The sequence below is a fragment of the Callospermophilus lateralis genome, chromosome 3 (assembly GCF_048772815.1).
Source record: "Callospermophilus lateralis isolate mCalLat2 chromosome 3, mCalLat2.hap1, whole genome shotgun sequence".
NCBI classification, from domain to species: domain Eukaryota; kingdom Metazoa; phylum Chordata; class Mammalia; order Rodentia; family Sciuridae; genus Callospermophilus; species Callospermophilus lateralis.
The window spans coordinates 49,827,365-49,937,355 of record NC_135307.1 but is presented as its reverse complement, the minus strand read 5'-3'; the positions used below and the strand labels follow the sequence as shown (position 1 = coordinate 49,937,355).

General features: G+C 36.1%; 1 protein-coding gene, 1 non-coding gene and 1 pseudogene across 2 annotated transcripts; 1 reads left to right on the top strand and 2 right to left on the bottom strand.

Annotated features, from left to right (window-relative positions):
• The first annotated feature begins 13,689 nt into the window (after positions 1-13,689).
• On the top strand, positions 13,690-69,090 carry Sec23a (SEC23 homolog A, COPII component). Its single transcript, XM_076848237.2, has 20 exons — positions 13,690-13,847; positions 19,415-19,656; positions 20,783-20,840; positions 21,205-21,291; positions 22,878-23,114; positions 25,316-25,395; positions 26,837-26,981; positions 28,983-29,141; positions 30,974-31,089; positions 36,939-37,062; positions 39,686-39,766; positions 40,739-40,828; positions 42,542-42,648; positions 45,947-46,100; positions 51,024-51,101; positions 54,358-54,519; positions 56,826-56,912; positions 58,302-58,457; positions 60,256-60,321; positions 67,522-69,090. Exons 2-20 carry the CDS (start codon positions 19,436-19,438, stop codon positions 67,609-67,611), a joined length of 2,298 nt encoding a protein of 765 aa, XP_076704352.1. The 5' UTR covers positions 13,690-13,847; positions 19,415-19,435; the 3' UTR covers positions 67,612-69,090.
• Positions 69,091-71,126: 2,036 nt separating this feature from the next.
• Positions 71,127-71,200, bottom strand: Trnaa-cgc (transfer RNA alanine (anticodon CGC)). Its single transcript has one exon. It is a non-coding gene; the product is annotated as a tRNA-Ala (tRNA).
• Positions 71,201-87,379: 16,179 nt separating this feature from the next.
• LOC143393786 (asparagine--tRNA ligase, cytoplasmic pseudogene) lies at positions 87,380-89,056 on the bottom strand (annotated as a pseudogene).
• Between the last annotated feature and the right edge of the window lie 20,935 nt (positions 89,057-109,991).

The window sequence follows — 109,991 nt, the reverse complement described above, 5'->3', positions numbered from 1 at the left end:
TCTGACCCCATGCCCCCTCCCTCCCCCTTCAACCCCTCTTCCCTATCTAGAGTTGGTCTATTCCTCCCAGCTCTGGGCTCCCCATCCCATATGAATCAACCTCCTTTATATCAAAGAAAACATTGGGCATTTGGTTTTTTTTGGGATTGGCCAACTTCACTTAGCATTATCTTCTCTAACTCCATCCATTTACCTGCATGTGCCATGATTTTGTTCTCTTTTATTGCTGAGTAATATTCCATTGTGTAGGGCTGGGGATGTGGCTCAAGCGTAGTGCTCGCCTGGCATGCAGCAGAGGTTCCATCCTCAGCACCACATACAAACAAAGATGTTGTGTTCCCCGAGAACTAAGAAATAAGTATTAAAAAAAAAATTCCATTGTGTATATATGCCACACTTGCTCTTTTTAAAAGAAAAAAAAAATCTCTGCTTATGCACGAGTAGTGCAAGCTAATGCCAACACCTACACATTATTATTGTTATTAGGTCAACCTTGTGAGTTAGGTACTATTATATTCATTTTACAGATAGGAAACAAGGCAGGAATGGGTTAAGTAGTTTGTGTTGGGTCACAAAGTGCAATAAACAATTGGAGTATTATATCTGAATCTAGACATACTGTGAATGAATTCAATTAATTTACAAACGGATGTTTAATAAGACTTTTTAAAGGAAAAGCACTGCCTTTAACTTGCAAAGAAATGACTTCAAACCTAGTGTAACTCTTTTTTTTAATATTTATTCTTAAGTTTTAGGTGAACACAATATTTGTATTTTACATTTATGTGGTGCTGAGGATTGAACCCAGTGCCTCTTGCATACTAGGCAAGCACTCTACCACTGAGCCACAATCCCAGGCCCCTAATGTAACTCTTAATTGAAGATAAAATGAGGACAATCTTTAGGTTAAGAGCTAAGGAATTAGTGCTTACAATTTTTTATTCATATTTTAGTGTTTTGTTTTGTTAGGTGGACACAATATCTTTTTTTTTTTTTTTTTTTTTTAATTTTTATGTGGTGTTGAGGATTGAACCCAGCGCCCTGCACATGCCAGATGAGCACGCTACGCTTGAGCCACATCCCCAGACCTAGTGCTTACAATTTTAACTAGACAGTTGGGGGAGAGAAAAACATTGCCTGGCTGCAGTCAAACTAGAAAGTTATTTGTTTAAATATTTTTCACTGATTTTGGAGAAACAGATTTAGAAGAAATACAGAGAAATAATCATATTTCCCTACATTTGGTGATAATAACAAATTTGAAAAAGTAAGCCAGGACTATATTTCTGGATTTCCTTACAAAAACAGTTTCAAAATGTGAATTGTTAGCAGTTTTATCCTATTTTTCTGGAGAAATGAACAGATGATTATGTAGCCAGCTGTTAGAGTCTGTAAACAAGTCAGGATGGCGCCTGGCATTTTGCCAGAGAAATGTTAGGGTCTGTAAACAAGTCTGGATGGCGCCTGGCAAAATGCCAGAGGGAGTGGTTTGTGAAGTAAGGCCAGCGAGCCATTAAGTGTGGAGATTCCTTATTGGTTGACTGCTGTATCTAGTTTATGCTAATTAGCATAAGCTGTGTGGAATGTATAAATACCGCTCCTGTCCTACAAAAAAGGCTCCCATTCCTCCCGTATCAATGTACACAAGTTGTTCGTCACCCCCTGGTTATTTTGCTGCAGCGGGACTGTGGCAGCCAGCCACCAATGGAACAAAGCTTAACACTGGATTCTGAACATATATGTGGTGTCAGAACTACCCATGGATCAAGAAAGAAAGGAGAATAAAAGCAGGAACTAAGGTGATCTTAAGAAATAAATTATTATTTCAAAAGAAGAGGTGAGTAATAAGTGTATTAATGATTCTGTAATTTATTCAGGACAGAGGAAAATAAATTTTATAAGGGTAGCTTTCTGTTATTTCAACTGCAGTCTAACTTAAAATAATTAGTAATGAACTTTGGAAAATAATTTTAATATAGTTAAAAACTGGAATTGGCACTAAGTATTTTTTAATGTTTCTGAGAGATATGAGACATGTAAGAATAAGCTATATTTGGTTGATAAAATTATTCTGAAAAAATGCTTAAACTTTGGAAAGCTGAACTTCTAAATCTATAACTGTCATCTAACCTCTCCTCAGGAAGAACTTTTCTGAGGTAGTGACTTTCTTCTGGTTCCAGTTTTTACAGATTTCCAGTCAGGTTTCAACTTTCAATGAAAAGATTTTTTTTTCTTTTTTTTTCATAAAGAGAGAACTTTTTTTTTTTTTTTAAATATTTATTTTTTAGTATTTGGCGGACACAACATCTTTGTTTGTATGTGGTGCTGAGGATCGAACCCGGGCCGCACGCATGCCAGGGGAGCGCGCTACCGCTTGAGCCACATCCCCAGCCCTCAATGAAAAGATTTTTGTGGGTAAGTATTTTTTTTATTTTTTAGTTGTAGTTGGACACAATACCTTTATTTATTTACTTATTTTATTTTTTATGTGGTGCTGAGGATCGAACCCAGGGCAACAACAAAAAACTTCTGCCAGTAGATCATGTTTTGTTTCATTGGGATACTGTAAATGGTGTAAGAGATTAAAGGAACTCTTACTAATAATTCTAGAATTGGTCAATGTGGCAGAAGAAAGAGTCATTGGAATATTGGACACTCTGGAATAAAAACAGTTGCTATTTTAGAATTATAATTTTTTTTTGATCCTGGATGTAAGCAAAAATAATGAAAAATGGGAGTAGACCTGGGATCAGAAGCTGTCTTTATTAAGCAGCAGTGGGATGGCACATTTTCAGAGGAGAAAATGGTGAATGGTTATAAGAAGGATCTGTGTTTTTATAGGTCTTAATGAGAGTTACTCATAGCAGAATGTTTAGTGTGACTTAATCATTAAAGACTGAATATGCACTGGCTGGAAAGTCAGGAAACTAGTTGTGCAAGTTAAAAATCTAACTCAGAGCCATGTGCTGTGGCATACATCTGTACTCCCAGCAGCTCAGGAGGCTGAAGTGGGAGGATTTCAAGTTCAAAGCCAGCCTCAGCAAAAGCGAGGCACTAAGCAACTCAGTGGGACCTTGTTTCTAAATAAAATACAAAATAGGGCTGGGGGTGTGGTTTAGTAGTTGAGTGCCGCTGAGTTCAATGCCTGGTAAACCCCTCCGCCATCCCCCCCCAAAAAAAATCTAACTCAGGAAAGCAGTTGTAAAAGCTTGAAATTCAGTGTTACTGGGATAAAAGTCCAGAGCCCATTGTTTGCCTTCCCCTCCTAGTCTCCTGGATCACACTGTCCTCTTGTCCTCTTTTTCTACCTGGGGGCTGTCACCTTCTTTTCTTTCTTTCTTTTTTCTTTCTTTCTTTCTTTCTTTTTTTTTAAGAGAGTGTGTGAGAGAGAGAGAGAATTTTTTAATATTTATTTTTTAGTTTTTGGCGGACACAGCATCTTTGTTTGTATGTAGTGCTGAGGATCGAACCCGGGCTGCACGCATGCCAGGCGAGCGCGCTACCGCTTGAGCCACATCCCCAGCCCCATCACTTACTTTTCCATGGGGATGTTATTTTCCATATCCTTCATTTCAGACTCTGAAAGGGGATAATGAGTTGGGATGTGGATATCACATCTGGTTATTTCCTGCTTAGAAAGAGGAAATATGGGGGACCCTTTCTTTCAGAGTCCTGGAAGAGAACATGGAGACCCCAGTTGCTGAGGCTGAAGAGGGCTGTATATGAAGGATCCTTGAGGTCATCATAGGCGAAGTCCCATTTATGTGGTTTCAGAGAGTCAGATGGTGAACACAGGAGGAAAATGGCTTTGAGGCAATTTGAGCTTAGCAGGTCACCTTAAAGAAACTGTTTTTGTACAAAATTAAGAATATAGAGAAAAAAAAGGTTATTACAGGAAAAATGAGTATTAGAGGGGTTAAAAGAGGGAGAAGCCAAGAAGTCCACCATTTTAGGAATCAGCTAGTTCTCACCTCCATGGTTCCAATCAGTCCTGTAGTTATTTAACCTTATCTCTTACTAGTCCTGATTGATTAATGTAGAAGCAACATTTTTCTCTGAAAAAGCGGGCACAGGCCATCTAATATGGCATTAAGGAGATCTAGGCCCAGATGATTCTGCAGGATGACGGATGTCAGGGATATCTGACAGATGTTTTTTGTAAAGTCAGTACCTAATTGGTGACCTGTTGGATATTTTCAATGACCTGTGTTGACAATTTTTATAGTGAATAGAGGTTCCTAATCCCACTGCTCCTATGCTGATCCCAGTGGATATCTCTAGCCCTGTGAGTAAGGGAATAAAGTGAAAGGATCCCTTGTGTCTGGTGTGCATCATTATTGGGATAGATAAATTTTTGGTCCTAAGGTAAAATGTCAATTTGAGGAGTAAGGGAAGATAAGGTACAGAGACCAGTCCAATTTTGGTAGGCAGGGGTGAATATGAGTCTCACAAAAGAAAAAAAATGCCTTAAAAATTCGGGGGGCAACAGGGATGTAGGACTGAAAAAAAGTATATATCATAAATTCTATTAAAAGAACTATTGATTTTTTTTCTTTTATATGCCCAGGTCTGGTTATACTTTGGTTATAACTATTTTTGCCAAGTGTTCAAGACCAAGCTGGTCAAATTGACTATGTTCCTATCTATTATTAAGAGTCAGCTAAGTTCTCTCAGGGGTCCTTCTTGGGGGAACTTGTGAGCAGCCTCTTAGGTCCACTAGTGCCATTTGCCAAGTTAGGTCAAGGTCTCACTGACCATGTGGCTTCCTTTGGAAGCATCAGTGTTGTATTTCTTCTCTAATGACTTTCCTCTTTTGCAACATGTGCAGTGATTGGCTTTCTTTTTCCAGGGTCCCAGTGATCTCCCTGATCAGGAGGTCATGTGACCCAGAGTTGCATATCTCTTAGAGAAGTTTCTGTGTTCTCCGAGTTCAAACTGACTCAGAGGGCAAGAACCAAATATTCGTTTTCTTGACCCTTTTATTTTAACTTTAATTTTTAAGCCTTTGACTTAAACATCCAGCAAGCCAGTCTCACCAGTCTTAAAGTAAGAGTACTGGGCCTTAACTTTAGTGTCTTTATCTTTACAGTCACTTATCCCTTTTATTTAATTAGGGTCTATATTAGTAATGGAAGTTAGCCTTACATCTTGTCTGTCTATAGATGATAGCCCATTATTTAAATTAATTTAGGTTGTTATATTGAAAGTTGTACTTCTGTAAGACCATAACAGAGGACATTTAAAGTGGACAAAGAAAACACAAAATGAAATTTACTAGAGTTGAAAACATTTTGGGTTTGTGTAATAGCTTTGAATTAAGAAATATAACTTTTTATAATTTTAAATCTTTGTAACAAAAATTTATCCTTTGAACATGACTTTAGATGAGCTTAAGCCTAGCCTACTTTGAAATTATCTTAACATGAGTAAGGTGAAAGGCATCTTAACTCAGACAAGGTGGGGCTCTTGATGAATCTTAGGTAAAATATTATATTTCTGAAGCTGATCTTTGCCTCTTTCTTAAATGTCATTTTATAAAGTTTACATATATTGCTTCCTGAGTCTATATGAATGTTAGCTAATAATATGACATTACATCTGAAACATGAATCAAACAAAAGCTAAGAAAGCTTTGAACTTCTTTCTGTGAGAAAGTGGCAAAATGTTTTTACGTTTCACATATTAACCTTTTAACAGATCAGGCTCTCATTATCTTTTAGAAATACATTTAAATTTCTACCCCAATGTAAAAGTAGCATAAAATTCAGGTCAAGTTATGGAACATTAAATGATATAAATAAATCTCCTCAATTAAATTTGGTATTTTTTTTTTTTTTGAGAGAGAGAGAGAGATTTTTTTAATATTTATTTTTCAGTTTTTGGCAGACACAACATCTTTGTTTGTATGTGGTGCTGAGGATCGAACCTGGGCCGCACGCATGCCAGGGGAGCCCGCTACCGCTTGAGCCACATCCCCAGCCTCAAATTTGTTATTTTAAAAGTCTAAAATTACCATTACTGACAACTTATATTTTGGAGAACACTAGCTTGATACAATGCTGTTTTTTTAAAGAAAATATTTTATTTATTTATTTTTTTTTAAAGAGAGAGAGTTTTTTTTTTGTTGTTGTTGTTTTTTAGATATTTATTTTTTAGTTTTCGGCAGACACAACATCTTTGTTTGTGTGGTGCTGAGGATTGAACCTGGGCCGCATGCATGCCAGACAGCGTGCTACTGCCTGAGCCACATCCCCAGCCCATTTTATTTATTTTTATGTGGTGTTGAGGATCGAATCCAGTGCCTCACATGTGCTAGGCAAGCACTCTACCACCAAGCCAAAACCTCAGTCCCATAAAATGCTTTTAAAACCACCTACTTTAAAAGATTTGTATACCTAGAAGATATGAACACACTTAGAATGCAAAGAAGACAGTAATAGTACCAAATTACATTGATGTTTTTATATTAACCACGTTTAGTTTTTTTAAGAAAATCTAGATTCTGTAATGTAGTATTATACTCTAAAATAACAGTTGTTGTTTATATAAATCCCAATTCCTTTTGAAAGACCCACCGATTCCCTGTCCAGGAAAGACGCACGAAGCACTGGCTGCAAACGCATGAGGTTTATTCAGACACAGGCGCCTGTGGGTGCTCAGCGAAACCTCAGCCGGAGCTTCGGTGAGCTGGCACACCGGGCTTTGGGGTACAGGTTTTTTATAGGGTCAAGGGGCAGGTTTCGCGTGCGCGGTAAGCAACAGGTTTCTTATTGGCTATTTTGAACCCAGCATATAGGTTACCTAAAGGGTAAAGTTATTTTTCATTTTATGTTCCTGGAACAATACCACATGACAGTTACATATGAGCATTCTGATTTTTCTGTTCCTGCTTATTAGCCCCTGTTTATTCAGGCATGCCCTGGAATCTGTTTTTCTGCTCTTTCCCAACCATCCTGTTTTTCCCTTTTCAATCGGTCACACTTAACTGATTATCTGAAAAACACATTGTCTGCAGGTTTGTGACGTGCCCTAATAATTTTGTAACTAAGCCTAAGGTTGCTGGGCTGGGGTCTTTCACTTTAAAACCATTTGCTTTAATATTTGACCTTAGGAAAAAGCCTTGAATAGCTGTGATTAATTATGCTACTTACCTATAACCACTTTAGTCACAAGGTTTTGAAATTTACCCTTCACAAACTTTCTGCAGCTTACTTAGACATTCTACTTTACCACACAAATGACCTTCTTATCCAGAAACATTTCTTATTCCTTTACTGAAATATATTTCCATACCTAGGACCTTCTTTTTCTCTTTCCTAGTTGTTGACCACTTTTCTTAATTCACAGTTCTTATGAAATTTTTGAATTTAGGCAAAATATTTTACTTTAATAAGATGAAATACTTTTATGTTGTTATGTTACTTTAATCAAAACCCAAATGAAACCTCTTACACTCTTTGTATATAAATTATACCTGATAGAATATTGACTTTTAGTAACCTTGTTTTAGTTAAGGCATAGACATAGCAATCTTAAACCTTTTTCCATTTACAAATTCATGAAAACATGCATAATGTTTAAGTGTATTACCCTGAATTCAATAAGTCAAGAGTATTTGATTGTATATTTAGCAGTTAGCACTTTAACTTTATAAGTTAACCAGATGTCTCCTTAACACATTTACAAAGATTAAAATAGATATTAAATTTAATATCTATTTAAATTAGATATTAAAACCTAATTTAGTTTAACTTTATAAACCAAAATATCAAACAAGTGTTTGATTAACCATCTCTTCCTTGTTAAAGAAAAATCTTAGAAACAATGGATTTAGATATCAACATTTTATTAGTTGTTTGACCACCTAGAAAAAGTATGAGTTAGTCATTTAAAAATGTCTTTACTCTCATTTGTTTAGTCAATTTAAATTGAACTTTTAAAATCATGTGAATTAAAGGCATTTTGATCCATTTTTAAAATTTTAATTTATGTCACTCATTTATCTACCAAGCCAATTTTACCATGGAAACAAACACATGTAGACATAACAATATACAGGTGTGTACACATACACAAAACAAACAAAAAAAGGCCTTGTGGCTTTTTGTAGGTAGGTTTCCATTGCAATGCTATGGATGAGAGCTAACTAACCCTTGCAAATTGGCCTCTAAACAAAACAGAGTGAAAAAAAAAAAAAAAGCCTGTATAGTTGGATAAAAAAAGGACTGATCATAAAAACATATTAGTCTAGGCACACAGGACCAAAATGTGAATCTCACCATAAAACCATGAGCTGAAAAATATAGAATTAAAAAAAAAAAAAGAGTCCTAGGAAAAAGTGACATAGCCATTAATTATTTTAATAAAGCACCATACAGTTTACTTCTTGACTCAGGCTAGTGTGAGTTCAGGTATTGAAAGAAGGAGAAAGAAAGAATGGGAGAGAAAGAGCCCTGAAATTATCTTTTTTTCTCTCTGTGCTGTAGCCAGTTGTTTTAGATCTCCCAAGGGGGCTGTTGGGATTTAGAAAGCACTTTTTCTTTTTTTCCCTTCTATCTCAGATTGGTCCCCTGCTGAGCCTGCAAGCTCCTGTCATTTACATTTCATGGCAAGCCTTGGTGAGATCTGCCTGGAGCTGAGGTAAATTGCTGTTTGGAGCAGAAACATCATGCCTAGGGCATTTTAACCATTTTTTCAGCAGTTGGTAATCAGGCAAGGTTTGGATGCAGAAAATTATGAAACATCATTTCCCATTACTTTTGAGGATGAGGCTCTCCTTTTTTTTTTTTTTTTTTTTGGAGGGGTGGTGGTGGCTACCAGGGATTGAACTCAGGGGCACTCAATCACTGAGTCACAGCTCCAGTCCTATTTTGTGTTTTACTTAGAGATAGGGTCTCACTGAGTTTCTTAGTGCCTTGCCATTGCTGAGGCTGGCTTCAAACTCTATCCTCCTGCCCCATCCTCCAGAGCCACTGGAATTACAGGCATGCACCACTGAGCTCAGTGAAGTTTCCCTTTTAATAAATAAAAAGAGAACAGAAATATGGGTGCCTGTGCTGAGAAAACTTTTTCTTTGGCTAGTGGGCAGCTCCCCAATCCCAGAGCCTCTAGGGGTCAGAATTTCTATCTTTCCTTCCATTACCTCTGGCTGGAACCTCACTCAGCTTGGAGGATACAAATTAACCTTTTTTTTTCTTTTCATTTTTAAAAATTTATTTATTTGTTCTAATTTGTTATATATGACAGCAGAATGCATTTTATTTCATAGTATCACAAATGGAGCACGATTTTTTATTTCTGTGGCTGTACACAAAGTAGAGTCATACTGTTTGTGTCTTCACACATGTATACAAATCAACCTTTTGATAATTATTTTAATTTAAGGGAGGACATTTGCCAGGCAGTTGTCTCTTAAAATTTCTTACATGTTATGAACTATGATTTCATATTATGCTCCTCAATCTGAAGTGAGAGGCAAGCTGTTAGTGCTCTGGGTGATGTATCCACTAAAGAAAATAAATGATTTGGATTTCTGAATTAGTACAGATGGTGGGTAGTTTTATTCTAATTAAATGAGACAGTTTTTTTTTTTTCCCCCTGCCAGATGAGGATTATCTGGTCACAAAAGATTCCTCCTTCAGGAAAACTTGGTTCCTCTGATCAACATTACTTTGGGTCTGCATTTTCTCCTGCAGTGAACAGGTGGTTTGCTAAGTAATGTGACATATCCTGTCCTCAGAGGCCAGGCAGGGCTGCAGGTAAATTTGGAAAATAAAGCATGTGGGGGTCTTTCAGTTGGATATGAACAGGGGAATGGTGTTTAGCAATGATGAGAGGTAAGCCAGATGGTGGGGTTAATCCCAGTGAGCAAGGAATAATCAGGAGACATAAGGGGTGCAGACACTAGGTCTAGGCTAGAATGTATTATAAAGATGGTAGAAGAACTTAAAGGAGGAATGGTAATGGAGACTTTTGATTTGTGGAGATCTCAGCCCAATAGGGGAACAGGACAACTTGGCATGACTATAATAGAATGAGATAATGAGAGGGATACAAATGTGCAAAAGGGGGGGGTAGCTTTAGTACCAGAGATCCCCTTTAAGAGTGGTTTTTGCTTTGAAAGTGGGTCCATGTCATTGAGTCAGAAGGGAAATACCCCAGTGTTGACCACAAAGGAAACTGCTTGGTTGTTCACCATCCCTGTAATCTGGGAGCAGTGGAGCCCAGTCCCCTCATTCCAGTAACTCAGTGCATGAGACTTGGGAAGTAGGCTGCGCGAGGGGAGGAGTGTCCTTCCTTGGGGACAGTCCATCTTCCAGTGTCCCCATTGCCCATAGTTGGTATAGGGTATATTGTGGGAGAAGGGGGGAGCTCAGATTAGGACAGGCTTTTGCCCAGTGTCCAGTCTGCCCATATCAGAAACAGGATCTAGTGTGGCCACAAGCAGCAGGGGCTCATTTAGACTATGGATGACTGAGACCAAGAGCTGATATTTAGCTTTAAGATGGTTTTCTTTCTCCTTTTTGGACTCATCTTCCCTATTGTTAAAGACCTTGAAAGCAGCATCTAGAAGTTGCTGCTGAGGAGTCTTGGGACTCTTTTCTAACTAAGTTTTTTTTTTTTTACAGATATCAAGTGCAGATCTGCCGATTAATTGGATATGGAGAAAGAGAGCACCAGCAGGAGTATCAAGATCGAGGGTGGTATATTTGGTAATAATTTCAGTAAAAAGAGCCAAAAAGAGGACAAGGTTTTCATCAAGTCCTTGGGTGAGTTCCCTAATCTTGTCATAATTAACCTGGGTATGAGAATTTTTTTGTCATGCCATCAAGGAGGCAAGTAGTCATGTGTTGGATTTTAGTGAGCCTGGCATCTTGAGATTGGTATGTCCATTAGGTTCAGCTGTCGGGATGGCAGCACATGCTGCGGGACTGGTAAAGGGGTTTTGAGTATTGGAGGAGGTCGGCATGCTCTTTAGCTGCTTGCCAGATTCAGGCACGTTTATCAGGGGTCAGGGTAAAAGTTAGGATATAGTAATATATATTTGACATACTTTTGAAGCTGAAATTTCAAAATTAGAAGAATCTGAGCATCACTTTTTTCTAGTGAATACTTGAGAAATAATTGGCCAGTGCCTTGTTCTGTCCCCATGTAAACAAATGGAAAAGAATCCATGTTAGACAAATACTTCAAGTGCTTCATGTGTATTAGAAAACAATAAACCAAGAAGGAGAGGTGAAAGCTCCATCTGGTGGTTAACACAAAATTCCAAGAATTCACATTATCATACTTCACTTGACTGAGCAGTACTGGAATTTTCAGTTTAGAAAAAAATCTGTGTGTTCTGAAGTAGAAAGGAAACTACCAGCTGTTACATAGTAACTAATATTTAGGGTAATTAATGGTGGAAGACAAAGTCTTTCATAGGGTATTTAGAATACTTGTCCCAAGATAATCCCTGCAAAAAGTTAGAAGGTCAAATATCTTTTGATAGTATACTTAAGTCCCTTATTTGAAGACTCATGGGTATTAACATTAAAATCTATGACAAGTCAAGAGACTTATTTTATATAATTTAACTTGTTGTTTCCTGACTTTATTTGACCATGGAATCTCTCCCTTTTTCTTTTTTTTTTTTTTTAATCTCTAATTTTGAAAAATGCTAGTTTGAGAATGTAATGATCTTAAGGGCATTTGCTTTATAAAAAAAAAAAAACTTTTTAAAAAAAGGGTCTTGAACAGATGCTTCTCAGAAGATGATATACAATCAATCAACAAATATATGAAAAAATGTGGGGCTGTGGTTGTGGCTCACCGGTAGAGCGCTTGCCTAGCATGTGCAAGGTCCTGGGTTTGATCCTCAGCACCACATAAAAATAAAATAAAGATATTTAAAAAAATTAAAAAATGTTCATCATCACTAGCAATTAAAAAAATGCAAATCAAAACCATTCTAAGTTTTCATCTTACTCCAATAAGAATGGCAGCTTTTATGAAGACAAACAACAATAAGTGTTGGTGAGGATGTGGAGAAAAAGGCACACTCATACACTGTTGGTGGGACTGCAAATTGGTGCAACCAATATGGAAAGCAGTATGGAGATTTCTTGGAAAATTGGGAATGGAACCACCACTTGACCCAGCTATCCTGCTTCTTGGTCTCTACTCAAAGGACTTAAAAACAGCATACTACAGCTATTGTGAATTGTGCTGCTATAAACATTGAATGGATAAAAAAAAAAGTGATATATATATACAACGGAATATTACTCAGCAATGAAAGAGAATAAAATCATGGCATTTGCAGGTAAATGGATGGTATTGGAGAAGATAATGCTAAGTGAAGTTAGCCAATCCCCCAAAAAACAAATGCCAAATGTTTTCTCTGATATAAGGTGGCTGATTCATAGAGGGGTAGGGAGGGGGAGCATAGGAGGAATAGACAAATTCTAGATAGGGCAGAGGGGTGAGAGGGGAAAGGAGGGGGCAGGGGGTTAGCAATTATAGTAGAATGTGATGGACATCATTATCCAAAGTACATGTATGAAGAAACGAATTGGTGTGAACATACTTTATATACAACCAGAGATATGAAAAACTGTGCTGTATGTGTGTAATAAGAATTGTAATGCATTCTGTTGTCATTTATTTTTTTTTTTAAAAATCAATTAAAAAAATGTAACACAGAAAAAAAATTAAAAGAGACCTCAGAGAGTTAGCTTGCCCCTTCCTTCATGTGAAGACATAGCTAGAAGGCCCTCACCACACACCTCATTATCTTGTATTTTGATCTGGGATTTCTGAACCTCCAGACTATGAGAAGTAAATTTTTGTTGTTTATGAAGTGTCCTGTTAATGATTTTTGATAAATAGGCTGAGTAGACCCAGATGGGTATCTGTTTACCCTATTCATTCTTGGATCTTATTTTTTTGGGTGAATGCCAAATGTTTTTTTTTTGAAAAAAAAAAAAAGTAGCAAACTTATCAAGAATAATCAGCCAAAGATTGTAGTGTGTGTGTGTGTGTGTGTGTGTGTGTGTTTGAGGCTATGGGGTAGGTGGAGATAGGTGGCAGAAGTAGGAGGAAAAGAGAGATACATAGTGTGTAAATTCTGCCAGATCAGGGATTTAGGCTTATTTTGCTTCCATCATATTATCAGCATCTCAACTGGTGCGCTGCACACAGATGTTCAGTAAATATTTGTTGCATCAAGTAAAGAAGGAACTTTTCACTTTTTTTTTTTTTTTCCAGATGTGTGGTTTCTGGTTTTCAGAATCAATCAGGGTCCTAGAGGAGAGGATGCTCTAAAGGACGTCTTCATTTCTGTCGCCGAGGTGTCTGGAGTGCCTAGTACAGTTATCCATCCACCCTTCCTGCGACCTGCAGGGAGTGGGCATGCCGCGGCTCCCGAGAGAGACAGGGCGCTCTACTTGCCGGCCCCACTCCCTTGCTCCTTGCCAGGGTTGTTCTGGTCGACCCGCCCCTAAGGCTCCGTTCCCGTCCCCTCTCCCATTCATCCTTTCTCGTCGGGTTCCCGGCCGCACATCATTTTAACCTTTAGCTCCCGGGTCCCTGTCGCCGGGTCCCTTCTGCTCGTTACCGGCTCACTGACGCCTTTTAGCCCCGCCCCTCCGCCCCGCCCCTTCCCTGACTACTCCCCCCCCGCCCCCTTGACGTGGCAGAGGCGGCACCAGCCATGTTGGCGGGGCCGAGGTCCTCAAGGAGGTCGGGGGCGGGGCGGCGCCGGCCCTGATTGTAGTGCCACGGCTGGTCCTGCCGGGTGGAGGGGACTGACTTTGCCAGGACAAGGCTGCGACAAGCGCGGATCTCGTAGGAGGGGTAGTGTGGTAAGGACCGACTTCAAGGCCCCCTCCCCTCAGGTCCCCGGGGATCCGCGGGAGCTTAGCGGGAAGCCGGAGCCAGGCGGTGGCGGCAGGCCTGCGGGCGGGGGTCTCGGGATGGTCCCGGCTCTGTTTCCTGGGTGCCCCGCGTCCGGCGAGGCGCGCCGGAGGCTGCGGCCGAGTGCGGGAGGGGGAGCGCTGATCCCTGGACCTGTCATCCTCACCCACCGCCCTCTGCTTCGTTCTCCTGGGGCCTGGCGACCTGGCCCGCTCACCCAGCTTCCCTAGATTAGGTGGGAAGAGGGGAGTCGGGTGAAGAGTGGCAGTTCGAGTATCTGGCCCAGCACCCACCCCCACTTCCTGGGCGACCCGCCTTCCCTACCCTAGCGCCACGCTTGCGGGCTCTGGGGCCCTTAGGTTCATTGCTTGCTGATCTGATGTGCCCTAGACTTTGAACCGAGGTGACTTTATCACCTGTAAATCGGCCTTGTTGTTAAATAGGTTTAGGAGAAAAGTGCCGGGTAAAGCTAATGCCTTGGGCCTTGATTACTAATGGAGTTCAGTTTTCAGACCGGACCGTCCTATACCGTTGGGCTTCTAAGCTGCCAGTTTTGTCTTTCCGTTCGGGTGGGAAAGGAAAAGTCACTTTTAAGAAGTCTTGGTAAATCTACAAATAATCACTGCCGCGAGATGTTCAGTGCATGTTCTCTCTGAACTTCCTTAACACCTACCCACCCGGTCCCCCAAAGCCATGGGTAATTAGCTAATTTGGTTAAAGAAGTTTTACATTTAAATGTAAACCCAAATGTTTAGATGTAAACCAAAATGTTTAAGCCTTCTGTTTTTCTCCAGTAGTATAATTAACATCATTTCAGAAGTTCATCAATTTTTAATCAATTCATTATAATATAGTGTGTGAATGATTTTATTTGGTTTTATGTTTTTATGTAAATATGTTAATATTTATGGGATAGAGTGCTTGACAAATAATGCCGTTTTGTGGAAAACTAGTTTGTAAAAGGACTTTTGTACTCAAATTAGTGATTTAAAAAAATTTTTTTTAGTTGTAAATGGATCTTTTATTTATATGTTTATATGTGGTGCTGAGGATGGAACCCAGGGCCTCACACATGCCAGGCAAGTGCTCTACCACTGAGCCACAACTCCAACCCCTCAAATTAGTGATTTTTAAGATTGAGCAGTTCCTCCTTTTGAGGGAGGTGTTGTGGAGGACTATGTAATTTGACCAATTAAGAAAAAACAGGTGAGACTTCAAACTTTGCTGTGAAGTGAGAATCTAAGAAATATAATGGATGTGATTTAGCAAACTAAGAATTGTAGATGTGAGATTAAGAGAAAAAAATGTGAGAAAGAAGAGGATTTGTGCTCAGATATAACTCAGATGATATTTAATATGTCTTAATAAAAAAGTAATGCTGTGAAGTTATAATCCAGCCTCTTACCTGTTACAGAAACTTAAACCTGCTTGTAGCCTGTATGTGAATGTCTTCCTGCTAAAACTCTTAGATCTTTCTCAGTGATGTTACATAGTAGTTCTAAAACGGTGGTGCTGAGAACCCCTTTGTACTCTTAAACTTTATTGAGACTCCAAAGAAAAACAACTGACTTAATAAAAGGCAGCTAGGTTTTCATATATACTTCTGCAGTCTGTTGAGATGTTTTGGTTGAGTTGTATGGAGGAAATCTAGCTTCATATAGGTAATTAGAAGAAGAGATATCTTAATAATGTTTTCAGATAATTATGTGTATTCTTCTTTGAGACTACATGAAAACCCAATAGTTTTAGTTAAGAAATTAAAGGTTGATTCCAGTACAGAATCTGAAACCTTAGAAGTGATTTTTTTTTTAATTCTTTTTTTTTTTTTTTTTTTTTGAGAGAGAGAGAGGGAGAGAGAGAGAGAGAGAGAGAATTTTAATATTTATTTTTTAGTATTCGGCGGACACAACATCTCTGTATGTGGTGCTGAGGATCGAACCCGGGCCGCACGCATGGCAGGCGAGCGCGCTACCACTTGAGCCACATACCCAGCCCCTTTTTTTTTTTTTTTTTTTTTAATTCTTAAAACCCATTGGTTTAACTTTCACTTTGAATGAGTCATCTACCATGTACAATATTGTAATATCATGATTTGACCATTTAGGAGAACTGACCATTGGAAGTAGTATATATTTTCCAAATGTTGAAATGTTTTATTATACAATGCCAAAGAAAATTACTTTAATATGATTGCTGGTCTTATCAGATTTTTTTCATGTTTTAGGAAGCTCTCAAACTTCTGATATGGATATACATTTAAAAAACTTTAACATTTGTTTGCAAGCTCAAGTTTTATCATTGGTAACAAATATTGTCCTGTTGTTTTCCATGAAATATAGCTTCAAGCTCATTTTGTCTTTTTATTTCTTCTTTTTTTTAGACTAGGGACTGAACAGAGGACTTTGTGAATGCTATGCAAGTGCTCTACCACTGAGCTACATCCCCAGCCCTTTTTAAAATTTTTATTTTGATCCAGGATATTGCTGTGTTGTCCATGTTGGTCTTGAACATGTGATCTTCCTGCCTCAACCTTCCTGGTAGGAGGGATTGCAAATAAGCATATGCCACCATCCCCAGATCATTTTTACATTTTTAAGAAAATGTCTGGCTGGGCACAGTGGCATACACCTGTAATCCCAGTGGGTCAGGAGGCTGAGACAGGAGGATCATGGGTTCAAAGCCACCTCAGCAATGGTGAGTCGCTAAGCAACTAAGTGAGACCCTGTCTCTAAATAAAATACAAAACAGGGCTGGGAATGTGGCTCATTGGTTGAGTGCCCCTGAGTTCAATTCCCAGTATCAAAAAAAAAAAAAAAAAAAAAAATGTCTGTTATGTACTATCCTTGAGAGAACTGAGAGAGTAGTCATTCAAAGCAGTTTTGGGGGGTTGGGGATTTAGCTCAGTGGAAGAGTGCTTACCTAGAATATGTTAAACCCTGGTTTCAATTCATAGTACTGCAAAAACAAAAGCCATTTTTTTATGTTTTATGTTTCAAAGAAACGACCATGTTGGTGTCTGGGGTGTTTTAGTTATTTTAATGCTTTTTGGAGATTTGTTTTAAATTATAGGCATAATTAAGTAATAAACAGATAACATCATTTGCTTCCATGTTTTATAAAAATAATGCAAGGATAGTATAGTCCTAGAATGCAAATTAACAAATGTACATTTGTAACATGGAAGATGTTATTAAAACTGGATTTCTGGGGCTGGGGATGTGGCTCAAGTGGTTTCGAGCTTACCTTGCATGCGTGTGGCCCGGGTTCGATCCTCAGCACCACATACAGACAAAGATGTTGTGTCTGCTGAAAACTAAAAAATAAATATTAAAAAAAATTCTCTCTCTCTCTCTCTCTCTTAAAAAAAAAAACCAAAACCAAAAACAAAACTGGATTTCTCCTGGAGGGGGTTGTTTTTCTCTTATTGTTAGAAGCATCTTCTAATTCCCATCTCACTATCCCAGATCTTTGTTTTATCATTATCTTTCAATAGCCATGTTTCCGTGAAAACTCAAAACCATCCTCTCAAACTGTTTCCTGTATTTACCTTCAAGATAGTTTAATCTTATTTTAGGATTACTCTTTACTCTTTATACATGTTTGAAAATCCACATCTCTTTTAATTAGCATAAAATATTCTCTATTTGTCTCCCAACTTTTGAGCATGATAGGAGGAAGTACAGTTTTTCTTTAATTTTTATTATCTGTGTGTGTGTGTGTGTGTGTGTGTGTGTGTGTGTGAGTGTGTGTGGGACTGGGGATTATACCACTGAGATATATCCCCAGCCATTTTTTTTTTTTTTGTACCAGGGATTGAACCTAGGGGCTTTTTACCCACTGAACCGCATCCCCAGCCTTTTTAAAAATATTTTATTTAGAGACAGGGTCTTATTGAGTTGCTTATTAGGGCCTTGCTAAGTTGCTGAGGCTGGCCTTGAACTTGTGATCCTCCTACCTCAGCCTCTCAAGCCACTGGAATTCAGGTGTGTGCCACAGCACCTGGCCCTATCCCTTGACCCCATTCCCAGTCTTTTTTACTTTAAGACAGAGTCTTGATAAGTTTCCCAGTCTGTCCTTGAATTTACAGTCCTCTCACCTCAGCCTTGCAAGTCACTGGGATTACAGGCATGTTCCACTGTGCTTGGTTTATTTTATTTTTTTTAAGAGAAAAAGAAAGTTTTTAGCTGCTTGAAACACTTAGGTTGTTAAGCTTCACTTTCTGTAATTTGTATTATCAAAGTTTATTTGAAAAATTTTCTAAAATTAATCTTGCTATATCTAATAGGTTTATATTTATTTATTTATTATTTTTTTTTAATATTTATTTTTTTAGTTATCGGCGAACATAACATCTTTGTTTGTATGTGGTGCTGAGGATCGAACCCGGGCCGCACGCATGCCAGGCGAGCACGCTACCGCTTGAGCCACATCCCCAGCCCCTTATATTTAAATTATATGTCCCCTTCCCTCTCTTATTTTAGAATAAAATTCTTGTCCCACTATCTTTCTTAGCAACTTTAACATCCATATTGGTTCTTCTGATACCCTAGGATCATAATTCTTCAGTTCTTTTAACTTGTCTTCTTCTCTGCCACACAGCATTTCAGTCTCTTTATCCTTATGCACTCTTTTAAGTTTATCAACTTCTTTGCATGAATAACTGTTGTGCAGCTTGATAACATGAGATAGAATAGAACTGATGGATAGGTAAGAAAACTGGCACAGTAGGTAGGCAATTAGAGAATAATGAAATGGAGATATCTTCTGACACTGGATCCTCTCTAATGGCATCTTCTTCCTCCTAGAAATAAACTTAAATTATTATATTGAAAAAATATATCTCAAATTAGAGTGTAAAATGCTTCCATAAGTTAGAATGTTAAAAATTTTCTCAAGTTTTCGCAAGAGATTATATGATCTGTCAATCATAGGAAACACCATTTTACAAGTGTTTAGCTTATTGTGCCATGATATCCTGGATTTGCTCAATAAAAATTACCTGTCTAATTCAGAAGTATCTAGTTTTAGAAAATCTTTTTTTTTAATGTGCTATTAACACATTTGCTTTTATAAAGTTTAGTAGGAAGCTGTCATTTTATGGATAGAAAACAATGTGAGTTTTAGAATTTTATAATTTTGATGTCTTTTTGTTGTGATAATATATAACTTACAAAACTGATACAGAAACCATAGGATTTAGATTTAGCACCCCTCCAACTTGTTCCTTTTCTATATGCTTTTAAATAAGTAGTAAAGATAGTGTTGTTGTTGTTTTTTTTTTTGGCCATAGTTTTTAAAAGGGTGAATAAAAAGAGAACAAAATATCTCTTACTGGGCATTGGGGTCTGTAGAGCCTTATTTTGTTATAAGTAGTTATTGTTGCTTGTTAATTCTTTACTTAGATAAATACTTTTATTTGGTCATGATTTGTAATGTGTTAATATTGCTGAATGTGGGAAAAACACACTTATTTTGAATCTTCATAAAAGGATAAAAGTTTTTAATTTTGTTACAGCAATAACAATCAAGCTTTACAATGACAACCTATTTGGAATTCATCCAACAAAATGAAGAACGAGATGGAGTTCGATTTAGTTGGAATGTTTGGCCATCAAGTCGACTAGAAGCTACAAGAATGGTTGTTCCAGTTGCAGCCCTCTTTACTCCACTGAAGGAAAGGCCTGATTTACCACCCATTCAATATGAACCTGTTCTGTGTAGTAGGACTACTTGCCGTGCAGTTTTGAATCCTTTATGGTAATTAAAATATATTGACAGAACTAATGTAGTAGTACAATTCAAACACGTAGTTTCTTTATGTTCACTTTTGTAAAAATGTCTTTGTTTTGTTCATAGTAATTTTTTCAGACTCCAGTAGTTCAAGAAATCCAAAGAACTGTTAAGTTTTACGATCATTCTAGTTGTAGTGAGTAATCATATAAAGATATCAGATATAAAAGTATCACCATAAAAACTGATAAAGCCTATCAGTGTTTTCTGATTACTGATGCTGGCTGTATATCAAGGCATCTTTTGTCATTGGAAAAGTCATAATTGAATAGTATGGTATTTTAAAAAAATGTTACGATACATAGCTCTTTTAGGGGTGGAAGGGGGGGTACCTGGGATTAAACTCAGGGGAACTTGGGTCACTGAGCCACATCCCTAGCCCATTTTTGTGTTTTGTTTAGAGACAGGGGTCTCACTGAGTTGCTTACCACCTAATTTTTTGCTGAGGCTGGCTCTGAACTTTCTATCTTCCTGCCTTAGCCTCCCAAACTGCTGGGGTTACAGGCATGTGCCACTATGCCCTGCTTATTATGTTTTTTAATTAATTAATTTTTTAAAGAATCTTCCCATCTCATGTGAGTCCAAATCACATTTTCTTTTTGTGTGTGTGTGTACTGGGGATTGACTCCAGGGTGTTTTTACCTCTGAGTTATATCCCCGACCTTTTTTTATTTTTAATTTTGGGACAGAGTCTCACTGAGTTGCTTAGGCCTTGCTTTTGCTGAGGCTGGCTTTGAACTCACAATCCTGCTGCCTCAGCTTTCCAAGCTGCTGGGATTATAGGCATGCACCACCATGCCCACATAGCTTTTTTTAAAAAAATTTTTTTAGTTGTAGAAGAACACAATACTTTTATTTTTTATTTATTTATTTTTATGTGGTGCTGAGGATCGAACCCAGTGCCTCACACATGCTAGGCAAGTGCTCTACCACTGAGCTACAACCTCAGCCCCCCAAATACATAGCTTTTAAAGATCATTTTGACTATTGATTTGAATGCATTCATGTTATAGAGATAAATTAATTTTATTGAAATTGGGATCTTTATAAAATTAAACTGAAATATGTACTGATATATCTTTTCTTAAAACAGTCAAGTGGATTATCGAGCAAAACTCTGGGCTTGCAACTTTTGTTATCAAAGGAATCAGGTGAGAAAATCCCCATTATAGATGTTAATGCTGTAATACTAGTCACATAGAAAAATGAATATTTAAGAAAGATAAAATACGGGCTGGGGTTGTGGCTCAATGGTAGAGCACTTGCCTAGCATGTGTGAGGCACTGGGTCCAATCCTCAGCACTGCATATAAATAAATGAATAAAATAAAGGTCCATCAGCATCTAAAAAAATATTTTTTTTAAAAAAAAGAAGATAAAATAGTTATCTTTCATGTAATGAAATGTCTTTTTTACTAATTAAATGATTAAAAATTAATTATTTTTTGAGTTTAAAATTTTATTGATTTTTCTTGCAAATAATTTGTTAAAAATTTTTATGTATTTCTCTCTATAGTTTCCACCTACTTATGCTGGGATATCTGAACTGAATCAGCCTGCTGAACTTTTACCTCAGTTTTCTAGCATTGAATATGTAGTTCTGGTAAGAATATAAGAACAGATATTTAAGAACATTTTAAATATCCAGTGTTTTATATTGGGTTAATTGTTAATTTGAGATAACTTAAAAGGGATCATCACACATTAAGTTGATGGAACATTTCAATGGCAAGAGCTGTTAGAGTCATTTTGAGCAAGGTAATTTCTTTATTGTAGTTATTTGTTGGGTGGTCAGATACTGGGTAGGGTGGGGTGATTTGCTATGCTGAGTAAAACAATCAAAAATAAAGTATCAATCTTGTTTTGTAATTGGAACATCAGTTTACAAATAGTTGGCCAATATAACTCTGAAGTCTGCTAATTTATCCCCATGTCTAATTAATAAAAATATTTTTGCTTTGGAAAATAATTTTTCTTCCCTTTCTGGACAATTTTACATAGTTATTTATAAGTTTAAGTGTGGAAATGATAATATGAATATTGTAGAGAAAATGGAATTATGGTTCATTTGAGCCAGTTAGTAATTTGTTTAGCTTGGCTCATTTCTGGGTCTCTGAAAATCCACTTCAAGTCTGGATAGTTGTTTTATAAAAATCACTTCACTTTGTTTTTAAACTCTATATTTGTTATTTTATTATTTTAAAAGTAATAAATACTTATTATAAGCGAAATAAGCCAGACTTAGAAAGTCAAGGTTGAGTTGGGTGTGATGGACATAGTGTAATTTGGTAGATTTCATTCCCAGTACTTCCCCATTTCCTCCCCTCCTTCTCCTCAATCTCTTTTCTCTACTCTATTGGTCTCCCTTCTGTTTTCATGAGATTCCTTTCTTAGCTCTTTTTTTCCCCCTTTAACTTCCACCTATGAGAGAAAACATTCAATCTTGACTTTCTTTTTTATTGTCATTTTTGGTACTAGGAATTGAACCCAGGGGTGGATTCGACTGAGCTATATCACAGCCCTTTTTATTTGTCGTTTTGAGACAGGGTCTCACTAAGTTGTTTAGGCCTTGCTAAATTGCTAAATATGTCCTTGAACTTTTGATCAGAAGGATCTTAGTCTCCCAAGTTGCTGAGATTATGGGTATGTGCCACCATGCCCAGCTGAATCCCACTTTTGTGATTAATTATAATGTACTGATTAAAATAATAATAGTAATAATGATAGAAGGAAGATCAGTAAAGTAGAGCAAGTGGATTGGGGGAGAGAGGAGGAGAGGGTAAGAAAAAGTACTAGGAAATGAAGTTGATCAAATTATGTGCATGTATGAATATGACATAATGAATCCATTATTATGTATAGTTATAATGCATCAATTAAAAAGTAGTATAGAAAGCAAAAAACAAGAGAAATGAACCCTCCTATAATGAAATAAAATGGAAATTGAAAGTGCCCTCCAAGTAACTATGTAGAATGTTTTTAAACTTAATTTTTCCCTTGATGCTGTGTAATGGCTATAATAGAACTTTCTGTAATGGCTATAATAGAACTCTATCATATGCATGTATTAGGATTCCATTGTATGCATTATTTAATTAGTCCCTGATCGACTGTCTTAAAATTTGTGCTGAAGTGTTAATGCTTTTAAAAAACCTTATTTTTCTTACTACTGCAAAATTTTTTTAAAAGCGTGGTCCACAGATGCCTTTGATATTCCTCTATGTGGTTGATACTTGCATGGAAGATGAAGATTTACAAGCCTTGAAAGAATCCATGCAGATGTCATTAAGTCTCTTACCACCTACAGCTTTAGTTGGACTTATTACTTTTGGGAGGATGGTGCAGGTTCATGAACTTGGATGTGAAGGCATTTCAAAAAGCTATGTCTTTAGGGGAACAAAAGATCTATCTGCCAAACAACTGCAGGTAGGTAAGAATGGTAGTTTTCAACTTGTGAATGTTATTTCATGTAAGTAATATATATGCCTTTTGGATATGTTTCTAAAAAAATAAAGAAAAATTATGAATGATTAATATAAATGTGTTACAACAAAAGTTTTAAATTTAGTGTTGTCATCACTTTTCTTTCATGTTCCTTAAATTGCTGTTAGGCAGATTAAAGATCTTTTATTTTTAACTGTATTCTTTTTTTTTTTTTTTTTTTAATTCCGTGTGTGTTAGGGATCAAACTGAGACACTTGCACATGCTAAGCAAATATTGTGCCTTTGAAACACATCCCCAGCCCCTAAATGTATCTTTAAAATTTAAAGTGAAACCAAAGATATTTTACTAGAGATTTGAAGGGCTTATAGAAGAGATATGCTGAAGGCTAGGAGAGAGCAATCACACAATATTAGCTTTTTTCCCCTCCCTCTTCCTCCTCCTTCACCTTTTTTTTTTTTTTAAACAATACTAGCTTTTGCTTCTAGACATTTCACTTAGAGATTTTGATAGTCCATAAAAAAGTAAGTGAATGTTTATTTGTATTGGGAGATGACTGGGTTGTTCATGTATGTATTTTGAAAAAAATTTCTAAGTGATTCTAGTACAATTCCATTTGAAAACATTTCCTCTAGAAGATAATAGATAAACCTGGCATAAAGCCAACACACAGGAAGTCAAACTTTGGAGGCATCCAGGTTAACCCAAATGAAAAAGAAAGGAAGAAAAGATTTTTGAGGATGACTCTTAATCTGAAGCTTGGCAGATTGGTATAGTGGTACTAAAGTTAATTGAAAACATTCTAGAGGAACTTGCAGGTTTGGATGGGGAGGATAATGAGTAATAAATAAATAGGATTTGAGGAAGTAAAGAAAAGTCTGTTTTGGGGAGGAGGTGTGGAATACCCTGTGGCACTCTGTTGCTGTACCACATCCCAGCCCTTTTTTTTTTTTTCTTTTTAATTTTGAGGCTGGGTTTCATTAAGTTGCTAAGACTGGTCTTGAACTTGCTATCCTCCTGCCTCAAGCTTTCTGCATTTCAGGGATTCCTGGCATGTGCCACCAATAGGCTAAGTTTATTGTTGTGTTTTTTTTTTTAATATTTATTTTTTAGTTTTCGGCAGACACAACATCTTTGTTTGTATGTGGTGCTAAGGATCGAACCCAGGCTGCACGCATGCCAGGCGAGCCGCTACTGCTTGAGCCACATCCCCAGCCCTAAGTTTATTGTTTTAAGAGGTTTGTTGTTGAAAATAAGGAAGGAGACAATCTGGGAATTTGAGCAAGAACCAAGTTTAAGATGATTACTTTAGGAGGAGAGACACTGTATAACAGAAGGGAAAGACATTGAAGAGAGTGAATGCAAGCAAGAATTAGATGAGCAGAGTGAGGTTTAAGAAGACATGGCAGGAGTTCTTTAGGAAGCAGAATATCTTGGAAGGGGGGGATCATCTGTTTCCATGAGACAGGAGATAAAGTGGTCAAGTTTTAACCTCTCTGTGCTTTTCATCTGTAGAATGGAGATACAGGGTGAGTTCCTTTATCCAAAATTCTTGGTGCCAATGAAGTAATAAAAATGTATAATAGGCAATCAGAAATTCTGAAAACCTGATGACTGAATTAATTCCTTTCTTTTTTCACCATTTTATTCCTGGTACATAGTAGGTATTTAATATATAGTTACTGAAAGGGATGAATATGTTATTTATTTATTTATTTATTTTTAAAGAGAGAGGGGGAGAGAGAGAGAGAGAGAGAGAGAGAGAACTTTTAATATTTATTTTTTAATTATCGGTGAACACAACATCTTTGTTTGTATGTGGTGCTGAGGATCGAACCCGGGCTGCACACATGCCAGGCAAGCGCGCTACCACTTGAGCCATATCCCCAGCCCATGTTATTTATTTTGACTATTAAATTAGAAATAATGTACTTGAGTTAAAATCCTTTCTCTTTGCTCCCATAGAATCTTGTCCTTTGCTTCCTCATGATGATTATTTCACTGGACTATTAATGTTTTTCTGAAACTTTCTTGAATTGGACTCTTGCCCACAAGCAAGAAAGAGACCTTGCTTGTGCCCTTTATTTTTTTGAACCTACTTTCTAGCATAGCACCTTGCACATTATAAATAGTCGACAAGTTTTTGTAGAATTAAATGCATGTTACTCAAATAATCTTTTTACAGGAGATGCTGGGACTCTCTAAAGTACCAGTCACCCAAGCAACACGTGGTCCTCAGGTACAGCAGCCACCTCCTTCCAATAGGTAATAATCAAATATGACAATCAGAATTTTGCAACTTATGCAGCTATTTTAAGCATCTCATACCCTTGAGCCTTTTTTTTTTCATTGTGGTACTAATGGTTGAATCTAAGGCCTCATGCTTTCATGCTAGGCAAGCACTTTACCTACCACTGAGCTACACTTCCGGCCCAGCTCATATCCTTAACTTGAACATAGGCATTCAGCGATACTATATTGTTAAATATTTTTAGGAATTTAATGGGTTTAATTAGACTACTTATATTTTTTATTTTATTTTATTTTGATATAGAGTTTTATTAAGTTGCTTAGGGTCTTTCTAAGTTGCTAAGGCTGGCCTCAAATTCGTGATCCTCCTTCATCCCGAGTTACTGGGATCTCAGGTGTGCACCACCATGCCTGATATGATTATACTTTTTATTTTTTTTTTATTTTTTTTTTTAAGAGAGAGAGAGAGAGAGAGAATTCTTTAATATTTATTTATTTTTTTTAATTTTCGGCAGACACAACATCTTTGTTTGTATGTGGTGCTGAGGATCGAACCCAGGCCGCATGCATGCCAGGCGAGTGCGCTACCGCTTGAGCCACATCCCCAGCCCCTGATTATACTTTTTAAAGAATTGAGGCAGAATCATATCACTGAAAAATTTTTTTATCACTACAATGTAGAGTTTAGTTTTTATATAGTGTTGATTTTCTATTTTTAAGTTCATATAAATATAATTTTTGTGGTTTGAGGGCAATCTAACAAAAATAGGACCTCAAAAACTTTTTCTTTTGTTTTTTTCAACTTTAGAGGTAGCTTTTTCTCTTGAACTTTATAATTTTTATAATTGAATGTGATATTACTTTTTTTTTTTAGGGGGGAATACCAGGGATTGAACTCAGGGGTGCTTGACCATTGAGCCACATCCCCAGCTATATTTTGTATTTTATTTAGAGACAGGGTCTCACTGAGTTGCTTAGCTGGCTTTGAACTCAGGATCCTTCTGTCTCAGCCTCCCAAGCAGCTGGTATTACACGTGTGAGCCACTGCTCTCAGCCCTGGAAGTGATAAAGTGATATTACTAAAATTGGTTGATGTTGCTTCTCATAATTATTTCAATAACTTAAAACTTACTAGATGAAAAATGAAATCTTGATGAAGTACTTGGTTTGAGTGTTTTGTTTATAGCAGTTATATTATACTGGACCTTTAACATAAGTAGCATCTGGGATCTTGTTTGAAATGTAAATTTTTGGCTCACCTCTGCTTCCTACTGAAATGAACTTTAGAAGTGGGGCCCAGCAATCTGTTTTAAAAAAAAAATTTCTGATGCCTGGGAAAATTTTAAAACTGTTAGTTTACTGGATATTCAAAGTAATGGTTTCTCTATTTTTAGGAAAGTTTCTTAAACTCTCAATAACACAAATGACTTAATTTTTTTTTTTTTTTTTTTGGCAGATTTTTACAGCCAGTACAGAAAATAGACATGAATCTCACAGATCTCCTGGGAGAACTTCAGCGAGACCCTTGGCCTGTGCCACAGGGAAAGAGACCTTTGCGTTCCTCGGGAGTGGCACTTTCCATAGCTGTAGGACTACTTGAGGTAGTGATGATGAATTTTTTTTTTTTTTTAATATAAATGTGTGTGTGTCTGTGAGGGTATGGAATTACAAGGGTATAGGGAAAAAAACAAAAACAAACCAAAGTGCTTTTCCTTATTCTGTCACTCAATAATCAACAGATAATACTTCTGTTGCCTTAGGAGTGTGTGTGTGTTTTAACCTACATATCAATCAAGCAGTCCTGCAGTGGACGCCAGCTAGATGTTCTTTAATTCAATTTAATTCTTTTTTTTTAATATTTATTTTTTAGTTGTAGTTGCACACAATACCTTTATTTTATTTATTTATATCTATGTGGTGCTGAGGATTGAACCCAGAGCCTCCCATGTGCAAGGCGAGTGCTCTACCACTGAGCCACAACCCCAGCCCATAATTCAATTTAATTCTGACACTGTCTACCTAAAGGTAGCATCACATCTTATGGATTAAGGGCTTGATTTCACAAGACTGCTCCCCCCTTTCAGATACCAGTTGCAAGTAGTAAGTTGTCACTTGTAATTCTGACTGACCAGCTGTAAATTGGGGGTTTTCTTTTTTTTTTTTTTTTTTTAAGAGAGAGAGAGAGAGAGGGGAAAGAGAGAGAGAATTTTTTTTTTTTAATATTTATTTTTTAGTCTTGGCATACACAGCATCTTTGTTTGTATGTGGTGTTGAGGATCGAACCCGGGCCGCATGCATGCCAGGCGAGCACGCTACCACTTGAGCCACATCCCCAGCCCCTAAATTGGGGGTTTTCACAACTCCATTTTCAGGTTTGATTTGCTAGAGGGGCTCACAGAACTTGGGGAAAACACTTTACTTAGGTTTACCTATTTTATTACATTTTGAGACAGGGTTTTGCTAAGTTGCTTAGGGCCTGGCTAAGTTGAGTTTGTGATCCTCCTATGTCAACTTTCTGAGCCACTGGGATTATAGGCATGTGTCACCATGCCCAGCTTATCTCTTTGCTTCTTTATTTCATTTTCATTCTCTTGATTATCTTCTAGTTCTTCTTTAATGTTCCTTATTAAGTTTTTATTTGAATCTGTCTGTTCTAGGTCTGTTGTTGGCTTCCTTCTTTTTTCTTCCCGTTTGTACCCATTTCTCCAAATTACCTTTGCTCTTTGTGAATACTGCAGTGAAAGGATGTAATGATCAGTGGAATTTACTGCCTTTTTTTTTTTTTTTTAATTTATAGGAATTTTGAAGTTTGTTATTTGTGCTTTAGTTTTATAAAAGTGTTTGTGTGTATTTTCATTTGTTCTTGTTCTTCCTTTTTTCATTTTTATATGACTGTTTTTATTTTAGATTACCAAAATGAAAATTACTTTTGTTTATTAAACTAGTTTGAGAAAGTTATGGAAGTAACAAACATGATTTCATTCAAATAATATCTAAGAATGCATAAAAATGAAAACTAAAAAGTAGTTTTAGCTACATCTTCAGCCCTTTACTTTTGTTTTCTGTGGGGCTGGGGCTGTAATTCTATGGTAGAGCACTTGCCTACCATGTACGAGGCCCTGGGTTTGATCCCCTGCACTGGGCTGGACAGAAAAGAGATGTCTTCTGTGTTTCTTTCTGCTTCTCTGGGACTAGTTAAGCGGGTGAAATGTCTTTGTTAATAGGCATTAGGGTATAGGTTATTTTAAAATTAGTAATGCACTACTATTTAGAAGAGAATTTCAAAAGAGACTTCAAACATCTGGTTTTTAATTTCATTTTAAACATTAAATTATTTTATTTCTTAGAAAATACATTCTTCCCACTTTTTTTTTAATTTTTTTTTTTTAATGTTTATTTTTTAGCTTTCTGCGGACACAACATCTTTGTTTGTATGTGGTGCTGAGGATCGAACCCAGGCCGCACGCATGCCAGGCGAGCGCGCTACCGCTTGAGCCACATCCCCAGCCCCCCACTTTTCTTTAAATAACATCAGAATTTGTATATTTATATCTTTCTCATTTTCCTTAAACTCTTTTGATGAGTTTTTTTTTTTCCAATAGTGTACTTTCCCCAACACTGGTGCTCGTATCATGATGTTCATTGGTGGTCCTGCTACTCAGGGACCTGGAATGGTGGTTGGAGACGAATTGAAGACACCTATAAGATCATGGCATGACATTGAAAAAGACAATGCCAAATATGTTAAAAAGGGAACCAAGGTAATTTTTGTTTTTAAGTCTTATTACCTTACTAGAAAGTACTAAGTTGTTTTGATGTATTGTTTTGATGATTTCCGTAGAAATCTGGTGTCATGAAGTCTGATATTATAACTGCTATTCAGAACTGAGGAAATAGTCTTTTTTTTTTTTTTGCCTTGAAAGTTGTAACAGTTTTTCTGGTTTCAAATATTTAAAATTTAATTGTAGCCAGGCATGGTGGTGTACACCTGTAATCCTAATAAATCTGGATGTTGAGACAGGAGGATCACAAGTTTTTGGCTAGCTTGGGCAAATTAGTGAGACCCTGTCTCAAAATAAAAAAATGATTTTTAAAATTTTGAGATAGGGTCTTGCTCAGTTGTTTGGGCCTTGAAAAGTTTCTGAGGCTGACCTCAAACTTGGACTCCTCCTGCCTCAGACTTCTAAGTCTGGGGTTATAGGCATGTGCCACCACAACTGACCGAAATGTTTTCTCTTGATAAGTACATTATTTGTGGTTTGAATGTTTTGTATTTTCTTGTGAGTTATTTTCTGTTCATCTGACTTCATTTTGTTTTTTGATTTTGTGCAAATCCCCAGGCCTTTTACTTTATTTTTTTGAGACAGGGTCTGGACTCTGTTATATTGCCTGTTAATGTCCCTTTTTTTTCTTTTTAATTCTCTAGAGTTCAGTTTTAGCTTAGTTGTGTTGTATTATCTCATATTTTTTGGATAGTCACTGTTAATTTTTTTTGGGGGTGGGGTGTACAGGGATGGAATACAGGGGCACTCGACCACTGAGCCATATCCGCAGTCCTATTTTGTATTTTTATTTGAGACAGAGTCTCACTGAGTTGCTTAGTGCCTCACTTTTGCTGAAGCTGGCTTTGAATTCCTGATCCTCCTGCCTTGGCTTCTTGAGCTGCTGGGATTACAGGCGTGTGCCACCACGCCCACCAAATTTTTTTTTGTTTTTTAATTTCTAGTTGTAGATGGACACAATACCTTTATTTATTTATTTTTTTATATGGTGCTAGGATTGAACCCAGTGCCTCACATGTACTAGGCAAATGCTCTACCACTGAGCCACAACCCCAGCCCTTGGCCAAATTTATAAAAGTAACTAATGACATTATTTTTGTCATTGTTAATAGATTTTTTTTTTCCCGACAACTAATTTCCTTTTTTTTTTTTTTTTAATTTAATGTTTCTATACTGGGGATTGAATCCAGGGGCACTTTACCATTGAGCTACATCCCCAGGCCTTTTTACTTTATTTTTTGAGACAGGGTCTTGTGAAGTTGTCCAGGCTGCTGTCAAACCTATGATCTTCCTGCCTTGGCCTCTTGAGTAGCCAGGATTACAACTGTATGACAACTGTACCCAGCCTAATTTCCCTTTTGAGCTTCCAAGTTTTCTTGGTTAGAGCTACAAAAAATGTTTTCTTTATCTTTTTGCTTTTGGAATTGTCTGTTTTCGTTACTTGCGTGTGATCTTAACCAGGAAAAAGAATTAAAGAATCTGTCTTATTCTACTCTTTTTTTTTTTTTTTTGTGGTGTCAGGGTTTGAACCCAGTTCTTTATGTATGCAAGGCAAATACATCTACCAACTGAGCTATGTCCCCAGCCCTTGTTCTAATCTTTTGACAGATGAATAGCAAGATGTTTGGTATACCTTTCTTTAATTTTGCTTCATTTAGGGATTTATTTAGAACTAGTGGCTTTTAAATAAAATAATGTGAAAATGTCAGACTTCTAGAAGTTATTGTATCATTTTTGTGAGATATTCTAGAAAAGTAAGAATAAATCTTTTAATGAATTTATGAATTCTTTTAATCTTAAATTTTTTATAGCATTTTGAAGCATTGGCTAATCGAGCTGCTACAACTGGTCATGTTATTGACATCTACGCGTGTGCATTAGATCAAACAGGTCTCCTGGAGATGAAATGCTGTCCCAACCTTACTGGGTATGTATTTAAATTTGTATAATTTTTGTAATTCATGATGACAGTTTACAAATACAAACCAAATAATGACTATTTAGGAAAATAAAAGAATCATTGTCTTATCACTTCAGGGCAATATCTTATTAACAGTTTCTATGTTTCTTATGTAAACACACTTTACATTTTTGTCTAAAATATAATGTTGTTATATACAATAGCTCTGTCTATTGAAAGGGCTATGAGCAATCATGGTCCGGTAGCAGAGAGAACACCCAGTACCCAGATCTTGGTGTCTACTAAAAGTAATCAAGGGTTCTAGTAGAATTGGCTGATTCTAGGGTTTGGACAGGGAAAACACAAGGTGAACCTGAAGCTATGAATCTGTGTTGGTTCCTCATTGTCACAGAGTGCCACAATAATGTGGATTGTTAATAACAGAGGAAATTGGGTACAAGATATGCAGAACTCTCTTTGCAACTTCTCTGTAAATATAAAACTATTCTAACATAATTTTTTTTTTTAGTTTTATTGATTTTATTTTTTTAAATACATGACAGCGGAATGCATTACAATTCTTATTACACATATAGAGTATAATTTTTCATCTTTGTATATAGAGTGTGTTCACGCCAATTCATGCCTTTATACATGTACTTTGGTTATTTTTTTTTTTTTTTGCATTACAATTCTTATTACACAAGTATACCACATTTTTTCACATCTCTGTTTATATGTAAAGTATGTTGACATACAATTTGATTCTTCATAAATGTACTTTGGATAATGATGTCCATCACATTCCACGGCCCTTGCTAATCTTCCTCTCCCTCCCCTCCTTCCCTATCTAGAATTCCCTACCTCACTATGAGTCAGCCTCCTTATATCAGAGAAAACATTAAGTATTTGTTTTTGGGATTGGCCAACTTCACTCAGCATTATCTTCTCCAACGCCATCCATTTGCCTGCAAATGCCATGATTTTATTCTCTTTTAATGCTGAGTAAAATTCCATTGTGTATATATGCCACATTTTTTTTTTATCCATTTATCCACTGTAAGGACATCTACATTGGCTCCACAGTTTACCTATTGTGAATTGTGCTGCTATAATCATTGATGTAGCTGTGTCCCTGTAGTATGCTGTTTTTAAGTCCTTTGGGTATAGTCCGAGGAGAGGGTCTAACATAAATTTTTTATTTTAAAAATTGTAAACAAGTAGGGCAATTCAAATGAATTTTCACCATTGAAAACATAAGTAATAATGTCTTCTAAAATTATAAACACGTATTTAATATTATATATAATTAAATAATATGTAAAATAATAAATATAAATATACAATTATGTTGAATTATATATAATTAAAATATACGACAATAATAACATTAAAAGAGGTGGTGAAGGAATTAAGATACTTTTAAATCCTTGCATTATCTGGGAAATTATAAAAATGTTCACTTATTAAATTTTCATGAATCAGGAAAAAAAATTTAAAAAACTATAGTGTTATAAAGCTGCAAGTTCTGTTTTAAGAATCTCATTTTGATATCTTGAAATCATTATTTTGTTATTTTAGCAGTGTTTTCATACATAATTCACATACCATAAAACTATTTAAAATGTACAATGTGGTGGTTTTTCACGTTTACACATTGCACAGCCATTGCCATAATTTAATTTTAGAACATTTGCATTACTCTAGAGACACTACCCATTAGAGGTCCTCCATTTCTTCTTCCTTCTCATTCTCACCTACCTTCTGAGCCTTAGGCAGCCATGAATTGCCTATTCTATGTAATTTATATAAATGGAATAATATAATATGTGGTCTTCACTTAGCATAATGTTTCAAGTTTCATATTTATGATGTAACAGTATATTTTTGGCAGTACTGGGGATTGAACCAAGGACCTCACACATGCTTGGCAAGTACTCTAATACAGAGCTACATCTCTAATCCTTTTTCTAAATTTTATTTTGGTTTTGAAACAAGGTCTTGCTAAATTGCCTAGACTGTCTTCAAATTTGAGATGCTGCTTCTTCAGCCTCCCTATTAGCATGTACCACCACACCCAGCTTAATTTTTTTGTTATTGTATAATAAAAAGGGAAGAAGGAGGTTCAACTTCATTTAACAATATTCCATTGTATGGATAATACCACATTTTATCAATCTATCATGAACATTTCATTGCCATTTTTTGATTATTATGGATCATGCTAATTTGAACATTGTGTGCAAGTTTTTGGGTAAATACTGTGCTTAAAAGTTTCTCTTAGATACATATGTAGGAGTGAAGTTGATTTTGTTAGCTTTTTGAGTTCTTGATGCGTTCTGGGTCTTAACCCCTTGTCAGAGGAATAGCTGGCAAAGAATTTCTTCTATTCTGCAGGCTTTGTCTTCACACTCTTAATTGTTTACTTTGCTGTGCAGAAGCTTTTTAATTTGGTGCCATTCTACCTATTGATTCTTGGTTTTATTTCTTGAGCTTTAGGAGTTTTGTTAAGGAAGTTTTGGTGCCTGCACCTGTATGATGAAGTGCTGACCCTAAGTTTTTTTCTAGCAGTTGCAGGATTTCTAGTTAATTCCTAAGCCTTTGATCCACTTTGATATTTGATATTGTTCAGGGTGAGAGAGAGGGATCTAGTTTCATTCTTCTACATATTCATATCCAGTTTTCCCAGCACCATTTCTTAAAAAGACTGTCTTTTCACCAACATGTATTTTTGGCACCTTTGTCAAATACTAGAGGGCTGTAAGTATGTGGGTTTGCCTCTGTGTCTATTCCACTGGTCTTCATGTTTGTGTGAATGCCAATACCTTGCTGTTTTTGTTCCTATAGCTCTGTCGTATGATTTGAGATCTGGTATTGTGATGCCTTTTGTATCACTCTTCTTGCTCAGGATTGCTTTGGATATTCTGGGTCTTTAATTTATCCAAATGAATTTAAGGACTGTTGTTTTTCTTTTCCTAGTTCTGTGAAGAATGTCATTGGTATTTTGATGGGGCTGCATTGAATGTGTATATTGCTTTTGGTAGTATGGCCATTTTGAATTTTTTTTTTTTTCTCCAAAGACAGAGTGAGAGAGGAGAGAGAGAGAGAGAGAGAATTTTTTGATATTTATTTTTTAGTTATCGGCGGACACAACATCTTTGTTTGTACGTGGTGCTGAGAATCGAACCCGGGTCGCACGCATGCCAGGCGAGCGCGCTGCCACTTGAGCCACATCCCCAGCCCCTAGTATGGCCATTTTGAAAGTACTAATTCTGCCTATCCAAGAACATGAGAGATCTTTTCATCTTCTAAAGTGTTCTTCAATTTTTTTTTTCAGTGTTCTATAATTTTAATTGCAGAGATCTTTTACTTCCTTGGTTAGATTAATTCCCAAGTTTTTTTTTTTCCTTTTTTTTTTTTTTTTGAGGTTATTGTGAATGGGATGATTTTCCTGATTTCTTTTTCAATAGAATCACTGTTGGAGTATAGGAAAGCTATTGATTTATGAATATTGATCTTGTTTCTTTGCTGAATTCATTTATCAGCTCTAGATGTCTTCTGGTAGAGTTTTTTGGGTCTTGTAGATATAGGATTTTGTCATCAGCAAACAGAATATAATTTCTTTTCCTATTCGTGTCCCTTTAAGTTCTTTGAGAGTACTGTTATCTTAAGTATTGTTTTACCTGTGAACATAGAATGTCTTTCTGTTTATTAAATTTCTTTGAAGTGTTCTATAGGTTTCAGTGAACCAGTTTTATATTTTTGTTAAATTTATATTCCTAAATATTTTATTTTTAATGCTATTATAAATGGAATCATTTCCTTAATTCTGTTTTCATGTTGTTTATTGTTAGTGTTAGGAACACAATCAGTTTTTTCTTTTTAAATAATTTTTTTAGTTGTAGATAGACATAGTACCTTTATTTATGGTGGTTCTGAGGATTGAATCCAGTGCCTCACACCTGCTAGGCAAGCACTCTACCACTGAGCCATAATCCTAGCCCATAATCAGTTTTTTTTTAAAAAATATTTTTTAGTTGTCAGTGGACCTTTATTTTAATTTATTTATATGTGGTGCTGAGAATTGAACCAGTCCCCCACAATCAAATTTTTATATTGATCTTGTATATGACAGCCTTGCTGAACCCTTGTATTAGTTTTAATTTTTTTTGTGGATTTCTTAGGAATTCCTATATATAAGACTATGTCACTTCTTCCTTTCTATCTAGATGCCTATCTAATCACTCTGGATAGGATGTACAACACAATGTTGAATAAAAAAAGTGATAGTGGACATCTTGTGTTGTTTTTAATCGTAGAGGGAAATCATTTAATTTTTCATACTATGATGAAAATAGATTTTCATACTAGATGAAAATCATAGTATGAAAAGATTAAATTTTCCCTGCCCCTCCCCCTCCTCCTCTACTACTACCATTATCAAATCCAAGGTCTTGTGCATAGTAGGCAAGCACTTTACTACTGAGCTATAACCTCATCCCCTGATTTTTGTTTGTTAAGACTACCTTACATTCCTGGGTTGAACCTCATATGGTCATGGTCACATAACCCTTTTTATAGTCAGATTCAATTTTTGGTATTTTCTTGAGGATTCTTGCATCTATTCTCATAGGGCATATTAAGCTATAGATTTCTTATGATGTCTTCTGTGTTAGCTTCATAGGATAAATTGGGACATGTTTCCTCTTCTTCCATTAGAAGTTATTACTTTTGAGATAATTTCATTAAGTTTTAAGAAACTCAGTTATGTCAATTTATTTCTCAGGTTTATTTAGTTAGTTCATCTAATAAATATTAATGAGCACCAACTTTGTAGCAAACAGTTTTATTTGTTTTCATTGCAGTGCTAGGGTTTGAACCTGGGGCTTTGTGTATGCTAAGCAAGTGCTCCACTGACCTCTACCCTGGCAAACTGTTCAAGGGACTAGAATACAGCAATGAACGAAACATAAAATATATGTTGTCATGGAACTTATCTTCTGTGTGGGGCTCTTAAGTATAATTTTCCAACTCATACTCTGTACTCTATGTGCTGCCAAAGTGAGAAATTTAAACAATGCCTGAGTGTATAAAGTGAAAATGTTCCATAAATACTTCCCTCTATTTTTAAGAATGAGAATGCCCTGGACATGGTGGTACATGTCTGTAATCCCAGCAATTTGGGAGACTGAGGCAGGAGGATCACAAGTTCAAGATCAGCCTGAGCAATTTAGCAAGACCCTGTCTTAAACAAAGAAAGGGCTGGGCATATAACTCAGTGGTTGAGCGCTGCTGGGTTCTATTCCCAGTACTGCCAAACAAACAAACAAACAAACAAACAAACAAAAGAATGAAAATGTATGCTATAAAATGTCAGATATCTTCACCAATATGCAGAACTGAGAGGCAGGGGCAGGAGAAACACATTTTCACTGTATAGCATTTGTGTGTGTGTGTGTGTGTGTGTGTGTGTGTGTGTGTGTTGCTGGGGATTGAACCCAGGGCTTTGGGCATGTGAGACATGCACCAAGCACTCTACCAACTTAGCTACATCCCCAGCCCCACTTAATAGCATGTTGTGCCTTTTGAATTTTTAATTGTGAATGTGTTTCTATTTAAGGCAAAATTTTAAAAAAATTGCTGAGGACAGATTGCAAGTGTGGGGGGGGCATGCAGATACACTCAGAATTAAGATTATTTGTAGAGTGAGGATATTTTCATATATATTTCAGTCTTAAACACTAACGGTAATAATACAGCACATTTTGGGAGATATCTTTAAAATTTATTGGTAGTCTTGAGAGGTAATTCATTTTCTGGTAACACATGAACCCATTTTAATGTGTCTCATACATTGTTTCATTTTTCCCATGCAGTGGATACATGGTAATGGGTGATTCTTTCAACACTTCTTTATTCAAACAAACTTTTCAAAGAGTCTTTACCAAAGATATGCATGGACAATTTAAAATGGGCTTTGGTGGTACATTAGAAATAAAGGTAAGAACCAAAACTTCCCATGTATGATATGTTTATCAAGAGAGAAATTGTAGGCTTGATCATAATTTTAAAATATCATTAATAAAATTCAATGTATGCTTTAAAAACAGTGAAATAGTGGTTATTTTATATTGAAATCTTTTTTTGTTTTCATTTTGTTTTTGTGGTGCTGGGGTTAGAACCCAGGGCCTTACACATGCTAATCAAATGCTCTGCCACTGAACTATATCCCCAGCTCTTCTATAGAAATCTCGAATTAAGAGATTTTGTTCACTTGAAGAGATTGAGCGTTTTTAAACAATTATTATAAGTAGAATTATGTGAGTAAATTTCTTTTACCTTTTTATTGTTTCTTTATATTGGTTTTAATTTTTAAAGTATGCCTATCTTTTTAGTGCTAAATTTATTTATTTTAGTGCCAGTATTTTTAATGGAGAAATTATCTAACTTAAGATAAACTATTTTGTGCCGTTTAAGATTGAAATTTGCAGGGAAATGGATGGCATTAGAACAGATTATGCTAAGTGAAGCTAGCCAATCCCTAAAAAACAAATGCCAAATGTTTTCTTTGATATAAGGAGAGTAACTAAGAACAGAGTTGGGAGGAAGAGCATGAGAAGAAGATTAACATTAAAGAGGGGTGAGAGGTGGGAGGGAAAAGGAAAGAGAAGGGAAATTGCATGGAAATGGAAGGAGACCCTCATGGTTATACAAAATTACATACAAGAGGAAGTGAGGGGAAAGGGGAAAAAAAAAAAAAAAACAAGGGAGAGAAATGAATTACAGTAGATGGGGTAGAGAGAAAAGATGGGAGGGGAGGGGATGGGGGATAGTAGAGGATAGGAAAGGCAGCAGAATACAACAGACACTAGTATAACAATATGTAAAACAGTGGATGTGTTACCTATGAGATGCTGCAATCTGTATACGGGGTAAAAATGGGAGTTCATAACCCACTTGAATCAAAGTGTGAAATATGATATATCAAGAACTATGTAATGTTTTGAACAACCAACAATAAAAATTAAAGGAAAAAAATAAATAAATAAATAAAGGAAAATGGAAAACACCAAAAAAAAAAAAATTTGGCATAGAATAATTTTGTGGTTAGTTGTTATAAAATTCTATTATTCATTTCAAATTTGCATTTAAAAAACCTAAAGGGTTTGTTAGTTACATGTATATTATAAGCATGATTTTGAATATTAATTAAATATTAATCTTTTTTTTTTTTTTTTAAGAATTTTTAATATTTATTATTTAGTTTTTGGTGGACACAACATCTTTGTTTGTATGTGGTGCTGAGGATCGAACCCGGGCCGCACGCATGCCAGGCGAGCGCACTACAGCCTGAGCCACATTCTCAGCCCTAAATATTAATCTTGTTATTGAATTTAGTTCTTGCTGTATATCCAGCATAATGTTTAGGAATTATAGAGATGTGGAGAGATGGTTTGGGGATTTAGTTAAGTGGCAGAGCCCTTGTCTAGTATGCACAAGGCAAGTTTGTTCTTTGACTCTGAAAAAAAAAAAAAGTGAGATGTCAAGAGATATCTAAGGTGTAGTCTTGTCATAGGATAGAAAGACAAGACTAACTCATGTGATAGAATTGAATAGCAGATATAGTGTTTAGGGAAGAAAAATGAATGCATGTAGGGCACAATATATCCTAGGGGAGTGTCATAGTTTTTGAAAGATGGGAGTAGAATGCATTTTACTCAGGAGCCCAGTGAGGAGAGAGGCAGAGAGGTGAGAATCAATATGAAATATTTGAGAAAAATGTCCAGTGAGAGTATATGATTTGTATTGGAATATAGAAGAAATAGTTTTAATTATGTGGGTTGGTTGTAGTTTGGAGATGCTTTTGTCTGCAAAAGTCATTGTAGTATAGTGAATAACTGTCTTAGGTAAAAGACAGTTATTCTTAGGTAACATGTCTGTTTAGGATAAGTCATGAAAAGAAGCTCAAGCAAGAAAATAAATAGGCTTTCTACTTTTTTTAGATAGAAGATAATGTGATAGGTTAAATTTTTGTGACAGTAAAGACTAGAGAGAGACCATCTGGACAATTTTTTTTTTTTTTTTTTTTAATACTGGGAATTGAACTCAGGAGCAGTCAACCATTGAACCACATCCCAGCCCTGGGCTATTTTGTATTTTATTTAGAAACAGGGTCTCATTGAGTTGCTTAGTGCCTCACTAAGTTGCTGAGGCTGGCTTTGAACTTGCGATCCTCCTGTCTCAGCCTCCCGAGCTGCTGAGATTATAGGCATGTGCCCTCGTGCCTGGCTGGACAAGATTTTTATGTGGGAGGAAAACTATGGTTTTGGATTAATGTGTATTGATTTTGGGCATGGTGTAAGTTTCAATTCAGGGTGATATTTCCAAAGGGAGACCTCCTATAGGTTGATAGAAAAGAGAAGTAAAATTAAGTTTGAGCTGTATTTTAGATATGGGAGTTATCAGCATTAAAGTGCTCAGTGATGAATTATTTTCAATTTTAGTGTATTTTTGTTGGGTTTTTAGTTTTAAATATGGAAGAATATCTTAACATTCTTAAATACTTTGAAATGAGCATATAAGCTTATCTTTGAGGAAACCAGACTGTATTCTTGTTTTGCAGACTTCAAGGGAAATAAAGATTTCAGGAGCAATTGGACCCTGTGTGTCTCTCAATTCCAAAGGACCCTGTGTATCTGAAAATGTAAGTCACTTTTATTCTTTTATAAAAATTTTTTTTACTTGTCGATGGGCCTTTATTGTATTTTATTTATATGCTGTGCCGAGAATTGAAACCCGTACTTTACACATGCTAGGCTAGTGCTCTATTACTGAGCTACAACCAACACTTTGAAATTTTTTTTTAGTTGTAGATGGACACATCACCTTTATTTTATTTGTTTATTTTTATGTGGTGCCGGGGAGTGAACCCAGTGCCTCATGCATGCTAGGCAAGTGCTCTACCACCGAGCCATAACCCCTGCTTGAGGCCAGTCACTTTTATTCTTAAAAAGAAATACAGTTGATTCTTGGACAGCACCAAGAAAGATTTGGTGTGGCATTCCTTTTTAAATTATTATATGGCCTGTTTTATGTGGTTTATTTTCTTCTAATATGCTTCTATTTGTGTTCTATGCTCTTTTCACATACGCTTTCCCATCCATTCTTAAGTTAAAAACTTTTTTTTTTTTTTTTTTGGTACTGGGAATTGAACTCAGGGGCAATTAACCACTGAGCCATATCTCCAGCTCTTTTTTGTATTTTATTTAGAGACAGGGTCTCCCTGAATTGCTTAGTGCCTCTCTTTTGCTGAGGCTGGCTTTGAATTTGTAATCCTCCTGCCTTAGCTTCCCAAGCTGCTGGGATTACAGTGGGATTACAGGTGTGTGTGCACCCACTCATGATATGGTCTTAAAAAACTCTTAAGCTTTTTTTTTTTTTAATTTTGATATAGGATCTTGCTAAATTCAAGTTGCTGGCCTTGAATTTGTGAACCTCCTGTTTTAGCCTCCTGTGACATTAGGATTATAGGCCCAGCAACTCTTAAGCTTTTAACATGAAGTGAATTGGTTTGAAAATTGAAATATTTTTTCTTACTGGAGATTTTTTTGTCCTTAATTTATATTAATAAATTATGTTCTCTGGCTTTCAAGCACACTGTATTTTGTTTTTACAGGAGATAGGAACGGGTGGCACTTGTCAATGGAAGATATGTGGACTCAGTCCCACTACAACCTTAGCTATATATTTTGAGGTTGTTAATCAGGTATGACTTTCTATATTTGAATATTTAAAAATATATTTAATTTAGGTCATGAATATTTCATATGAATTTTAGGATTTTTTTTCTAGTTCTGTGAAGGATATCATTGGTATTTTAAGGAATTGAAATGGATCTGTAGATAGCCTTGGGTAGCATGGACATATTAATGATATTAGTTCTTCTAGTCCATGAACACAGTTGTCTTTCCATTTGTTTTAGCTTGTTTAATTTCTCTCATCAACATTTTATAATTTTCATTGTAAAAATCTTTCCCCTCTTTGATAAAATGTATTCATAAGTATTTTATTTTCTTTGTAGCTGTTATTGTAAATGGAATTGCTTTCTACTTCTTTTTATTTTTTTTATGCTGCTGGGGATTGAAACTGCGGCCTTGTGCATGGTAGGAAAGTACTCTACCATGAGCTACATCTCTAGCCCTTGATTTCTATAATCTGCCATTGGTGTATAGCAGTGCTACTGAATTCTGTATGTTAATTTTGTATCCTGCAACTTTGCTGAATTTGTTTATTATTTCCGTTTTTTGGTGGAATAGTTAGGATTTTCTGCACTTGAGAAAGATCGTGTTGTTTGTTAACAGTGACACTTTGATTCCTCATTTCCAATTTGAATGCCCTTGATTCCTTCTCTTACCTAATTGCTCTAGGTAGTAATTCTAATATTGTGTTGAATAAAAATGTGAAAAATTCTAAACAAAATAACAGCAAACCAAGATCTCATTATAGATCTTAGAAAGCTTTTACCTTTCCCCCTTTATGTTGAAGTATGTTCCTTCCATACCTAACTTGTTTAGTGTTTTTAAAAAGGGATTAAAAAATTTTTTTTTAGTTGTACATAGATACAATACCTTTATTTTATTTTATTTATTTACTTGTGGTGCTGGGGATTGAACCCAGTACCTGTGCATGTGAGGCAAGCACTCTACCAACTGAACTATGTCTCCAGCCCTATAAAGGGATTTTCAGTTTTATCAAATTGTATTTTCTTCATCTATCAAGATGATCATATAGTTTTTAATCCTTCATTCTGTTGATTACATTTATTTATTTGTTTTTTGCATTCTTGAGAAGAATTTTACTTGATCATGGTGAATAATCTTTTTAATTTGCTTTTTTTCTTTTTGGTACTGGGGTTTGAACGTAAGGGCAGTCAACCACTGAGCCACATTCCCAGCCCTTTTTTAATACTTTATTTAGAGACAGAGTTTTGCTGAGTTGTTTAGGGCCTCGCTAAGTTGCTAAAGTTGGCTTTGAACTTGTGATCTTCCTGCCTTAGCCTCCTTAGCTGCTGGGATTGTAAGTGTGTGCCACCATGCTTGGCTTTAATTTGTTCTTGAATTTGGTTTGCTGTTATTTTGTTTAGAATTTTTGCATCAATGTTCATTATGGACATTGACCTGTAGTTATCTGTTTTTTGTTGCAACCTTGTTTGGTTTTGTTATCAGGGCAATGCTGGTCTCAGTTGGAAGAGTTCTTTCCTCTTCAGTTTTTTGGAATATTTTGAGAAGAATTGGTTAATACCAGTAGTTCTTCTTTACATGTTTGTTAGAATTGAGCAGTGAAGCTGTCTGGTCCTGGCTTTTGCTTGATGGGAGACTTTTTAATTTTTGAATGAATTTTATTATTACTAGAGAATATGTAGTCTATGATAATAACATAGTAAATTTTGTTTAGTTTTTACTCATTTGTTTTTACACAGCATAATGCTCCAATTCCTCAAGGAGGACGTGGTGCAATCCAGTTTGTGACCCAGTATCAGCATTCAAGTGGGCAGAGGCGCATCAGGGTGACCACCATTGCTAGGAAGTAAGTTTTATATATATATATATATTTTGTTTTTTGTGGTGCTAGGATCAAACCTAGGGTCTCGGGCATGCTAAGCAAGTGCTCTACCACTGAGCTGTATTCTAGCCTATAAATTTTATTTGTTAGAGACTTAATTTACATATCAAAACTATTGGGCTGGGGATGTGGCTCAAGCGGTAGCGCACTCGCCTGGCATGCGCCGGGTGCTGGGTTCGATCCTCAGCACCACATAAAAATAAAAAAATAAAAAGATGTTGTGTCCACCAAGAACTAAATAAATATTAAAAAAATTCTCTCTCTCTCTCTCTCAAAAAAAAAAAAAAAACTATTATAGGTCATAATTCCAAATTGGATTCCCATTTTGGGAGACACAAGTAGAAAGTGAACATTTACAATTAACAGCATTTTATTTTTTTCAAACCCACTTTGTTTGTTGTAGGGGCAGTCAACCACTGAGCCATATCGATTGATAAGAACTATAAGAGCAATTTTTAAAAAGTATTCCTGAGACCCACTCTTCAAAATATTTTTATTTATCTCATAACAATGAAAGAGAGAGGGAAAAATCAAACATTTTTCTTTAATAGGCAGTAATATCTATATCTTTATATAAAATCTATATCTTTCTGTGTATCTATATACATATATAAATCAGTACATACATATATATACATATATAAGTATGTATATACCTTATATATAATAGTGATTAGTAGCATTATTTTTCAGTGGATGATAAAATTCTTAACTATGTTTCTTTTCAAGTGTTATTAGTTATTTAATTCATTTTTCACATCTTTGTTCAGCTTCCGTTTTGTGGTACTGTTAGAGGAGAGTGTGAATGCAAGAGACTTGAACATACTTGGTCTTTATATGATGGTGGAGGCTCACCATCATATGGGTTCGTCTTTAAATAATCTATGCTAAAAGGCCAATTGTGTTTTTTTTTTTCTTCAATGAATGCTTTTATTAAATATAAAAAATTGAATTACTAGGAAAATTAGATTTTAAAAAGCCATTCAAAACACAGTTCCTATTTTTTATTAGTAGATTCATTAGACATAAAATTATTTTGTTGAGTTGCTCAAAATTTTCTGAAATTTTTAGTTTGTATTCTTATCTCATGGGAAATGAGACCTGGTTCATGTACCACACTTTGACTAGCACCTGTTAAGACCACACAAGGTAAAGTCTCTAGTAGTTAAGATTATAGGATAGTGTTTTGTGTAACATGGTTTAGTCTGATTGTATTGATGTAGGCAGAATCTTCAGAGGGGTATAGTTAGGCATAACATATGGGGAGGCGACCAGTGCCAACTTAAGCTCAAGGGGGTTCTTCTTCCTGCTAAGGAGAGTGTAAGCTACCTAAGAAATTGGTCTAGAATATTTAGTCAAGAACAAAAGAAAAAGTTGGAAAGACAGTTTCAAAATGGTGGAGCCCTGTAGGTTCAGTCCACACAGGACCTGGAGTTAGACAATTAGAAAAAGGCTCCTGTGGTTTATTTAAGGTGGTACATCAAAGGCAGGGATAAGGTTTCAGGGGCGGAGTCTTGTCTTCATTTACTAGAAACATGACTTTAGAGGCCTGAGAAAATAATCATAGTTACCCTATTTTTTCCTAGAAAATAGCTAGGATCTGGAAAGTTTGGCTTGAGACTAGTAAGAATAATTATGAAGGGATATTGACAAAACAGGAGATTTTTATAGTGTCAGAAATCTTGGGTTTTCTGGGTGAAATTTTTCTTATAATTAACATGTTTTCATTGTGTTTACTTGCTAATGTATTTCTGTTGTTGAACCATTATATTTTTACAAGAAAAAATGTCACTTTTATGGTTTTCAGTTGGGAAAGTCTTGATTTAAACAATTTTGTTTTTAATTCTTTGATTATTTGAAAATAAATAATTAGTACTTAAGCTAAACTATTCATGTAGTCACTGTACATAAATTTCATTAAAAATAATTTTCAAAATTTTCAGTGCCCTTTTTTTCTTTATTCTCAGAAAACTAACAATAGAAGAAGAAGGGAGAAGAATTTTAAAGATTTTACTACCCAAATTCCCTTGGGATTGGTCTTGTCTGTAAAATTGGTTCAACATTTATTTTCAGAAAGTTCATAAATATTGCCAGTCTTGCTCAAAGTGAGGTACTTTGGAACTAGGGTCATCTGAAGTAATATAAAACTGCACCTTTGGGCTGGGGATGTGGCTCAAGCGGTACCGTGCTCGCCTGGCATGTGCTGGGGCGCTGGGTTCAATCCTCAGCACCACATAAAAATAAAATAAAGATGTTGTGTCTACTGAAAACTGAAAAATAAATATTAAAAAATTCTCTTTCTCTCTTAAAAAAACAAACAAACAAAAACTGCACCTTTGAAATATCAAATAAACAAATATAAACAAAGATAGCCCAGCAATAGTTTTACTGAATTGGATTTATAGAACATGTGAATTTAATAAATTACTGCTATTTTATGCATAATATTAAATTAATCCCTCAGGTTGAAATTCTCATGTAACTTTTGATTTTAGTCAGTATACTAAAGTGGAGAGAAAAGAATATGAAGTAATTTTAATTATGTGATTTTTTTATCACTAATGATCAAAGGCTAATGAGAAAAAATTCTATTGTTTTATTTTCCAGGTTGGGCTTAGAGAAAATCTTTATTTTTATCATTTCCATTTTTTTGCTTATTTCCCTCTTTGGTGGTACTAGGGAGTGAACCGGGGCCTCACACATGCTGTGAAAATGCTTTACCACTGAGCTATTTCCTAAGCCCCTTTTCTGCTTTTATAAAATTGAAGAAATAAAGTCCTAACGTCTGATAAAGAGATTCGTGTATCTATGTGTACATATATATATACATGTGTATACTATTATGTTTACTTGTAAAAAAATCATTGTTTTCAGGATTGTGGGTATATGCATTTACAGTTTACTTTAGAGAATTTTTTTAGGTTTGGTTATATTTTTGTGAAAACAATGCTGCAGTGAAACAAGTATGAGTGATTTCTTTTTAAAAAATGTTGTAGGTCTGGGGATGTAGTTCAGTGATTATGTGCTTGCCTAGCATGTATGAAGTCCTGGATTCAATCCACGGTATCACTGAAACAAAACAATTCAAACAACCAAAAAAAGCTTCTACTTTCCCTCCCCAAAGCTGATTTGTCTATGTAGTGTTGGAATTTGAAATATTGAAGTAGTTTTCTTCATTTTTCAAATTTAAATCTGTGTGGTGGCCAACTATGATAATGTGAATATAATTCAGCAACATTTCTGTACTTTCTTATTTCTTTAGCTGGGCAGATGCTCAAACTCAAATCCAAAACATCGCTGCATCTTTTGACCAGGAGGCAGCTGCCATTCTTATGGCCCGGCTAGCAATATATAGAGCAGAAACAGAGGAAGGACCAGATGTGCTCAGATGGCTGGACAGACAGCTCATTCGACTGGTAAATAAACATTGTGGTTCTCTAATACACATATGTTTTCATTTGTAATATGTTTGCTGTATCTCCTTAAAAGTACTTAACAGTGACCCTGAAGTACTATATGAGGGATTCCTATTCAAATTACTGAGACAATACCATAGTAATGATAGTAAAATTCAGTAGTAACTTCCAGTAAAAGTGAATTCCTTTCTTTCCTTAACATGAAAGAATGGCAAGTATGTAACCTATATTTTTCTATTGATTTTAGTTGGTATGAAATTAGTTTGAAATTTAGTTAGGTATTACTGTAACTGCTCTTACTACTTTTTTTTGTATATTCATTGCTATAGGTTAGTTTTATTTCTGTTTAATATTGAATGGAACTTTATATTGTAAATACATTTTTTAAAAGTAAGTGAGGTATATATAAATTATACATATTAAATATAGAAATATAGACAAGTATCAATTACAAATTACAAATTACATAGATTACAAATATATGCTAGTAAAATGATTGGTGTTGATTTACTTGATTTTGTAAACATTCCAGGAACCCATTTCTCACATTGTGACTTAGAAGACTTTATTTAATTAATTTATTTATTTTAACTTTTTATATATATATTTATATATTATATATAATATATTTGATATATTTATTAATATATATATATAAATATATATATATTTATTTTTTAGGTGTAAATGAACACAACACAATGCCTTTATTTTTATGTGGTGCTGAGGATCGAACCCGGATCCCACCTGTGCTAGGGGAGTGCTCTACTGCTGAGCCAGAATCCCAGCCCCCTAGAACGCTTTATTAATGTTCTACTTTTACTTCTCTGGCCTGTCATTTCCTTGAAAGTACTTCTGCATTCACTCTTCAGCTTGAATACCCTATGGAGAGCTCTTTTAGGCTATTGAGTACAAGAGACAACTAATTAACTAATTTGCTTTTAAACTATCAAATAGGTTATGCTTTATTTCATGTTTTAAAAATAGTCTTGAGTGAACTAGCCTTTGTTTAGTAAAGTTAGTGTGTCTCTTTTTTTTTTTTTTCAGTACTTGGGCTAGAACCAGGACCTTACACTTGTTAGGCTAGTACTCTACCACTGAGCTACATCCCAGCTCTTTTTTATTTTTTATTTTTGATACAGAGTTAGGCTGGGTTGTCCAGGCTGGCCTTGTTCTCCTCCTTCAGCCTCCTGAGTAGCTAGAATTGTGGATGTATGCCACCACATCTAGCGTTAGCTATTTTTTTTTTCCATTTTCATCTTTATTTATAGAACATGTGAATTTAATAAATTATTTTATGCAAAATATCAGATTAATCCCTCAGACTGAAATTCTCACTCAACTTTTGGTTTTAGTCAATATATTAGTGTAGAGAGAAAAGAACACAAAGTAATTTTAATTATGTGATTTTTATAACTAAGGTTGAATTAAAGACCAAGGAGAAAAAAATTCTGTGAAGCACCTCTCTGTGGAAAAAAGCGTTATGACAGTGTTAGTGTATCTTTTTTTTTTTTTTTTAAAAAAAAACAGAGATTTAACTTCTCACAGAGTCAGCCATTGATGGGACACTATCAGTATAAATGCCAACACGTTCCTCAGAGGTGGACCTCTTATTCCAGATAGGAAGATAAATCATTAAATATATTTTGACCTTTATTTGTTTTGGGGAATAGAGAAGATTATCTTTGCAGTAGCAAAATTTTCTGGAATTTTACTATCATTTAAAAACCTGCCATGACATTGGTGAAACCTGTGAACTTGTCATTCTGAATAGGGATATTGTTATTTTTTACCTTATTACACAAACTTCTTTAGCATTATTTGAAATGTCATCAATTCTTTGGCTAATACTGTTTTATAATGAAACCTGTGTTTTGGAGTGCTGAATATTGAACCCAAGGCCTTTTGAACACTAAGTACGTGTTATACCACTGAGCTACTCTCCCAACTCTCTAAAATGGAATTTTTTGATTTCCCGGATTGCATTTTGTCCTAACATTTTATTTACTATTCTTTTACATGTTGGCATTGCTAGGTTCTTACCAATTCTTGTAAGACTGAGATAAATGGGATAATTGCTAGAGTTGCCCTGTAGTCAGGGAAATGGAAAACTTCATAGTTTATAGTTTTGGTATATGAATCTGTAGCCTTTATAAACATCTTTATAACCACGTCAAGGAAGTTGTTGACTACATCAAAAACTTAAAAACTATATTTTACTTAGAAATCTCTCAGAATTTATTCTAAAATTACAATAGGATAAATGAAGATGCCAATAATGAGGGCTTGATTGGTTAAGATAGTTATGGTGTATGTTAGTATTGAAATGCTAGTCAGGCATTAAAATTGACATGAAAGAAATGCTCACAATTAAAGCAGAAATTTTTGGCATAAGTATCAGATATTTCCAACTCTGGGATTTTTTTTTTTTTTTTTTTTGGTACTGGGGATTGAACTCAGAGGTGTTCTATCACTAAGCTATTGTCCCAGCCCTTCTTTTTTTTATTTTGAGACAGGGTCTTGCTAAATTGCTGAGGCTGGCCTTAAATTTGTAATCCTTCTGCCTCAGCCTTCTGAGTAGCTGGGATTACAGGCATGTTCCCACTCTGCCCAGCTCAATAATCCTTTGTTTCCCTCATTATTATAACATTAGGTTTGCCTAATACATTATTTTAATAGAATTTGGGACACATTTTGACAGGTATACAGTTAATATAATGTGGCTGGTAGTTCTGAATAATGCCTGACATACTGACTTTTTCACAAAATCTATTCAATATATTTGGTATTCTAGATCTTCTCAAGTATATATGATATTCTGTCATCACTATCCAGAAGTTTATGCAATGTTAGAAATGCAGTATTACAGAACTGGCACCCACATGTAGCTAATCAACACTTGAAATTTGGCTAGTGCAATTGAGGAACTGACTTTCTAATTTTTATTTGATTTTAATTAATTTAAATTGCCACATGTAGCTAGTGGCTATCATTGGACAATGACAAATTTATTAATTTGCCAGTGAAGCATTATGAGGGAAAATTAAGATAGCAATGCTCTTATTCTCAGATCTGGGTATTTTCTTTTTTTTTTTTTTTTCAAGGATTAACTCTATTACTATGGCTTCTTTCCTTCCTGCTTGCCTTCTTGGGATTGAACCCAGGGCCTCTCATATGATAGGCAAGTAGCTGGGTGTGGTGTTGCATGTCTGGAATCCCAGTGACTCTGGATGCTAAGGCAGGAAGAACACATGTTTGAGATCAGCCCCAGCAATTTAGCAAGACCCTCAGCAACTTAGAGAAACCCTCTCAAAATAAAAAAAGGACTGGTTTCCTCAGTGGTAAAGGGGCCTTGAGTTTAATTCCTAATGCCAAACAAAGCAGAACAAAAACATGATAGGCAAGTGCTCTGTAACTGAGCCTCCATCTATGACTTTTCTATCCTTGGATAACTCTGATTCTGAAATGATTTTTCCTGGAAGCTAAAATTAGATTAAGCCATATATACCTTTTACTTTCTTCGTAGGGCACAAATAAATGATAGAGTTGAACATTCCAGGTAGCAAAAGTCCTGCACAACTTCTAATAGTGAACCTTTTGTTACTTTTTGTTTATTACATTTTGCCTGTTGTTTTTGTCCTCAACTCATATGCAACTACTATGGTAAACATTTCCAGAAGATAGAACAGTTACATAAGTTTTAAAAACTTTTCAGTTATGGCATTTGCATGTGAATGGATGGAACTAGAGAACATCATGATAAGTGAAATAAGCCAATTCCAAAAAACCAAAGGCCAAATGTTTTCTCTGATAAGAGAATGTTGATCCATGAATGGGGCGAAGGGTGGGGTGGGGTGGTAGGGAAGAATGAAGGAATTTTGGATTGTGCAGAGGGGAGAGGTGGGGCAATGGGGATTAGAAGGATGGTAGAATAAGACAGACATTATTACCCTATATACATGTATACTTGGTGTGATTCTGCACCAGATACAGCCAGAGGAATGAGAAATTATGCTCCATTTTTGAACAATGTGTCAAAATACATTCTATTCTCATGTATAAATAATTAGAACAAATTTTAAAAAAAGTAGAAGGGAGACCAGTAGAATAGAAGAAGGAGATCAGGAGGAGGGAGGGACGGAGGGGTGGGAAAGGGGAGGTACTGGGGAATGAAATTGATCAAATTATACTGTTTTATTGTGTGCATGTATGAATATATTATAACACCACCCCCCCGCCAAAAAAAAAAAAAAAAGAAAAAAACCCAAAACCTTTTCAGGGCAGAGACTTTTTACTCAAGAATAAGAAAAGTTATGATTTATTGAGTGCTTTAGTAAGTGCCAGTCATTGTGCTAGGCAGTTTTTCTTGTAGATAATCTTACTTAATTCCCTAGATGCCTTTTGTCATGTTATCATAGCCTACTTCTATGTTGCCAATGTATGTCCCTCTTTTCATTTTCTAATTTCTGCCTTTTTAAATCAGATTTCCTGTTGGTCTTTCTGATTTTCTTTTCCTCACCTCTTCTTTCTTTATGGTATTTCTGATATATCAAATTTTGTACCAGCAATGTACTTTTATAGCTATTCTGGCATTTTGATAGGCATCTTTCCTTTAGTTGGCTAATATCTTTCTTGGTAAAGTGTTAGGGAATTTTTTTATTTATTAACAGAGAAACTTAGTTAAACAAATCCAAATATTCTAGGGTGAGTTGTTACTATACTATTATTGTTTCTTAAATTCAAATGTTTTCTTTTTGTTGTAATCAATCTCTTGCTAAATGTATATGTAATATTCTAGTTTTATCCTATATGTCTACCTCCTAAAAAGTAGTAACTTCTTATAAATAGAATATATAGAGGCAACAAGTTTTGGCTCTGATAGCAGAAATTCATTACTAACACATTTTAATTTATTTTATTTAGTGTCAGAAATTTGGAGAATATCACAAAGATGATCCAAGTTCCTTCAGATTTTCAGAAACTTTCTCTCTTTATCCACAGGTAAGTAGATAAAATTCTTCTCTTGCGTTGCCAGTAGCAATTTGTCTTACTTTTTTTTTTTTTTTTTTAATACCAGGGATTGAACCCATGGGTGCTTAATCTGTAAGCCATATCCCTAGCTTTTTTTTTTATTTTGAAACAGGGTCTCACTAAGTTGCTTAGGGCCTTCTGAAGTTGCTTAGGCTGGCTTTGAACTTGCAATTTTCCTACCTCAGCCTTCTGAGCTGCTAGGATTAAAGGCGTGTGTCACCATGCCCAGCTATTATTTATCTTTTATTACTCATCTCATAAGATCTATTTTTTTTTGAAATATTTTTTTAGTTGTCAATGGACCTTTATTGATACATGGTGCTGAGAATGGAGCCCAGTGCCTCACACATACTAGGCAAGTGCTCTGTCACTGAGCTACAACCCCAGCCCCATAGGACCTATTTTTATTGAGTTATTCTTTTGATTAGGTAACTTTTGGGATAGCTAAGTAATTAATACTATGCTGTGAGTATCGAATGAAAAGTCTATAATGTTTTTATATTTTGCTCTTACAAATAGTCATTTTTTGTGGAATACAGATTTATAATGAAACCCTACTGTTACTTCAATAGGGTGTAAGTGATTAGCTTTCCATCTGATATAACAGGTTCTAATTGCAGTGATACCACAAAGACTTTTTGTTGTTGTTGTTGTTGTTGTTGCTTGGGGTTGAACCCAGGGCCTTGTGCATGCAAGGCAAACACTCTACAACTGAGCTATATCCCCGCCCAAAGAACTTTTTGTGAGGTAATTTTACCAATTAGTTAGACTTACAGCATGTTATCATCACCTCAGAACAGTTTTGTGGGCTATACCAGGTAAAGAAACTAACTTGATTTACCTTATGAACCTTTTCCACTGGGCATAGTGGAATCTGTCCCCTTATCTATATAGTTGTTTATATAATAAATAACAGAGAGAACATTTATTCAACTGAGTACTATAATGATGATGACCTGGATCCTACTTAAAGGAGCTTCAGTCTGAAGGATAAAATCGGGGATGTACACCCAAACAACACAGAGGAAAAAATGAGAAATGCTATGAAAGGCATATAGAATTTAAAGAAAACCTAAAGAAATTCTTTCAAATGAATGGTTTGATACATCTTTATAGAGGGTGACATTTCAGCTCAACCTAGAGGGATGATAGATATTGAGATACAGAAATTCAAGTTTTTGCCCTTAAAAACTTTGTGTAAAAGCTAGATCCTGGGGCTGGGGTTGTGGCTCAGTGGTAGAGTGCTTGCCTCACATATGTGAGGTACTGGGTTCAATCCTCAGCACCACATAAAAATAATAGAGCAACAATCCATTGCTATGCCTAATTGTGTTAATAATGTTCTAGTCAAAATAAAACTCATTAAAAAGAAAAAAAAAACTAGATCCTTTGTTGATTTGTGATCCAGAAACCCCCCCCTTTTTTTTTTAAATAAAGGGAGACTTTTCTAAATTAATGAGGTTTTAGAGAATTAAGGAAAAAAACAGGATCTATTTGTCTTAAGGCATGCAAAGTCCTTTCTGTTTTGGGAATTCTGAGGCCTTATCTTTGTGATTGAAAAAAAAAAGCAAAATGAATGTGGGTATTAGCCTATATGTTAGACTAAGTTTTTCAGTTTTCTTTCTTCCTCTTTTGTCCTTACTCTAAGACTTCTCTTCCGAATTTTAGATGTTCAGAGTGATCCCACCAATCTCCTTTTTTCCCTTCTGCTGCAAGTAGGAAGCAGAAAACTCAGAAATATTTTTTCCTTAGGTTTTTCAAAACCTGAGGATCTTATATGAAGTTGCCAGAGGCACATGCATAGGCACACTCTGGGAATCCAGTGACTTAGTAGACGCAGGCAGAGGGATTTAGTGAGATCTTGTCTCAAAGTAAAAATTCAAAGGAATTAGGATGTAGCTCAGTTAAGTGCCCCTGGGTTCAAACCCCGGTACCAAGAATAAATAAGTAAATAAAAAGATAGATAGATAAAAGTGGCATACATTAAATTCAAGGGAAGTCTTTATCCCCAAAATATTTACCTAAGAATTTAGTAATTAGACATTCTTGTAAGTAAACAGGAATGATTCAAATGATAAACGGTGAGAGAGCCTCTCTATTGTATTATGGATCACTGAAAAAGGAAAAGTGATTCTGCAATATGTATTTGGGGTAAAAATGGGAGTTCATAATCCAATTGAGTCAAATGTATGAAAGATGATTTATCATGAGCTTTGTAATGTTTTGAACAACCAATAAAATAAATAAATAAATAAATAAATAGGAAAGAGAATTTCACTGAGTGCCACGTGTTGGGAGAGAACTGTGAAGTAAGTTCCAAGCAGGAGGAACATGCAGGCACTTAGGACCTCAGGACTGAAAGAATTTAAGAGACATGATGAAAGACAAGTGGGAGTACTTTGGGGCTGATCCTGCTGATTTTAGGAAAGATCTAGTAGAGATAGCTGTTCTTTATTTAGGCCTGCCTCTCTCCTTTTTAAAAAAAATCTGTTTTATTTGAGGAGGAGGAAGTAAAAGGAGAAATAAGCTGTAAAACAAAGTCTGGAGGATGTTTCCTAGGCATGGGGAAGACCTAAATATTAGATAACACTATGGGTATAGATAAAGTTTTTTTCTCTTTTTGAAACTAATGCAGACTCTTCCTAGCCTAAATTTTTAGATGTATGTCAAAAATAAAAAGTATTTTAATCTACTTTTGTTTTTTTGAGAGCCTTTTGATATAGTAATGAAAAAACCCAGAGTTGTGGTCAGAGGGATGAGGGATAAAAACAGAGAATGCTGGGACTAGGGTTGTGGCTCAGTGGTAGAGCATTTGCCTAGCATGTGTGAGGAACTGGATTCGATTCTTAGCACTGCATATAAATAAATAAAATAAACATCCATTGACAGCTAAAAAAATATATATGTTAAAAAAACAAAAAAATAACAACAGAGAAACTGATAAAACACTACCTGGCATCAGCTTTAGAAGAATGGATTTGAACAAGAAGTTTTTTTCCTACTTTTATATTTTGGAGTTACCTCTCATTTAATTTTTTTCTTTTCATAGAATTATATTTTCAAGCAGCTGATAAATAGCATGAATTTCTGAGGAATATTGTTTAGAATGTTCTCAACATAAATTGTTTATTGTATTGTTTATAGTTGTAATCAAATGCTTTTCTTGATTGTAAACTGCTGTCCTGATATTAAAATCAGTAACAATATCTCATATTTTATTTTACAGTTTATGTTTCATTTAAGACGATCTCCTTTCTTGCAAGTTTTTAATAATAGTCCGGATGAAAGTTCGTATTATCGTCATCATTTTATGCGTCAAGATCTGACCCAGTCTCTAATCATGATTCAGCCTATTCTGTATGCATATTCTTTTAGTGGACCACCAGAGGTAAGAGGAACACACACACAAATGTTCATTGGTCTTACTACTGTGATGTTTGGCATTAAAATAGAACAGTTAATTTAAAAATATATATATAATTATTATATACAAGAATTGAATCACTTATTCACTTAAAAATATTTATGAGAGCTTTTTTTATACTAGATATCTTGGTAAGTATAGTGAGAGATTATTAAAAATAATATAAAAATATTGTAGAAGAGACTTTTAGATGATTTTGTCTGACCATTTGGTTGATCAAATCCTGTAACACCTATGATTATTCTTGTTTTTGGTACCAGGAATTGAACCCATGGGTGTTTAAACACTGAGCCACATCTCCAACCTGTATTGTGTTTTATTTTGAGAAAGGGTCTTGCTAAGTTGCTTAGGGCCATGCTAAGTTGCTGAGGCTAGCTTTGAACTTGTGATCCTCCTTCCTCAGCCTCCCGAGCTGCTGGGATTTAGGTGTATGTAACCATTCCTGGCCTATGATTATACTTCATATCTTTAACAATGTTCAGATGTGATTGTGATTCTGTAGTACTCAGCTGATTTCAAAATTTAGTGTCAGATAGTTATAGTATTCTGTCTAAACATAGTCTCATTTTTCTTTGGTCCTTTGAGAACATAAGATACAGTTGCCATATTTAAGACATACTTAAAAGAACGATGGCTTAACTTCCTTATCAAACTGTTCCATTTACTTTAACCTGTTATCAGTGAACAGTTTTTCTGTTCTATATTCTGAATTGTCTGTTTTACCACTTATAAAAATGTGTAATGACTATATTTGAAAGTAATACTTGAAGAAGGGTCAGTATATAGAGAATATTTGTGATTTCTATTTGTTAGTGATCCTTCATGATACCTCATGTCTTATAAAATAGTAGGAAATGTTTTATTTTGTTAGTGTAAATTTTAAATAATTTGTCAAATAGTTTCTACTAGGAAAATACATTTTTAAAATACGTTGGTTTGGCTATGTATTTTAATTTTATAACTCTTTGAATCAAGAAAATAAGTTTTATAAGTAACTTCTTATTTCAGAGTAATGTATATAAACTGTAGACACTGGGAAAAATGTAGAATAGTGTCTAGAAGAAAATTGAATCCCACCATCCCTAGTCCTTGCTCCTATCAAATTCCATCCATTTCATTCAGTACATGAATCCCATTAACCTCATTTTCCTAAGGCTTTGCTTTTGAAATTATTTCTTTCTCTCCTGCATCACCACTTTTGTGTCCATCTGTATCATTCTCTTTAACCTAGAAACTTTAACAGCAGTCAGGTTGAAAAAGAAAACCATCAAAACCCTCATCCTTTCCTTACATTTTCTTTAATTATCATCCATTTCTCTGCTCACAATTAAATTCAAAAAAGTTATTTATTGTCTACACTTTCTCACTTGACATTCATCACATGTCATACATTTCCCACTTTATAAAATACAGGTTGAACATGTCATATATTCTGAGTCAGTTTTTGTCCCTAACATTATATTAAAATGGCTCTTATCAAGACCACCATTATTCCACAACTTGCTTCAACAAGCTATTCACAGTATTTGCTAATAAGGACTCTCTTCTCAAAAACCTTATGCTTTAGACTTTTCTGACTCCTACTGTTCTCACCTGGTATCCCCCTACTCATGAAGGTTCCTTTAAGACTTGTAAATATTGGCATGCTTATAGGCTCAATCTTTTGTTTTCCTTATCTTCTCCCCTCTCTAGGTGATGCAATCTAATCCCATGGTTTTAATTACCATCTTTGGGCATATGGTACCCAAATTTATATCATCAGTTTGGTCCACTCCTTTTTATTCATATATGGAAATTTGCTCTATCCCAAACCTTTCTCATTTCATTTATTGCTGCCACTATTAAGCTTAAGAGTCATCCTTGATTTCTTCTTGACTCTATTTTTTGTTACCTCAGTTTGTAAAGATTTCTTAGAAAATTAAATTAAAATACACTGCAAGAATTTTTTTTAATACTAAGAGATTTTAAGTAATAAAAATTTCAGAATCAAAAACTATCCTGGAGCTGAGTATAGTGCTACATGCCTGTAATACCAACAACTTGGGATGCTGAGGCAGGAGAATAGCAAGTTCGAGGCCAACTTGGGCAACTTAGTGAGACCCTTCCTCAAAATAAAAAAATTTAAGCAGGGCTGGAGGTGTAGATCAGTGGTAGAATGCTCCTGGATTAAACCACCAGTTCCACAATTAAAAAGAAAATCCTGGAAAGATCCATTTTGTATCTTTAAGTAGTTAATTTTTTCGCAACTCTCATTGTTTTCTCCATGTTAGCCGGTTCTTCTTGATAGCAGCAGCATTCTTGCAGATCGTATTCTTCTCATGGACACATTCTTCCAGATTTTGATTTATCATGGTGAGGTAAGATCCTATAGCCATTTAAGGCTATGCATGTAAAGTCTTTTCTACTCAAGGAAGGTTTTTAACTCCTGTATTAATATAGCTAGTGTTCATCTCTGATAATAAACTTTGATTTCCCTGTTTATAAAATACAGGTTGAGCATGCCTAATCCAAAACTCCAAATCTGCAATACTCCAAAATCTGATACTTTGCACACTGACATGAGACAAGTAGAAAATTCCACTATGAAACTTTGTGTCATGCTCAAAGTTATTTAAAATATTATGGAAAAACTACCTTCAGATTGTATCTGTAATAACTATATAATACATAATGAATTTTTGTTTAGATTGGGCTTCCACCCCCAAGATATTTCATTATGTGTATGCACATATTTAAAAATCTGAAAAAAAATCTGAAGTCCATAACACTTCTGGTTCCAAGGATCTCAAATAAGGCATGCGTTGTCAACCTGTGTGTATATAATGTGATTCTTCTTAATTTAGGTTTTTAGGTTTCAATCACAATTGACCCTCTTCTGTTTTTTTGTTCTCATTTGTCTATACATGTTTGTACAAATAGATTTTATACAAATCAAGTGCTGTGAATGTGAAAACATTGACATGTGCATAGATATACGAGATTTTTGTGTTGTACCTTGAAGAGAGGGTAAAAGCCAGCCTTTGTCAGGAGACAAATTTTTTTTTTCATTATTTCATGTGATCATTATAAGTTATTTTAAAAAGTGTCTCACATGATCTTGAAAAGTTCATTTAAGGCATAAATGAATTAAAATTTATAACTTAATTGGAATGGTAAATGATTGAAAAGAGTAGAATATTTGAGAAACCATTAAGCTTTAACTCAGGTATTTAGCAGAACTCTATTCTTACTGAATTTATCCAGCTAATATTTAAGTACATCCACTGTATAAAAAAGTAGCATACTCTGGATCTTTAGAAGAGATTGATTTTTCACAGACCTGTGCTCAAGCTTATAGTCTAGTATTTTAGTAACTTATACAGATTTATCTTTAAATTTTCTTTAATTGTAAATTATTTTAGATTTGCATTGGAATAGTAAAGATGTTACTAAAAATATCCTTTTAGGTAATACTCTAGGATTTTAAAAGTTTTATTCATTATTATTATTTGATTATTTTTAATTGATTCCACTCACATCTCATAAACTTTTATTTTGTTTTTCTTTTAAAGGAGAAGAAATCTCCTAATTTTTTGTTTACCTAAGAATATTTTATCTACTGAAATTAGTATTTTTAACTTTAAAAAATTGAGATAAATGGAATACTTTTCTGTCACTTTCTGAATATTACTTCCTTTGAAAAAAATCATAAGATTTTTAGATGGGCAAGAAATTTAAAGTAATTCCTTCAATTGTTTTAAAACTAGACTATAGCACAGTGGCGGAAGTCAGGATACCAAGACATGCCAGAATACGAAAATTTCCGTCACCTTCTGCAAGCCCCAGTAGATGATGCACAGGAGATCCTTCACTCCAGATTTCCAATGCCAAGATATATTGACACCGAACATGGGGGCAGCCAGGTAAGTAATGTAATTTTTTTGTGTGTGGTTGTTGATAGGTTTGCAATGAGGTATACTTACTTGTCTTATGACTTTAGTTTGAATAGATTGCTTTACAAGACAGAAAGGGGAGAAGACAGGAATGCTTTTGCAATAACTTTGAGAGCAAAGCATTAAGATGATTGACCAGTTGCCTAAAGCTACCAGTTTTCTCCATCTTCTGTTTCCAGTTCAGCTCTCATAACAAAGTTAGGATGGCATTGCAGTGGTTATGTCAGCTTTAGTTGAGCTGACATATGTGAACAATATATGAACAGCTGGGGAAATAATTTAGTGAACCTTTCTAAAAACTGTAATTTTACTGATAAAGTCTATGAATATGAATTTGTGTTAACTTACTTTTTCATTTTTCTCATTCTGTCATTCCAGTTTCTAGAAAATAAATTGTCAATTTAAAGGAAAGTTTTGTGGTATTAAAAAAAACTGGTTTTTTGAACTGTGAGGATTAAATAAAATATATGTGCATATGCCTGTCTCATTTGATCCCTTCAGAAGGCTAGATTAGATGCCCTTAGCATACCTACATTTATAAAACAGTTCTTATTTCTTCCTTGTGATTCTGTTTTGAGTTACAATAAATTGCTGGGCATGGTGGTGCATGGTGCTGATAATTCCAGCTTTAAGGAGGTTGAGGCAGGTGATTCCATGAGACAAGTTCAAGGCCAACTGTGGCAACTTAGATCCTATTTCAAAATAAAATAAAAAGGACTGAGAATGTATCCCAATGGTAAAGCACTCTGAATTCAATCCCCATTACTAAAAAAAAGAAGAGTTATGATAAATTAATTTTAAGTTATTATAAGTTTGTTTCATTACTCCTTAAAGGCAGGGATTATGCTTTGTTTATTGCTGTAACCCCAGCATGTAGCAAGTATTACAAAAAAGGTAGCAGATATCAGTAACAATTATTATCAGAGATGATAACAATTATTGTTAGTGTTTTACTGTATTTATAGTAGGAATTATCAGGTATTGAGAATTTGCAAAGCAGTTTACACTCCTTATAAGATCTTCATAAGAATTCTGTTGTAATATCCATTTTTATAGGAGACTTTGGTTACTTATGGTCAAGGAAATGGTAAATGGAAGATCTAGGGTTTGAATTCTGGAGTTCTGGGCCAGTTTAAGGGCCAATGCTCTTGACTGTAATATATGAATACTTAAAGAATAGAAAGAGATTTTTGAAATTTAAAAGATATGACTGCCCATGTTCTAGTCTCATTGATATCTCACTATGCATATTACTACTTTCCTCTTCTGTTCTGATTTTTTTCATGATGTAAACCATAGTGGGAAGATGGGTAAAACGTTGGGTAAGTTGTCTCATAGAATCACCTGTGATTTAAGAAAGTTTGAAAATCATTGTTTAAAGAATACAAGATTTTCTTGTTTTTAATTTGTATTATTATTTGGAATTTTGAATTTCCGAAACTGTTACAGACCAAGCATTTGGTGATTTTATACTAACCTTGTCATAAATGTTGTACACACAATTTTTATATGCTGAGTTTTAGACACAACAATTTGTTATAGAGATTATAAATGTATGATTTAGAGAAGTGGATATATTTATTATTTATATATAACATAGTAGCCTACACATTTCAAAATTTAGTTAATCTTTTTAAATGTTACATTTTAATAAAGTTAATTTTACCAACATATTAAATAAAATTGGTTTTAGATGGCATAATGTATTTATTCAGCTTATATTTACTTAAGCTATTTCTGATGGATAATATTATTCTTTGTTTTTAAGGCTCGTTTCCTACTTTCAAAAGTCAACCCTTCACAGACTCATAATAACATGTATGCCTGGGGGCAGGTAAGTATAAATGGCAGTCTTGGAAATTATTTCTTTATGTAGTCATAGTTTGTTATTTTAGTTTGATGAAAGCTTCATTTTTTTTCTCTGTGTATTTAGTGATGATTTCTGTTGAAAAAGTAATAAAAAAATAGAATTAGTATTTGATGACACAATAAAAAAAATAAATAAATGATCCTATTTAATAGGCAGAATCCCTTCATATTTCAATTCAGTATCACACCCACAAGCCAAAAAGCAATAAAGTATGAAAGCTAGGAAGTAATGATTGAAGCTTAATGTGAGGCCATGAACCATAAAAAGCCACCCTAAGCCAGGAGAGGCCAGGGATTATACTTGAGTAGGAGAGTCAGGAAGCCTAGGAACCATTATTGACATATTTTAACTTTGTAGAAGTCTATCTCTTGACATAACGTGTCAATAAGTGTCCAATAAGGGCAGGACTCTATATTGGTACTTCAGGGTATGTGATTGCTATCTCTGTCTGCCTTAAAAGAGTTTTTGTACTCTGGTATTAGAGATAAGACACATGCCTCAGTAAAGTACAGGCAGAATATGGTAAATGTGCCTTTAGAAAAATATAAAGTAATACAATGGGTAGAAGAGGAAGAGGAGAAGAAGTCATGTGGTGGCAACAGGAAAGGGATGTTTAATTTAGAGAATAATTATTATTTCAATATGTGGAAACTATGAGGAAGGGAATTCTATTTAAAGGATGGTATGGACTAAAATAATAGAGTATGTGTAGAGATGAATAGTAGAACACAAAATTGGAAATGTATTGTGTGACCAAATTGTGGAGGATCTTGAATGCCAGGTTGAAGACCTTGTTTGGTAAGCAGTAGAAAGTTGTTGAAGTTTTTGGACAAAGGGGCAAATTTGAGTCCTATTGTGGTTGAAACTTAAAAAATGGGAGCAGTCTGTCAGTTGAAACTGTATTTATTGAAATAATTCAAGTGATGAGGCATAAAGATGATATTTTGAAGATGGACTCAATGGAACTTGATTGGAAATTGTAGGAAAGTAGCTATACACAAAAATCTAAATTCTGATTGGATCTTGAGCTAGGGAGATAACAATTATAAGGAATATAATTGGGAGGATTTTTGATATTGGAATATAGACTATATCAGATAATTAGACAATATTATTAATTTTTTTGAGTATGATAATAGTGTTGTGGTATATAGGAGTTTGTTGATCTTGGGAGATACATGCTGACTTATTTAGGGGTCAAACGTCATGATGTCTTCAACTTGCAGAAATGAGTCAACAAAAAGAAGTAAAAAGAAAAGGAAAAATGTCTAAAATATATAGAAACAAAGCAAATGTGGCAAAATGCTAATCAGTGAAATTAGGTATACTATATACATCCTTCTCAACTTTTCTGTAGGTTTGAATTTTTAAAATATAAGAAATTAAGGGAAAACAATGGGTTTTGAGCCTAGGTATCTAGGAAAACGTGTACTAGTAAGTGGGAGTTGGGTGGAGAGAAAATGTTTGATTCTAGATACTGAGTTGGAGATGTCATCTAGATGACCATATTGGGTAAGTTGTTGGAAATTTTGATTTGTGGTGAGGCGAGGATATGAAGGTTGATTCTGGACAGGTGATACTTAGTCATTACAGTAAATGCTTATCTGAGAGTAGAAAATGAGACAAAGCATAATGAGACAAAACCTGGAGCAAGTACATGTGATAGGAGTATTTATAAATAATCAGAGGTAGAAGGAGATTGAAAAGAATCTTTTATCATAAAGGGAAGAACTTTAAGGAAGAAGAAGAGGGTAATGGGCACTGAAATGCTACAGGCAGTTGAAGGAAAATATAAGGAGTTTGATAAGGAAATCATTTGTAACCTTCAGTAGACAGTTTTAATATAGTGTTTGGATAGAAAAGAGATCATAAGGAAAATAGATTACAAAACAGATTAGAGTGGGTGGTAAAAAGGTAGAAATTATAAGTATAAATGATCCTTTCATAAATTTAGCCTGAGGGTAAATGGAAGGATTATTGTTATTAGTGTAAGAACACAGAATTTATTTCTAGATGAAGGTGACAATCTGGGGATGAAAAAAAAAAGATTTAAGATATAATCACAAGCACTATAGGCTGGTTAAGCATTGGTAAGGAGGCAGGACATTTATTTTTGCCAAAGAAAAAGGTGAGAGGAAGGGTGAAGATAGATTTTTGAAGTGGAGAGAAAGTTCACATAACTGCCTGTTTCTTTTCAGATTATTTGCTAAAGTGAGACAGACGGGGTTAAGGACTAGAAAAAAGGAAAGATTAAAAACAATTGTGAAAAATAGAAGACAACAGGATAAAAAAGGTCTTTTACAGCAGTGGCGAGGGCCCATTTTATTTACTAATAATTTCTAACAAGCTCCCATCATGTTCTATAACCATACTTTGTAGTTTAGGCAGTGTATTAAGGATGAAAGATTTTGGGTGATTGAGGATGAAGAAGAGAAAAGGAGGTAGAATTTTTAGAGCAATGTTAATTGAGTAACAATGGGGTCCCATCTGGGTAGAAGACAAATGATGCTATAATTGGGTTAGGGCCCTTTGAGTATACAGTTGTCTCAAAAATTTTTCCTTGATTTCTCTACGTTCACTGTTTCTTTTGGTGATTGCTTGCACTCTTACAGTGGAAGCAATCATTTGTCTCATTTTCTACTCTCAGCTTTTACGTGAAGGCTTACTTGCCAGTTTCCATCTTTTGTTTAGCTTCACACTGAGCTGTAGACTTTAATTTTTTGAACTGCCTACTTGAATTTCCTGTAGATATTTCACAAGCAGAATGTCCCAACCTTACCTTTCTTTTTAAACTATCTTGTTCTTCCTGATTTCCTGTTTTTTTTTTTTTTTAATTTATTTATTTTTTAGTCTTTTCAGCGGACACAACATCTTTGTTTGTATGTGGTGCTGAGGATTGAACCCGGGCCGCACGCATGCTAGGCTAGCGCGCTACCACTAGAGCCACATCCCCAGCCCTTGATTTCCTGTTTTTAACAGAAGGCCTCACTATTCCCTGAATTCCCAAGGCTTCAAACTTTAGTCATTTATAGTTTCTCCTTTCTGCCCCTAATCACTAGGATTATAAGTGTGTGCCACCTGGCCTGGCTTTGCCCTATTTCTTCTATCCATTTTCAATCTCCATGTCATTATCCAAAGTTAGGTAGTGGTTACTTTTCACATGGACTGTTGGAATTCCCTTCTAACTGGTTTTAGTGCTTCAGCTTTTTTCCTCCATTTTGTCAGTGGCCAATTAGTCTCCTTAATGTAGTAGTCCTGAATATCAGCTCTAAAATTCTCAATAATTCCATATTAAATAACATAAGAACCCTTTGTATTGTCACTGAGAGCCTTTCTTGTATTACCCACATTATCTTTTTCCACTGTTAGCTACCACCACTGAGGTCTTTTAGCCAAACTAGACTTCTATTTTTTTTTTTTTTTGGCAGTACTGGGGATTATACTCAGTGGTGTTTTACAAGCTACATCCCCAGCCCTTTTAATTTTTTATTTAGAGAACAGGGTCTTACTAACTTACCAAGGCTGGCTTGAATTTGTAATCCTCCTGCCTTAGTTCTGAGTTGTATTATAGGTGTGCCAGCACTATGCCTGAATTTTGACTCTACTTTGAATATAATGAACATGTTCTTATCTCTTTGTGATTTTTGTCCTCATCACCATTTAGACACATCACATTCATTCCTCCAAGCTCAGTTTATAGTTCACTCCATGAAACCTTTTATATGATTGTATAACTGGATTTGTGTAATATCCTTGCCCCATCATCCCTTTTTCCCCATTTGTTTCCTATTGCTCTTATTTCACATGTTAGAGTATAAATTACTCAAGGGCAACAATTCTGTTATTTTCATTTTTAACTTCCCCTGGTACCTTAAACATAGTACATATTGAATATGATAGATTTGTACAGAAGAGTAGAGATGGGAGTGTGGGAGATCTGAGGAGATGGTTAGCAGTTAATGAGATTTTGTAGTATAGATGAATAAGTTAAATTTAAGGTCCAAAGGTCTTGAAATTTTGGGGAGATTTGTGTAACAGGCGAAGGACCATAATCTTGGAAGTATGGAAAGGGTCGGATCACATATGAAAAAAAAAATTTATGCCCAAATAATGCGTATATGTATATAACCTCAGTATCACTTCACTCTGCTTCTTTGCTGGGGGAACAAAAAGCCAGATGTAATAATATGGTATAGAAATTTGGAGTACACAGTATGCCACGAATCAGCTTTTCCATTATACTTAACTCTGGCAACTGAGTTTTGGTTTTAGTTCTGGGTTTCATAAGGGGAACTCAGATATAGTCCAAAGAAGAAAATTCCAAGAGGACGGAAAAGTAGCACCAATAAATAAAGTCCAAGGAAATAACAGTTGATCAGTATGGAGAAAGAGAGGTTAAGGAAACTTTAAAATAGTATTTGTGAGGGTTCGCACATCTAATGTCCACAAGAGCCAGGTGAGTAACAAAGTGGCTGGATGTAAAAAAAAAAAAAAAACCCTGATGCTCAGTGTTAAGAAGCAATACTTAGGAGTGGGGTGGTCTATGGCAAACTAAGGTTTGTGGAAAGAATACACATTTCTTCTTTAAAGGAGGTAGCTGCTTTCCCCCATCCTTATTATCATTCACATAATTCAGTTAAAAAAAAAGTGGGAGTCTACACTTTGCAGTCTAAATAAAATATACTCTGTATAGCTGGATTTTTCATACAAAAGTATAGTTTAGTCCATGGAACTAAATAATTCATGGAAATGATGACTTCTCATTTCTGTTTTTTTCTGGGTTAAATTTACAACATGGAGATATACTTTTGGTAGACTTTTTTTTTTGGTACGAGGGATTGAACCTAGGGGTTCTTAACCACTGAGCTACATCCCCAGCCCTTTTTATTTTTTCTCTTGAGCCAGGGTCTTGCTAAGTTGCTTAGGGCCTCGTGAAGTTGCTGAGGCTGGCTTTGAATTCATGATCCCTAAGTGAAATCCAGAGTTGCTGGGATTACATGCATGCGCAGCCATGCCTGGCTGTTTTGGTATATTCTTAATAAAAGAAAGAACTTGTCCAATTAAACATGGAAAAGCATCATTCTGAAATGGTAATCAGAATGTAGATTTTGCCAGTTGCCCAAGTTTTCTTTGTCTGCAATTTCTTGTCTACAGAGTTTTAATAATAGTCCTTGCTTGCTGTACTCTGTAAATATTAGCTATTAGGTTTCAGTGTTAATCATTGGGAAAAAGTCTTTCCCTAAAGATATTTAACATAGGAAAGAAAGCCTAATTTCAACTTTGAAGTTTAATTAATGCTATCTGAAAGTAGGGCATTAGAAGCATAAACAAGAGCGTTCACGTCTTCCTTGACCTATAATTTTTATAAGAGAAATTGTTAGTATTTTAATAATCATAAGTTGAGCAGTAGTATATTTTAGTCACAGTGCTTTAGGTTTTCATCTCCTTTACCCCATTTGAATTATGAAAAACTTTTCAGAAGAGGAAATTGAAATATCATAGTTTTCTTTTTGTCAGAAATCGAGAACCTAGTGATAAGTATTATATGTGAATGTCCTGAAGAGGGCACCATTGGAATACTGCTTTCTGTGGCATTCGGGACCTCTATTGGTGTAATGTATGCTAAATGTTGTAAAGCTTGGACCTTTTTGTAATTTTAAAGAGAAAAAAGACCCATTTGAAAAATGAGCTAACTACTGATTTTTTTATATAATTTGAGTTTAGCCTTAGTTTTTATAATTTCAAATAGGATCTCTGCAGTGTATAAATTAGGCAATCTGTATCTTTGAATGGAAGAAATAGATTTAGAATTGGGTGAATTGAGGTGAAAAACATTTAAAATGAAAAAAAATCATAGGAAGAGAACAAGCAAGAGCCACCAAGTTATTATTAGTTTGGGTCACATTTTAGGGGCTTCTGATAACTCTGAATGTAGAAGAAGGAAAAATGTTTTTGTGGATACAAAGTAATAGCTTTTTCAAATGAAGTAATGGTGAAAATAGCTAAAACACATATGTCTATTGTATGGCACAAATTTTTCTGTTTGCTTTATACTACTTCACTCATTGAATCTTTTTCAAGAGTTGTTTGAGATGGACCCTGTTATCCTTATTTGACAAATGTGGAAACTAAGACACAGGTCAAATCACTTCCTGAAAGTCACATGAATACTAAGTGGCAGAACCAGAATTTGAGCTCAGGCATCCTGGCTCCAAGTTCTGTGCCCATAAGTTCAGCACTTTAATTCCTCCCTTCATTGCCAAGTTTCTTAAGTTCTTATAAATTAACATGACTTATTCAGAAGAGGTAATAACATGTCTGCGGCTTTGCCAGGCTAGACCCACAGGAGCTATAAATTCATATCTAACATTTGCCACTATCTTGCTGATCTCCTCTGAAATTACTTTTGTGTTAGACTCTTTCCATTTATTAATAAATGGAATTTGAGTATGAGAATAATATTTCTAAAAATTCAGATATAAAATCCACAAATACTTTCTCTTACAGTAAAATTTCATTGTTAATGGATTAGGTTTTCAAGGTCATTTTGTCAGTACAGTTTTGTTAAAATAGATATTAAGAATTTTGGGGGCTGGGGTTGTGGCTCAGTGGCAGAGCACTTGCCTTGCACGTGTGAGGCACTGAGTTCGATCCTCAGCACCACATAAAAATAAACAAATACTAAAAATAAATAAATAAATAAATAAAAGAATTTTGGTAATTCTGGTTAATTTCTTGAAACTTACAGAAATCAATTCAATGACTTGGAAACTTAGTAAGCATAGTTTATTTTAAGAACGATGCCGTGAATTTGCTTCCTTCTAACTAGTGTTTCTGTTAAAATGCCAGGGAGAGGGGTTCTGGAGGTCAGTCTGTTTTAAAGCCCTAATCCTCTAGTCACCTCTCGGTCCTCTTGATAACCAGTCTCCATCCTGAGACTTCTCATTTTCTAGCATAAACTCAGATGTGATGGTAATAGTCCATGAATCACAAAGACAATTAGGAAATTTTGAGGACTTATCTAAGAATTTCCCTCTCAGAAACCAGGAGCATAGGCATTCTTCTGCTTAAAATGATTCCCTTGTCTATTTTAAACATTTTCTTATACAGTCCAAGGTATCACCCTGTGTTTTAATCATAGCGAATACTTCTCTTTTCCTCTAGGAGTCTGGAGCACCCATCCTCACAGATGATGTTAGTTTACAAGTGTTTATGGATCACTTGAAGAAACTTGCTGTGTCAAGTGCTGCTTGACATATGAAACATGTTAACGACACTTAAGAAGATGAAATATTTCAGTTTCATTTTTTTCCCTTTTTCAGTTTGTGGAAACCAACAGATCTCTCTAGACTTTTTTTTTGTATCAGTATGGTTTGAGAAAACATAAAAATGTTCACGTTTGTAGATAAAGCTGGAATATAATGAGAGCATTGAGAACAAATTTGTTTTGCTTGCCACAGTATTATAACTGGTTTTAGAATTTCAAAGTCTTTATAACTTAATTATGTTTAAGAGTAAAAATAGAGTCTGCCGTGTACAACAGATATAACTTATTTGTATATTGCAGACAAATCCAAAGTGGCACTGAATATCCTCACTGACCTTTTAAAAACTTATTTAATTTTAGCCAGAAAGGAACAAATCAATAGTTATGATAAATGTGAACATTTTTTCTTATTTGTTGAATTTTTTTTTTTTAGTGATTTTCACTTACACATACACTTTTTCCTGTAGTTTTTCTGGTAAGGCAGATTTATTTTATGATTTGTTTAGAAATTATAATGGCAATTTTCATGAAGATAATTTAATGTTTTTGATTATTTGGAAAAATTATTTAGAGATGAAAAATTTTGGTGGGGGTAACATTCCCACAAATGACAATAAATGTGAAATTCCTACAAAGTACCTAACTTATGTGACTAACCACAATAGTTTCTTTTTAAAAAGGATACAGAAAATAAAGCATTTGGTTAGAGTGCATAAAGAAAGCCTTTGCAGTAAAATGACTATTGTAACTACTAAACCAAATTTGGTTTTCACTACTCATTTTGTTGTTTTCCCTTCTTTTTCTGTGGTAAATTTTACATTATATCCTTCAGTATTTTAACACTATTTTGGGAGTTTACATTTCTTATTTCTGCTTCCTTTGTGTGAACTTTATTAAGTTGTGGTTCTTATTGAAACAGTATTATATAATGTTTAATTATGTCACGTGATGATACTTAGTTCTGTTTTGATTTATTCATCAGTAACATTCGCTTTTACCTTTTAAAGTTTACTCATAGCAGATGTTTACATTGCTAAAGCCAGATATGTTTTGACAATGAAATTTACATATCAAGTACTGCAAATGAAAGGTGGTGTGCTGATATATGCTTAGAAAGACAGTTCTCATGATTGTTACTTGCATGAACACAATCATATGATGGTAAAACAGAAAACTTATAATTGTTATATTCAGTTTGCTTAAGTAAGTTCCATTTTATTTGAATTGAACTGTGCTAGACCAAAATGCCAATAAAATATACTTTTCTCTGTGTTTCTGGTTATCTTGAAATCTAGTAAAGCCTAAGAAGCCTGTTGTAACATTAGAGCACTTAAAAGATATTTTGACTTACACTTAGTAATTGTGTGTATTTATGGGGTACAGTGTGATAATTTGATACATGAATATAGTATGTAATAATCAAATTAAGGTAATTAGCATTTTCATCCCCTTAAAATTCATGATTTGTGTTGGGACACTTTGAACTCTCTTTTAGTTCTTAATAAAATATATAGTAAATGGTTGTAAACTACAGTCACTCAACTGTGCTGTGGAACACTGGAATGTGTTCTTTCTAATTAACTGCATTTTGATGACTATTATCCAATCTCCCTCCATCCCCTCTTCCTAACTTCCTAACTTCTAGTGACTAACTTCCTAACTTCTAGAGACTACTCTTTAGGTTTCCACATGTGAGTAAGAATATGTGTTATTTGTCCATCTTGCCTGCTTTATTTTGCTTAAAATGTCCTCCAGTTTCATTCATGTTGCTATAAATGATAGGACTTCATTATTTTTTAAGGACTCAATAATATTTCTCTACACACACACAAAACAAAATGAGAGCATTTAAAATCTTCTGCTAGTAGAGTAAAATATTACTCATTTCAAAAATAACTATGTTGATATATTTCACATATCATACAATTAACTCATTTGAATTATACAATTCAGTAATTTTAAATATTTTCATGGAATTCTATAACCATCAACACAATCAATTTTAGAGCATTTTCATCATGCCAAAAATAGTTATTCATTCTTTATGTAAGACAAGTATGCTTCAGTGTTTTTTTAGACTGAGGAAAGATGTTGTAATAAAAACACCTGCTTTTTTGCTTGTACCTTCAGCTTCTGTTAAGAATGCTCTTGTATTTTGTCTTAGTGAAAAAATGGTGTTTTAGCCCTAAGTGGTTCTTAATGTCTAAATCAAGTACAGGTTAAATGCTAAAGTGCCTCTGTATTTTTAAGGATAAATGATGAACAGATATATCATCATACCCATTTAGCTTGCTATTTAAAAGAAATCATTTATGTGTGTATTTAAGCTATTAGTAAATTACTAGATATTCAAATGGATGGTTGAAAAAATGTTTAATCCTTTGTTTTTGTTTGGTCTGTTTTAACAAAGTACAGTAGACTATATATAATAAACAACAGAAATGTATTTATTAGAGTTTGGGGAGTTTAGACGCTAGATGATACACCTTTTTGCTGTGTCCTAATGAGGCAAGGGGCTATCCAGCTCTCTCAGGCCTCTTTCTTTTTTTTTTTTTTCTTTTTTTTTTTCAGGCCTCTTTCTATAAGGCCACTAATCCATTGACAAGGGTACAGCCCTTATGTACTAATCAACTTATAAAACCCTACTTCTTAACCACATTGGAGATTAAGTCTCAAATAGGAGTTTTGAGGGGGTTCCCAACATTCAGACCAAAGCACACATTTGTTTATATTTTTATTTAAAAAAATTTTTTTAAAAATTTATGTGTTCCTTTTAGATATACATGACAGTAGAATGTACTTTGACATATCATACATACATGGAGTATGACCATTTTTGTGGATGTACATGTGTAGTTACACTGGTAACTTTATAGTTAACACTGGTAACTTTATAGTTTCATATATGAACATAGGAAAGTTATGTCTGATTTTACTGTCTTTCTCATTTCCAATTTTCTTTCTCTTCTCCCCATTCCCCTCCATCCAAACCGATGAACCTCCACTCCTCACTTCCCCCTGCCCATTTGTGAGTCAGTATCTGCATACCAGATAGAACATTCGGCCTTTGGATTTTTGGGGTTTGGGCTTATTTCATTTAACATGATAGTTTCCAGTTCCATCCATTTTCCAACAAATGCCATACTTTCATTGTTTATGGCTGAGTAATATTCCATTGTGTATATGTACCTTGTTTTCTTTATCCATTAATTTGGTGAAGGGTACCTAGTTTGGTTCCATAGCTTAGCTATTATGAATTGGGTTGCTATGAAAATTGATATGAACGTATCACTAGAGGACTCTGATTTTAAGTCCTTTGGGTATATGCTAAGGAGTGCGATAACTGGGCCAAATAGTGGTTTTATTCCAAGTTTTCTGAGAAATCTCCATACTGCTTTCTGGAGTGATTGCACAATTTGCAGTCCCACCAGCAATGTATGAGTGTGCCTTTTCCCTCACATCCTTGCCAACATTTATTGTTACTTATATTCTCTTTTTTTTTTGGTGGTGCTGGGGATTGAACCCAGGGCCTTGTGCATGCGAGGCAAGCACTCTTACCAACTGAGCTATATCCCCAACGCTGTTACTTGTATTGTTGATATTTGCCATTCTTACTGGAGTCAGATGAAATCTCAGTGTAGTTTTAATCTGCATTTCTCTAATTGCCTGTGATGTTGAACGTTTTTTCTTATATTTGTTGACCAATTGTATTTCTTCTATGAAGTGTCTGTTCAGTTCCTTTGCCCATTTATTGATTGGGCTGGTCTTTTTTTTTTTTTTTTTTTTGGTATTAAGTTTTCTGAGTTCTTTATATATCCTGGAAATTAATGCTCTATTTGAAGTGTAGGTGACAAAGATTTTCTCCCATTCTGTAGGCTCTCTGCTTACATTCTTGATTGTTTCCTTTGCTATGAAGAAGCTTTGTAGTTTGATGTTATCCCATATATTGATTCTTGATTTTACTTGTTGTGCTTTAGGAGTCTTGTTGAGGAAGTCGGTTCCTGAGCTGATGTAATGGGCTGACTTTTTCTTCTATTATGTGCAGGGTCTCTGGTCTAATGCCTAGGTCCTTGATCTACTTTGAGTTAAGTTTTGTGCAGGGTGAGAAATAAGGGTCTAATTTCATTTTGTTATATGTGGATTTCCAGTTTTCCCAGCACCATTTGTTAAAGAGGCTATCTTTTCTTCAATGTATGTTTATGGTATGGTGTCTTTGTCTAGTATGAGATAACTGTATTTATGTGGGTTTACCTCTGTGTCTTCTATTTTGGTCTTCATGACTGTTTTGGTGCCAATAGAGATTGGCTGTTAGTGGAAGAAAAGAAGAAGAATAAGGAAAACAGGTAAGAGAAAAATATATATAAAGTAAAAATTAAAAATTAAAAACAGGCTGGAGTTGTGGCTCAGTGGTAGAGCACTCACCTAGCATGTGTGAGGTGCTAGGTTTGATCCTCTGCACCACATAAAAATAAATGTATAAAAAATTAAAAACAAAAAGAATACAAAACTAAAATATACTTATCAATCGTCCTAGTCCTAAAAAAACTGATCCCTGAAAAATAACTGGCTTTAAATATGCTAGAAATGAGAAAAAAAATATAAGTATGTATAAATGTCCATGTACCATTAAGATCATAAATCAATGAAATTTATATTTATAATTGAACAATGAAAGTATTATATGTGAAAACTTATAGTATGAGAAAAAGGATTATTGTATAGACCTGTTATTTTAAATGCAACTGAAGGAAAGGGTAGGAAAGACATTTTCATTCAACCTTAGAAAATAACAGGACTACAAATGAACCTAAAGAAATAAAGGGAGGGCTAGGGATGTGGCTCAAGCGGTAACACACTTGCCTGGCATGCGCAGGGCGCTGGCTTTGATCTTTAGCACCACATAAAAATAAAAAATGATGTTGTTCCACTGAAAAATATTTTAAAATTCTCTCTCTCTCAAAAAAAAAAAAAAAAGAAATAAAAGGAAAAGAAATAATGATAAAATTAGAATTTTAAGGAGATGGAAAACAAAATCATTCAAGGGAAATATTATGTAAAACTCCAAAGTCCAAAGTTTGAAAGTTTTTGTAAATGAATTTTTTTTTTAAGAGAGAATTTTTTAATATTTATTTTTTTAGTTTTCGGCGGACACAACATCCTTGTTTGTATGTGGTGCTGAGGATCGAACCTGGGTCGCATGCATGCCAGGCGAGCGCGCTACCACTTGAGCCACATCCCCAGCCCTGTAAATGAATTTTTAAAACTAAGAAGGAAATAGATATTGGTTCTTCTGTTAATGGTAAAATAAGTGCCTTAAAAAAATAACAAAATGGGCTGGGGCTGGGGCTCAGCGGTAGCGCACTTGCCTGGCATGTTGTGAGGAGGCACTGGGTTCAATTCTCAGCACCACATATAAATAAATAAAGGTCCATCAACAGCTAAAAAATTTTTTTTAAAAAAAGTAAACAGAAGCATTAAATGAATACTTTGTTTTGGTCTAAGCTAGTTAAGAATCATAATTATTTAGTTGTTTAATGTCTAACTCATCTAAAACTTTACCTTTAATGAACTTCAGGGAAGACTTGATAGTATTACAGTCATACATGTGAAATAAAAGTAGTTACAGAGTTGAGAAATTAAGGAATTTTGAAGCTTAAAGGATCCATTGAGGTCATAAAGTCCTATCTTCTTAACCCAGTTCATGAATCCCCCAACTATGTCATTGATGGTTACCTAATCACTGTAGATGGCTTTAACTATTAAACAAGACAGCTGTAGGTTGCTGAATGCTAGAGTATCTTTCGCTTTTCAAGAAAACATACTGAATTGGGAAGGATTCATATGACATCAAAGCAAGCTCTGACCAGGGTTTTATGGAGAAATATTTAAATTTGTTTTACAGAACATATACTGAGGGACCATAGCTATTAGCCTACAAAGATATCTGGTACTCTGATATTGTCATTAAAAGAAATCAGGGCAGCCTGTTGGGCAGGTGTTTGCTGGTTAGAAAAATGACTCCGACTGGGACATCTTATACCCACTGTCCACAGAACTGTATTTTTCCTAACTAGGGAATTTAGGCAGGGAAAATTATACTGTAGGGCCTGGTGTTAACAATCTGTCTCCTGTGGGGAATGTGGCCTGCTCTGCTGGAGGAGATGCTATTTCTAATCTATGAGAAGATACTGCTCAGCTGCCTTAACAGGCAGAAGCATCCATCCACACAAAGATCCTGTGTATACATTTAACCTATTCTGGGGATGGCACTGTTTGTTTTGGCAAAATAGAGAAATCCATAAAATCAATAATTTTCTAAGGGATTAGAAATTTTTCTAAGAATAACAAATCTGGAGATTACTGATGAATAAAGATTACTTATGAGTAAAGATGTCACTTTGAAGTGATAAGTCTGCTGATTAAAGAACCTCCAATAAGGAAGGATCACATTTTGCTCTTTTTAGTGGCTTAGTGCCCTTTCTTCAAGGCAATTTAAAAATAACTTAATCTGCGGAGGTTTAAAAATTAATCTTCATGAAATCCTTGTGAGGTTAAGTATTCTGTAGGTTTGAAAACATTTGTGAAGAAGTAAAATTCAACAGAGATGAGGGAATCCAAGGGCAGTGCTTTTCAAACCTGAACAAGCATAGGAACAGCTAGGGATAGTGATTAAATTATTTGGGTCACAAGGCCTGAGATTTTTGCATTTCTAACAAACTCTGAGGTGATACCAGTGTCAGTGCTGTGGACCACGACTTAAACGATAATGTCAGCTAAGAACAATATTGCTATGTTTGGGGACTTTCATAGGAGGAAGTCCAGCAGTGAGTGGAAAATATGCATTTTGGAGTTGGGAGGCTCAGGTTTGGGAACCATAAGCATGGAATTGATAGATGAAGTTGTGGGACTAGCGGAAATCGCTCTTTAATTATTTACTAAGTACTAACAAGATAAATATGGACCACAGAGTTAGACACAGCCTTTCTCCATTGAGCATGGATTATGCCATCATATGTGGGCTCTTGCAATGTTTAATTCTAAAATTCTATTTTTAATGAGAACATTAAGCCTACTAATTTATCAAATATATCTTTTTCAGCAAGGAAGTATTTCTATTAAAAAGGCTATCAAGTTGCTGAAATATTAATGGTAATACAATATCCTGTAACGAAAGAGAATGTTTTTGTTGAATTCTGGGATTTGATAATGCCCAGAATTAGGTTCTGTATTTTAATAGATATTGAGAAAAAAAAGACTCTGAGTAATAAATTGTGAAATGGCTCAAAACCTATCTTTAGTTACTTTAAGAACTACCTCCCATTTTGAGGGCTGTGAAAAAGTTTGCCAAGGCATATTATGAAATGTTTCTAATTAGGTATGTTTATTAGTTGATTCGATGATCATTACAGAATAGATAGTAATGGCTCCACCTGTAGTTAGAGAAATAAATTTTGACAGTTTCTGAGCAAACTTTGGACCATACACTTCTGTTTTATGTTTGCTGTACGATGGCTCTTCTCATTTTCTTATATATTTACAATGGGCCTTTTCAATTATATTAATTTATTGAGTGTTGTATACCCTCCTGACATGGCTCATAGTAAATGACTTTAATGATTAGTTTCCATTTGGAGTCTAAAGTCCAGCATGGTTTCAGAGAGCTAATATTTTATTATTGTGGGCTCTCTGGCAGGAACATTTCAGCACGCCTGCTGTGCTTACTCAGCCTGTATGGCGACAGCTACATCTGCTTCTCCATCTGCACCTTTCAGATCTAAGTTTATATCATTAGCTGTCTGTAATGCTTAAGAATCTGCCTGTATCTGCTGAAAAGAACGAACTGGATTGAAAAATGTCCACCTTTCTGCAAGACAAAATAACAGTTATGTGCATTGACATGAGGATTAAATAGATTATTGAAACTGATTGTCAAATAGAGATGTTTAAATATGTGCAGAACCTACTTTTATTTATTAAGGATATAATTACAATATATGGTATAGCTATGCTATGTTATATACCACTCTTTTCCTGTAATAGATAAAGTCTATTAATGAATAAAACCTAAAGTTATCTGTTCAGAGTAAAAAGCCCAACATTTCAACATAGGATATTAGACAGTTCAGTCATGATGCTTATGTTCTCCCACTTGTTGCTCTGCTGAGTTGAACAGCCAACTTCATTCAGTCTTTTCCTAAAGCAAAGGAGTGGAGTCAAGTTTCCCAGGGGCAGTCTAATCCACAGACTGGCTCTTCTCCATGAAACAACTTGACATGGAAAATTTCTGAGCCAGGTACAGTAGCATGTGCCTATAATCCCAGCTACTTGGGAGGGTAAGTATCACCAAGTTTAAGGCCAGCCCGGGCAATTCAGTGAGACCCTGTCTCAAAACCAACCCAAACCAAAACAAAACAAACCTTCCCTCCCCACCCCACCCCCCAAAACCGGGTTATACAAAAATCAAAACAAAACAAAAACAAGTTTCTGTAATAAGGATAATGGTAATTGACTAATTATATAATTGAGAGATAGGAACATTCAGAAAGCACGAGCCAATTTTTTTTTTTTTTTTTAATGGGGAGTACTAGGGATTGAACTCAGGGGCACTCAACCATTGAGCCACTTTAACAGCTCTATTTTGTATTTTGTTTAGAGACAGGGTCTCACTGAGTTGCTTAGTGCCTCCCTTTTACTGAGGCTGGCTTTGAACTTGTGATCCTTCTGCCTCAGCCTCCAGAGCCGCTGGGATTACAGGCATCAACCACTGCGCCTGGCGGTCGTCATTCTTTAATGAGAAGAAAAAGACAAAATGAAGAAACAGGAGTGGGAGAGGTGAACTGATGGTGGAACATTAGGGTGCAGGTCCACGGCTTCTGCTGCTGGAGTTGGTTACCTTGAATGCCGAAACATGGCTATTTCTGGGATCATTTCACTCTTAATCCCAAACATAACTCCCCATTCTAAAAGTTCAATTTACATGCAAAACAAAGATTACAGTTACCCTTTGACTTGTCTATATTGCAAAGAATATAGATCCAATATTCAGAGAGAAAGTCAGAAATGAAACAGGCAGCACACTGGGATAGAGTTTCTTTTACCTGTTTACTCAAAGTAGGTAAGATTCACCAGGTCTAGGTGTCTTTCTAAAAATATCCAGCAGTATTTCTAATTTACAGCTTTCTAAAGACAACAGAAGACCTTATTGAGTATGGGGAGTTACAAATGATTCACTACACCTTTGTGACTAGTGCACTGAATGAGCAAGAACTGTGACTATAATTATGAAAGTGATTCTGTGTGTGTGTGTGTGTGTGCGCGCGTGCACGCGCGCGCTGGGACTTATGTTTGCCACATATGCACTCATTAAGCCTGTATGAAAGCTATTACATTTCTCTCTACAAATGTCCTTTTAAACTGGCATAATATGTGTAGCTTGTCAATTCTAACAATCCTTTGATGATTTAGGGGTCACTTAAAGGCCTCTCTGTCATAGACAGAACCCTACTTTAACAATGGCCTTGTCTTGCGCTAGGTGGGAAATACCTCATCCACATTTGCACATGGTGTTTATCTCATAGCTCACTTGGAATCTGCCATCTGTTATCTCCACATCTTAGTTTAAGCCATTTGTTGTATATTTATCTACCAGAAGAGTACAAATGATACACAAAGAATTCCATTGTCATTCTCTGGTTCATATGGAGACTTCTGAATCACTGTTTCTCGGGGTTCCTTTCTCCCATATGTTCTTCCCCAAGGACTTAGGGATTTTCTCTTGGGACTCACCCACTCAACTCTTGCCTGGGATATCTGGTTCTTCAGAACTTTTATTCCTAATCACAGAATTTGCTTATAAACTGCTCAAAGTAACCTTTAAGAGTTGAATCTTCTAAAAAAATTGACATTATTGTGCATATTTGTGGAATACAGTGTGCTATTTTGATCATGTGTACAACATACAAGGGCTGAATCTTTATCCTAATTTTAATGAAAGGCAATGCCTCCCTCTAAAATGTTGGTCAGGCTATCTGCTCTTTTTAATGAAGAACGTGACACGATGGGGTGACATCATGCTGCAGTTTTCTGTGGAATGTGGTGTGTTCATTTCTTTTGCCCACTGAGCTGCTTTGCAGTGTGGGATTCTTGTGGGCTGTAGCTACAGGAAGGGTATTTAAGTCCCTTCTTGCTTGGAGTCTGAGCCAAGAACAGACCCTCCATTGCACAACTCTGTGTAACATCAGTTCAGTGTTTCTTTGGCAGTTCTAGCTAAAAAATAGCTCAGGGATATTATCATTTAATCATTTTATATGCAATACTGTGTAGGTTAGATAGAGCTGATAGACTAGAGATAAAAATGACTTATAGAGCAGTGCCTTGTGCTAAAAATATCAGTTGCTGATGATTCTAGAAAGTTAGAAATAGAACTAACCTACCAGTCAGATGTTTGCAAGGACAGAGGCATAAGGTGTTTAATCATTTATCCTCCCCAAAAAAACTCTCTGGAAAGAAAAATCATAATTTTATTTCAAATAATCAATGCAAGATTTTTTTAATGTTAGGTGACTCATGCATTAGAGTGCATTGTCCCCCCCATCCTTTGATTTAATCAAATTAATACTGCAATTTTATTCCTAGTCAAGTCTTCTTTACTATTAAATTTAGAAGGATTATGAAATAAAACTTGACAAGACACAAATTATTCTATGTTCTTTTCTTCTGTTGGGAGATATGTCATTACATTTTTCTATATTATTTTCAATGACTACTTCTTTGAAATAGCTCTTGAATATAGTGAATGCTTTAATTCACTCCTTTTAAAAAATATTATTAAGCCTTCGTTGAACACAAGATAGAATTACTAAAGAAAATGAAGAATAACCCACTGAACACAAAGATGAAACCACTTAAGAGTAACAGTGCATGCTGAGGGTAAATCAAACTTCAATCAAGTTTAACACAATTTGAAGACACTGACACATTTTCACCATCAGGTGGCAGTAGCTACTACATAACAGGAAACGGGGCTCCTTAATCTCTTTCTTCTTCACTTGAAATTCTCCACTTTTCTAATTCTCTATGTGATTTTTTTTCTATCAACACCCATGCTTTGATAGTCTTTGATTTTTGAAAGCTAATTCCTGTTTCTGTGTGAAATAATTGGATCCCGAAAGTAAGAAATAGTTTGCTGAAAGGGTACAAAATGGGAAAATACTCTTAATTCCACATCATGCATTTAAAGCTTTCAAAGTCTGAGTTTCCTGAAAAAAATAAAAATTCATGAATTTTTAAATTTGCTGTGTGAGTCAATTCTTTTAAGAGTAGCAATTGTGGGCTCTATTGTACAAGAAAGGCTGGGTGGGATTTGAGAGTTACATCATCTTCTCATCTCCAGATGTAAACATATTTTTGACTCATAATTTCTTATAAAATATTTAATATTGTCTTTACAACCTAAGTATAGATTTAAGATGTGGTGATACTCTTTATTCAGCAAAAATGCAACCGCCAAACCCAGGGGAATTTATTTCCAAAAATTATATATTGTGGAAGATTCTAAAGAGTTAAAAATTCTCACTCTTACTCACTTTCCATGCTTGAGTGAATTACTTATCATGGATCATCTGTGCAGATGAACAGTTTTGGTAAATTTTAGAAATACTGGTTGTCTCAGATTTTTCCAACCATCAAGTTCTGCATATTTGCTTACTTAGTAGGGGTAATCCTGTAGTTGGATTCAGAGATTTTTTTTTTAAGTCTATTTTCATTCAGCAAGGATGGAAAAGTAAATATAGTCCATATCTTTCTTTTCTCATTTTTAAAATTTGTTTTAATTAGTTACACATGACAGTACAATGACCTTGACATATCATATATTTGAATCAGATGGGATATAATTTCTCATTATTCTGAGTGTACAGGTTGCAGAATCACATTGGTCATGCAATTAGTCCATATCTTTCAAGGAAAAAAAAATCCATCGATACTGTTTCCTCAGCTTCATGGCACCTATCTCACGGAGGTGTGTGAGGACTGAATGACTGAGTGCCTGTAATATGCGTGCGGCACTGTCTGGCCCTTAAAAAATGCCCCCTAAGAGTTGACTGCTCCTAGGCAAGGTAGCACATGGCTGCAAATCCCAGCAACTTTGGAGGCTGAGGCAGGAGGATCACCAGTTCAAAGCCAGCCTCAGCAATTTAGTGAGGCCCTAAGCAACTTAGTTGAAACTCTGTCTCTAAATAAAAAGGGCTGGGGATGTGGCTCAATGTTTAAGTGCCCCTGTGTTTAATCCTTGATACAAAAAAAAAAAAAAAAAAAAAAAGAGTTGACTGCCACTGCTGTTATGGGAGTCCTTGCTCTGATTCTTAATTGCCTTTTGGGTACCCCAGATTATTAGGTGCCTTTTACAGAGAAAGAAACAAAGGCTAGAACACCTTATGAAAGTTTGCACACTTGGTAGGTAGTTAGGCCCACAGATAACACTATGCAGATTGTATACAAATGCATTGTGAAGTGGAAACTCAGAGTGTCTTTAATAGTAACTGATAACATGAATTGAGTATTCAGTCTGTCCTGGGTGCTTCAAGATCACAGAGATGTTGAGCAGTAGATTCTAGCTGTAAGTCCAGGTGTTTGCTCCAGAAACCATGGAGGTTTTTCTGGAGGGCGACCAAAACTCTTGCATGTGGTTCCCCACTGGCATTTGGCCCTCACAGGTTTCCGCTGTCTCCTTTACTATAGCTACCTGTGGGTGCAACAGAGCTCCAGACAGGAAGAAGGATCCACACTCTTTTTGATTGGGAATTTCCACATTTACCCAGAATCTCTATGACTTCTCTCCCCCTCGTTGCCTTTTGATGTAGGATTGAGACTTTAGGTCTCACACTCATGTCCCAAGTCTCTTACCACTACCGGCTTCTTCTGCCTCTTCTTCTCCTTAGGCTCCAAATCCCTTCCTTCTTAGTGGAGGCACAGTCCATTCACAGAGCCTGGTTCCCATCAGCATCATCACTGTCACTGAAAGTTCACAGGCTCTGGACTGTATTAGGTGTACATTGCAGGAAGAATGTTAGTACTTGGAAGAAAAATCTAAAATAATTCACTAGCAGGAGTCTAGGAGCTCATTCCAATTGGTTAATTTTTGCTTCTCCCAATTAATACACTGGGTTATTTAGGCAATGGGGATGATGTTTAGGGGAGATAAGTGGAAGAGAAAAGATCTGGAGATTGGTTGGGAAGGTGGAAGAGAGAGGCTGGTCTTCTTAGAAAACTTTACTTAGAAAACTCTCTTACTTTCTCTTTTCTTCTCTTACTTACTCTTAGGGATACCTTCCCAGTGACGCCTACTCTGTTTTCCCAGGGCTTGCTTCTAAGATAGGTTAGGGAGACCCTGATCCTCAGCAAAGGTTCTCTTCCAACACACGACTTCTGTTAGTACAGAATACCCCTATATAACCTCGATAGGGTGGGAGGCGGAGCCTAGATAACCCAATGCACATGTACAGAACACCAGGTCAAGTGCAAATGGTGCCAGGAGTAAAAGATGATGGAATGTGTGAGGAAATCCCAGATCATGTGTAACAACCAGCAGTGTGCCTATGCAAGGCGGTGGCCAGGCTGTGAAAGCGTCACTAATGCCTCCTCAGAGAGCCAGTCCAGAACCCCCTCCTGCGTGCTGTCTCGCTTTTGCTGGAGCATAAGCCCCAATAAAGCCTTGTTGGGTTGGTAGTGCTTGCCTCATGGTGATTTATTTTCTTTCTTTCTTTAAAACAAAAAAGAACCTCTAATTATGCTTCAAATTTTAAACCCAAAATACTAACTTCAAGGAAATCCACTTATAAATGCTTTTTGAGGCCAAGCATCTGTTTCTCCTTAACTTTCTCCTTAACTTTCTACAATTCTATAGTATAGAATCACTATAGTGATTCACTATAGTCCCATCTATACATGACATTACACCCAGACCACCTAAGCTGAAGTTCAAATGTTCTTAGTTATACCCCAAATTTACTAGCTGCCAAAATTTTTTTTGGATGATCTCAGACTCAAATTCCTTGCCTATTTTTGAAGATGAAACCCAAAGAAATCTTAAATGACTCTATTTGGGGGAGATTAACTCATAGGCTTTAGCAGAAGCAGGGCTGTGTGGATCCCATCTGGAAGCACTGGAAGAGAACCTCCCAGTTTCCAGAGAAGAGAAAGGAAATCTGTGTCCACTTCAAGGCTTCTGGCAAAGCAGTTTACAGATCGTCACTCAGAAGACAAATGAGAGAGAGTTCCTTGGGGTTCAGGTTCATGGTGGCTGCCACAATGTGACTGCAAAAGAGCCTTTTTTCAGCTATAGAAACTGAGGCTGAGATGCACCATTTATAAAAATTTCATCACAGAGGCTCTTAAGCTCAATATTTTAAGATGATGGGTTTCACATGACTTTCTTCTAAGTCCACAGCCAACACCTTTGATTGTCAACGTGCGCTCTCAGTTGAATTTAACTTTAGAAAAAGGTATGAGGTGGATTTGACAGGGCATTGCACCATCTCTGCTTTCTCATTTATGGTGACTACCCAGATCCTGCTTGCATCCATCTTTACTAATTTTGGGGCTCCAACTATTACTTTTAAACTGTGGTCTACACAGTTTAAGATGTGCTTCTCATCTCTGCAGATTACAGAGGAAAGCCATCACCTAAAACCTGGGGCTGCTAAGAGGTTTTGCACCAACAGAAGCCGCTATGCCTTCCAGACATGCAGCTGACCATAGAAAGCCTCTTGGTGATTTTTGTTTCCAGTTGAGCAAAAGACCCCTGTGCTGATTGGTAATGCTTTCCTACCTGCTTTTGCATAGTCAATATTAGAAATCTCTTTTCACTATATCTTCCTTTCCCATGTCTTTCCACTGAGACCCATTTTGTCCTAGTGTCGGGATATCATATTTGCCCAATGTCTGACTTATTGGATGGCTTACATATGTAAAAGGTAGTGTGTTTTCCCAGTTTCCTATTTGTAGGACAATCTGTATTTTCATTCTTAATGTTAATAAAGGACATATAAGCTCTGGATTATGATTCCCAATCCATTTTAATGCATCTGTATCAATTTTGTTAAAATATTCATGGAATTGAAAACTTGGGATTTAATACATTTGAAGGCTATTATTTTTGCCCAGAGTTTTTGTATTCCCAGGTTACATTGTGTGGCACATATAATGCTGTCAAATATTTATTGAATGAAGTGAGAGAATTAATTTTAAAAAAAGTGAGGAGAGTTGTGGGTGTTAACCTGTGAAAGATTATGGCCAAGTCTTTGTACAAAACTCCCCTGGGTAGACATAAATGGAGAGCTCCTAGAGCCTGCACTGCAGACAAGGGACATTGCTCCAGGGTTGGTACAATAAGAATGTCAAGTCCCAGAATCTGAACATTAGGCATGGGCTTCTTGAGCAGCAAAAGTTGTTTCTGAATTTTAATGTATTTGGGGGATAAAAATCAGAGAGCCTTTCATTGTATGCTCCTCTCACCTGGTGGGCTGCCATGAAATGCAAGCCAAGCAATGGACAGTCACGTACACACTTGCATCTCAGATGGACATCCTCGGCACTGGCACTACCTATTTGCTGCCTTGATAGAGCATTGTTTAATGACATAAGTTGCTCTACTTGCCTGTCCTCAAAATCAAAGCAGTTTTCTATAGTCTAGCCTAGTGCATCCAATCACATATGTGTAGCACTTGCTGTTGGCTAGATTTTAGTGATTTTTGTTAGACTAATTTGTGTGAAATTGTATTTCATTGTTTGGCCCAGATTTTTCAAATATTTTAAAAAATATTTTCATATCTGAATTCCTGTTTCTCTATGAATACTTCTTTGCTTCCTGATTAGATTCAGCAGAAATTTGCCTGTTTTATCAGTTCTTTCAGAGAATCATCTGCTGGAGTTATTTATCAATTCTAGTATTTCTTTTTGTTTTTTTTTTTATTAATTTCTTCCTTGTGCTTACCCTTAATTTGCTTTATTGCTTTTTTTTTTTTTAACAAATGCTTAGTTCATTTATTTTGATACTTTCTTGTTTAATATTTGAAGTATTTGTGAATGTTTTTCTCTCAGTGTCTTATTGATATCATGTTCTTTTACAATCAGGGTTCTCACTTGGTTATTTCTTTTTTTCATTGATTATTTCTAAATTGATCCTAATAGTAGTTTTGATTTTTCCCCTTTTACTTAGAAGAATTTAGGAATTGTTTTTTGGTTCATGGGATACATAATTAGATTACCATTAGATATTTATAATAGTTTAAGGCTGAGGCAGGAGGATCTTGAGTTCAAAGCCAGCCTCAGCAAAAGCTAGACTCTCGGGGCTGGGGTTGTAACTCAGTGGTAAAACACTTGGCTCACATGCATGAGGCACTGGGTTTGATCCTCAGCACCACATAAAAATACAGAAATAAAATAAAGACATTGTGTCCATCTAACAAAAAAAAAAAAAAAAAAAAAACCACCAAAACAACAACAACAACAAAACTAGACCCTTTCTCTAAATAAAATAGAAAATAGGGTTGGGGATGTGGCTCAGTGGCCAAATGCTCCTGAGATCAATCCCCTATACCCCTGCCCCTGCCAAAAAAAAAAAAAAAAAAAGCTAGATTACTATTAATTTGATCATTTTTCTCTCTCTTTTTCCATACTGGGATTGAACCTGGGCTTACTTTCACTGAGTTACATCCTTACCCTTCTTCTATTTTTCATTTTGAGATGGGGTCTCACTAAGATGCTGAGTCTGACCTGCCTCAGCCTCCTAAAATGTTAGAATTATAGGCATGCACCACCATGCCTGGCCATTATATATTTCTTAAAACATTGCCCTTGTTTACTTTTTGGCTACTTGATTTGTTGAAATGGATACTATGTCAAAGATTCCTCTACTGTTGCATTACTGAAAATGTACCCTGGTATTTAAAAAAAGTGCCTGCCTGTATTTCATTATAATTATCATCAGCATACAAAGACATGACTGCTATTGTGGTACTAAGGAGAATGCCACTCATTAATGTAATAGAAATAGTCCTATTTGCTAATACATGATGCTTTTGGCCTTTAATTTCTCTTAATCTGATAGTATTTTCATTGCTGTTTCATTGCTTGTTTTCTTCCTGTATTTTCCTCTTACTTTTTTCTCATTCACGTCATTTTGTATTCGATGTATCTCAAAAACACCAGCTTTGCACTCAATCTGCAGTTCTTGGACTTTAATATGTGTGGTTTTACTTGTCATTTTGTTTCATGTGGTGTTTTCATATTTCTTTGCATTTCCATTGTTTTGAAATATGGATCTCATTTTCTTTGCTTTCATTTTCCTTTGGAGATAAACACATACACACACAACTAAATTCTTCTAGTAGTACTTAGTTTTCAAAGTTTCTCAAAAGCATTCCTTAACTTGTATTTCTCTGTCAAGATGAAAAACCATATCTTCATCATGTTTGAGCAGATTGACTCACCTTTCATTTTCCTACTGCTTATTGTTCCTCCCCACCCAATTTTTGTTAATGTAATTTTTTAATATTTATTTTTTAGTTGTAAGTGGACACACAATATCTTTATTTCATTTTTATGTGGTGCTGAGAATAGAACCCAGTGCCTCACATGTGCTAGGTGAGCACTCTACCACTGAGCCACAACTCCAGCCCTTGTAAATATAATCTTGTTTTTTTAAAAAAATATTTTTTAGCTGTAGATGAATACAATAACTTTATTTTATTTATTTATATTTTTATGTGGTGCTGAGATCGAATCCAGTGCCTCACACATGCTAGGCAAGTGCTGTACCACTGAGCCACAACCTCAACCCATAATCTTGGTTTTAAAATATAGATTATTGTAAAAAAATTTAAAAATTATCTCCATCAAGAATGTTTTGATACTGGGCTGGGGTTGTGACTCAGTGGTAGAGCGCTTGCCTAACATGTGTGAGGCACTGGGTTCAATCCTCAGCATCATATAAATATAAATAAATAAAAATAAAGGTATTGTGTCTATCTACAACTAAAAATATTTTTAAAGGAAGAATGTTTTGATTTTGATTCAACTTTCTTTTATAACTGTTCCTATAATATTTAAATCTCTCTTTATTTCAGTCATTTTTGGAGCTCTGGGACAATACTTCTATGTCATTACTTCTTTATTTTCATCTCAGGTTTCTTCTATTGTTCAATTGAAATATGACTCCAATTTTTTCTGGAAAAAAATTAAGTGGGTATATTTTCTGAAATATCTGAGTTTATTTCTTTATCTTGAGCTCCAGTTCTCCTGTGAATTGGAGAAATTTTTCTGTTATTTGTCAGGTACCCAGTCTATGGCATTTTTACGCTCACAGTCCAAATGGACTAAGGCAGGTGTTTTAGTCAGCTTTCTATCTCTGGGACCAAAAGATCTGACAAGAAAAATTTTAGAGAAGGAAAAGTTTATTTGGTGGCTCATGGTTTCAGAGGTCTCAGTCCATTGACACCTGGCTTAGAGATGAGTTTGAACATCATGGCAGAAGAGTGTGGTGGAGGAAAATGTCTCAGGACATGGTACCAGGAATCAGAGAGAGAAAAAATTCCCTTCACCACAGACAAAATATAAACCCCAATATCACACACCTATCAACCCAGCTTTCCCAGCCACTCCCTACCTTATGTTATGACCCAGTTAACAGGTGATCGATGCACTGATTAGGTTAAGGCTCTCATAACCCAATTATTTCACCTCTGAACTTTCTTTTCTTTTTCTTTTTTAAAAAATGAGTGTTCATTTATTGATCACTGGGAAAATACAGCCTATTGAGAATACATGGCATGCATTTGAGGGATAAATTAACTAAATCTGTTCTGAAGCCATTCAATAATCCTGCTATGAAGTATGTAAGGTAGCAGAGACCAGCTCTAAGGACATGGGAGGGATGGCTCAACCAGCCAGTGAGTTTTGTTAAGATTCAAACTGCCAGATTCTTTGGGAACATATTTTTAATTTTAAAAATTGCCGGGAAAGAAGGAAGCTCAGTCTTCCCCTTTATCTTAAACTAATGCTATGAAGGATGTTGTCAATCATTTAAATACCACGCCGCTCCCCAACAATTATGCTCACTTTAAATTTTAATGCAATTCCACTTTTACAAATTCTTCCATATCAAATCATATGTCTCAAAATTAAAAGCAGCTATGTGGATTCAGAAAAGATTAACTGATGTCAAACAATGTACTCATTAGATTCCAGAATTTACTGCTGAGGTACACTCCGACACTAGCAAATCTTTATGCCCACACTGCGAACTGCCCCCACAGATGTGTTTTAAATCACTGATACAATAAAATGATACAAATTAAAGAATTCCAGTTACATTTAAAAGTTCAGAAAGATCAAGCTTTAAAAATATTTTTTAGGATACCTTACACAATAATTAAAAACTGTTTAATTATGTATGGCATATTTAACACAATTGCTATAACTGGATAAAATGCTGAAATGTACCCATAACTACAGAGTTACATGCCACATATTTTCCCCAGACTTTGCAGTGGATAGTTTTTCTTAAAATGATATCAATGTCCCCTGATGTTCAAATAATGTGGACTACTTTTTATGGTTTTATGGTATCTGGGAATAAAAAACAGAAGCTATACCCCAATGGAATAAACATGGGACAATTTGGCATTTTGTTTCTTTTTAATGAGGCAGTCTGTTCCTTTCATGACCATCTTTTCTTCATGATTTAGGAGGAATCAGTTATGGCTTATAGCACTGGACAAATCGAGGGTACAAGCATACATCTCAGATGTGATATCTACTCAGAATCCAAGTCAGGAATCGTTCTAAGCCCAAGCCGAATCCTCCATGAGAACATGTACCATATTTTCTCTGATCTGTGTACCAGTAATAAGGAGTGGGGTCAATCCCTTCCCTTTTATAACCTGCCAGCATTTCTTCACTATCCCAGATACACATTGAGCCTCCCACAATCTCACCAACATTGGGCATCAACACGTCAACAGATTCAGTGAGGCGGGAGTCCTCAGGACATTGCTGCATGTAGAAGGACTTGATCTTCACAGGAAATCGACACAGCAAGATTGGTTCATTAATGGTGTCTGTCATCAGTCTCTCAGGAGCTTCTGGGATATTTTCTCCAAATCCATAGAAAGTCCCATCTTCTTTCTTTACATTGTGTTCTTTTAGCTACAGAATAGCATCGGAGTAGTTCATCCGTTTGAAAGGCCGTTTAGGGGGTTTAAAGTTCGGGTTGAGGTGATACACTATGCTTGCTGCCGGTGATTTTAAGACTCTATCTACCACGTCACAAACCAAGTCCTCCAATCTGTTCAGGAGATCCTCAAAAGGTCAGGAAAGGGCACTCAGCTTCCACGTGAGTGTACTCAGCCAGGTGCCTTCGTGTTCTGGATTGTTCTGCTCTGTATGACTGTGCAATACAAAAAACATCTCCCAAGGATGGAAGGCAGGTCTCCAGGTACAACTGAGAGTTCTGAGTCCAAAAGGCCTCTTCCCCGAAACAGTCAAGCCTGAAGAGCGTGGCACTACCTTCTACCTGTGTTTGCACCAACGTTGGAGGAGTAACTTCACAGTACCCCCTTTCAAAGAAGTGATCTCTGGAGCACCTGGTGATCATGGAACGTGCTTTTAGGATTTTGGACATATCTTCTCCTCAGATCATCATGTGCCTATTGTTCAGCTGGACATCGACCTCAGATTCTTCATTGATTAAGTTATCTGCTCCTCCAGCAGGGGCCAACCCTGTAAGTTCCCAGAAGTCACACCTCAGCTCGTGGCCCCCTGGAACCTGCTTGCCCTTTGGAATAAGATTTAGCATTCCATATACAGCAACACCACTCTCAGTAGACAAAACTACTCCATGGTAAGACTGACACAACTCCTCCGACAAGACACACTGAAGATAACCCGTACCATCCCACAACCCCAGGAACATTAAATTCTTTCCTTGCCTACGCAGCCTATGGACCCAGCCAAAAACCTTTACTCTCTGGCCTCTATATCCTTCTAGTGCATGAATCTTCACACACTGGCTCTGGCAGACTTGCATCATTTTTGATGGTATTCTTCTTTGCTTCTTCGAGGTTCTTTTCTCTTCGCAAATTATCTTCTGCCTCTTTCTTCTCTCGGGATTCACTCTTCATTTGCTTCCTATGCCACATTTTCCTAATGTTCTTCATCTGTGATTTAGACATAATGTTCTATATTTTTTTGTGTGTGTGAATCTACATAAATGGTAGGAAATGGTTCTTTTCCTACTGTCATCAAAGCTTTTAGGCCTGTTTTAAATAGTTTCTCTTTGGTTCCATCTCCCGTGGCACCATTTCCCTCTCGATCTGAGACATACAGCTCTGCTAGCACCATCCCTGCAGTCGCCCTGGTCACCTCCAAGGACATGGCACTAACACCGCCGCCGCCCAGTCATCCCAACATGTGCGAAAAGCTCACCTCTGAACTTTCTTGTGTTGTCCCACACGTGAGCTTTTGGGAGACACCTGACTGTAGCAGGGGCATATACAATTCTGGAAGCAAAATGTAAGTTTTTCCTGAAATCTTTAAAAATGTTTTTTATATTCTCCTTTGAGTGTTACAGTATATTATATTTTAATCCAAAGCAGGAAAAATTAGGGGCAGTGTGGTGTAGTGTCTAAGAGGGCTGAATTTAGTAGCTTGCTAACAGTGACTCTTGGCTTCTCTCTACCACTTACTTACTTATTAGTTAGTCACAAGGCCTTGAGAAAGTTAGACCTTTCCTACTATTTTAAGGAAATCAACAATGGTATTTAACCTCACAGGGTAACTGTGAAGATTCAGTGAGTCAGTTTATACAAAGTACTTGGCCTCCTACCTAAGATGGACTTCTATTTCATTTTGGACTTTTTTTCTGGGAATATCAGTTGTCTAAATTTCAATCTGTCCATTATTTTTCCTTCGTGGTCATCTTCTTATCTTTCATTTTTTTGTCCTTAGTCTTTCCCTTTATATTCTATAAGAAAATATAAATATCTCCTAAATTTTTCTTTTGCCAAACCGGCCCTTTCCTTCAACCTAGATTGTATTTCTGTTATTATGCTTATAAAACTTTAAAAAATAATAACATATAATGCACAGGAAAGAAAGTATGATCCTAAATGTGTATCCTGAGAAATTGCAAGAGAACAATCCGTGTATCATGTTTCAGGTTAAAAAACAGAATGCATTCCAGAGGCTCCCACATGAAGCCAAACACAAACCCTAGTCTCCTCCTCAAGGTAGCCACTCTTCTGGCTTTGTTGGTAATCACTGCCATACCTTTTCTTTTTTAATATCTGGTAACCTAAGTAGGCATTCCTAAACCTTGTAGGTTAGTTTTTAAACTTTATATACATGGAATCGACCAAGGACCACACCATGGCTCCTTGGTTTTTTACCATGATCTAGCTCCTTCCACAAGTCACTCTATTTGTGAGCTTCATCTGTGTTGTCGGCTTCTTGCCTTCATTTCTGTGCAGTCGTCCATCATTAGTGGGTAGCACTGTATCATCCCCTCTACAGCTGGGTGGTTGGGCATTGTATGTTTTTTGGCTACTACAAACAACACTGCTATAAATGTCCTGAACTTTGAATCCTGATGCCCTGTGACATTTCTTAGGGTAAATTTCCTATCCATGAAAGAGTTTCTTGGGTAATAAAGCATCCATAAAATCAGTTTTAATAAGTGTTGCCAAACAGTCACCAAAACTGCGCTGTGTGCTATCGTGTTTTTAATTCCCTTAAAATCACTCATCATTTTACTCTCTCACTTTCAAGTCCTGCTTCTCTCTGTTACAGCCTGGGTCTTTTTATACTGTACTTACTGAGAAGGGCAAGTGTGAAAATTTTCTTCTGGAATATAAGAAGAGTTTATTTTCCAAGGGTTAATTCTTTTTCTTGTTCTCTTAAATAGTTTTCTTTTCCTTGACTTGTAATCCACGTGCCATCCTCCCAGACTTGTGTTCATTTTCTTTTTTTTTTTTCTTTTCCTTGAACAAAGTGGGTACAGACTCTGTCATCAGAGGGAGTAGACTTTTTCTCCCCCCACACCTATATCTTTCACAGAGATATACTGATATATAGATAGGGACTCTTTTTCAGAGATGGGAAAGGTTTACACACTGAGCTTTCAACCCGATTTCCCATTTTCGAGGAGACATTTGCTCAGCTGACATGACATCTACTTCTAATGCTTGATTTTGTGATATGTGAACCACCATAAGGCACAGAAATCTCCCATCCCCAGCATTCACCCCCGCATAACAGAAACCGCTAGCTGCCACTAGTCCTTCCTTGCGTCTCATTCTGCCTCTGTGTGCATACTTATTGCCCCACTATTTTCTTGAATTTGTCACCTCTGTCCAGATGAAGAGATTTGGAGGAGTGGGCTGGGGGAGGACAGAGTCATTGAGAAAAACCCACAGACGCACAACTGCCTTATTCTCTAGTTGCTTCACTGTTCTGCTCTGAGTCAGGGGACCGATGGTGTGGTCAGCTTTGCTGCGGGTTTTTTTTTTGGTACTGAGGATTGAACTTAGGGGCACTCAACCACTGAGCCACATCCCCAGTCCTATTTTGTATTTTATTTAGAGACAGGGTCTCACTGAGTTGCTTAGCACCATGCTTTTGCTGAGGTTGGCTTATAAACTCATGATCCTCCTGCGTCAGCCTACTGAGTCACTGGGATTACGGGCATGCACCATAAAGACCAGCTTTGCTGTGTATTTTAATGGATCCCTTCGTGAAAACATGGAAGCAGTTTTATGGGAAGGCGTTAACCAGATTACACCTTGCTCTGATAGTCATAACATATTACATTTAATTAGCAAAGTAGAGAAATGTGAAGGCAGGGTATATATATTTCTAAATTTATTGAACTAGTAGAGGATAGGAAAGGTAGCAGAATACAACAGTTACTAATAGGGCATTATGTAAAATTGTGGATGTGTAACCGATGTGATTCTGCAATCTGTATTTGGGGTAAAAATGGGAGTTCATAACCCACTTGAATCTAATGTATGAAATATGATATGTCAAGAGCTTTGTAATGTTTTGAACAACCAATAAAAAAAATTAAAAAAAAATCAATGCCCATAAATCAAACGCAATTCAAAAATAAATAAATAAATAAATTTATTGAACTATAATTGCATGTTGCTGGGCTTAATGATGGGTTGATAGAGGAATACATTCTGAGAAATGTGTTCATTTTGTAGTTGTGTGAACATCCTAGAGTGTACTTACACACACATACATGGTCTAGCCTACTATGCACCTAGGCTATGTGGTTCATATCATTTTGTATATGGAGCAACATTGACCAAAATGTTATTATAGGGCATATAAAAACTGTTTCAGCTGGAAACATCATAGTAAAGATGCATTAGTCTCTTCAAAGACTAAATCCATTTTGTCATTTTATGGAGTAATGGCACTGAGATTTTATCTCACCTTTTGAGATATTAAACTAGTTTTATAAAAGTCAGCATTAAAGAATATCATTGATGACATGTAGTGAATTGAAGATGTCAAGATAGACAATCCACATAATTAAAATGTACCATCTTTCACATACCATCAGCATGATAGGTTCTCTGAACAGTAAAGACATTATGTTTTTCTGGAATAGTTGTATTTTTAAATGGACTGGCCTAGTGGTTTTCAAATCTGACTGTGTATCAGAATTAATTGGGGATCTTGTCAAAGTGCATACTTATTTGCTGTCATGCCCAGATTTACTGAGCCAGCATATACATGGGTGTGCTGGGATATGGGTGTGCATTTTAAAGAGGACTGGGGTACTCTCTCTCCTCTTTTTCTAGGCTTCTGGAACACTACCAGGATAGATGCACCTGGGGAAGAGGCATCACTGAATCTGATCTCAGGTCTGGTCTCCTGATTCCAAGGGTTGGGGATAATGGTTGCACCTCACTGGCTACAATGTCTATGAAGGCTATATAATGGGGAGGGGGCAGCAATATGGGCATTGCAAGTAATGCACAAAGACTTGTATTTGAAGTCAAGTTTTTACACCTTAAAACGGATTGACCTTGACCAAGTTTACTTTCTAGAGCTTCTGTTCTCTTAACAAAGAATGTAGGAAAATATTAATAATGTCATTGGGTTGTTGTTGAGAAGTTGAAATTTTCTGAGAATCTGTTTGAGTTATTTGTTGTGGCCTATCAAACCCAAAACTTAATGGGTTTAAAGCAGTAAAACTTTATTTTCTTATGGCTTTGCAATATGGGCCCAAATGGATAGTCCTGTTAATTTCACTGATGGCCGTTCCTCTGGCTTGTCAGCTGGTGGGTCAGCTGGGGGTTGGCATGGTAGGGCCTCTCTCTCTCTCTCAGTACCTCCAAATTCCCATGGGCTTAAAAGCAGAAGTTCCAGGTCACAGTGTCCTTTCTGCTGCATTCCGTGTTTAAACTAGTTATGTGGTGAACCCTCAATGAAACCAGAGACAAGCACAGTGTGAATATTGGGAATTTGGGGTCATTGGTCACTGATGTAATAGACTGTCGCAATAACTCCTGCTGCGGTAGATGCTGACAAAGGGGTGGGTATACAAGGGAGCAAAACTGATGTCTAAAGGTTACATTCTAGTAGGACACACTGGGAACATACAGGTACTGGTAAGTAGTAGTGGAGGCTATCAGGCCTCATCCAAGTGCCAGATCTCAGCTAAGAGTTCTGTTTGGGGCTAGAATGCTCAGGCAAGGTCATGCATGATGCATGCTGGATGAGGCTGATTCTTGAGAGAATGATCAGAGTCTACTAGGAGGGAAGTGGTCAAACTGTGTGCCTCCAGAATCTTAAAGCTCTGTAGTATTTTATGCCCCACACCTGGGATGATTGATGTGCCTTTGAACAGCTGCTTCATTTTAGAGTCTTTCTAGGTTACCACCATTCCCTTGACGGCATCTGATGTGTTAGGCAGAGGTTAATTCAGGAGGGAAAAAAAATAGGGGCATGTGCAGCGGGTGCAGAGAGGAAAAAGCTTGGCACACCTGGGGCAAGGCTGAGGCTGTTATTTTGGGACTGGTTACCTTTAGGGGGAATGTACTTGTATCTTCTGGAGGAACCAGGTTGTGTTTCAATTGTCATGGTTTTCTAAAGGCACAGGAAATGGGAGCATCTTCTGTTCCTGAAATTGCTTGCCTCATGAGATAGGATTTCCGTTTTAATTCCTCTTCTGGAAAGACACAGAGAGCTTACCGTTCTATATCTGTCTTCATGTGCGGAAGGTAAAATTTCAGGCATACTTGAAATTCACAAAGGACTTGACTTTACACGCAAAAAATCTTTATTAATGAGCAAGTATCCTGGAAAGGAAAAGCTCTTAGAGCCAAAACTCCTAGGTTCAAGTTCTGAGTCTTCAAATCCCTGAACTTCTCTGGCTCTCTGTCTATAAAGTAGGTTTACACGATTGATTCACTGAGTTAGGAGAATTAAATAATTAAATGATACATAAATGATACAGTAATTCTCAACAATCTGACAATTTTAGAACACCACGTAAATGTTGTTTAGCTACCTCAATTACTTTGTGGAATAAAGTAAAACATTCATTGCTATTGTTATCCAATATCTGGAGAATTCAGTAAATATTGATTGAATTTATACATGAATTTAGAAGAGTCCTCCTCCCATTAACCAGATATTTTGATCAATTTGGGGCTGAATAAGTTGTAATGTAGTTGTACTAATTATATTAGTACATTAGTAGGATAAATGTAATGTAATTAAGCTATGCATATGTTTTACTGGTGACCTAATATGACTTTTAAATCTGAAGGTTTCTTTCATACTATCAAGCCTCTATGGTGTCAGTTCTAGAAAACTCTAGTGAACATGTCTAAATGGTTTTTGTAGGCCCTTAGACTAAGAACAGAAAGACTTTAATGACTGTATCATGCATATTATTACTTTAATCTAAAAAGAGAAAGTTTACCTAAAACTGAAAGCATTAAATTTACCTGATGTTTTTATGTGTGTTTTATTTTTTGGCAGTACTGGAGCTTGAGTCCAGAGTTACTCTACCACTGAGCTACATTTCCATCCATTTTTATTTTTTATTTTGAGGCAGGGTCTTGCTAAGTTGCCTAGGCTGGCCTCAAACTTGCTAAGTTGTCTAGGCTGGCCTCAAACTTGCCTTAGCCTCTAGAGAAGGCTGGGATAACAGGTGTGTGCCACCATGCCTGGCCTAATTTAGTCTTTGATTCCATATTATTACAATAAAGTCATAAGTGTTAGAAAATACTGAAACCTCTATAGGAGACAGGTTGGCAAACTATGGCTCATGAACCAATTCTAGTCCGCTGCCTATTGTTTGTATATAGCCTATAAACTAAGAATGTGTTTCTCTGTTTGAAATCATTGGAAAAAAAAAATCCAAACAAGGCAATATTTTGTGACACTTGAAAAATATGTGAAATTTAAGTTTCAGTGTCCATACATAAAGTTTTATTGAGACTCAGCCATGCTCATTGACTTATGTATTGTCTAGAGCTATTTTCACACTATGATAGCAGAGTTGAATGCGGCAACAGAGACCACAGGGCCGACAAGGCCTAAAATATGTATTATCAGATCTGGAAAACATTGACTGATTTCTGCTATAGACTCTTCAAAAAAGGAAAACAGAACATTTGAAACTTCCCTCACAGTGTAAGACAAGGCTGGCATTTTGGGATTTCCAGATAGGGAGTTGAGAGCAGCTGAGGCCTGTCACAATCTATTACTGTCTATCGTCCTCTAAGATGGGACTTCCTTTGCTGGGTTTGTGGTGGTGTTCAGCCTCATAGATACTGAGGTTTTCACTGTGCTTCCTACTTTTTTTTTTTTTTTTTTTTTTTGGCAAGAGGAATTTTCTTATTTACTAAATACATACATTCACTAGTGATGTGATTCATTGTGGGTCTGAAATTTAGAACCTTGTTGTCTAGTCAGGTGAAGCACGATATACACACATATCTTGGGGCAGGACAAGTGCTGAGTTGGGGGGATTTTTGTTTTGGGGGGTGCTTGTGTGTGTGTCTGTCCAGCATTGTTCCTTTTGGTACTAAATTCCTCTTTTTTTGGGGGGGGCAGGGTCCATTCTGATCCCCCTTTCAGCACATGGATTTTGGGTGGAGCTGATCTCCAGAGGTGAGCAGGGCTCACTGAGGGCTGAACCTCTTACCATCAGACCTGGGACTTCTGCTAGGACTTGGGGAAAGAGGGTCTTCTTTTCCTGAGGTCTCCAAATGCTAGTGTTACAGAGCTAGGGTCTTTCAAGAAACTGAGGCTCAGACCCTTAGCCATGCTAACGAAGAGAAGAAGAGAGAGAAATCAAATTACTAGCATACGGGATGAAAAAGGCAATATCACAACAGACACTTCAGAAATACAGGAGATAATCAGAAGCTATTTTGAATCCTTATACTCCAATAAAATAGAAGATAGTGAAGGCATCGATAAATTTCTTAAGTCATATGATCTGCCCAGATTAAGGCAGGAGGATATAGACAACCTAAACAGACCAATATCAATTGAGGAAATAGAAGAAACCATCAAAAGACTACCAACTAAGAAAAGCCCAGGACCGGATGGGTATACAGCAGAGTTTTACAAAACCTTTAAAGAGAAACTAACACCAATACTTTTCAAGCTATTTCAGGAAATAGAAAAAGAGGGAGAACTTCCAAATTCTTTCTACGAGGCCAACATCACCCTGATTCCTAAACCAGACAAAGACACTTCAAAGAAAGAAAACTACAGACCAATATCTCTAATGAACCTAGATGCAAAAATCCTCAATAAAATTTTGGCAAATCGGATTCAAAAACATATCAAAAAAAAATTGTGCACCATGATCAAGTAGGATTCATCCCTGGGATGCAAGGCTGGTTCAATATACGGAAATCAATTAATGTTATTCACCACATCAATAGACTTAAAAATAAGAACCATATGATCATCTCGATAGATGCAGAAAAAGCATTCGACAAAGTACAGCATCCCTTTATGTTCAAAACGCTAGAAAAACTAGGGATAACAGGAACTTACCTCAACATTGTAAAAGCAATCTATGCTAAACCTCAGGCTAGCATCATTCTGAATGGAGAAAAATTGAAGGCATTCCCTCTAAAATCTGGAACAAGACAGGGATGCCCTCTCTCACCACTTCTGTTCAACATAGTTCTCGAATCACTGGCCAGAGCAATTAGACAGACGAAAGAAATTAAAGGCATAAAAATAGGAAAAGAAGAACTTAAATTATCACTATTTGCAGATGACATGATTCTATACCTAGCAGACCCAAAAGGGTCTACAAAGAAACTATTAGAGCTAATAAATGAATTCAGCAAAGTGGCAGGATATAAAATCAACACGTGTAAATCAAAGGTATTCCTGTATATCAGCGACAAATCCTCTGAAATGGAAATGAGGACAACCACTCCATTCACAATATCCCCCCAAAAAATAAAATACTTAGGAATCAACCTAACAAAAGAGGTGAAAGACTTATACAATGAAAACTACAGAACCCTAAAGAGAGAAATAGAAGAGGATCTTAGAAGATGGAAAAATATACCCTGTTCATGGATAGGCAGAACTAACATCATCAAAATGATGATATTACCAAAAGTTCTCTATAGGTTTAATGCAATACCAATCAAAATCCCAATGGCATTTCTTATAGAAATAGAGAAAGCAATCATGAAATTCATATGGAAAAATAAAAGACCCAGAATAGCAAAAACAATGCTAAGCAGGAAGGGTGAATCAGGCGGTATAGCGATACCAGACTTCAAACTATACTACAGAGCAATAGTAACAAAAACAGCATGGTACTGGTACCAAAACAGGCGGGTGGACCAATGGTACAGAATAGAGGACACAGAAACCAACCCACAAAACTACAACTATCTTATATTTGATAAAGGGGCTAAAAGCATGCAATGGAGGAAGGATAGCATCTTCAACAAATGGTGCTGGGAAAACTGGAAATCCATATGCAACAAAATGAAACTGAATCCCTTTCTCTCGCCATGCACTAAAGTTAACTCAAAATGGATCAAGGAGCTTGATATCAAATCAGAGACACGGCGTCTGATAGAAGAAAAAGTCAGCTACGATCTACATACTGTGGGGTCGGGCTCCAAATTCCTCAATAGGACACCCATAGCACAACAGTTAATAACTAGAATCAACAAATGGGACTTACTCAAACTAAAAAGTTTTTTCTCAGCAAAAGAAACAACAAGAGAGGTAAATAGGGAGCCTACATCCTGGGAACAAATCTTTACTCCTCACACTTCAGATAGAGCCCTAATATCCAGAGTATACAAAGAACTCAAAAAATTAGATAACAAGATAACAAATAACCCAATCAACAAATGGGCCAAAGACATGAACAGACACTTCTCAGAGGAGGACATACAATCAATCAACAAGTACATGAAAAAATGCTCACCATCCCTAGCAGTCAGAGAAATGCAAATCAAAACCACCCTAAGATATCATCTCACTCCAGTAAGATTGGCAGCCATTATGAAGTCAAACAACAACAAGTGCTGGCGAGGATGTGGGGAAAAGGGTACACTTGTTCATTGTTGGTGGGACTGCAAATTGGTGCAGCCAATCTGGAAAGCAGTATGGAGATTTCTTGGAAAGTTGGGAATGGAACCACCATTTGACCCAGCTATTCCCCTTCTCGGTCTATTCCCTAAAGACCTAAATAGAGCATGCTACAGGGACACTGCTACATCGATGTTCATAGCAGCACAATTCACAATAGCAAGACTGTGGAACCAACCTAGATGCCCTTCAATAGACGAATGGATAAAAAAAAATGTGGCATTTATACACAATGGAGTATTACTCTGCATTAAGAAATGACAAAATCATAGAATTTGGAGGGAAATGGATGGCATTAGAGCAGATTATGCTGAGTGAAGCCAGCCAATCCCTAAAAAACAAATGCCAAATGTCTTCTTTGATATAAGGAGAGTAACTAAGAACAGAGTAGGGACGAAGAGCATGAGAAGAAGATTAACATTAAACAGGGACGAGAGGTGGGAGGGAAAGGGAGGGAGAAGGGAAATTGCATGGAAATGGAAGGAGACCCTCAGGGTTATACAAAATTACATACAAGAGGTAGCGAGGGGAAAGGGAAAAAAAATACAAGGGGGAGATATGAACTGCAGTAGAGTGGATAGAGAGAGAAGAGGGGAGGGGAGGGGAGGGGAGGGGGGTAGTAACCGATAGGAAAGGCAGCAGAATACAACAAACCCTAGTATGGCAATATATAAATCAATGGAAGTGTAACTGATGTGATTCTGCAATTTGTAAACGGAGTAAAAATGGGAGTTCATAACCCACTTGAATCAAAGTGTGAAATATGATATATCAAGAACTATGTAATGTTTTGAACAACCAACAATAAAAAAAATATATATAAAAAAAAGAAAGAAACTGAGGCAGTGTGAAAATCCCCCTTCAAACCCTATTCTTGCGGTCAAGTCAGAAAGATTTCAGACATGTCACTCACAGTAACAGTCATAAGTTTATTGAAGGGATAGGAAAAGGAAAAGGGATACTTTTAAGGGAAAAAGTGAGTCCTCCCAGAGAGGAGATGGACAATATGCCTCTCTTGAACTATAGTTTTATTGGAGATCCCAGGGAAGTTTCCAGAGAGTCCCCATCAGGTCCACTTCTTGACTTTTAAAAAAATTTTTGATTTGTTATATTTGACAACAGATTTTTTCATATCTCCGGTGAAATACGAAGTAGAGTCACATCCTTCTGGTTTTCTTACATGTACTTAGGGTAATGATGACCATTGCATTCTACCGTCTTTCCTACCCCTATGCCCTCTCCTTTCCTTTTTCCCTTTTTGACACTATCTAGAGTTCATTTAATCCTCCCATTCCCCCCACCCAGCATATTATGGATAAGCATCCTTAAATCAGAGAAATCTTTCGGCATTTGGTTTTTGGGGATAGGCTAATTTCACTTAACATTATATTCTTCAGCTTCATCCATTTACCTGCAAATGCCATGATTTTATTCTCTTTTAATGCTGAATAATATTCTATTGTGTATATATATACCTCATTTTCTTTATCCATTCATCTACTGAAGGGCATCTAGGTTGGTTCCACCATTTTGCTATTGTGAATTGTGCTCTACAGACATGATGTGGCTGTGTCCCTGTAGTATGCTGTTTTTAAGTCACTTCTTGAATTTTTTTAAAAAAATATTTATCTTTTAGTTTTAGGTGGACACAATGTCTTTATTTTATATTTATGTGGTGCTGAGGATTGAACCTAGTGCCTCATGCATGCTAGATGAGCACTCTACCACTGAGCCATAACCCCAACCAACTTCTTGACTTTTGACTGACAGCAAGAGGACATCAGACTTTTAAGTCCCCCATGGCGTCTCTAGGTCACCTTGGCCCATGCTGACGGCTTCTAATTGGATTCTTTTTTTTTTTTTTTTGAATATTTTTTAGTTGTCGATGGACCTTTATTTTGTTTATATATTTATACATGGTGCTGAGAAACCCAGTGTCTCATACATGTTAGGCAAGCGATTTACCACTGAGCCATAGCCCCAGCCCCAGCCCCAGTTCCAACCTTCTAATTGGATTTTTTTCCTCTTTTTTGGTACTGGAGATTGAACGTCAGGGGTACTCAACCATATCTCCAGCCCTATTTTGTATTTTATTTAGAGACAGGATTTCACTGAGTTGCTTAGCACCTCGCTTTTTGCTGAGGCTGGCTTTGAACTCACGATTCTCCTCTCTCTGCCAGGATTATGGGCGTGTACCAGTGTGCCTGGCTCTAATTGGATTCTTAACCATACATTCTTACAAATTTTATGGTTAGGAGGAACTATCCTTCTCTCCTGGAGTTTCAGGATGTGGTCATAAAAGTCTCCCCCTTCAGAGTAACTTGCTTTCCTCTTACCAACATTATTTTGGGCCTGCATTTCTCCTGCAGTTAACAGGTATTTTGCTAAGTAATTAATGTGACACATCCTGTCCACTTAGGCTAGGCAGGGCTGCAGGTAAATTGCTTCTTAGGAAAGGAAGCATGTTGGGGTCAGCACAGTGGGCCCATGTTATAGAATTTTCCCCTTAACCTCATGTTTCCACTGTCCTCATCTGTCTGTCCCCTAACCTTAGGATTATATAAGTCACCTTACCAGGAGAACTTGCCTGGGAAAGAAACTGTGCAGCAGGAGAGCAGAACCCAGAGATGGAGAGGGAGGGAGGGAATCTGATGACAGTGATTTAAATCTCGGCATAGCTGTGCCTTCTTTCCTTCTATGTACTGTCATGTGAACTGATGCAGTCCCCTTATTTAGATTTCTTGCCAATAAAAGATGAGACAATGTTGGCTTAAGTGCTAAGGTGGATGGTATGAACAGAAATACACAGGAAATCAGCAAGAGGACAGCAAGTCTGATACTGTGAAAAACACACTCACGTGTTCAAGCCCAAAGAATGCATTCAAGGAACAGCAAAAATGAAGCTTTACTTTAATGATTGTTTGCAAGCTTGGGTGCCTGGTGTTCAGGGACCCCAAGTTTCATGTACAACTGGTGTCTTATCTCCTAGAGCCCAAGACCCCTGTCCCAGGTCCTCATTGGCCAAATACCACGGAGTGCACAGTTTTCCAGAATATCACCCAGGTTTTACTGTGTCCTGTTGGGTTATTTAAAGGAATATGTATTTACTCGTCCCTACCTCCCTTTGTTCTTCCCTTGGACTGAGTGTCTTTTGACAAATACACAGTTTAAACTCTGATGATCAGGTCAGGCCCCTTCCTTCTCACCTCCTGTTTATCAGGGGGCTGTGGGTTTTTACACTCTGGTGTTAACTGCTGGTGACTTTCCATTCTGCTCTCCCTCTAGCTGCCTTTTTTATATCCCAAGTCATTTTACATTTAAAACTAAATACTGAATTTTGAAAATGGACCACTGGGATTTTCTATATCTCAATAACAGTGGGAAAATTGGAGACATGGATTTAGGACACTTGGACAGATGAAGGTATGGGCTGGGGCGGGTGGGGGTGTGGGATGGAATGAAGGGCAGAGGGAAAGTGTGAGAAGAAAAATCTCTCTTATTATTGAAATGCAAAGAACAGTACATGAGAAAAAGTAGCTTAAAGTAATCTCAGTGCCAAGTGAAGTCTTGAAAAAGTATAAGTTAACTAGACTCAAATATTGATACTTTCAAACACTTTCTTTATAAGGGCAGACTAAATTTCTCTGAGAATAGTTGTTAAAAAAGAAAAATGAGTTGCAAAAGCAGAAGGATGGTAATTATTAATTAATTATTCCAAATAGCACTTTGTATGGTAACAAAAAGGAAAAAAAAAAGAATGATTTGCTTCATCTGGGTTGAACAGGTCACCTCTTCTGGTTTTATTCTAGCTGATCATCACAGGCAATAAATATCAGATTTGGCTCTTAGCATTCACAAAGGGATTTGACCTTTTCGTTTTAAAGGAAATGAGAAACAAAGGGATTACATAATTAAAAATCTGTTTCTGCCTTTTAAAAGCAATTCGATTTAGGTCAGGAGCCAACCATCTCCCTTTCCCTCTAATTGTTTTATCTTGGCTCCTGGTACCCTGTTCTTGTTTCTCCCGTGAATAGCTCATTAGTGTTGGGTAGATGTTCCCACTGAGTACACCACCGTGTTAATAGGGAAACAATAGAGGCAGTAGTAGGATTTGAGAAAGTTAATATTGGATGCAAAATAGAATAATGAATGAGAACATGTGCCTTCTACATGCCTGTTAACAAACCCTCCATGGTGGTTAATTTTCTATTTGACCTTCTTGGGTAACCTCTCCTTAAGAAGAATGGGATGAAAATATTCACCCATTCAGCTGCTAAGGGGCCGAGATGGTCCTCTTCTACCCAACCTGTCTTACCATTAACATTTGAAGAGACCTAGAAGAAATGTAAAAATAAATTAACACATAAAGATCATGCATGTGGACATTGGAATATTATTAGTATTAACTCAAGACTAAACCAATGAAATCAATCACACAGTTATGTATAATCCCAGGAAAACATGATTTAAAAAAGATAATGAGATGTATAAAAGATTAAAAACTCTGTTGATGATATGGTGGATCATATCTGTAGTCCTAGCTTCTTGGGAAACTGAGGTGGAAGGATCACTTGAGCTTAAGAGATTCAGGGCAAAGTGGGCAACATAGCAAGATCCCGTCTCAGAAACAAAACAGAATCAGAAACAAAAACAAAAAACAACACTTTTTTTTTTTGTAGTATGCAATACATTCACAAATTTCAAATATCAAGAAATATAAAATGCTGTATCTCTGTTCCTTTTTGCTCAGTTCCCATTTCTTGCCCATAATTACTGTTATTCTTTTTAAAATTTCTTCTTCCAGATAATTTTTAATGCATGCTAAGCCAATCAGATATGTCATCTTTTATTTTCCTTTCTTTTGTAAACAATTGGTTGCACACTCTGTACATTTTCTGCTCATTTTTTTCCCATTAATAATACATGTTGGAGACGCAAAGTCTGATGATTTCAAAGGAGCGCTAGAGATGGACTCCAGAGAATTGTGTACAAATCTTATCACCATATCTGTGGCAAGATATTGCCTGCTTTAAAAAATGACATAGAATAGTAAATGTTGTGTAACTACTTGAGTGATAATCTTCAGTCACAGCTACTCAGTTTTTTGACAGCCTTCTTTACCTTTTTGCACTAGTAAGTCATTCTTTTTAGAAAAGTTAGAAAATAGAACTAAGCAAAAAGAAATCTCCCATAATTTTCTCTCTCAAAAATATTCATTTTTGATGTTTAATGAGAATCTTTCCTTCCCTGTCTCTTTCTCCTTGTATTTATCTCCCCATCTCTCTGTACACACACACACACACACACTCACATCTATTTGTGTACAGAATTAAAAAGTGAGATCTCATTGTACATATAGTTCTGAAAACTGCTTTTCTCCATATCAATGAAAATGGGTCTATACCATAACTTTGAATCACAGCAAACCATTTCATCATGTGGATAGTCCATCAATTATTCAACCAATCCACTGTGGTTCAACACTTCAGCTGCTTCAAGTATCTACAGGTAAAAACAATTCACACTCTGCAACATTCTTACATGCTTAATGTTTCATTGACACCACATTTCCAGGTACTTCATCAAAAGACATTTCTGGTTGATACTATCTTTTCCTCCCTCCCACCCTGCCTTCCTGCCTTCTTTTCCCCTTCCACCTCTCTCTCTTTTTCTTGTTTTGGATGCATCAGGGCAGGCAGATGGCAAGAACAATAGTTTCTAGACACCTGCATGCTCTGCACGGCCATTGAGGGACTGAAGCAGCCCTGCTCTACACCTGCCTCCCAATTCAATGGATGTCATCCTTCACTGATGACACCTCTCTTGCCTTTCAGGGTTTCTCCTCAAATTTTAATGAGAATTTAATGGTATAAAAATATAGTCATGCTGGGTGTGGTGGTGCATGCCTGTAATCCCAGCAGCTTGAGAGGCTGAGGCAGGAGGATGTTGGTTTCAAAGCCAGCCTCAGCAACAGCGAGGTGCCAAGCAACTCAGTGAGACCCTGTCTCTAAATAAAATACAAAATAGGGCTGGGGATGTGGCTTAGTGATTGAGTGTCCCTGAGTTCAATCCCCAGTTATCCCCCTCCCCTCCAAAATACAGCCATATATATTATAAAAATTTGGCCTTCTAAGGTGATTATTTAGAAAGATAAGCTTTGTTTGGATGGAGATATTCTGATATGCTTGCTAAAAACAAAAACTTTCTCTTTTATGCTAATGTTAGGCATTTCACCAGGGTAGAGGCTGTGGGCTGTAAAAGGTGGGACTAGGAGGATGTTGTAAATTAAAATAAGGGCCACTTACCTGAGTCTTTTGGGGAAGAAAAATACATCTGAATAGGTTGAGAGCAGAAGTAATTACATTATGTGTTAATTTGCATCTCATCTTCCAGGCAGTTCATGCAGGAGAGCAAAAACAATTAGAATTTCATAATGTAGTAATCACATAATGTAGAAAAGCAACCCATATGTGAAAGCCAAATTAATTCACAGAATGAGGGCGCTAAACTCACAGGCACCAACTTGGGTTCAGTTTGTGCATGTTTTGTACTTCTTACACCGGGAAACAGACATGATTTCATGGATGGGCTTCTTTCCTGTATCAGGGCCTAATCACGTCCCTTTACTAAACTCTTCTTGAATTACCATATCGGAATGTCATATTCCTTGTAGAATATGACAATTTTATGTTGACAGTAATTCAAAAGCTCACTAAAATACTTACGGAAACAACCATTACTAGATATCAATGAGTTAATTGGGAAAAAATTGAAACCTCAAAGCCTGTGTTATCTGTATACAGATATTTTTGTATGCAAAATACAACGTTCTTTGTTCTGTTTTATTTTTGTTGTTTTTGTTGGATTCTGATCCTCCTCTGTATGGGATTCTGGTTCTGAAGTTTTGGAGCATGGCCTGGGAATTTGCATGTGTATGGTTTGGATATGAGGTCTCCCCCCAAACTCCTGTTAGTACAAGAATATTCGGAGGTAAAATGGGAGCATTATGAGAGCCGTAACCTAATCAGTCCATCCTAGTTTGAAGGAACTGACTGGGTAGTAACTATAGGCAGGTAGGGTGTGGCTGGAGGAGGTGGGTCACTAGGGGCATGGCCTGGAAAGGTGCATCTTCTCTGTGACGTCTTCATACCCCGCTCTCTGCTTCCTGAACTCACCATGAGATGAATAGCTTTCCTCAGTTGGGCCCTTCCCCCATGAAATGCTGCTGTCCCCTTAGGCCCAGAGCAACAGTGGAGTCGGCCGTCTATGGACTGAAACCTCTGAAACCGTGAGCCCCAAATAAATTTTCCCTCTTTTAAATTGTTCTTTTTGGGTGTTTTGGTCACATCAACAAAAGAGTTGAGTAACATAGTAACATAGTAACTTAAGATCAGGAAGATGAGCAAGGATAGGGGGTTAGGAGTACAGATTAAGTCAAACTGATCTGGGTTGAAGGACTGACCTTCAGTTTCCAGCGGGGTAAGCCTGGCTGTGTTTCTTAACCTCTCTGAGCTCGTTTCTTCGTCTGGAGGACACCTACCACTTCAACCTAATTTTTTTGCCTTGTCCCCTTTGCTTATTCTTCACTGACCTCCTGACCTCATGTTCCTGGCACTCAGGAACCTGGCAAGGTCTTTTTCTTCCTCAGGGCTCTCCCCTATGCTTTCCCCTCAGTCTGCAAACCCCTCTCCCCCACCTTCCTCTTATGCCTTCTTTAGGATTTAGCTCAAATGTCACTTAGTCAGGTCTTTTTTTTTTTTAATAATCTAAATTATGTCCCTCCTTCTAAGTTTTCTCTTACATAATTTCTTTTCTTTCTTTGACTTGTCTTTTTCCTTCTTCCCCCTGCCCCCCCTCTTTCTTTCTATCTTTTTGTTCTGGGGATGACCCAGGGGTGCTTTATGACTGAGCTATGCCCCCAGCCTTTTTATTTTTTATTTTGAGACCAGGTTCTCCCTAAATTGCTGAGGCTGGCCTCAAACTTGTGATCCTCCTGCCTCAGTCTCCAGAGTCACTGGGCTCACAGGTGTGTGCATGCCTGATCCCTTTCTTTCTCTTAAAACAATGCAATCTGTTCTAGACTAGACCTAAGCTCCACTAGGGCAGAAGGTTATGTGACATGAGGCCTCTTTTGTTCCACATGATTGTTGGGGCCAAGGGGTGATTTGGGGAGGGGGGCTTATATCTCCTGTTACCTTTCTTTGCCCTTCCACAAAGTTGCTTCAATAAAATTTTCAATCTAAATAAAAACAATGCTCTTTTCGTAAATATAATCTTTTTGCAAATGTAATCTTAAGAGAAATCTTCTAGGTTCCAATATTTCCCGTGTTGCCTTCTGATTGTTGCTCCTTTATACTCTGCTCCAAGCACAGTGCCTGGCCCAGAGCACTGTATATCTGTGTGCAGATAATATCTATATGCAGATAACGCAGACTTTGAGTTTCCAATTATTTTCTAATTAACACATTGATATCTGGTAATGGTTATTTTCCTAATTATTTTAGTAAGCTTTTTATTGCTGTCATTAAAAACAACAACATAAAATCAACAATTGTACCTTGGGTCATTCTGAATTTAATCAAGCTAATTCAATCTCTTCTCTCTCTTTAAAAAGAAGACAGATTAGTAATAAGACAATAATTAAAAAAAAAAAACAACTAATTGAGTATTTTCAGTCTCACCTCAAACTCAATATGTTTAAAACCAAACTCACTGACTGCTCTCCAGACTGACTGTCCCCCTGAGTTTCCATGGGATTCCATTCTGTCACTGGCATTGCCACTCTTGTAGTCAAGGCAGGGGGATCTTTGAGTTTATCCTAGTTCCCTCTCCTTCCCCCTATTCCTTTGTATCATTAATTATTTAGGGATCCATTACCACTCTACTGTGGACTTCATCCCTTTCCAGATAGTTCCCCAAATCTCATTGCCCTTCCCGATCAACCTTCCCATAGTTTCTTTCAGCTAAAGGAAGAGAAGTGCATTCAAAATCCCTTTAGTGGCTTCCTTTTCTACAGAAAGTTCCAGCTCTTTGACCTGGTTTTCCAGAACTTTCTCAGATTAGCCTCAACCTACAATTCCATTTTCATTTCTGCCACTTTTTCTCATGTGCACCTTTTTCTTAGTTATATTTATCTATTTGTCGTTTGGAGATGCTGTGTTTACTTTCAGTGTCAATAACTCACAGGATCCTTTAATACCATCTCTTCCCTTGGGGACACCTGGAAGGGCTCCCGTTGTGCACAACCTTGTCCTAGGGTTAATGAAGATTTATAGAATGAAGCAGACATGTTCCTTGACCTTGAGGAGCTGCTGGAAAATGAGAAGAACTGGTCAGAGCTGATCTCTTTGCTTTACCTGTCTTCATGATCAATATCTGTCTCAGGTGAATCGATTTTACGGAGCCTGGCACTGCAGTTTAAAATACCAGATTGAGTACTGCAACCATGCTGCCTATGTCCATTTATATTTTCCATGCTGGCTAGGGTCAGACATTCTGGGTGGTACCATTACCAGGGTTAAATATGTATCCAAGCCATCCTTGAAGTGGGTTATTATTCACAAAAGTTTTCTCAATATGAAGTAAGCACTAACTATAACTTCATTATGACTTGAGTAAAGAAAGGAGTCAGGAGCTATGGCCCAGGGACAGTATTTGTAAGATGTGGGTAAGTTTCCTTAAACTTTTATAATGTCACTTATTTTTATTGCCCTCCATATTTAATAATAACAACATTTAAAAAAAGCAGCAAAGCGGCTCTGGGCATCATCATCTCTGGGAACTGGTGGTGAGTGGGTCCTGATCTAAAGCAGAAATATTCATTGTTCTTTCCCCTGGCACTTGGTTGCTTCATCACTTTTCTGCTAATTCTTTGAGGAGAGGGAGCCTATCTGCTTTGTTCCCTAATGAATCTCTGGAGCCCAGCAGATCCTGCCTATGTCCCCAGGAAGTTCATTTCTTCCTGTCTCCTTTTCAGATGTTTTTAGAAAAATATGGTGGGAACAGCTAAACACTATACATATTTTTGTCTGAAATAAGGTAGTGTTCTTTATTTTCCAAAAGGATACTCATTGTCTTTCTTGATAGTATCTTCATTCAGTTATTAGATTTTTATTTATCATTAAGAGAGTGAGTTTGAGATGGTTTTGCATTTAATTTTTATTCAGCTTTTTTATTTATTTACTTAGTTGATACTAGGGGTTGAACCTAGGAATGCTCTACCACTGAGCTATATCCCCACTCTTTTTTAAAACTTTATTTTGAGTCAGGTTCTCACTAAGTTGCTGAGACTGGCTTCAAACTTGTCATCCTCCTGCTTCAGCCTCCTTCGTTGCTGGGATTACAGGTGTATACCACTGCAATTGGTTATTTTTCAAATTTAATATTGAATATTACACTTATAACGCCATCTTGTGGAACAAAACCAATGCTTCATTTGAAAAAGGGGACTAATTAATTTAGTTTGCTTAAAATGCGAGCCATAACATGTATATGCTGATAACAAATATGCATATGTTTATGTATGTACTAGTATGTTGAGGTAGAATCTCAGGGATTATTTTTGGAGTAAAATTCCTCAGGGACATACTGGGTGTTTAAAAAATATAATTACAGTGCAAAACTACAAGTAAACGTATTTTTTTCCAATCAAATCAAGTGTAGCTCTCAGTTACTCTTGTCATTTTGTTTCAATATGGATTTGTTCAGTGAAGACTCAAAGGAATTATGATATATGAAAATCAGATTTTTGTTTTATTAACCAAAGACCCAAAAAGCCAAGGATCACATGTGTCTTAGTGAAAACAATTTATTTATTTAGGCGTTTTAGTCAGAGGGTATTAGTCTTGAAAGAAAATTTCAGAATGAAATAAAATATAATTTATCTTAAAGATCATATTGATACTACTGTTAAGCTTGTCACTTAACGCTTCATTTACCTGTCACTTATGCTATTAACCCCACTGATATGTGCATACAAAATGTATCCTCCCTGAGAAAATCTGGATTATGACACTGACAATTGTTTCCCTAGTCTGTGGTTGTCACTTTTTTTTTTTTTTAAATTGGCTTACTGGGTTAATTTTCAAAGATTTCTAATAATTTGGGCCAAATTATAAGATATCACTGAAATAAAAAGTACTTACAAGCAAGAATCTATTTTTTCTTGATTCATAGTCTCTCTTTACTGGATCAGGATCAACAGAAATAAAATACCCAAACCCTTGGATGAATTTGGATTGCTCAATGTGTGAGGGCAATTGAGCCACCAAAGATGCTCTGGGCTGGAATAAGGAAAAACACATATGTGGCTTCCTGGATCTGGAATGCTTGTCTCCTTCTTTGTCTAGATTCTTTTCTTGCTTTTCCTACTGACTGACATCTAACAGGCATGTAACTATTTTTTGAATGAGTACATTCAATAATTAGTGGGAGAGAAAGTTTCTAGTTTAGCCTCAAGACACTAACAGCAACAAAAATTAAGTTGGTGTGTGTCCAATTAATGTTATGTATCAACTATATTCAGAAAGGATAAAGTTGTTTGGACGGCAAAGGGGGTTAGCATTGGTCATTTGTGTTGTTCAGGGTAAGAGGGGCAGCATCCAGTAACTGCCAGGGACATGGAAGGAAAAAAAATTAGCAAAAAGTCAGGAAGTGTTAAAAACATGTGTCTCTTACCTCCTTCCTGCTCTTGCTC

Coding starts and splice junctions, on each gene's coding strand:
- Sec23a (XM_076848237.2), top strand. CDS start 19,436: ATGACAACCTATTTGGAATTCATCCAACAAAATGAAGAACGAGATGGA. Junction 46,101..51,023: donor ACAGACAGCTCATTCGACTG/GTAAATAAACAT, acceptor TATTTTATTTAG/TGTCAGAAATTTGGAGAATA. Junction 51,102..54,357: donor CTTTCTCTCTTTATCCACAG/GTAAGTAGATAA, acceptor TTTATTTTACAG/TTTATGTTTCATTTAAGACG.